We start from the raw sequence: 114,967 nt of genomic DNA on the forward strand, positions 1-114,967 counted from the left end.
TTTCTAAGAGGCAGGTGTCTGACTGATGGACACTGTATGTAAAATCAAAGCTGTATTCAAATAAGTACTATTACCTTTAGGTAATATTGTGTTTGGTGTGGACCCCAGGATGAATAGCTCCTGCTTTGATTACAGCTAATGGAGATCCTAATAAATGAGATCACATGAAACCAAACTAGATTTACTGTAGTTCATGTTCTTCCAGTGTTAAGTAATCTTTCAAAGAACCTTTCCCAACGCTGCCTGCTACTGCTTCACAATAAAAGCCACCCTATGTTTTTCCAGTTGAATCTTTTTAATGTGAGGCGGCAGGATTACTAAATGTTTGATATCTGCATTAGCAGTAACTTAATACAACTCTGATGAAGCCGTGGGAGAGTGAGAGTGAACAGATATCAATGAAATAAATCAAAAGCTATTTACCTGTGAATCTGTTGTGCATGTAGAGTCAATTTAAGAACAATGCAGAAATGGCAAACTCTGTAGACAGGCAGGCTAATTACTAGGGTTTATTAGGGTTTAGCTGAATAATCGGATGAAAAATATATAAATAAATAAATAAATATATCAACTTCTGATCAACCAATATCAATTTCAGGTTTAAATAACTTCTGGTTTAAACTTCACCCACTTTTGATTTAAGTGTAACAGTGTCAATTTTACAGCAGTGATATTCATAACAAAGTTAAATGTACATTTGTAATATTAAGTATTGTAATTACACAAAAATTTGTTCCAGCTGTTATTATCTGACACGCTTAGACCTCCATAGTCAACATGTGGAACGTTTGATAGTCAGTTTCTGTACCCCTACGTTCACCTTTGGGGGTACCCCACCTATAAAGGGTTGTCTCCAGCCTTACCGCTCCCTTTTTGTTGTTGTGCTCTGTGGGAGAGGTAAGCAACATTGCTCTTGTTGTAATTTCTGTGTTTTAGCCCTGCTAAGATATGTTAATAAATGTATTGTATGCTAACATAATCCTGTGCAACTTAATTTGTGTAGGGGCTCGAATTAATACGGTTATATTTGAGGGAGGATTTTGTTCTTACCTCTTGTTGTCAGCTGCCCGGAATAAACAGATCACCTCCAAAGGTATCCACGGTCTGGGCCTCTTCATATCAACACAATGCAGACAGCACAAGAGTCCACTGGCTACATAAGCTCCACCTGTTTTTAGTAAGGATAGAAAAACAGGTAACTTAGTTGGTTAAACAAATACAGACACAGATAAAGATAAGATAAAGACATGCCACAATAAGAGCCAAGAACTTGCGCCAGCTTTACGTAGAGGGAATAGTAGACAAAAAAAAAGAAGAGTACGAGAAGGGGTGGATGAGAGTAAAGGGTTATGCAACTGGGCGGGGGGCATGAGAGGTTACAACACTGCAGCTGTGTGGAGAATATAATCGATTGTGCTGAAAAGAGGTACGAAATGTTTTACCACAGACAATACATGCTATGTGGTGGGCAGTAAGTGGGTTAAGAGGTGAGAAAAAGGGGGAAATGAAGGTTAGAGTGAGGCTGAGGAGATGTAAAAAGAAGGAGGCGTTGAGAAGGTTATTTAAGATGACAAGGTTAAAAGGAGGGTCACTAAGGTTACTGCAGAGAGGAGCGCAGAGATGAAACGAGAGAGGAGAGGATAAGCAGGAGAATGAGATGGGTGAAGAGGGGTGGTGAAGGCACAGATTAATTATAGTAGTAGATCCACTGGGACTTACACAGGAGACTATAAGAGAAAAGAGAAGTTAGAATGTGAAAATATAAATGAGCAGAGATGAAAAGGGTGAGGACAGTTGAAAGACTCCAACAGTAGCGTTATCTAAGTAGTGTTAAATGATTATATTTTAAAAAATATTGCCATCAGACTTGGAGAGGATGTGGTTCATAAAATTTTAGTGGAAGAGAGGCAGCGACTGAATACAAGATGGGAGAGGGTGAGGCAGACATAAATGCATTACAATATCAGGAGGAGAGCAGAGTCTTTAGAGGAGAGACAAGGAGCGGGGAGAAGAGTAAGGCTAGGTGAGATAGGGTAAGTCAGGGTGTTGTGTTGCAGTGTGACCAGGCGAGCCCCAGAGGGTCTCAGGGTTGCACAGAATTCCTAATGAGGGAGAAACTGCAAACAAGAGCCTGAAGTTACTCCTGGGAAATGTGCAAACCTCCTATTGAGAAGACTCAGCCTTATCCTCTCTTCATCCTCTCCCTCCTCCTCCTCCTCCTCCTATCTCTGGAGGGAGCACATTTTCACACACACACATGCAGGCTCTCCCATATAAGCAACATGCACACTAGCATTAGTTTCTATCCAGCCATCTATGCAGACACATACTTCAGATTACATGTATACAAGTGTTTTGTCAGGAGGAGGAGGGAATGGTGGATGGTGTTACACCCAGGTGAGATGGCTGAGCAGAGCATATTCGAGATCAACAAAAAAAAGGTATTTTTCACAAGAGTTCGGGACACTCCAGTCCTGTTTGTGGCGACAAAAGGCAGTATTTTTTAGCGAGATTTCAGGATATTTTCAGCCTTGTTTGCAGTGACAAAAGCAGGAATTTTTTAACACAAACTCAGACTATTTCCAGCTGTGTTTGTAGCAATATGAGTGGACATTTACAGCCATGTTTGTAGCAATGAAGCCAGTATTTTGAACAAGAATTTTGGACATTTTCAACTGTGTTTGTATTGACAAAATTGGACAATTCCAGATGTGCTTGTAGCAATAAGAGTGTTTTTGTTGATGTTGTTGTTTTTCAGTTCCAGATATTTCCAGCCATGTTTGTAGGGTCAAAATTTGCTATTTCTTAAAGAAAGTTTGGGAAATTTCCGATTGTGTTTGCAGTGACAAATGCAGGTATTTTTTCAACACAAACTCAGACTACTTCCACATGTGTTTGTAGCAATGAACATGGACATTTATAGCCATGTTTGTAGCAATGAAGCAAGTATTTTTAAATAAGAGTTTGGGACATTTTTAGCTGCGTTCATAGTGACAAAAGCGAGTATCTTTTGACCAGAGTTTGGGACATCTTCAGCCACCTTTGTAGTGACAAAAGCAAGTATTTTTTGACCAGAGTTTGGGACATTTTCAGCCGTGTTTGTAGTGACAAAAGCGAGTATTTTTTGACAAGAGTTTGGGACATTTTCAGCCGCGTTTGTAGTGACAAAAGCGAGTATTTTTTGACCAGAGTTTGGGACATCTTTAGCCACCTTTGTAGTGACAAAAGCAAGTATTTTTTGACAAGAGTTTGGGACATTTTCAGCCATGTTTGTAGTGACAAAAGCAGGTATTTTTTAACAAGAGTCTGGGACATTTTCAGCCACGTTTGTAGTGACAAAAGCAGGGATTTTTTAATGAGCATGGGACATTTTTAACTACGTTTATAGTGACAGGAGAGGGTATTTTTTAAGGAGAGTTTGGGTGATTTTCAGCCATGTTTGTAGTAACAAAAGTGGGTATTTTTTAAACAAGAGTTTGGAACATTACAGCCGTGTTTGTAGTGACAAAATATAGTATTTCTTAACAAGAGTTCAGGAAATTTCCAGTCGTGTTTGTAGCGACAAGGGAACATGATGTTTTCCTAACTCGATCCAAGCATTTTTTATGCCTAAACATAACATGTTAACCGCATCATTTTTACAACATAAAATGTAAAAATTGAAACATATGCATCAACCCTGAATAAAACAATCAAGCAACATGTGAAAATATTGGGAAAATGCACAGTGTGAGCTCATGGGAACACACACACACACACAAAACACATTACCGTACCCAACCTGGCCATATGAGACAATGCGAGCACATGGGGCCAGCGGTCCATTCAATAATGGCTCAAATTGGAGGAAATGGGTTCTGAAATTACATTTTCAGGGGTTCTCATTTTAAGTGCATGACTGCAGATTCACATTCATTTCCTGCGGGACTCAGTCAAGCGTCACATCAATCAAAAATCACATAGCTTCATCTTACAGCCATTCACAAACTCTAATGAGCCTAACAGGATATATCTGATGAGAAAATGTTTTTGTATGCAATTGCGGAGAGGCTGTCAGGCACCTAATATGATATATCTGTTTTATACCTTTACAAGAGCTTTTGTAAATGTGCAAGAGCCTCAAGTATGCGGTCTACAACCCTTCAGAGCCTGAATGAACTTGAGATTTCAGGCTTTAAATGGCACTCTCAAATGAATGACACCAGCAGTACAATAAGTCTGAATCCTCCATTGTTAACATTTCAATCAGCACACAGTGATGAGTATAAAGGATTGCAAGGCCACAATACACATACACAAACATCGTGTATCATTGCTATTCAGGCCACACATTTTACATCCGCCTTTTGCATTTGCCACATTGGCCATCACTGATGCAGAAATATAACCATCATGCATTAAAATGCACCTGATGCAAAGCAGTATAATCTTGTTTCTGTGAATTAAAACATCAGGAGGGCCCACCCAAGCCACAGGAGACTGTCACACTGCTGCCATCTAGTGTTCAGGCCAGAGGAAACAACACGCAACACAAACATGCTTCTTGGGGAAATAAATTCAGATTTCTGGGAAGGCAGTGACCTCTTTGAACATTCATTCTATGGAGTGTAAATGAGATGATACAGTTTTATTGTCTGATGTAATAAATGCGACAGGAATTATAATGCCTCTTACATTTTCTGCTCAACTGTCACTCCCTTATATCTGACACATGGCTGACTAGGATCCACCATCACATTCAAATGCACAAAACATACAGGGAGACAAAGACAACAAACTGACTCAAGGTCTGTAGGGTTATATATGGTGAACACTGAGACTTGACCTCACAGACAAGCAAATGTTTCACTGAAGGACAGGCTTAAGAAAGTGTAGCAATGATTGCATGAAGTATCACGAACACAGTCATCTCACAATCAAACCACGTCTTTTAAATCTACAAGAACTTGTCTTGGCGGTGCTAACATGCATCAGAGAGAATTTATCAGTACAAAGGACAGACAATGACATGCAGCACACAGGGAAAATGAGCAAGTTTCATTATTTGACTTCTATTCAGTGAATATACCACAGTTTGCGTGCTACATAATAAGTATGCCATTGTGCAACATCAAGTCTGGCAGTCCTCTGAATAAAAGACAACATGAGGATAGGATTAGTTTGTGTCGCCACCACCCAAGGGTTTGCAAAATAACTTTGTGACATCATGAGATAATTTACAACTCGGCGAAAACATTTCTTATCTGAATTACAAATGTATTCACGCATCGATTTTTCTCATTCTACCCGGACCTTCTTTGCATGAAATAATATTTGTCAGGGTGACTGTGTTCTCTGATAAATGAAATTATACTGGGAAAAATAGCACACAGTAATACAAAGAAATCCAATATATGAGATAGCAACAGAGATAGAAGAGGTCAGTGCTGACTCAGATTGGCTTCACTGCACAGATTATTCATAATATCCCTGAGATTATCTGCGAAAAAACTAATTTTTCTGTCCAATTCATCTTTGTCAGGTCTGTTGTATCATATAATATCTCACCTTTAACTTACATGCAATATTGAAAAATGTGTGTATTTTATGTGAACATTTAAAGGGACAGTGCACCCTTTAATCAAAAATACATGCATTTCTTCTTACTTGTGGAGCTGTTTATCAATCTAGATTGTTTTGGTGTGAATTGCAGAGCATTGGAGATATCAGCCGTAGAGATGTCGGCCTTCTCTACAGTTTTATGGAACTACATGGCACTCGGCTTGTGGTGCTCAAAGCACCAAAAAATTAGGGCTGCCCTCTAATACACGACCAAACATTGGCCAACCAGATAAGTCATTAGTCGGCAAGATTTCATTGGTTGCTTAGTCACAGAAAAAGCAAACAAACAAATGTGAAACTCTATTAGGAGCTGCGCCTTGTCAAAATAAATCAAAACCTATTTGACCGGACCATTTTAATTTGAAAGGACAGACACAGGAAGAGGCCACGCTCAGCAGTCAGACAGGAGTCACATGTCAAACAAATCACCGCCGACAGATATCTTTGGGTTCTTCTGTAAATATTCAGTCTGATAAACACTGTAAAGCTGATCACTTTAGTCATCTGAAACATGTTGTGAGGAAGCACCACCCCCTTTTTGCTAGGAAAGGTGGACAGACTCTCACACACAATTTTCTTTGTTTTCTGTATTTAAGTTATGGTTTCAACATTAGTTGAGAAACAAACAATTGCACTAAGCGCTAGAATGAAGATGCAAGTTTTTTAAGAATGAACTAAATAATCTAAGCCATCACCTGTCGTAGTTTGGGTCCTTTGTGGAGGCCATTTTGCACTGGTGCTTAAAGAGGAAGCACGCCTCAACAACAGCCCTTTTATATGGTGTAGGAGTAGGCGGGCTCTCAGGCTTGACTGGTCAAAGGATGTGTGATGACAATGACAGCTAATTAAGATAAATACTGACTGATGTACAAGTGATTTGCTTACTTTGAATGTATAGCATTTACAGTTACATATTGAAGAGTGACATGAGGCTTTGTTGGTATGAGCAAACTAAGAAAACCACTGTATATACAGTATATACTTGTCAACCCTCCATTCTACAGGCAGCCCCAGCACTGTTTGAGCCGTGTTCATGAGCAAAAAGTGTTTTTGCTTAGTCTTTCTTTTGTTTCATTTTGTTTTGGAGACTGAAAATAAAAGTCGACCTAATTTTTTCAGCATAACTCCCTGCCAGTGTGATGTTTTTATCCTCGAGTCTCATTATGCGTCCCTGCACCTCACCTTGCAACACATGTCAGTAGCTACTTAGCACAATCATTACTGCTTTGCCCACAGCGTCTTTAACAGGCGGCTCGCTCAGTGTGTGACGTGCACTTGTAGATAAAATATAGGCCTATATTAATGAAGGTTCATTAGTACGGTTTTGTATTTCTCTGTAATGTAGCACAGTGTTAACAATGTTACTGATACTATTCTTTCTCACACCTTCAAATCAAACCAATGTGTTGCCCCACCCAAAATATATAATAGCTAGTAGCTCAAAGTCTGCCGCTACACATGACAAATACGGCTGCTGTTACCTGTAAAGGTGCACTTACTGGAGGTTGAGGAAATGTATGAGATGTGCCAACATGCATGTGTGTGTGAGAGAGGATCACATTTTGTCAGCTGGCATATATACAGCTGTATTTGACCCGGACATTTGAAAAATTTGTCTTGTTCTCGTTTGTGAATCGGCTGCACTGGTTCTGGGTCACGACTGAGTGGGTTCAGGCTGCAGTTCATTCTGCGCTGAAGCGATTCTGATAGTTTCAAACCATGCAGGGACACACTGTTATCTCTGTGGCCCAGAAAGACCGCTGATATCTCTATTTCCTCTGAGTGCACACACACACACACACATGCATTCATAGTCACATACAAATACACACATATAGCACACAGACATTCACAAAAACACACATGTATACACACGCTGTTTGGGCACACAGAACTGCACCCTACAGAGACGTGCTGACACTCACACAGCGCTCACAAATACTGTTAAATACACAAACTGTGGAACCGTGAAAGACTGTTCAAAGAGGTAGAATATGAACTTACACAAATTCATACTTCGTGGAAACCAAACAAACACTAATGCATGTATTCAGCACACACTGACACACCCTCTTCACAACATACACCAATCAGAGATGAAACAACGAGACACATCTGAAGAAGAAGTGAGTGAGTCGCAGCACCAAACGGCACCATGTCACACACTCATTTAACAGCCTCTGATGAAAAACCACTGAGTTCCCTTTACTGAAAATAAGCCTTATCTACAGGATCACTCAGCAGTGCCCCTCTGTGGCCATCCAAGTGTACTGCATACACCCTGCAAGCAATTGCACAACCTAAGATTATAGATAACTGTGTCATGATACACTTTCTTAACCTTTATCAGAACACTTAATTTGCTACTGATTTCCAGTCAAATCACTGTACTTGTCAAGTATCCGCTCAGCATATTTTGGGTTTAGCTCTGCTGGAATAGTGGCTGACTGGCTGTAATGTTGTCATTGAAGCCATGGTGTCATATTGAGATTTACAGCATGCATATCTTATAATATTGCTGATTTGTTTGGTTGTTTTTGTTTTGTGTTGTTGTTTATTTCTAGGTCACACCAATGCAACAACAGCAAGCTATTATTATTACAAGTAACCAGGAAACCATAACAGGAAGTGGTGTCAGAGATGCTTCATCAACAGACCTAATTTCTTCACTCAAGCCTACTGTACTTAAATGCAGCATGAACATTGTGTTTATGATACAGGCTATCTTTAGTCACACAGGTGTAGGTACCTATGACACGTGATTTAATAATTCTGATGAAAGACAAAATAGTTTACCACATTTTTTTTAAATAAATGAGTTCATTGAGATATTGGTCCATCATAGCAGCACAGCAATCTGCTGTAATTATCATTAATGACTTGTAATTGAACAGCGTCAGGACGTCGCAGGGGGACGTGAGTTCAATTAAAAACCGCAACACAGCCTAAACGCCCCGTCTCCACCACAGCTCTACAGCTACACCGCCTCCTCCATCAGTTTCCCCCTTATGCTGCCTTCAGGTGCTGTTGGAAATTTACATATGAAATTTACATTAAAAGACTGTGACCCCCACACATCTTTGTTTCTAGTTTGCGTTTTATGGTTTGTTGACCTTTTGACCTCATGCATGCGGCACATACAGCAACTAAACAGGCAGCTTTTGTTTCATACATCATGCTCATAGTTAGCCTGTAGCCGTTAGTGTCTGTTCATAGTGCTCACAACTCCTGTACTGTAGTTTGTCTTCAGATAAGTTTGCCTTATGTCATTCTAATTTCTATTTCGTTGAGTTCCCAGCTGCTGGAAAGACATCTTGCCAGGCCGGAGCACAAGAAGTGCCCCCCTTAAGCAGCGCTCTTAAACACAGGAAGTGGCCAATCACAGTGTACCAGCAGAGCTGCATTCCTCAGTGGTTGTTCCTCGATCTCGGCTTGTGCCCAAAGGTGACGGGGCCTTTGCTGTTAGAGCCTCCAGACTCTGAAACACTCACCATCTTTTAAATCCCTTCTGACAACTTTCTTTAATAGGAAAGAAATTATGATTATTTTGCCAGGTTTTTTATCCTCTTTTTAAATTCTTCTTTATCCCCCAGGGTTTTTTCTTTATTTATTAAAACTTAGTTGTTGTATCATTTTTACGTGTGTGCCATGTTAAGGAGGGGTCGGGACTTGTGGTTTTGAGATTTTGCTCATTTCTTCTGACTATATTAGAATGTTGCTGCTTTTATTTTGGACAATTGCTTAAATATTTATACTGAATGACTAATTGTTCTGTTTTGTTTTATTTGCAGTTTAGCAGGTAGCGTTTGTCTTCGTATTATCCCCTTTGTTTCAATAGAAATAATGGACGTAGCCACTGTGACACATCACCTGTTGGTTTGTAGACTGCTGTTTTGAAGCCTCGAGATTGGCATTTTAGCCGTCGTCATCTTGGATTTCTGCAACCAGACGTGCAAATATGGCACCGGGCTTTGCCATGTTAGATCGACGCTAACAAAGCTAGCTTCCGTAATGTGAGGTAAACTTTAGAGATATGTATTAAAGTCATCTTGGTGACGTTAGCTAATTGCATACATGTCCACATTTGGCAGATATCACATATAAGGAGTAACCTTAACGTTACTGTGGTGTTAGCTGAAGTTAATGTTACCGTGTGTAAGTTAATGTTAAAGTGTGTGGTGTGTTAGCATAATTGAAATAATGTGGTGTAGGTTAGATTTTAGTTTTAGTTGACCTCTTTTATGGCACAGTACTTTGTTATATTTTGTACTTTTGAGGCAAATAAAACCCTCTTTTTTTGAAAATCCACCTGTCTCTCTTCAGGCCAGCTCGGTCCTTCAACTGCATAACAGACACACCTGAATCTATCATATTAAATATTTATATCAGGAGTAACATAGTTGTGGTCTGTGAATACTTTTCTTATCATATCCAAGCTGCTGAGATGACATTTAATAAGCAGCGAGCACGCTGCATCAGTTATTTGTTAAATTTATGCTTTATCATAATGTTATTTAGACTAATGTATGAAAAACATAAATTACCAGCACATTTAAATCTCTAGTGCTTGGACTGAAAAGAAAAACTTTACAAATGAGTTACTACAGCATGTTATTATTTTAAATTGAGTCTTTTTAAAGGAACCCCACAGAGTCTTTGACCACTAGTGGCACCACAGAGCTGTGTTTTTACAAGGACGCACATGTACAAGCATGCAAGAGGTGCAATTAACGTCCTGGCAGATCGGTGGTTGGTGACGGTTGCATGTCAACGAGTGTGGCATTGTGTCCTCCGAAGGGCAGGGCAGAAGATTGCTAGCTTGTAAACACAGATATAAACAATGCATTCAGATTAAGCTGTGTCTCATAAGGAAGGAAATGCACTAAACAGGAGGATGGTGAGTCACGCTAAATATAAACACGACTTCTGTTTGCTCCAAAGAAAACACTGTGGGACATTTTAAAGCGTAAATGTCAACAGAAGTTTTGTTTGCTCACAAAACACGCTCTAATGGACATTTTTGAGCGTCCCAAGCTGGGTTCATAAGAACAGGTTTTTACAGGGAGCACTTGAACGCAGCAGTCGCGCCGTACAGTTGCAGGAGATGCTTGCAGCCGCAGCTCGCCTCACCGTGCGGCCGCAGCGGAACATAACAGAAAAACAATGTGTGGGAAGAGGGAAGCTGAATCTTCCCACACAAAGTGACTGATCATGGCCAGTCGGTGGCGGTACGGACCTGGCAGCCGGTCGGGAGACCCCGCCGGTGGGCTAAAAACGGCGCGAATGCCCCGCCAGCAAGAACCGTCCGGGGAGACAGAGGACGCGGCGGAGTCGCTGCGGGAGCTGCCGCGGTGGATGCGGCTGTACTTCTACGGGATGCACGGCGTGACTCTGGATGTCCTGCTCTCGTCGCTGCACGGTGTGTTGAATCATCGGGACCCTAAACTGGTGGGCTTCTCCTCACCGTATCTTTGCATCATGCATTCACTGACCCACTTTGCGCTGGAGAAGATCTACTCTCAGAAGAGGTGTTTCCGAGGTCGGCCTGTGGTGTTTCATCTTGTTTTCTACCCGTCGGTCTACATCGGGCTGCAGATCCTGATCGGGAACATTAACACTTTGACCGAGCAGGTGAGGGTGGTGTCTGGCACGCAGCTGGCGGTGCATTACATCCTGGCTCTCTATTTTGCCCAGGTGTTTCACAGAGGGCTGTCAAAGCTGCAGTATCACCCCTCCTGCCCCCCCGACCCCACCATCAGGGAGGACAGCGGTCATGCACGGGGGCCTCTTCACGGTCTCCCCGGCTTCGTGCGTTTCCTGTTCTTCGGGATGCACGGCTTCCTGGACGAGGTGCTCTTCACCTCTGTCTTCAACCTTGTGGAGAAGTCCGACCGGACCCTCAGTGGGCACACGTCCCTGTGGTCGTTCCTGATGTACGGGAGCTGCAGCTTCGTGGTGGAGAAGCTCTACCTGCACCTGCACTTCAGCAGAGGCTGGGGGACGTGGCGGAGGCTCCCCATCTACATCTGCTTCATCTACACATGGGAGTTCTCCTGGGGTCTGGTCCTGAGGCAGTTTGGCGCCTGCTCCTGGGACTACTCGCACTATCCTCACAACTTCATGGGACTCATCACCCTCCTGTACTTGCCAGGCTGGGTGTGCCTCAGTCTGTATCAGGACGTGCTGTCTAATGTCCTGCTGAGAATCAAGTGCACCAAAGATGTGAATGGTTTGAGTGGGGAGAATGGGGAGCTCAATGGACAGCTGGAGGCAAAGAAAAAATGATTTTAATAGTCTGGCTCAAGTGAGAGCTATGAAGAAACAAGTAGGCATTATTTTATTCTAATTAATAAATTATTACATCAAACTGATTTGATGAGAAAAAGCATAAAAGCTGATATTTTAGAAAGAGCAAGAGATAAAATGGTATAATGTGGGACCATTTTGGCCTTAAAAGGTCTGGATTTCACATATCAAAGTATTTAAGATACTTCTACTCTTTGGACTGTTGGTCAGCAATATGTTGCCATGACAACAGATACTGAGATGTTGAATACAGGATTCAACATTTTGTGCAATTCATATTTTCAGTAATTCAAGAGTTACTCCAGGGTCCACACACTTGGTACCAATACGCAGATGAGACACTTTCCAGTCGCCAGCTCTGCAGCACCTGATGTTTCTGGGTCCAGTAATGCAGATAAAACACAACCGAGGACCCCGAATTGTTGACCTAGTCTGTTTAAATTCAGTTAACCTACTGCCATTTTTATCTCTCTGATGTAAAGTACAGTTGTAATAGTAATATTTTACAAGTCCTCATGGCTCTGGACGTGTGAACATCCTGTTTTTTTATGATTGCAGTGGCAGACCGACCATCGAATACATGACATGCATCGTGGCAGCTCTAGTTTGAGTTGGACTGCTTCATTTCCATATGCATTGCATGCTTTAACTATAGCTCATATCTGCATGCTAAGAAGTACAAAATTAAATAACATGCAGAAGGTTTGTAGATTAGATAATATGATATTCAGAAGTCTGTATTTTTAGGACTAAAAACACACGAACGTCCCATCTTTCATGCAAGCAGTCAGTCTCTAAATGTTAATTTCTTTTTCTGTTCAATGCTAATTCACATTTAGAAACAAATCGTCTTGTTAATATGACCCCCGACTAATGCATGGCAACTATTAGAGCAGAGATAAACCCAGTCATATATGTAGCAAGGAAACCTGTAGCTGAATGGATATGAGGAGCTGAGTGAGATTTTACTGTGAATCTTTTATGAACCAAACGTTACTTTGCTGGAGTGCCTTCCTGTGAAAACGGTGTCAACCTGACTCAAACGAACACGGCTCAGCGTCCATGGGCTCCCGTTTTTATATTAGTAGCACCAAAATGATCGATATAACTACAGCTGATCAAATTTACAGATTTCTATGTCCAACACAAAAAAAAACAGAATAGTACAGACTTATTGTAGATTCATAAGGAACCATTTTTAGTGAAATACTCCCTAGATAAACTCCAACATCGTGCACTGTGTAGAGCATATTCTGACACCCAAATTTGTTTTACAACGGTTTATGCCTTACTAACAAAACAAACCAATCTTAGTACCTTGCACTGTGACTAAATACATGGTGGTGAATCTTAGCAAACTTGTCTACTCTATGCGAGTCACTCTGTGAGGTAACTAACCATCTTTAGAAATTACGTGGCTGATAAACTGATGGGTTTGCCAGCAGTTTAGTTTTAGTAGAATTTAAACTTGGTGCTGGAATCATTCCTGACAGTCACGAAGAAACCCTTCATTTCTTTATGATTAGAAAATATTTTGTATCGATCACAACTATAGATTCTGATAATTTGCATTAACTTGTTGTAGGAATGAGTAGTGTTATCTGAATATCTAGATACGCCTGTGGTTTAATGGATGCAAAGCTTGAATGATTTTAAAAACTGTTGTTTTTTTAAATAATCATCAGTAATATGGATATAATGACAAAGTGGGTAAAGGCAAATAATAGAACAGCTAGAACAATCTGATAAGTTCAGAAAATTACATCACTTTACTGTAACGTAGCCTTTAAAATCAAGTAAAAGACATCTTGATATAATAGCGATACATGCTCAGCCTTCTCTTATACACTGTGGGACTGACACTGAAACTGTTGTACATCATTAAATATATTAGAATCATTCACTTTAGATTCTTAAAATAAGAAACTAGATTTTCTTCCTGTGTGTGGATGAGTAGGTATGGGCATTTTAAGTAACTTCAGTTTTCAAGTACTCACCTTAAGTTATTATAGAGCACTCGAGTACTCGTTCAAAAAATAATAATGCAAAAATAGAAATGTAAAATGGCCAACAAAGGGAAACAAGAGCTATTTGCTATCATTTATTTGACTTCTATTAGCCTATCAAACCATAAATTCAAAGTTAACATAAGAAAAATCAGCAGACTTCCTGTCGAAAGGTTCTCTCCTCCCGCTCAGTTCAGCATCTGCCCGCTTAGCACGAGCTAATACTGTAGCAACGGCTAACATCTGACACCACGCCATTTAAAGGTCCCAATAAAATCATGCCAACTAAGAAGCGGTTCAACTGCGTCATTAATTAAACCCGCTAAAAAACGTTAGGTATCATTAGCCATGTGATGCTAACAGTTAGCCCTTTCACTGTGTGTGTAGCCCCTTTAACACTGCCTCTACAAAGCAGGAATTTCACATCATTATGCCGCCTTGCCGATCTGTGTAAAAGTTACAACCACAAAATGGGGAGAAGGGAGTTGTCCTATCTTTAAGCCAGCATCAGAGGTAATAACAGCACCAAAACGATTCTTTATAAATGGGACAGTGGCATGTGTGTGACGTTTTTGCAACCCACCATGGAGGATTAATAAAGTAGCTGGGAGCAATTAGCAACTAATTCAAAAAAGAAGAACAGCAGACAAACATGTCCGCTAATTTGGGAAAAAATGTGGTTCGGGAGCTCCTTACCCTCCAAGCAGAGGGTGAGATGAGCCACCATATAACTGAGACAGTAAATGATTGTTGTTGCCATGTTATACCATTGCTTGAAGCTGTTGCGTAACATGTCACGCTTGTTACACCCCTATTTATTCCATAGTATGCTATCTAAAATCAGACACTGGAATGGCATGATGGCCCTGTTGTTCGGTACAAAGTAAAAATGCAAAGGTGGCATGAAAAAGGGCCTTTCTGGCAGCCTTAAAGCGCAATCTTTGTGTCAGAGGGTTTGTGTGTGCAGGTGGACTCTCACCAACTGCACCCTGTTGCAGAGCTCACACTCCTGCAGCAGTAGTCTCATGATAAAGAGAGACTGACAGCAGGGCAAGGAGGTGCTGAGTGAACAAATAAAATGCATGCAGCTCTTAAAAAAAGTAAGATCTTACCCATTCAAAATAGTAACAGAAATATATAGAGGTCAAATTCACATGTGAGAGGGTCAACATTGCTTACTTTATACTGTAAACGAGTGCTGATGTCCAAGCTAGTACTTGAGTACTCATGCCCATTCCTAATATTTAGAAGGGTAACTGGCACAGGCATTATCATTTACTTTATCAACAAAAAGAGGCATCCAGCACAAAAGGTTTACAGTCAGCCCTACCTGTGGCTGGTGTGTTTGGGGGTTTTTTTGGTCCAACTTGGCAGCTATAGAGGTTCTTAACCATTTGCATTCACTGAACCACAGAGTGAATGACTTTGTACATCGTTAAGACTGTAGCTGTTTTACTCATTCTTTTCTTTGTGCTGTGTTACCTGTTTTGAAAAAGACCAAACTGCTTTTAGAAACTTGATTTGACTTGTAATGGCATGTACTGTACGACTTAACGACTTAATTAAATCTGAAATTTTCCTGTGACACAACTGGCATTCCTTCATTTCTTTACTTTATTATTGGACAGTACCATTTACATTATTCAGCAGAGCTCTGGGGATTAATGTTTCACAGTGTAACGCTGAACTGAAGAGAGATTGTGCAATAATGAGGAACAATTCAGTTTCTCTTTAATCGTAGTTGATGCCTTGTTTGTTTTATCTCTAGTTAAAACATTCAGTGTCATAGGGGAGCAATAAAAAAGGTCTTCAACCTATTTTCAGACTGACTCATAACTGTCAACATATCTCATCTAAGGCATGAAACAAGTCTCGGCAAAAATCCAAAACAAAGTCAGAGGACATAAACAACATGACAGGTAACATTGGCTTTATGCCTGTAAATTACTTTGTATACTAGAACATGCACATCAGTTCCTGGTTCACACAAGGGCTTGCAGTCTTTCTCATTACTGCTTCCTTGTTGAGATATTGTCGTGATAAAATACACATGACACAATTTAGGAAGGAACCAAGTAAGTTCAACACAGATTCCACAGTTTAAACCTTTAACTGAGGTAACTATCTGTCCAGAACTTACAGGGACATTTTAGTTTTTCTGATGCTCTCTGTAGCATCACAAGTAGCTGTAAGTGGTTAAAACTGAGCTGCAAAGCTAACACTGTGTCAAATCATATTATCTCTCTCTTTAAACCACCTTGGAGATCATTTTGACGCAAGCAAACATAGAAATCCAGACTCGCCTCACACGCTCACCACCCAGAGGACACCATTAATACACCAATGGCCTACAGTATCTGCTGACAACACCACTATGGGAATATTACACACTAACTCCTCCATAAAGACTCATTAGCACTCTCATTTACAACTATATGACTTCTGTGCACAAAGTGAAAACACAGTTTGATGGAGATGAAAACAGGAAGTGAGATGCAACAGTTTGACTGCTAATTAGCATCACCATTAGCCACTATTAGCTATCTCTCCACTAGTACAACACCTGCAAATCTTATCTTAATGTAGGTTGACCAGTCCATTAACCTGTAAATATTTTTTCACATTAACACTGACTCAAATGCCAATATGTCTAAAGTGAAATAGGCCACCACTATTTGTGACACACAGAAACTTAGCTAACATTAGCTAACACTCAACTCTTCAGCCCTGTACTTCTTTTTTAGCGTTTATAAACCCGCTTTAGGGGTTTTACTGCACATTTACTGCTTATTTATGTACCCCAGGTATCAGCAACCTTGTTTCCAGTGGCAAATGGCTTTAAAAAGCCACAATAAAAAACACAATACACCACCAACCTCGATACCAAAGAAAAACTAAAGTTAGCTATTAGCTGCTAAACAGTCTGACAAGCTAACAAGCTAGTTTATTCTCCCAGAGATTAGAGACCAAAACAGAGTGAAAGGAAGATTGAATATTAGTACTTACATTTGTCTTTGTGCCAGAAACATGTCCTCAAATGAATGGTAATGTCGCTCCATGTCTGCTGAATGTGTAAGTAGGTAACTGCTTGCTAACAATTTAGCTAGCAGCTGAAATAGCCTGACAAGGTGACAAAAGCTTAGCTAGCTGCCTGTGGAGTTCTTTTGTCCTCTAGTGGCCTAAAAATGAATTACACCCACACAGGTGTTTCCACTTATCTGATTAGACCTCAGCACAGGTTGAAGGTGGGTATACAGTGTTGTAATTAGTAACTGTATCTATGCGTCTGTTATCATGACTGTGACTATGACAAAGTAAAGAGAATAAAAAAAAGGCTTCCCAGTGTAGTCTGCACATGGTCACACAGTGCTGTGAGGTTCTAATCAGGCAATATAAGTGGAAACACCTGTGGGGTCAAGCGGCAACCTCAGGGGCCGAAAAATAAAGCCAGCACAGAAGTGCCACAAGCTGCATTTCCTCAAATGGCCACTAGAGGCTGGCTCCAAAAGTCAATCCCTATAGACCCCATGTTAAAATGCCCACCTTTACAGCAGAAATAGACATGGTTACAGCCTGGTACAAAAATTGTTTTGCTGTCTATGGCTAATTTCCCCATCCATGACAGCAGTACAGGAGATGAATTTTTATCTAACTCACTTATTAAATTATGTTAAGGCTTATGGGGCTTAAACACACTGCTGCCCCCAGTCAGTTCAATGAGGTGAAAGTGGCAGAGAGGAAGCAGTTTCACACATGGCAATAGGAGTATGAAGCAGTTGCCTCCCACTTGTACTCGTATAGTTTTTGCTCTACCACAAAGAGTTCACCATGTTGAACTTCTTGCAGTTGCCACCTGGCTTTGGCCGATCAAATAGTAGCAATCAAGGAGGCAGAAAGAAGACAAGATGGAGGAGCTGATAATGTTGGTGTTAAAGTGCCAGCAACTTATAACCCGTCATTGCAGCTGCAAACCATAGCAGCAGCAGCAGCAGCAGCCACTTTTAAAAATGCTTCGCTTTTTGAGGGAATGCTCAAGGGCGGTTACCATGTGATAGTGTGAAAGCAGCTTTAAAGTTATGCATAATTAAGGGGCGTGGCTGCTTAGAGTGACAGGGTGTTTGCAAATAATATCCCTGGGCTCTGAGTCTGATCCATCCGTTGCTCCTCCCCAACTCCACCCTCTTGTCAAAATATAGTCACTTCTGGCCCCCAAAAATCCAAAATGGCGACCCCCAAAAGGCTTCAAAACTCGAGTCTACAAACCAATGGGCGACGTCACGATGGCTACGTCCATTATTTATACAGTCTATGGTGGGGGTGCACCAAGGAGTGGGCAACTTCATCATTTGTTTATGTGCTAACAAATGCACCTTTTACACCAGGATATGAATATAGTCCATAAACCCTACCCAAGCAAGTAAACAAAGCACATGTGAGCTAATTTGTTTAATCACCTTTTTTAGACTGGATTTTTAACAGAAGTCTTCATTCACACAGTCTTCGTCTGTTCTCTGTATTGTGAAAGGCAAGTTCAACATTGACATAACAACACTCTGGCCACCTGTGTCTCTTTTCAGGTATTTACATATACAGTCAAATCATATACAAATGCCCAATGGAAATAATATTGTCACAGCTGATAATGACTTGATATAGCACGGTGTGTGTGTTCATAAGTTTGATTAGAGATTGGGCAAACGCCTGTTCTTTGGCAAGACTATGGAAGATGTTACCTTCAGTCAGTGGTCCTAGTGTGCACACATTATATAGATGAGGTGATGCTTCCTGGGTCGTTTTAAAGGTGTAGTAATATGTAGTTCTGGAGAACGATAGTTGTTTATTAAATGTCTTTCCGAGGTCGTCAAATACAAACGCTATGGGTTGGTTGTGTTGAACTACCAACCCAAGGTCGACCTGGGAATGAGACTCAACAGCATACTGAACCTTTATTACTGCCAAAGAAGGACTGGATATTTCTCAGGTCTGAATGTACTGTATGTACTGGTTTAGGTGGTGTATTCATGAAAAAAAGATATTGAGAAAAGAACTCTTGAGCAAACATTTTAATTCCAAGCTAAACTTTCAAGCTGTTTTTAACATCGTCCTTAGTAATACTGGTTTGTAGTGTATCGTCCACCATGGCTTTATTCAGGGCGTTAAACTTTTGGGACAGTCCTTGCTTCACACTAAACATCAGGGCCTTGTCTAGCTCTTTGTCAGTCCTGGGAGAGCAGCTCAGTCCTTTGTAGCACTGACAGGTAAACCTCCTGCTCAAAGCCTTCAGGTCTGTGAGAGTGGGTCTCCCTAGGACAAGGTAGCGCTTCTGAACATGCAGGATCCTGAAATTCTCGGGGTTTAGGTGGAGGTAGTGATTGGAGTTGTAGTTCTTTCGGACGCAGCGACCATTCCCCCGACACAGGAAGTTGCTGCAGAGCTGGGCGGCTGTGGTGACATTGGTGATGTAAGGGTTGAGGGTGGAGGAGAGGTAGGATGACAGGGCTGCACAAGAAGTCTAGGGAGCAAAGGAAAGTGAGTGGAAAAAGGAACAAGAAGAGCAAGAAGGGAAAAGTTTTCAAAAGTAAATATATGCTCTGTAAATTTATATACTGTGTAAATACAACTATATGTCTGAAACAGAACATTACAGCAAGTCAACAGCCCTAAGATAGTGTGTGTTGATATAAGGTAGAGAAAAAGGATATACTTTTATTAGCTTGACAAGAATTAGATGAGAGGACCAATACCACTCTCATAGTTGTTAGTTCAACAAGAAACTGAACCCAAGAAACTGTTAGATGAGCTTAAAGACTGGAATCATGGGGAAATAGCTAGCTTGCCTCTGTCAAACATATTGTACCTCATTTCTTTATGCTGTGCACAAACTTAAGTGTAAAAACAACAGGATGGGTTAAGGAAATATTAATTCACAAAAAAATTACAATATTTCATCATAAAATAACCAAGCAGGAACCTCCGAGGCTAAAAAATGAAGCCACCACAGAAGTCCCAAAAACTGCAGTTCCTCTAATGACCACTTGAGGCTGGCTCCAAAAGTTAGTCAATCCTCATAGACCCCCCTGTGTTAAAGTGGCCAACTTTACAGCAGAAATAAAAATGTGTACAGCCTGGTACAAAACGGTTTTGTCCGCTATAGCTAATTTCAGCATTCATGACAACTGTACCAGGGGTGAATATTTATATAATGCACCCGTTTATATTTTATTAAGGCATAAAGTTATGCATATTTAAGGTATTTGAGTTACAGGTTTGTGGGGCACTGCTACATTCTATGAGGCAGATCCACCCCTCAACCTCTAGTCCAAAAATAGCCTAGACATATCTGGCTCCAACACACCAAGATGGCAGGGACCGAAATGCTGAACTCAAGGCTTCAAAACAGCAATGGGTAAAGTAGCTGCGTCCATTATTTTGTACAGTCTATGGGTGTAACCCTAGATTCACAGAGTATAGGCGCAGCTGTAGCTGTTGCTATTTCAGTGTGTTTTCAGTTCCTGAAAGTTAATTGTAACATTTTGGTTAAAAAAAAGTCTTGTTCAGAGTTTGATTGTACTGTAAGTAGCAGAGACTTAGAATTCTCAGAGTCTAAGAAGTTGGATATTAAGTTTTTCTGGTAAGTACATTGTTTTAATGGTTTTAAGCCTGTTTTTAGCATTATCACAGTTACCCATAACTGTAAATGCACCATGCTAACCAAGCTTGCAGCTAGCGTTGGGGTTATCTCTACCCTCTTATCCAAATATGGTCACTTCTGGCTCCAAAAAAACTAAGCTGCGACGGCCAAGCTTGAGGCTTCAAAACCAGAGTCCACAAACCAAGGGGTGATGTCACAATGGCTCCATCCATTATTTTTATACAGTCTATGATAACATCATATGGACTGATTAATACTAACTTGAATTAACATGGCGAGGTCTCTTTCAGAAGACTTTAAACATCCAGTGAAAGTCACTATCAACAAGCTAGTCTTGGCTTCCCTGCCATGGATTAACTAATGTTGTTACAACCAACACAATCCATCAGTGCCTGTGCCGTTCAGGTATTGTTAGTGCGTCACAGAGACGAGCAGAGTCCTATATCATCTAATTGAACACATTGTCCCTGGTCTGACTACCTGCCACCAGTACACTGTCATGTCTTTCAGCAGTCCAGTGGAGGTCAGGGGGTGATGTTACCTGGTTGTCATAGTCAGCGCTGGCCCCCCATACGACAGCGCCAGACCCTCCTAGTGCTGCACTCTCCCCGATGGTGTTCACCAAGTCTCCCTGGATACAAATGGTTAAATATGTTCAATATGTAGATAGACAGAGACTGCCACACACATTAACAAATGAGACAATAATGTATGCATGCACACTGTGCTTCTTATTTCCCCCAAATCTCACCGTACAAGGTGAGAAGAGAGGTAAGGATTATGTGCTCAGGCGAGGTGTAACAACATCTGAGCAGGGTGTTGTTACACCAAGAAACCAAACTCCTCTTAAAACTGGACCTCAGGCTGAAAACACCTCACTGCTGGGATGAAGAAGTAACCTAAGATGTATCTAATCTTGTCAAGTGTGTGGTCGCTCTGTAACGAGTCGTTAAGAAAATGTAATCTGTTTGAATGGTGGATTTAATTATTGATTTATTTTTAGTGAGTGGTTGTCATCAGTACGTCTCCCAGTGACACCCCATGCTCTTAGAAAATACAAATAAATCCACATTTGAATGACTCTCATTCACCTGGCTGAGAAAGCGTCTGTTATGATCAACAAAGACAGGTCGCATGTAAGCAAACACGGGCACAGTGACACTCCTTTTAGGCAGGGCAGATACTCTCAAAGCTTCCTGGATGCGGTTTCTCACCATCAGGGCAGCTTTGGGATTGTCTGCCAGACTGACCTGGAACAGTGCAAGGACATTAATATTAGAGGTCACCTATCCATAACAAGTAAAACTTGCCTTACAGTCTAACCAACCTGCAGGTAGATGGAGGGGTAGAGGGCAGTGCTGGACTCCCACAGCCAGAGCAGCTCATCATTCTGCCTCCTCACCTCCTTGGAGCAGCGCCCTGTGTAGCTTGGCCTCTCCCAGCCGTAATTGTAGCAGTTAGGAAACAGGTAGAAGCCCCAGAGATAGTTGGGTCTCATAGCTCTGCCAATTTCCAACTTCCCTGACATGAAACTCTTTGCTGCCACCTGAAATGGAAGGAAAGAAGGAAGAATAGAAGAGTCAATATTTAATTACTGTTAAGAACTGTATAATTTGTTTGGTTAATCTTTAGGTAGTTCTGACCTGGAACTGGTGTTTGGCTTTCTCTGTGGCCTGCTGCAATGTGAGGGAGCGGTTTGTCTGCATAAGGTGGGCCACAGATAAAGTCTGGTAGATTCTTTTTGTGCCCCAGTTTCTGTCCCATAGGGGGCGCCATTCCTCCCAGTCTATCACAGCCAAGCCTCGGCTTGTCCTAGAGGGAGGACAGGAGGGTGAAGAAGCGAGTTAAAGATCAGCCTCAAGTGTGCCAAGTGATGAAAGACATACATATAAGGTATATTCTCACTTGGATGGGATGTAGAAGTTAACATCTGCTCTGGCCTTGTTCATACTGGCTCTCAGGTTACCTCTCTGAGGGATGCCACCATTCAACTGTTTCTTTCTCATGAGGTCTACATGTGGGTAAAGACCCAGTCGGTCTGTGTAGAACAGAGACAGAAACTGTCCTGGGACCTGCAGCAGAAACATGACAGAGTGAATGAACCTGTGAATTTCCCTTAAATAATCAGTCAGTCAAACTTAATTTTTTGAACACCTTTCAAACAAATCTGCGCAATTAACAAAAGAAAACTTGCTAAAATTTTAATAAAGGAAAAGAAAAGAAATCACAGTAATTAACAGTAAAACTTTGATATAAAAACAAAAAGAGAAAAAATGAATAATAATAATAATAATAATAATAATAATGGTAATAAAATAAACAGAATAAAACCATAAAATTTAAAGCTAGATGAAAGAGATGAGTTTTTTGTCTACATTTTAAAAAATATATATTTTCAGCTCTTCTCAAATCACCAAATGTTTTTGTTCTGCTTTATGGAACAGCTAAAAGAAAAGAACCCAACTGGTGGGTCGCGGTCCAAAAGTGGGTCTTGAGTCCATTCTGAATGGACCACAAGTGACTCACAAACGTGTCAGGTTTGTAAAAAGCACACTTTATTTTCAAGTACAGTAAATTTCCGGCACAGTGCTTTTATTTTGAAGTGCCATTTCCTACTGTAGAGTGAGTGACTAACTGATAGTTATGTAACAGAGTCAGCAAACTAGTTCGGTGAAATGCATGTATGATGCTGAATATATTAAACTGTGTGGACCTTGAATTAATGACTAAGGAGAGATCTGGACCCTGTGGGAACCACTGGTCTGGTGCATGGCCATGTACATGTAGTGCCTTATCAACTCGTAGAAGAATTTTAAAATCAATATGAAAACAAACAGTGTAAAGACTTTTAAAATAGGCATATGTATTTCTCGGTAGACAGACAGGAGAGTGTTACAGTGGTGTAGCCTGCTATTTATAAAAGTGTGCTCTGGGTTGTTTTTGTCTGTCTAACTTGTGCTTCCCTGTCATTCACCTTCTGCCATCATGAAGGATCCTCCACTTACTTTCATGCACCTTGAGGAGACAAGGAGAGAGGTGGCTTCTGGAGGAGCCACTTTGTAATTTTTCATAGGGGTGATCAGATAGGGCCACTGATAATCTTGGAGTTTCTCACTCCAATAGAATTTCAGGAATTTGCTTATGCTGTTAAAGTACACAGTGTGGGCCAGTTAAGGAATCACATACTGATATACCCTTGTTTTCTTATTTTACAGTTAATATTGGTTATTATCTGATCTGATAACTGATTATCTTTAATTTGAAATAGTACACAGATTATAAGGAACATTTGCGAGGAACAAGCGTTCTTTAGTTTAGGGGAGAGTCGTGGGTACCCATGGAACCCATTTTCATTTAGATATCTTGAGGTGAGAGTTCAAAGGACCTCTCTGAAAATGACCTTGGGAGTTGTTCCCTTGCCAAAATTTAGCATATTTTTGGAACATTATTTAGGTCCCTTCCTGACAAGGTTTGACAACATGGTTGGTACCAGTTGATGCCTTAGGTTGTCTTGTACTACATTCGCACTCCTTTAAAAAATGAAAGACAGTAATATCGACCTCCAATTACTTTTTCGAATTTTTTGTTAGAGGTGGCCGAAAGCGGGCTTATTCTCACTGCACTTACACTGTACTGCTGTATATAGGAAACTACAGATAATAATGAACACAGTTACATGGCGAGATCCAATATAATATGCCGTCAATTTATGTGTGATATTACCGTAGAATATATAGCATAATTTAATCGAAAAGTTTGGAGGCATGACATGATGCAGCAGTTTGTTTGTTTTTAATTTACCATACAGTCAACATACGAATATTCTTACACAGCTTTGTGGTATATTATTGTGCAGATAACAATGATGCAAGTAAATTAATAGCCAAAGTAAGAAAAAAACAGTGATTTGTGCATAAATGAGACCAGTCTCACTCCAAAGTTGCCGATATCCGACGCTTAGGCAGTGACTTGTGGCGTCAGAAATCAACACAAAAGGCGTCTTTCAGTGTCAGTGTGATAGGCTGCTGGTTGCCGTTATCGTTTAACGGCGTCTGGTGGTGTCATGGGGAAACATGGCGGGACAAAGACAAAAGTTAAGGCGGCGAAAGTACGACTGGGGAGGGCGGGATGGGTGGTGGATGGATCCAACAAACATCGACTTTTAAACTGCCAAAAACTAACCACGTGCTTTTGTTGTTGAAGGGGAAAAAAATGTCAATTTGCGGTGTTGTACTGATGTAGTGCATTTATTTTGAAAGAGACTGTATGTAAACATTAAATTTCCTGTGAAAACGGAAGTGTGGTTTGAAAGAAGACAATGCATGTAACAGGCAGAACTTGACACAGTGTCCCAGAACGTCAACAACCAACACACCGATGGTACCTTGCACGTCGTATGTGGGCGTGGAAAGTCCATGACCAAACATCAATATGTGACAAGGTCGGAGTGAGAATGTGTTGCCTAAAAATACTACTTATAATCGTCGTGTTAACAGATAACATAAATGAGTAAAGGACTCCTGTTATGGGCCCATAAGCAATGTTCCTATCTAACTTTGTTTGCATGCATGGAATAGGTGTGGCAACTACTACCCCCCCCCACCCCCCACTCCCACCCACCCGCACCAATTTTTTTTTTTTAAGTAAATCATTGGAAATGTTCTTCCATAATATCTTTATGTAAAGTAAGTGAGCTTGTAAATTGATTACAGCGAGTGTTTTGCAACCATTGATTTGAATATAAGTAAAAAGTTGAGTCGAACTCAACTCAATACATCATTCAAATATGTGTCCCCTTACCTTAGCAGGTGTGGCCACTCCTTTAAAGGGTGAGGTGTCCAGTGAGACATTATATCTCTTACACACCATATCAGGGATGTTCCAGCTAACAATGAAAGGCTGGTGCTCAAACAGTGGACCTGTGGTGTCGGGGAGAGGGGGAGGTGGAAGCAGTCCAGGCTGACGAGAGGCTGCTGCTTCTGGAGGAGATGGCAAGGTTTTGGGGAGAGGAGGCGAGAATACTCTGGAGAGGGGTGATGTTGAAACTGGAGACAGAAGTTTGGGTGAAGTAGTCTGAGGTAGAGGGGGAGATGGCAAACTTTTTGGAAGTGAAGGAGGAAATAATTTAGCAGTGTGAAGAGGACATTTCTCAGGAGACGGAGGATACAGACGGATCCGTTTTTTGTGCAGAAGTAGTTTTAGAGTTTTAAGGGGTGATGTGAGATGTTTGCAGGAGTGAGGGAGCAACTTGGGGATATTGGTGGGAAATAGTTTTAGGGGTTTAAGAGGAAGGTGGGATACAGGGTGACAGACTGGATCAGTACTCTGTGAGGCTTTTTTGGCAAACTGACAGGAGACTGTTTTTGTAGCAGCTAAGGGTGAGGATATAGGGAGGTCTCTGGGGGACGTTAGGTTGAAGAGTGACACTACAGAAATAGCTGACATTGATTTTGAGGGAGTTGTCACAGAGGCTTGTGACGAAGATGCTGGCCTGACAGCAGAGGTGGATGGTTTTAGGGTTGCAGGAGTGGCAGAAGAAATGGCTGATACATTAGTGTCACCAACAGGTGCGAGCACTGCTCTTGATGTTGGCAGGGCAGGTAATGAAAGAACAGGCCAGACGGAGAGGGTGAGAGCAGGGAGGACAGAGATGGGCAGAGGGGGAAAGACTGATGTGGTGAGTGAGAGAAGCAGCAGCACACAGCTTCTGCTCTTCTGTGTGACTGAAACCATCCTTTCCCCTGGCTGAAGAGAAACAAAATAAAACAGAACCAATCAAATTCCATATTATAGTCTAATACAGTGGTCCCCAACTGGTCCAGCCACAGGGTCCAGATTTCCCCTTAGTCATTAGCTCAGGGGCCACACAGCTGAATAAAGTCAGTGTCATACTTGTGTTCGGCCATGTTGTCAAGCTAGTTTGCTGTCTCTGTAGTCTATTATTCACTCACTCTACAGCAAGAAACGATACATCAAAATAAAAGCTTGACACATTAGCGAGTTGTGCAGTCCAATCAGAATGGACTCAGGACCCACTTTTGGACTGTGACCCACCAGTTGGGAACCACTGGTCTAATATGCAAATATAATAGTAGCCAATGTTGCAACAAGCTTGACAATGTTCCCTTTTTAAAGGAATACTTCAGCCCCCAAAATGACCGTTTGTGTATCAGCTACTCACCCCGTGTTACGGTGAATTTGTGAACACAGTTTTGCGTGCCTCCAGTGAACGAAGAATCCAAAAACTGAAAAAACTCTTGACGAATAAAAGTAACAGGGGTCTGCATTTACCAACAGTAGAACTGTATCCAAACATAAATTTACAAACTCTCATACAACTTATGCAGTATAATCCAGTATTTATCCAGTTGTATGTCCAGTACTTCGCAAACAGACAGCCCTTATTGTGTAACTGGTGACTCCAACTTAAGAGAGCAGAGGTGAGTTTCAGTATTAGTTCAGTTCCACCTTTTGTTCATGGAGGTAGACTTCACATGAACTTTAGCAGTTTTTGGATCATTCCTTCACTGGAAGCACTTAAATGACACAAAACTTTTTTCGAAAATTCAGCAGAACATGGGTGAGTAATTAATATTTTTTATATTTGGGGAGTGAAGTATTCCTGTAAGATATTCAGAGCACATGTGATGTTTGCTCATTTTCAGTTCTTATCCCAAGTTGGGCTTTTACATGCACAGTGTAATTGAAATGAAATGCCCAGTCCCTTTAACTCACCTGGTGAAGCTACACATTTTGACAAATATATGCCTGTCTCAATTAGAGGCCTAGTCTGGTTGCCATGCAGTTCATTTTTTATAGAAGTTCTCTGGATGTACAAAACCAGGTTGTCGGCTACCTCAAATTACGTGTCCATTCCTCGATTACCCTGTCAGTTATTTATATTCCTTTAGTCCGTAAGGGTCCTCCGATCAAAAGAATCAAAATGGTTTTTCATAAAAATGAATCCAAATTGTGAGTTTTGTTTTAACAGGATAAAATGGTGTTGTGTTGGTATTACAGTGCCGTAATCCTTGAGTGTTGTAACTGTCTCTTTCTCTGATGCACTTTCGGAGCTAGATCAGATGAATGACTCACAATTGATATATTATCTGAAGCCTAATTTTATACAGGTAATATTTACACTGTTTTTTTTTTTGTTTGTTTGTTTTAAATTTGATTGTATTTCCTGATCTTTGCAGAGCAACAGTTTTGTGTGAAAGGAAATTAAAGGCCTGTCCCAAATATAAGCCTGTTGATCTCAGTGATTCAAGCAAATAATAGCCCGGGATATTAATTGAAGTTTTACAGTATAACTGTACAACCTAATATCACCATATCTGAAGAAGGGCTGGGCAAGATATCGATATTCATCAAAATGTTGACATGAGACTACATATCATCTTAGATTGTGGATATAGTAAAATTTGAGCACAGCATTAGTTCAGGCAGGACACGATGTCAAGCTAAGCTCACATCCTAGCTACATCAGCTGATCTCAAACAGCCCAATCAACTGATGGAGCAGCTGACTGATGGAAGGGAGTCAGCTGATAGATCACATGATTCCTTTCTATGCAACCAATTGGTAAATCCCATTCAGGGCGCTCTATTTAAACTGCTTTGACCTGCCTACTGTTGCTGCTTCCTCTGCAAGCCACTTTGCAACCCGCCTCCACCCCAGCTCCTCCTTTTTGTGTTGTGTCTGACTTATCAATGTCATTTCTGTTTGTCGTTGATGCTGCTCTGTTCTGTTCCTGGGGGGTCTTTGCTGCTGCTCTCCCTGCCTTAGGCTTTCCGTGTAGGCGCATGGAAGGGCAGGGAGGTTTGATCTCTTTGCCTTAAGCTTTCCTTGTTTGCACATGGAGGGGCAGAGAGATGTGCTCTTTCCACCTTAGGCTTTCCATGTAGGAGCCTGGAGGAGGCAGAGAGGCTCCAGAACAGAGCCATAATGTAATGTAATACTGCAAATGGAAATAAAGTTTTCTTTGATGAAAGTGGTCCTGACTGAAATGTGAGTTGTGTTGTCTTTTCATTAATTTTAAAGGCTGCATTACAGTAAAGTGATGTAATTGTCTGAACTTACGAGACGGTTCTAGCTGTTCTAGCATTTGCCTTTACCCACATAGTCATTATATCCACACTACTCATGATTATCTATCAAAAGTCTCACTGTGTAAATATTTTTGTTATAAGCACCAATATTCAACCCTACAATATTGTTTCAGTATCAATATCAAGGTATTTGGTCAAAAATACCTTGACTTTTGATTTTCTCCATATCACCCAGCCCTAATCTGAAGTCATTTTCTCTTCATTTTACTCAGCTATCAACTCTCATTTGAAATCCAAAAGAAATCACAGCTTATCTGCAGAATTCAAATCCAACCTCCTACTCCTGCCATGATTTCACACTCCTTGTCTTCCTAAACACAAACCACACACTCCAGAGCTCTATGAGGTGTAAAGTGATCTTTATGTTTATCTAAGCATTCCTAAATCAGCATGAAGCCACCTTAACAATTATAAACCACAGCACACCAACTCAAAACTAACTTACAGAATATGTAAAAAGACACAATACCTGAACATGCCTTCAGTGGAGCCGTCTCACCATAAGATGTGTTGACGGGAGTGCAGAGAGTATGAGTGTCCTCCCAAAAATGACAGTCTGATATAGGTATGGGAGGAGAGGCATGATGGGCAGGGCTGTGTAAAAGGATGCTCTCTGCTCTTCGTTGTTTGTCTAAGGAAAACGCGTTGTTTTGATCGCCCAGTGCCAAGTTTGACTCGGAGCGGAGGAGGAGGAGGAGGAGGAGGAGGAGGAGGGCACACCTGGGTGTGAGGTTATGAAGCATGCACTGTCCTTATAGTGAAGCAAACGGAGTAGGTCATCAGTATGGAGCTTCGACTGTCATTGCGCCGGTGTTGACACTAATGTTTGTCACCTAGGATGGGAAAAACAAATGATTACAACAATGAAAGTGGTGAAAGCAAATGGGATTACTTGATAAACTGACATTCATCCTTCAATATTTCAAAACTACATGCACAGTTCATCCTGTCTGGATTTGGACTCATAGCTTTAAGGTGATCTTGTAAGGGCTGTGGGTTCAACATCATATCGAGTCACACAAAGTGATTTTGCCAAGCAGGACATGTTCATGAATCAACATCCCACATTGCGTTCCTGGACCAACATTGCAATCAACCTGTGCTTTTTCTACTGAGCAAAGTTTTCCAAATTGAAATTGGTTCATTTGAATCAAAGTCTCAGTAAGACTGAACAAACTCTATATGCGCTACTGCAGGGTTAATGAGTTAGCTTGCTCAGTGGGTAGGCTATGCTAGAATATAAGCAAGTTAGCTTTCTATCTAAGTAGACCATGGTATCATGTAAGCTTGCCAATAGGGTACAATACTAGTGAGTGAGGCTCTGATCGCACAGAAAGCGTTTTAGCAGCTGAAGGCGCCTTTTTGTAATTGTTCATAATGAGAATGTTTTTTTGTGTAGCAACACGCCTCGTATTGCTACACTCTAGGCATTTGATGTTTTTGCAAGAAGCGATCTAAACTCCTCGAGTTGAAAAGCAGAAAAACGCCCCACATCACCTCTTTTTTCATATTCTTTTTTCCCATTATCCAATCAGATGATTTGAGGGGCGGGCCTTCTGTGGTGGTCACGACAACAAGTTTACAGGTGGTAAACAATGGAGGAGAAACTGGTGGTAGCGGAGTTATACGGCCAGGTTGTCAAACTGCCCCAAGTCATCTTAAACTATACCTGGAAATGGCAATCATTGAGGAGAAGCTCCTGGACCAACTGGTGGTGCTACCCGTGATCCACCCTCTTTTCTAGGGTCTCATGTACCCACACAGATCTCTGTTTCCCTGTGCCAAACAAACCTCTTATTTTTCAGTTGCAAATAACTAATTTAACAATTTGTTTATGCTGGATAGGGACTATCATCATTATGTGGATTCTGGATAACTTGTTCATGTTGACATCAACATAGCAGTGATGGTTCTGGATCAAAATTAGCAATTCTATTCAGGATCAACATGGCAATGGCGATCCAAGACCAACATGAACGTATATCCAAGATCAACAAGGTAATGATGTTCCTGGATCAACAAAGAAATGATCCTGGATCGACATGGCAGTGATGATCCTGGATCGAAAATGGATGGATGAAGTGGATCCTGGATGGAAACGAAAGGGGAAATGTGTCCATGGCAGGTCTTTACAACTGCAAAATAACATGATTCTAGCCTAATGCTAAGTATACTTGTTAGCATAGCCTTCCTATTTAGCAGCTAACTCACTAACCCTGGAGCTACGGATGATGTCAGAGGGCTGTGACTGGTTGATCGCAGTGTTGGTCCAGGAATGCAATGTGGGATGTTGATCCAGGAACATGTCCTTCTCGGCAAAATCATGCTGTACATAATGGAGTCATAGCAAAGTAAGACAGATTAAACCAACATCTTCACCGAAAGACGGCATGGTGAGAAAGAAGAATTGCAGCTCAGCCTTAGATTCAAGACCACCTGTTTCGATACAATATTTATCAAGTAAATAAATTTCTGGCTGCCTTTTCTTGTTCATCAAGGATTCAGAAAATGTAAATTGTTTAAGATAGCAGTTCAATAACAGTAACACTGGCTGGCAGGATAGCCTGGTTGGAAAAACAATTGCATAATAGGCTACATGCTATCAATCAGCACCCTCTCCCCTAGGAGACAGGAAAGTTTCACACCCAGGTGGCAACAGAGGAGCTGTATACTGATGGCATCAATAACAGCTCCTCTCTTTTCTATGAGACTGTAAGTGTTAAAAAACTGTGAAGTTAACGGTCAAAAAATAACTCAAATATAACTAAGAATAGAACCTTTCACCTCAGTGTCACAAGCCGTCTGCATTGTCTGTGGTGTATCTATTGGACTGTTTACCCCACACGTGTTTATGTGTCTGCTCGGGGACATGTAATACCAAATGGTGGTGGTTACTTCACAAGTTGGTGGCACAGTGAGAACAGTGGCTGTTTTTAGGAGGGTGATACGTGTACCTGTGTGTGTTTTTGTTCAAATAATACAAGTAAACAAGATTATGTTTCATTAAAAACAGACCTTTTTTTTTTTTAAATTTCTGAATCAGAAATCAGTCCCTCTACAGATAGAGTCAATGGAGCACTATGATGATGAGCAAATGTAATTTACAGGACCAGTCACAAGATGGAACTGCTGATATTCCATAAAAATAGGTCAAATATGAAATATGATCCTTGTGTCCAAGAGACATAAGGTTTCAAAGCACCAAAATAACAGACCTGCAGATGCTGCACTCCACCATTGGTTTACAGATTAGATTAGATTAGATTAGATTAGATTAATATCATATTTGGTTTGCTGCAGTGCAGTGGCTGTTACTACCTACTAAGCCTAGAAGGTTTAGTACCAAATACTTCAACTGTTATGTCATTAACGATGGATTACGCCTGTAGGGATATGACCAAAATGTTTCATGTACTGATGCAACATTAAATAGGTATATTCTTACCTCTTCTATCTTTCTGTCATTGTTGACAGGTAGGCACCCTGCAGCCCGCTGATAGATCAAATCTCAAGTTGATCAGCAGGTTTTGCAGCATGTCATTGTCAAGAGTTCATAATGTAGAACAGAATGCACACCAGGAGTTGCACTCATGGATGGCATACTGAACGGGCACAGGCCCAGAGGCCCAAAGTGTTAGGAGCCCCACCTGCAAAATGTGACTCCCCAGTGGTGGCAGTGTCGGCAGCAGGAGCTGGGCCAGCTGATTTGGCCCTATTCTGGGGCGTCTTACATACTGAGTCTAAGCCCAGTCAGGCAACCAGATGTGGCTCGGCTAATTTCATCCAGCACGCCAAGATTGGGCTGATGTTGGGCCAGATCATTTCTGATAACGGCCAGTGTCTGCAGCTGGAATCAGGCCAGCCGATTTGGCCCAACTCTGGAGCGTCATTCATGCCGAGTCTCAGCTGAGTCGGACAAACAGACCTTGCCCGGCTAATTTCCTCCAGCATGCCAAGTTTGGGCCGATGCTGGGCCAGGTCATTTTGGCTACCTGGGTCAATGAGACATACCGACCAGGAAGAGACAGTCCATTCTCATTCCCAGGTCATCAAATACTGCTGCTTGGTCAGTGAATTCGGGGTCAGACACGAACATATAAAGGCACCTTTTGCGGCGGTATGATATGTTGCTGGGCAACGTAACTATATAATCCTGCCAGACAGCATCAGTTTGAAATGCTAGCAGTAAAAGCTTGATAAGGAGTGGAGAATCCCTATAAGGCATGAAGGAGGGGAGGTGGATGGGTCCAACAAACCCTGGACTTTCATCCAGGACCCCACTGTTCGCTTCCTGTACGAATGTTAATCCAGACTATGATGTTTTTTTCTAAACCAAACCACATGCTTTTGTTGCATAAGAAAATAAACATGAATTCGAGGAGTTTTACGAACATTTTGAGTTTATTTTGAGAAAGACTGCGTACAGCATGAACTCTAACTTTCCTACAACAGATGCAGGAGGATATCTAGCACATCATCGGAGAGGTGGTGAGGCCTTTTGCATGTCTGATCCCAGGAGCCCACTGTCTTATAATCCGCCCATGTTCTAACTGGGGTGCTGACCACTGGCAATAGATTTAAAAGTAGGAGACAAGGGTTGCACACTCAGGCTCCATACGTATTTCTCTTTCATTCAGATGTGGTTTGGGCCCACAGGCTTTCCTTAAGATCGACAATCATAGTCAGAAACAGGCACACAGATCTATATAGGCTGCACCCTCGTCGTGCAACACCATTAGGGTGAGCAAAACACAATCAAGAGGCCTTCAACAAACCAAAACCTATAAACAATCCATTAAATTTACCACAGCACACAGTTTTAAAAGAAGCCTGAGCTAACGCTGCATTCATGTGGTTTGGGAATAATTGGAACAATGCGTTCCTGACTGGGAAAATTCACGTGAAGTCAGAACAACTCAGAAACTGACATTTTTGTACACTAGTTTACATTATATAAGCAAAAGCATGGCAATTTTTTGCTCACATGCAATTTGTAATATGGTATTACGTTGTAATCGTTAGTTGCTATCCATGTAGAGTGACCTAGCTCAGTTAGAAAGTCATTTATCAGCATCAGTTGGGTAAACCAATATTTTAGTAGTTTTAGGGGATGCACTGGTGCAGCAACAATATAAAGTTTCAAATTGTTGTCAACATGTTGTTTAAATGCTCTGAGCAATAAAACACAGCTAATCTTTTTAGCGTGCATGTTGTTTCCACATTACAGCCTCAAGCTCATGAATACAACAGAATGGGACCTCCAAGGACAGCCTGAATGCAGCATTAGTGCATATGTGTTGCTTTGCATGGCTGCATGAGCTGTATTGTCTTCCTCCCAAACCATGACACTGCAACCTCCATTGTTAAAATAAAAACCACATTTGAATAGTTCCTCCAACAGATGGGCAGTAACTCTCCGCCACATCACTTTCATTAGTCTCCATGGCAGCAATATGCACAATAGTGCAGACTTGGTTTTGAGTTTTGGCATACATGTTGGGCAAATGTAATTTGATACAGTAACCAATGTGCTGAGTGCACTGTCCAGCACCAGTGCTATCATAAAGTGTAATGCTGCCACCTTGTGGTTTAACTGGACACATGGTGCAAGTCTAACTAGCAAAATTTCCCAAACCTGTTCTGACTTTTCCTCCCCCTGTGAATCCCACTGTATGAATGTATGTGTGTATGTATGCAAACCTGACCCCAGACCAAGAAGCAAAACACCACCCCTGGCACACAACACTTGCCTGTTTCAATATGTTTCGGTTGAGATGACCCTGTCGTAGTATTTCCAAAAAAATCCATGCTGTAGAACATGATGAGAAGATGTGAAAAGGCCAACTTCATTAAATATTCATGCAGAGGCCTGTAGGGGATCCCTTCCTCCAGAATTCAAAATATAATATTCATGTTGTCCTCTTCCCTCCTCCTCTCATAACCTCAGTTTTCTTTTGTTGTGGAAAGTGGGTCAAATGAATGTTTCACAAGGGTAGCCCCAGAAGGTGCATCTGTGTAACCCCCAAAACACATACAGCATATACAGTTACATAATGCAGAGTGTTCCATTCCTTAACTGCACACTTCAAACACAAACAACAACTCACTTAAACACACATTTACATACTGCAAAAAGACTTCCACACGCATGCCTCACACATTCTTGCTGGTATTGCTCAGAAATGTCAGTTAGGTAACTGCTCAGTTCAGTTTCCTTGTTATTGTATGAGTAAGTGCATACCAAGTGTCATAAGCTGTCAGTATCACTGGCTTTCTGTGAATAGAGCATCTGTGTCCTTCTCAGCACGTCAGCAGATGATCTATTTACTTCCCTACTTGTGCAATTGCTCACTGTCATTAGCATTTGGGGAAATTTAGGTTTCAGACACTGGACTGCTTCCTTTTATCACCTTCCTTCACTCTCCTCATTTCCCACTCTGTGTCCATCTTCGCCCTCTTTTCTCATTCACCGCTCCAAAATGCCAGATTTTTCAAGTGTTCTTATAACTGCTCAGTCAGGATGAGTCATGTCTAACACTTCTATACCTTGTTAAACCAAGGCTAGGTGGAGTAGCGCAGAGTTTCCTGAGGTGTTTGACTGCCTGTCTGTCGGGTTTTTCGAGTCCAGCGAGACTTTTGTTGAAAGCGGGGAATTAGTTTCAACCATGTGGAAGGAAGTGTGAACGAGCATATGCACCTGACAGGTTAAGTTAATGTTAAAAGTAAGGTTTTAAGGAAGATTTCACAACATATATTGTACATTAGGGATTAGATTTGACAAAGTATAGTGACAGTGAGAAGGTATTAGTTATATATGTCCATATTTCCCTAAATATAAGTGAAGGCAGCAACCCACCCTTTACTGAAAAACAATGACCTCACTGTCAGAGGAACAGTATGCAAAATATACTGAGAATTATATGGCAAAATACAATGTATATTGTGCTTTTTAAGGGCAGTGTATTGCGGTGTGGCATCCAAATTCATCCTGACAGTGCAGACATAAAGAAATAACCATATATGGACTGTATTTTCATCACCAAAAGCTGACTTTGGTTAATGTGCGTTGTCGTTCACAACAGGTGTTACTACTGACATTTGAGGCTGTCGTGTGTGTGAGCTCCACAGGAACTTTCTCCACCCCTATTGTGACCTGGCAAGAGAGCAGTAATGGCACATGTATGAGACATACACTCACACACACACACACACACACACACACACACACACTGAGAATGTTCATGTTTACCTGCAAACAGACACAGACATGCACAAGCACACATAGGAATCTCTGCGATCAGGACTACGGCAACTATGTCACGATCAACTCTAAGTACTGCGCTCTATTTGGAGACATAACAAAATTTACAGCAAGCAAAGGCACAGCTCTCCCTTCATGTGTAGAATTGTGTAAGAATTTGCTCCAAAACGTATAATGAAGCTGCACAACTATGGGCAATAGCAAAGTAATTCCTGCTGTGTATATATCCCAAGCCTTTTCTTTGTATCACCTCTCCAAGACAGCCTTTCTGCAAACAACACCCATTTATGAGCCTGACTGAGCATGTTGCAGAGCACTACAAACACCCTACGGCACATAAGTAAAATATGCATGAGCCATGTTTGCTGCCCTTCTTGAAAAGTAACCTCTGAATTTGTCTAATAGTTAAGAGCTACGTGTTGGGCAGATTAATATTAATATATAATTTTGTTGTAATGGATACACGGAAATGTACATTTTGAAGCAGCCATCCCCTCAGGGCCATGTATAGTAACTGGAGCAGTCTTAATTGTATTTCGTTTTATTCATGGGATATTGCTGTAAAAGGAAGAGACCTGTGTATGCTCCCAGAAGCATTTCAGTCCAAGGGGGCAAATCATGTCTTGTCCAAGGGAATGTTTATCATGTAGGAAATCACAGGGCCTAGATAACAGCTCTGCAGCTCAACCATGACCTGACCTCTCTGACTTCAAGAATAAAACAGCACGTCATTATGATTAGAGAGGAATTATAATTTTCATGGCTCTTTTATGAACACCTATTGAGGCTTAAAGTGTTCATTTAAAGTGTGGGCTTGGCTTTAAAATTAATTTCTAGCTGAATAACTCCTCTCTCATGGAGTATTGTGCGCTATTATCTTCCCAACTTGCACCTTATTTCTTATCTCCTCCCATTCTGCACTCGCACACATTCCTGCCATAAAAGCCACGGGCGGACTGGAACAAACCATCTCCACGGGGAGTGTACTGAGAGCTGTGATTTTCTTAACCTTATTTCCGTGGCTGGAATTTCACCAGAATATACTCATATTTTTAAATCACATATATGTACACGCATAATAAGTTGCGGTGTGAGAATTGTCCCTTTGTGGTTATGTGGGACACAGCTGGGAAGCATGGGCCCCCCATTCCCGGAGAGTGGACTCGTCCGAACACTGCCATGTTGGATGGAGCTGGCTCTGGGCTCTGTGGCGGCCGGACTTCCCAGGAAACTTTTTACTGTTTTCCGTCTTCGCCCTGTCGCTGCGTTTTTGACCTTATTTTAAAGAGGAGCGGGACGTCACATTGCCTCCTTAAACTGCATACATTTGTTGGCACCCTAGTCTCGTGGACCCCCGGGATAAAGCGAACCGGTGTGAGGGGGGTCGAAGGAAGGCCACGGATGACCGAGGGATTGTTTATGTATCTTTTTGGATTTCACATAACGAGTTACAGTCGGTGCATACTTTATAAATTGACCCCTAATAATGAGTGGACATCAGCCGCAACGGCGGCAAACAAATGTCGGCTCCATACTACTGACACCGCAGGAAAATGAATGCCTTTTCAACCACCTTGGCAGGAAATGCATCGTAAGTTTTTCCCCATCAAATTGTTGTATGATAGCAGGCTAATAGAAGAAGCTAACACGGCTAACTTGCTCCGTGTTTCTTGTCCCGAGACAGGGGATGAAGCTAGCTGTGAGGTGTTACGCTGTGTTTGTGGCCTGTAGTTAACGTGTGTTTTATGTGGGAGATATTTGAGACTTCTAACAGGTTTGTTTTGACAGCAAGGGCGACCCGGGAGGGCAGGGAGCGACTGTGCTCAGCGTCCCGTATGGGGACTGTGACATTTGGGCACCAGCAAGTTTCATTCCTGCCTTCAGGCCTCCGCTGGTACGCCCTTAACTTAAAGCTTGACACACCTGAAATCACCCAGGAAATTCCTCTGCCACAGCCCGGCTGCACTGAGCCTAGCATCGGCACAGTGGAGCTGTTAAACCCATCAGCGCTAAGCAATGATTTTGCACTGGCATTACATAACACAGCTGAACCTTGGTTGTTTTCGGGAAGTGTGTCCACTGAGAAGAATGTGCCGACCAGACTTGGCCGGGGACAGACTAGCTTAAAGCCCTCCTAATGCAAGACCGCGCCAGTCCCCAAAACCCCGAGCATAAAGCAGTGGGAGTAGCCTGCTGTACCAGTGATGCAGTCAGGATCACTAGTGCACTGTCACGACTCAATATTGAGAGATAGGCTGATATTACGTAACACGTGTAGCGTTAAGCTGACTCATTTTTCTATTCCCCCTGATGTCTGCAGCTAGCCCCATGCCCAACAGCTTGTAGCCACATTTTAAGGAAGACATTTGCAGCTGCATCAGCATTGCCTCACATCTCACACTTCTTAAATATGTTTACTTTTCCTCTTTGTGATCTTGCAGGACAGGTTTTTGTCCCATTTTCCTATTAGTCAACAATACCCCCTGGCTGCAAAATAAGAGTATTAGTCAACTGTATAAACAGTGGGAGCAGGTAAAGCTAATATTAACAAACCCTGGAGCATCTGATCAGATGATGTTTGCCCTCCAGCGTGTCTTTATTTTTTACTGTGGCGCTCACACAGGGTTTAGCTGGTTGTAAACGGTTTCACATCCATATGTTATGTCTGTCCTATCAAATTAAACAGAGCATAAGACTTAAGATTAGATTTGGACCCTTTGTCTTACTTAATAAATGTTGTGTACATCACCCCCACCTTGAAAGGCCTACCGCTGATTTTCAACCAGCTCTGTCTCATAACAATGTGTGTCGTATGTGTCAACTGTGGTAAACTGCCCTCCATCTAACCAGTGCTTAGATCTCCCAGCTAAACTTCGCGGGATGAGGCAGATAACTCGAAACGCATCACCCGGCGGAGTCTCACAGGCGAGAAGAACGTATACAAACCAGCATTGCTCTAGCATAGTGTGGACTTTCATGTACAGTGTTCTCAGGTTATTTCCCCTTAGTCATAATACTTTCCTTTAATTGTGCACAGTATAGGTTGTGTGTTGAGGGACAGAGAAATGGCTCATCCTCGTTTCTTGGTATGTGTGAGGTTTCTGTGTATGTACCCATGTTTGCTTTGGAAAGGCTGCACTTCCTGTCCCATGACACAGTATGCCAAGCCCTGTATGTGTGTGTCACGTGGTCACATGACATCCCACCTCTTCTACAGGTTCTTAAGGCGTGTCTTCCTACACCTATGTAACCTGTTAAAAATCCGATGACGACATCCCTCTGGCCTTCTTGCGATTGTGTCACTCAGCATGTGACAGCGACGAGGAATCGGGAACATTCCTCACAGTCCTACGCTCTTGTGTGTTTGTACACGTCTTTGCATGCAGAGACGGTTTGGGAGAGTCCCTGTGTGTGTGTGTGTGTGTGTGTGTGTGTGTGTGTGTGTGTGTGTGTGTGTGTGTGTGTGAGACTGGGGGAGAGAGAGATGGGAAGAGACAGACATTGTGTGTCTCCCTGACCAATCTAATTAGAATGCCCAGCAGTGATTTAGTGGCTGACTGAGTGACTGTGCCTCATGTAATGTACTCAACATGCAGAAAATGTAAGAACCACAGAGTCACCTTTGCTTTGTGTCTTCGCACTGTCCTTTTCCTAACACACACAGTCATTAGTTGGCTCCATGCAGCTGAATGAGGCTTGATTTATTCTCGCTGTAAAAGGCTTGTTTGTATACCAAGTAATTCTTTTAGAGTAGCGGAGCTCTCCATGCCCGTGTGTCTGCCTGAAATCTTGGCAGCAACAAAAGGAAGAAGACTTCATGTCCAACAGTGATATCAAGGGCAACCAGCTGCGCTATCTCGCTGTCTCTTATTGTTGATGTTTACCACAGTTATTATGGTCTTCTCTGCTACCTACCAAAAAAAGAAAAGTAGTAATTGTCATGTTATAGCCTTGTTATATTTATATATATATGTATGCCATCAATGCCAATTTTCCCTGTGTTATCAAAAATGGTAATGACTAGGTGTTGTATCGAAATTAGAAATTCCAGCATTATGACAGGACTAAGCGAGGCAAGTGTTCATTCGTGTTATTCAATTTTTAAGGTTTTTCTATCATTCAGTAGCTTCCCACGAGTGTTCTTTATGTATTCAAATCTGAACATTAATATTTTAGTCGAAGTACGTACGTTGTAGCTTCAAAATGCTATATTTGTCCTTCCAAAAATCTTTTCCTTCGTGACCTGACATAGTTTTCTGCATGATGACGTTGCTATATATGACCGCTTCATTCCTATTCTGTTGCTCTGGCTACAACTTTGGTCCCTGTTTACTTCCTCTCTGCTATTGCATTAACATACATTCAAACAGGAAGTACAAAGGGACCCATTTAGAATATTTATGTTGTCCAGTTTGAAATGGTCTATAAACCCCTCTACCCTGCATGACTGAGCCAGGCGTCTGAAAGAATTGTGTGTTATCCGTCTTCAGCTTCTTCTTCTTCAATTAGCTATATTCCCTCAATCCCCGAACCTGAACGGAAGCTTGGCAACTGACTGCCGTGGACGCCATGTTAATTCAATACAGAAAGTCACTCAACAGCACAAACTTACTAACCAATTGAGGCAGCGGTGCCAGAAACTCCCGTGTTGTGTGAGGTAAAATCGCTGTTTTTGTCAGAGTAGTCAGGTGGCGTTTGAAGAGAGCATAGATGCATATCTTGGCTTCAGTTGCTCTTCAGAAAGGGCTGTCTGACAGCAAGGTTAAATGGTGAAAATATTACACTTAGTGTAGATGAGAACCTCATACAGCCTCACTCCTAATAATCTTAAGAAATCCTTACAGTATTGATTATTATTACCAATTTTTTGCTAATGACCACATGGGCATTTCCATTTGAAAAATCTCAAAGAGAACACAGATGGACCACCTCTTTAGGGAATTAATTGTTTATTTTTTTCCCTCACATTATGATGTGTTTGTCATTTATTATTGACACTGATTTATTGGTCCAGATATTCTTTGAATCTTAGATTTCTCCAAAGTCTAACCTGTGCGGCAGGTAGCAATATTTTGCAACAAAAGTATGCAGGGCTTGACGCTAACTTTTTTCCCAAGGAGCACATGTGCTCCTAAGTTGAAAAAGTAAGGAGCGCACAAAGAACTTTAGGAGCACAATGTAAATTGATAAAATAATGTGTTTTCCGTAATAAACGTGATGCAAATAGACATTTACAAGCAAAATTATTTAATGGATTTGTATACAAAATGTACAGAAAGGTAAAGTTTTGAAAAAGTATTGCAATTTAATTTTGTCTTTAATGTTATTATATATATTATCTTTGCAATATGATTATCTTATATAATGTTATTACTATCCTAAAACATTCTCCAGGTCCTCTGAAACTCTGCAGGACTTAAGCCTCTTTCACACAGAGCTTTCGCGATGCCCACCGCGGGGTAGGGCGCGGAGGACAGGATTTGGGGGAGTACAGGCTCGTTCAGGAGCTACAGCTCCATAGTGACCGCTTTCGGGTCTACTTCAGGCTCTTCTCTGCTATTGGATGCACAGCACTGAGGTGTTGTCACAGTGCGTTGTGGTGAAATTAAAAAAATTTCAATTCGAGCGCAGGCTGGCGGCGCGCAGATGCCGCGATATGCACCCCCTCGCGCGCCGCTCAGCTCGGCGGCAGAGCGGTGCGCTCTTGCGCCAACATTCGTTGGCGGAGGTCTGCGCTTTGCGCGCTCTGTGTGAAAAGGGCTTTATTTCCACCCTGCCCAGCAGCAGTACTGTGGCGAACGGTCCCTAAAGGCCTCTACACATGATCAGCTGTAAAACCGCTTTGCGCTGGCTGTCCCATTGTTTGTCTATGGAAAGGGCAGCTGCGGAACTGCTACCCTTGGCGTCGCGCACCGCTCTGATTTTCTGCCGGAGCACTGCGCTAAGAGTTGAAATTATTTGAACTATGGGAAGAACGGAGCAGTCTTCCCCGGAGATCCACCCGGTCCATCTCCTCCACACTTTGACTTTGGTTTGGCTATTTCCACGCTGCCGACAGTGGGACTTATATTCATTGTGCCAACAGTGGCTTGGAAAACCGCCCATAACCGTGTCACACGGGGAAGAGGGAAGAGGGAAGGCGGCTGGAGTTCCTCCAACATTTGCGGTTAGATTATCATATTTTTTTATTGACAAAAATAATGGCTGCTTCGGCTGATTATTTCATGCGCACATATGCCCCTAAATATTTTTTACAGTTTGCACACACCTATTTTTAGTCGCAAATGCGAGTGAAACGCCCGCACTGTCGAGCCCTGGTATGTCCACAATACACATGACATTTATGGTGACCAGGTTTACTGTGAGAGTTCAAAGTGGCAAGACTCCTGTAAATGTGTAACTACTTTGATCGTATTTTAGGAAATGCACACACTTCAGCCTGTATTCTGTCTAAATAATGAGGTCACATACATGCATACAGAGAGTGAGAGACTCATACAGGTACATACACAGTGGTCTCACTCATTGGTTTCACTCATTGGTATTCCTTCTGCTGTTTTCACCATCGGCAACACTGTCTGACTGGGCAAAAGGTGGAAGGGGTCCAATTCACACTGAGTGTGTGTGTGTGTATGTATGTGTGTGTGTGTGTGTGTGTGTGTGTGTGCGTGCGCAGACTGCCTGATCAGCAGTCCTATCCTACAGGAAGTCCCGTGGTCGGCCTCCTCTGGTGATTTGTGCTGGAGAAGTAGAACATGACTCCTCTTTTCCTCCACTTCACCCTCTTTTCTAATCTTCCCTCCTTTCATCGCCCCTCTCTTGTCATTTAATTCCTCCTTCAGCCCGTCTTTAAGCCCGTTTTGCATCTCTTTTCTCCCTGTACATCACTCCCCTCCTGTCTTACATCCACATTCTCCTTTTCTCCCTCTTCTTTCCAACACTGCCTCTCTGCGTCAGCCACTTAACCCGTCTTCTGTTTCTTCCCACTCCTTTCCCATCTTTTCACTCGCTTTCTCTCCGGAAGATCTTGCGAAGAGGTGTAATGGTCCCTTTTTTTCTGCCAGTATGGAACAGCTTGACCAAATGGCTGATGGACAATCCTCAGATTAGATCGTCAGCTATAGTTGGCCACTGCAGAAAGCAAGCTCTTTAATCAAAATTTCCTGCGTGGGGGGGAAAGAAAGATTGTGATTGTGCAGTCTGTGTGCTGGACAGGTGATGATGAGCTTCATTATGTAGCAGAAACAGAAAACAGATGTAGCTTGTTTGAGAGCAAGTGCATCAGACGGAGAGAATTCATTCGTGAGAGTGTGTTTTTAAGTGCAAGTGTTTTTTTTGTCGGGTTTTGATGACGCCATAGACAGAGCTCCACTTCCTGCTGCAGCCTTTGGCCCTGTCAGGAACAATCAGTGCTCCGTGGGCAGATGAAACCCCAGGGCCAGAGAGCCTGGACACCATTACAGTCAGTGTTACAGAGAAATTCTAGCATAAAACTGGATTCATATCCTTTTGATCTTAGCAATCACTGCTCCAAATCCAAATAGCCAAAGAGCTGTTATCGGACTGAGCTATATGGTTGAAAATCAGTATCTTACTATGGGTGAATGCAGCTAAGGATGCCAGAGATACGCTGATTCACACACTCCAATTCACACACCATCACTATGATGTAACGGCTCCTCTGCATGTGCTTGTGTTGTTGTGTTACCTCATGTTGCCTTGTGTTGTGTGCAGTTTAATTTTAGTCATGCAATGTGGCTGCAAAACACAACTTCCGAGAGTCAGAAAGAGATGAGGTCATTTGCATCCTGCTTGAGAGATGGGTGACTGTCTCTGCGGGAGCTCCTGATTATGGTTTGGATGAACCGTTACTGAGAGGTATTCAAAGGTATTCTAGTGGGGCTGATGAAAGGCCGATGATTGACTTGACATTTCCCCCTAAAGCCGCCTCTGTCTGACCATTATGAAGGGTAATTTTTTGCTTCTGTTAAATAAGTAAATTCAAGACTAAACTCTAAATTGTATGAAAGTCTCTTTTCCCTACATTCATGACACACTGAAAGCATCGTATCACTGTTTGGAAATACTCTTGGGGAGTCAATTCTTAGGAATCGGACACTGGGAAGTGGTCCGTCTCTGCAGAAAGATGTTTTCCAGTGACTTTTGTAGTGACGTAGTTTCAGTTTTGGGGTCCTGTAGTACTCAAAAAGTGCCTGCCCCTGTGGTTATACCACAGATGAGATGATCCAGGAACTAACACTGTCAAGTTTGTTGTACTGAAAGTTGTCGGCTGGTCAACAACAAGCTGTCAGACTGCCGCAAGTTCAGTGTAATTATTCATAAAGTAGGCAAACATAGTTTTTTTTCTTTTGAAAGTATCAGGGCAAAGTTTAGGAACTACAGCTGTACTATTGCTGACTTCTCAACAAATCTACATGAGTAAGATGCCAAGAGACAATAGTGTCGTAGCACAAGAAAAACAAAAAGATCCCCACTGCTTTGGAAAGAGGTGTCGTGCTGGCATTTTCAATATGTCTGTTCTGCCTCTGCACATCTGCTTCATTTAAACATCACATTTACACGCCACTAAATTACAACAAGCAACACAGGGGCTCTGTATGTTGTCTTGAAGTACGCAGTAATTCCTGCAACCATTGAGTTGGAGAGAGATCACCAGGCATTTCCCTAGTTGATGTTGATGCTTGTGTTAATGACAGGGAACCCCTCAGTGTGAGTAAACCCCTGCAGCAACCTGTAAAACCCGCTGAGAGTTTGATCTGGTCTTATGATCATGGATGCGTCTGTGTTTGTGCTATAGGCGTGCTCCTCTGTGATTATATGCATGTCATTAGGGGCGGCTGTGGCACAGGAGGCAGAGCAGGTCATCCACTAATGGGAAGATTGGCGGCTTGATCCCCAGTTCCTCCAGTCCGCATGTTAAAGCATTCTTGGGGAAGGTTGTTGGTGCGCATGAATATGCAACTGACAAGCAGGTGGCACCTTTGTATGGGAGCCTCGTGCTGCCAGCTCCCAACGCTTCAGCCAGAATCCTCAAAACTCATCATTTCTTGTCATCCAGTGGATTTTTGCTCACGGCACAGGCAGGGAGTTTCTTTGCTTTCAACCCCACTGCTTCCCTAGCAAGAACACAACCATACAAACATATCTCACCGATGACATAACAGTTAAAGCAGAGTCTCAAATCTCATAATCAATGGTGACGTATAGGTTGACTGAAACATTCACACCCAAACTGGCAAAATATAGGCATTCATTAGGAACTCTGTGTTAGAATAGTAATGATCTGGTTAAAAAAAAAAGCTATAAGTTGACTGAATTAGTTATGTTATTACTTTTCAATTTATTTTCCTTAGTTTTAATGTAACTTTAATGACTTGGTATGTGCCTGTGTCCCTTAATATGGTGTTGATATAACATGGATCCTTCAGGAGATGCTCAGGAGCTTGCAGTGTTCTTACTTCGTGACCAAAGTAACTTGCTTGATCTCTTGAGTCTCATTCACTCTCACCGCTCTCCTTCAGCTTAGTAGATGTGCCTTTTGTCATATTTCTGTGCTGCTTGACAGCCGTTTGGCATTGATGGACTCTAACTTTTGACAACCACAGGGCAGAGCTACTTGACCCCCACAGAGTTGCTGTCACCCCGCCCATCAGACACTTTAAAAGGCATTTGTCCTTGCATTTGCTTCTAGTCCCATTTCCGATGACTTTCATTGGAAAATGTACTGCTGATGTGAATGTATGCCCATATACTGGAGAATGTGTGTGAACAGCTGTATTTAGATCATCCCACGGACTTCTTTGAGATTCAGGTCAGGACGACTCGCAGTCATTCTCGTTCTGAAAGTATTTCTGTATAGATTTGGCTTTTTGCTCTGTGTCAACACCCTGTTCCAGCAGTGCCATAAGACTGCACCTTTATTGATCTTCCCTCATTGTTTCCTCTTATCCTTGTATATCTCACAGTGCTTGCAGCTTTTAAGCACCTGGCATGTTGCTACAGCTATCATTTATAATGGCAGGAATGTTTTTAGCTTTACGATGGGTCCGGTTTTGTGTAGTTGTGTTTATTATGTCTTTACCGAACTGATTTTCTGCCCACAGACAAGCCAACAACAAGCCGCTTGGTTTATTTTTAAGGCATGTTTGGCTCAAAGGGCAGCCCCAGTTTTGCTGAATGTGCTTAGCAAGCACTCCGTCTCGATTCTTGGCTCCTCCAAGAGACATTTTACCATTAGGAACATCCTTATAGATGTCCAACTTCACTCAAGATCTGAGTTAGGGGTTTGGGGACAGAGCACTAAGGAGGCAAGGATTCATAATTTAATTAGTATAATAAAGAACTCATGGTCCCCTCCCTGACTAAGGAGTTCCCAAATTTTGAGGCTGGTCTTTTTGAGCCTTTGTATAGTAAATGCTGTTCTGTATCTCCGGCATCGCAGCTCACAGATCTCAAGTTTTGCAAACATGGGCATTACGGATTTAAAGGTTCTGTGAATGACATTCAGAGCAAAAATGAAGTCACGCTTCTGCTCCACCAGCACAGGATGGGTTTTGTTCCAGTTTCTTTACCTAATTTGAACCTTTCAGAGCATTTCGACCAAAAATAATTTGATTCCGAACCCAGGAAGTTGGTTTTCCTTGACCTGAAGTGCGAATTGTGACGATATCAGTGAGTGTTATACTCTGCAGATTCTGTAGATTTGAAAGAGAGGATAAAGTCTTGTGTCTTTTAATCACCATAGATGGTCCTTGCTTGTTTTTGATCAAATCAAATATCTGTAACTAAGAGCAGCTCACAGGTATAATCAGCCATCTTGCTACAGCTCTTTGCTAGTGTTGTGCATTGTGCAACGCCCTCCATTGATGACGCATCCTTGATTACAATGGTTTTGCTCAAAACTGGTGGGAACTGGTTTGCTAGGTAGCACCAAGGATCCAAGAATCCTGAACGCACTGTCAGCACTGTTAGCTGATCGCCCCTGGCTCATACACCTCCATGTTGAAAACCACGTGCCGACAACATGAATCAGACTTTGATTGATATGCTCTGCATGTCGTATAGAGCTCCTTTAAACGGTTGATTAGTTCACAGACACCTTTAAGTCTACATTACTACCAACCTAGGTCTTGTGGTGTGCTGGCTTAAACCCCCTGTGAGATGCTTTTACCTGGCTACAAAAAGTGTATGTGTGTAGTTATGTAGTGTCCATTACTAACTGTAACTCTCCCTCTGTCTCTGTCTCCCTGCAGTCATTGTCTTCAGCAGTGGTCCAGGTGTTCACAGCAGATAGGAACTCCAGCTGGAGCAAGAGATGCTGCGGGGTGGCCTGTCTGGTCAAAGACAATCCTCAGCGATCCTACTTCATCAGGGTCGTTGACATCAGGGTAGGTAAACACAAAGCAGCGAGCCGCTCTGCACATTGATGAGTCCCATCATTGTGGTGCATTACTGACGTAGCTGGCAGATGATGGTACTCACCACAATCGATGTCCATTGGTGGTGCACCGCCGTTTCATTCTCACGATGGCCTTATACTTACACAGCCACACAGTGGAATCTGTGGGATGTCTGTTATATCAGTCAATACAGAATTCATTTAACCTGATCTTTATGTTTTATCCACAGGACGGTAAGATGATGTTTGAGCAGGAGCTGTACAACAACTTCAACATCTACCTCCCCAAACCTTACTTCATGACATTTGCTGGAGATGTGAGTTTCCCCTCTCTGCTGATTTCTCTTTTTATTTCTGATCCTCTGTATTCCGGGTCAGCATCCATATATGGTCACAGACGAGTACTTTTTTCTTTATTTTTTTTTATTTGTTGTTGATTTTCATTTATTCATTCAATGCAGCTGGAAAGGGAAGAGGAGTTTCTGCCTCTCATGACTTGTCATTACATATTGCAATTGAGTGACCAAAAAACGATCACTAATGTCCTCCAAGGAACTGTAACCGCTAATCCTACTCAGGGTCACGAGGGGAGTCTGTCCCGGCTCACATTAAGCGAGATGTTGTGGGGTACACCCTGGACTATCACAGGGCCCTTTTTACACGGAGATCATGCTATTGGGCCGCTAGAAGTCCCCTCTTTATGCCACCTTTGCATTTCTACGCAGAACCAAACAACAGCAGCATCATCTTGCATCAGTGTGTGATTTTGGACAGCATGCTGGCATCGTGAAAGTGAAATAGTGAAGTTAGGCATGACATTTAACGTGTCAGTATCAGCTTCTAGCGTGACATGCAACATGTGTTGGCAGCCCTTGACAAAGAGTAACAACGGCATAAGATAGCTCTCTGACCTCATTGTTTACCCAATATGCAGACATTTTTGGCCGCTGTTTTTCTTCTTTGAGTTAGCTGCTAACTGCTGCTAGCCAGAGATCCCAAAGAAGACTCATGCTGACAGTGGGAGAACATGCAAACTCCACACAGCCAGCTGGAGAATTTGGACCTAGAACCCCCTCTTGCTGTGAGGCGACACTGCTAATTCCCCGTCCTCAAAGAAACCTAATATTAGAATTGAAACCTAGCAGGTCAACTGACCAAAGGTAGCCACTGCTTTTAAGACATTTCCTCAAAGACTTTTTTAAGCAGTGAAAAAAACAAAACAAAAAAAGGTTCCACCTACCTAGGTGACACCTATTTCCCTCATGAAAAAACATCATTGTTCGTAGAAAACCTAACTTAATGTCACATCTTATGCACTTAATGTGACAAGACGCCTTTATTTGTGGAGCAAACATCTTAGCTGGTGGGTACAGTGCCTCAGACTCCAACAGACCATGAAGTATGTGCTGATTGAGGTGATAAAGGCTGGGAATGCATGCACAACATGGTTTGGAAATTCAATCATGTAGGTCGTTGGAACTTGGCAAGAAATAAATCGACTTTACAAATGTATTTGTATCAAATCTGTACAAACTTTTGTTTTGCTCTGTGTGTGTGTGTTCACAGACATGCCAAGTGGGTCTGAACTTTGCCAGTGAGGAGGAGACCAAGCGTTTCCGTTCCCAAGTGACAGAGCTAGTTGGGAGAAGACAGAGGAAAACTGGTACCAACTTACTGCTGCTGCCGTCTTACCTACAAACCTCTCTACTGACCTAACTCACTGAAAAAAATGACACATTTAGCAAATCTGTATCTTGTGTTCAAAATAATCCATCTTATTTTTCATGTTGAACCATGCTACAAGGATGCAGAAAATAATGAAGTAGCTACATGCATTCATATTGGAATGATCTGTGTGTCTTTAAATGGAGCAATAGCAGGTTTTGGTTTGACTAGTGTGAGCACAAGATCAAATTTATCTCTAAACTTGTCATTTTTTACAGTGCTCTACCACACAGAACTGGGCAAAAAGGTCCTAATTTCAATACATTACCATATTGATTCTGAGGCACTAGAATGATGCTTTTATGCAACGATGTCCTCCAGCTGTGAGACATACTTTGGGCCCAATATGTCAGTGTCATGTATTGAAAAGATTTTTTTTTGCCTGGGTCTGTTTACTGCACCATCTGATCTTCTTTTTCTGGTCTTCTGCAGTCTGTTCTCAGTTCTTAAAACCTTTAATAACACATAGTACTGTTTTCAAACTTAAAGTCTTTAAGGTGCTGAAATCCAAGACAAATTTAGGAATCAGTAATGAGTAAAGTGATGCTGATACCAATAGAGTAGACTTTTTTAATGTGTCATTCGATACCTATCATGTAAATGCAAGAGTTTAGTTGTGTACCAGACAGGTGTGTAGTATAGCCACATTTCAAACTTTTTGGTGGCATGTTGGCATACCAACTCCGTCAAATACGCTGCGCTCAACTTCACCACACCACAGACTGTTCTGGTTGTAGCTGCTGCAGTTGTAGGCCAATCACGTCATATTTAAACAAAGAAACTTTGCAGTAATTTGCTGTGAGCAAAACCCTAAAAAAATATTTTTTCTTCTAGATCTGGGTACAAAAAGGATTAAATGCAGGTATTGTTTGACAGGAGATGTTTCGATATTGCTTGGTGCTGGATTATTTAGGTAGATACCAGTGATGTTCCTGTCAACTTAACTAAAAAAAAATTTTTTAGACTAGTTGACTAGTCAAATACATACATACTGCATTAACTTCCTGAAGCCTTTACATCAACAAAGTGAAGTGGAAGCATATCTTGCGAGGTCATTGTCGTGATGAGCTTCTCAGCCCCAGCGGGATCACAGCATCTCCAGGTGAACGATGTCAAATTGGTCTGAATGTGGCGAGCACTGCTAGCAGCAGCAGCCATCGTTCCATGCAGGTTAACATCCAAATGCTTGAGCTGAATGTGGCTGCTCATTGCTCCAGTCGAGTGATAATATGCCAGTTTTTTCTGACACAGCCTACATGCTACCTTGTTTTCATTTTCTAGATCAAAGTACTGCCAAACTGCGCTGGTTTTGCAAGAGGGCATCTCTCCAGTTACCCACCATGCTGTTTTAAAACTCCAGTGTACACGAGCATTACCGCAGGGAGGGTGCTCTCTGACGGTTCTGTAGCACCCACTAGTGGCGAGCGGCTGCATGACAGTTAAGCGGCTTAAACCGACTAATATTTCTGGTGCCGACTAGCAAGGTGGCGGACGTTTAATCGTTTGGACGGCTAATCGCCCTAGTCGATACCTTAAAGATACTGTGTTAAGTACCGATATCCACCTCTAGTCAAATTACAAAAGTGAGGAGAAAGGTTTAATAATAATCCATAAAATTATACAATCTATTTGTTCACTATTCAAAGTTATCTTTACGGAATTCTCCCAATTTTTGTGCTGCGAGAAAACCTGGCAGACAGTGAGTTGTTGACTTTGTGCCATCGTCACAGAAACAGCTTCCAGTCAGAGGGATGACTCTCAATCAGTTTTGTTTCAAATGTTCCTGATAAATCAGACACCAGCAGATTTAATTTTAGCAAAACCTCAGGGATGCATCACAACACTGCACTCAGGGCTGTGAACAAATATGCAGACTGGCCCAAGGGGGGCACTACAGTTTCAGGTTAAAATGAGCAAAATGAATGAATGATCAGCTGTGAGAGGACTTCATCCCACATGGGCGTAATAATTCCAGAGCTGGCATGGCATAAATGAAACATGGTGATTTGTATGAGGGAACCTCTATTACCATTTTGCCCTTAAGATGTTTTTTTGTTAATTATAAAGAAACATAAATAGCATCATGAAATGTGCTTTTTGTGGATCAACACTAGCTTCACATTTATATGGTTTTCATCCAGCACCAACAATTAGACTTTGGAACTGCAAAGCCAGAAGGCAATTTTACAACATTCTGCTTTGTATTAGAACTTCTGTCTTATCTTGTCTTATCTGAGGAAGTCAGCCATGAGTGTTTGCATTACAGACTGAGGATTCAATTGAACACACGTTGTTTATTAAATGTGTACAGACACAGTCTTAAACTCATTAGTGGCATTCAGCCCTTAACTTTCATCATCACTTGCTTGATTAAGACCGTCCGTCTTCCTCCTTCCTCTTCTGCGGGGCCTGACCCTTCAGATGGATCCTTCTTTCATCTTTTTCCCCTTCAGCCCTCCGCATGGGGTGCCTAACCTTATCCACAAGGCTTCTTCTGTTTGACCTTCAGCCTTTGGAAAACTCAAGCCATCAGTATCTTGAAGTGTGTGTGTGTGTGTGTGTGTGTGTCTGTGTGTGTGTGTGTCTGTGTGTGTGTCTCTTTACGTGGTTATATTCTTTAACTGTATGAAAGAGAAAGCGTGATGGGTGTATTGTCCTTGAATGTGTGTGTGGATGTAACATTAGTTGTTGTGTGTACAAGGAAGTCTGATTTACGTCTAACAGCACCAGCACTTTGCTTTGGCAAATCTCTCCAAATAACTTTCCACTCTGTGCAGCACATGCACAATGCCGCCGAGCCCCACACTCACAAACCAATAAACTCTCTTCTCCTTGTACATCTGACACATTCGCTTCTCACTAACACAAACCCACCACTTAGCACAGGATTGTAACGATTGCATTTGTCTGTGTGTTCACAGAGAAGAGACGCGACCCTCCAAATGGTATGTTTTTTCCACTGTTTCCTGTCAATAAGTTCAGAAATAAACTGAAGAGAGGTGTTAAAACAGACTCTGAGGGAATTGGCAACACGTGTGTCAATGCGTTTGGTATGTCAGATGGGCGGAATATCAGGATCATTCGGATTTTTGTTTTACTTGGCAACAATTCAAGACTGTACTTCCTCTCCCTGACATTGTGGAAACTATGTAGCATACACAGCATTTCATATTCTATGCAGGGAAAACACCATCTGGCATTCATGGGGAGTAAACTGAACACCAGAAAGACTGATGACACAAATTAAGACTCGATAAACTGAACCTATTATCAACTGAATCAACACCTGTCAACAAACTATGTATTTGCATTGTCTTGTAAGACATCCACTGTGTCCCACTTCCATACAGCAACTCGAAGCAGGTGTGTTTAAAAGGTAACACAAAATAAAAACAGCCAGTATGCATCCCAAAAACATAAGCTTTGAGCCTTGATACTTAATTTTCTCCAGGTTTAAGAAAAGCTTGAGGTTTTTAAAGGGGTAGTGCACCCAGAAATGAAAATTCAGCCATTATCTACTCACCCATATGCCGAGGGAGGCTCTGGTGAAGTTTTAGAGTTCTCACATCATTTGTGGAGATCCGAGGGGTGAGTGGGTAGCAGTACAACTGCACACCTAATGGCTGACAGTGACCCAGATTAAAACGTCCAAGAATACATAATTGAAACCACAAAATATTTCCATACTGCTCATCCGTAGTGATCCAAATGTCCTGAAGCCCCGACATAAAAAGTTGTTTGGGAAAACGTCATTTGAACTCTGTTTTTAGCCTCATTGTAGCCTGTAGCTCTAACTGTCCCTCTGTGGACCGTGCTTACATGTGCGTGTTAATCTGGGTTGCCGTCAGCTATTAGGTGTGCAGTTGTGCTGCTACCCACTCCCCCCTCGGATCTCCGTAAGTGTTGTGAATAACTTCACCTGAGCCTCCCTCACATGAGGGTGAGTAGATAATGGCTGAATTTTCATTTTTGGGTGCACTATCCCTTTAAGCCATAGAGATGCTTAGGGGGCAAATGGTGACCTCCATTCTAATAGTACTCTCCTACAGGCTAGTAGGAGCTAGTAGGAGATAAAGGCAATGCTGTCTTGTGTTGTTTTCCTAATTATTCGGGGACCTGGAATTCCTCCGAAAATGGCTGTGTCTGCACACGGCGTTAACACTATGCTGAATGCCCTCAGAAAGGTGTCAAAAGCCCCAACCTTTCCAAACATTCACACTACACTGAAATGGGGTTTTCAGATCAGGAGAAAATTAGCTTTGTTGGAGACACGTCTCTGTTTTAGCAACACACACGTTGTTTTAGCAACGTGATCTTACACTCAGCTGATATAAGACATGAAGCTAGCAGATAACAATGAGTGTCAAAAAAGGAACAAAAATTAAATTTGTTATGTGTATAGTGTTGTATTGTTTTGAGTCCGATTTCATCCATCTACACGGCGTCTACTACACTTCCGAGTGAGGTGGGGGTATGTGGGGAAGAGAAGACCACGCCCACTTAGGAGACCGGAAGTGTACACCATTTTGTGTCAGTGGTGTAGCATGTAATGCGTTATCTTTTGTTATATAAAATATCTTTGACACTGGTTCTGTTCACATACATAACACTTCAATTTATTTCGGGGCATCTCGTACCCTTGCAGAGATGATATAAACAAAGAAACGTTAACCTTGATCTTTTGTGGCTAATGATAATTCATGTCAGCAACCATGTTACCACAGATATGAGGAGTAAGCACATCTGGCTGACGTTTGTGATCTGACATTAGGCGAACCCCTCTTAATGTAGCTAGTTAGCTAGTGTTTTTAACTATGATGTGATTATATACAACATTATGTGTCCGTGTGACGCCAACGTAATGTGTCGAGTGTCCCTTTTATGGGCCAGGTCCACTCGCATCTTTTAACAATCTTCAGAATTTGGTTTTCTTTTTAACTTTGACAAGCCTAGCACACAACAGTTTTCAGCTAGCTCAACTGTCAATTGGAGCACAGAGCGAAAAGGGGCGGGGCTTAGATAGGGTCAATTGTAGATGGTGGACAAACAGCTCTGGGAACAGCTCAAAAAATATACATATACTATTGTTTGTGGAAACATTTTGCTTTCTCTTTATGAAGTTAAAATTGCATTTAAAAAAATGCAGTTGAATTGATATGCATCAGTGGAAGTGTGGTAATGTTCAGTAGTGTGTGTTCATAAAACCATTACAGTGCAAATTACACATGATCTAAGATAACATTACAGCTCCCGATAGTGGAGTCTTGATATGTGAATGATGTGCCCTTCATGGTCCTCACTCAGTGTGGTCTGATGGCTTAACAGATGGAATACGTTTGTGGATATGCACAGATTTGTTTGTGGACACACAGCAAAACGCAGACCACTTCATTTGACCTGCTGGCTTATTAATATATCTGTGTGTGCATGCGGCCATGTGGAGGTCTTTGCTACACAAACGACACATTTCCACATTTAGCTGATGCTCATATTCAGAGCAGCTTAATGGCATGCGGCCTGTGGATGCTTTGCTTTGGGTCCAAGTGGTCAGATGCCATATGTGGTTATACATCAGGTTTATTTTCACGGTTTATTTACAGCCAGTGGTTCAGATTTTTGACTCTGTGTTGGTATTATCTTCTGTAGCGGGACAGGAGAATGAAAAGAACAAGTGTTATCTAACGTTACATTTACCTGCGCCCACTTATGCTACCATGCATAGATGTTTGTACCAGGTTCTGTCTTGGATTTGTCATGCATGGGTTCAGTTTCTGAACAAGTGCATCTTGTGTGTGAATTGGTTCCTTTCCAGAGGAAGTCATCCTTGTCCTCTCAAAGGAATATCTCCTCTCCATCTCCATCTGTCTCACTCTCACTTCCCATGACCGCATCATAGCTTCGTTCCTGTCTGTCATCTGCAGTCTGGTTCTGGCTTTCCTTCTGTTCTGCCCTTTTCCCCTGTTGCCCTTTCCAGCTCTCCCCCTCTCATCATTTGTCCCCATCTGCCCTCTGCTCTTCATTTAATCTGTCTTCATTTTCTTCTTTGTGCTCTCTATCTCTGTCTGCCTTCATTGCTCTGCCTTCCTCGCCTTTTCTTTCACCCCCGCAATCATCATGTTTTAGAAACCCCCCGAGATTAACATGGGATTAATGCATGGACAGGTTTTAATGGTTACGTAAAAAAAATCCAGCGCTAAATCCAGAATGATTTGCTGGGATTAGATCCGTTTGTGTGTTTTGCATGGAGAGGGAGGAGATGGTAGTGGAGGTGGGTGGAGAAATGCTCCCGGCGAGCCAATCCAAGCAAGATAATCTGACAGCGCTCCCAGCTGTGATGGGACATCAAGGGAATAGACAATGATTTGCAAAACAGACACAAAATATGCAGAGTGGCTCAGATGGACGCGTGAAGCAGGCAAACAGAAATTTGGTGAACAGTTTGCATGGAAGGAAACTGTTGCTGTGATGGAAGGAATGCAAGAGGAAGAGTAAACTTTGGCCGTTGGCTGGCTAAGTGTTGGCTGGCTCGTCTCCCTTCTGATGGCATTGCTGGATGTCTGCCGTCACAGCACAGACAGTATGCATGTAAACTCCACCAGATGTCTGATGAGGATATTAATTCAGTAAATGCAGACTGTTGCACTGAGTCCGTCACAAGTTGGCTTATTTTCTGTGCTGGTGTTTTGGTCGTGTTTTGGAAACTTGTGGGATCATCTTGGCTGTCAGGTTTCAGCAAAGACTGGGCTCTGTTCTGAAACGAGACAAGTGCATTTAGCTTTTACCTGCTTACACAGTTGGGTTTAAGAGGAAGTTATTCTTTTTTGGAAAGCAGTCTGTCCATGTTGGGAATGAGCACTTCATGGATGTGATACTTTAAACAGACATTTCCTTCTTGACTGACAAAGAGTACCTGTTTCCGATCTACCTTCAAATCAGTGGTTTGAACCTTGGTGTCACCGTATTGCTCATGCCCAGTCAGCTGCTACGATGATGTTCTGCACCACCTTCCTGTCTGCTCCCTCCGAGGAACTCAATTGTGAAGGTAGCGGAGGAGGAGGAGCAGCAGTAGGAGGTGGAGGTTTGAGCCCGGGGAGCTGCCTGTCCTCTTTACACTGCCTGGTTCTCCCTCAGGACGAACTGTACCCGTCGCTCTCCGACCCGACCGCTCGGCTCTCGATTTCCCCCGAAGACCGAGCGCACAACTTGGTCGGCAAAATGCTTCTCGGTGTCAGCATGAGCACCTGCGGGCCGAGAGATGGGGGATGTATTTGGGACAGGGTGAGAAGGCGGCGGAGTCGGTCGGCCTCGCCTTCGCCCAGCAAAACGCCCAAAAGTCCCTGCAGTGAGAGTGTTAAAGGTATGTGCTGCAGCTGAGGCACTGGTACCGCTCATTTTTGATTTGAGATCTGAGTTGACTGGCTGCTCGTGTGCTTGTCAGGAGTTTGCTTTACCTTGTGTTGTTCTATGACATGTTTGTGTGTCTGCTGTCGCTTCATAGTAAATGTCATTTGCAGAGGAAAGTTGATCACAGAGGTGGGACCGAGTCTTTGTAAATCTTTGTGAAGTTTATGACTACAGTCTGACACGAGTCCAAGTCACGTGACTCTAGTCCACACCTCTGGAAGATCATCACACTGATAGAACAAGTATTACAACCGATTTTAACCATTATATCTTCAAGACATTGTTTTGTTTTGCGTCACTTTTCAGTCTTTATCTCTCATTTAGTTTGAATAACCTGAGTGGCTGTAATGGGATGATGCTATAATCCTACATGCTCTAAGCCATTTTCACACCCAAAACCCCAAATTAAATAGCTAGACCCCTTTGTGCCAAACAGTCCGTAATAGCCGTTAAATAATGGATTACATAACTAAAGGAACTGGCCCTGAAAAGCCCCATGATTAGAATCCAACATGGATCCAAGGTCGTTTTTTAATGAAATGATAATAATGCCAAACATGTAATGCGTAACCCTTTCATGTCAAGACAGTACATGTATTCAACATTTAAAAAGTACTCATTCTTCTTGTGATGCAGTGGAAAACCCAACATCAAGTTGTTTGTATTTTAATGAAACTGCTGTCCTCAGTGCATTCCACCGGCTGTATTACATAAACCCCTAACTTTATTGTCTGTGTCGTTCTTAAGGCCCAACGTTGCCCATGGCTACCGTCGACATCAAGAACCCTGAGATCAGCAATGTTCATCGTTACCATAACAACTCTCAGATGAACAACATTGTGCACTCATCCTTCCCTAAGAGAGAGAAAAAGGGCAAGGCCAAGAAGAAGAGGTTGACCAAGGCGGACATCGGCACACCGAGCAACTTCCAGTGAGTCACACACAGGCACCTCGGGGCGGCTGTGGATCGGGAGGTAGAACGGTTATCCACCCAACTCCTCCAGTCCACATGTCGAAGTATCCCATGGCAAAATACTGAACCCTGAATTGCTCCTGAGAGTGTGTGAGTGTGAGTGAATGTTAAACTGACTAGCAGGTGGCACCTTGTACGGTAGCCTCGGCCACCAGTGTGTGAATGTGTGGATGCTACACCCTTTTTTCATCTTTCAGTGACTCCCTCGAATGTTTGTGTTGACGTTTTTGGTGCGTCGTACCACGTTGCATAATTTGCCATAACGCTAAACCTCATGTCAAATTGAGTAACCTTGCAAACTCTGAATTCACTCTGCTAATAAGGGGCGCTACATGATACAATTATGTGGCCATAACTTAAAGCCCTCATCCAGTTCCAAATCCAAATTGAACATTTGTGTATGTGAACCCACACTACGACTGTTACATGAATGGTCCAAAGTCTGTATAAGTGATCATCATTAATCATCTTTTTGGGGGGGAAATGTACAGTGTTTATCTTCTCAGTTTTTTTTTACTTGTATGTGACCTCACAAGCTTTCTCTTCTGCTTTTCTCACAGGCACATTGGGCATGTAGGATGGGATCCAAACACAGGCTTTGATGTAAGTGCAACAAGAATGTAAGGTTAATGCACACGCTTGTTCGTATGCGTGTCTCTGCACACGTTAGTGTGAATATGAGTATGTGACCTCTACATATTCTCAAAACTTGGCCCCTGGTTTATCTGTTTGTCAGTCACACATCCCTCTTCCAGACAGATTTTCCAAAATTTAATATCAGCTCCCAAAACATTACGCCGAGCAGCGCGGCCAAGTCATCAGGAGGGTTACACAAGGAGATTTTGGAAGGGGAGAGAATCAACCTGCATCTGCATAATCCATGGACTCGTTCCCAAAAAGCATCATCAGTAATTATGCTGGACGCGGGATGATGAGTATGAGATCACGCAGGTCAGAGGACTTAAATGAAAGAGATGAAATTCAGATGATTCGGTTTCATAAGTTAATGCTTTCAAGGACTTAGATTGATTTGAATGGGTGACGTCAGTCAAATAACGCTCGCTCACCTCTCAAATCCTAGGGGCTTAAAGCCGGAGCACAAATGAGTGGATTCACAAATGAGCAAGGGAAATATTTGATCGTCCTGCCAGCTAATTTTTTTTGTCTCTTTTTTCCTCTTACACTATAGGTACTGTAGATGTTTAAAGTGATAATCCACCCTAAAAAGCACTTTAAAATTTTCTTTACACAGCGTGGCAGCTGTGCTCAACCTGATTAATGTTAGTTACATTGCACGTAGTACATTTACTCATGTATTGTACATATGAATTTGAAGTACTTGTACTTTACTTGAGTCTGTTCTTTGAATGCCACTTTATACTTCCACTCCTATACCTTCCAGAGGGACATACTGTACTTTACTGCATTTATCTGAAAGCTATAGTCACTACAAGTACAGCTAAAATACTTAGTCAAAGTGGTTTTCAAGAGTGTTTCACATGAAAATAGACCTAATGGACATAAAACAGAGAGGGCAATTCAATATATAATACATTTAAAATAGTTTAAAACATGGATTAACTGATTCATAAAATCATGGAGTTGTAAAACTATAAATCAAGTAAGGTTTTAAAAGAGTTGCAGGAGCGTAAAGTGTAAAAAGAAAGAGTTTCAGACCTGTATCAGGAAAGTCAGAGCGAGTTAAAGGCTGAAGTGAACTGATAGTTTTTTAGCTTTCTTTAAAAATATTTTTCCATCTGGCTGCGCTGATATCTGTAGGGAGTGTGAGCTTTGGGGCGTTACTGACAAAGGCTACATCACCGATCCCTGATTTAAGTCTTTTTTTTTTCCTTATTTACTTGGCGAAAAAATGTGAGTTTTTTTGGACGTTTCTTACTATTTCAATGCAAGACTTTTACTCGTAACAGACTATTTTTACAATGTGGTGTTAGTACTTTTACTGAAAGATCTGAATACTTCCTCCACCACTGATAATCAGTAACCAGTTGTGGTAGGAAATAAGTATCTAAAAATCTAAAGGTGCAGTACACATCATCTGCCAATGCCAAGAGCAGTAACTGCCCCAGGATGTGACATCTAGCACAGTTAATATACAGTAGAAAGAGGACGTAATGATGACACAGTGAAACAACATCATACATTATTATTCATGGCTTTATCTTTATCGTCTCTGCTGTCAACAGAACCCCATATAAAAAGCAGAAGCAGCTGAAGGGGAACTCTTGTGACAAGTGATAAAAGCTCTGGACAGACTTGTTCTAACTTGTATTCAAATCTGGGTTAATGAGAACTGTTTTCTTCCCCTGCTGCCAACCTGTTAGTGTCACCCCACACCACCAGATGGCAGCATAATGGCTGGTATTGTGGTCTCATGTTGAGCTGTCTACATATCTTAAAGCCACTACATCACAACTCATTTTAGAGAAGTTACCTCTCTCAGACTCTTTCCTGAATGGACCAGTTGATATGCTTGAATAGATTTCTAGCAGCTGGTGTCACACTGTGTAATCCTGCTTTTTCAAATGTCCCTTTTAATCCCAACCGAACCAAACTCAACACTCAACATGCCCGCCACATAATGTGTCACTGAGCTGCAAAGCTCATAAACACAGATTAAAACCAGTTGAATCACATCACAGGTTTTAACCTATAGGGCATGGGATCATGCATGTGCAGGAATGTGCTCAAACATGAGCCACCAGTATGTGTAAGTTACTGCCTGTTGTGCCCAAAGGAGAATCATTAGTAGTATCCGTCTTGTTCTATTAAATCAAACCCCATTGTCGTAATTGCATACAATAAACCCAAGCCACACACAGTGACATTCTCTCTTTCCTTTCCTCAGTTGAATAACTTGGACCCAGAGCTGAAGAATCTGTTTGATATGTGCGGCATCTCCGAGGCTCAGCTGAAGGACAAGGAGACCTCAAAGGTCATCTACGACTTCATCGAGAAGAAAGGAGGCGTGGAAGCTGTCAAGAATGAGCTACGGAGACAAGGTAAAGCAGATGCATTGTTGGGAAAAGGGTTGTCTTCTTCCCTAAAAGCACTTGTTTGCTGACATAGTAGCAAAAGGGAATTTGGAGACTTGCTAGATTCTTTTCTTTGGATGAAAATATAGAATTGGAAAGGGAAATTAAAAAGGGAAGATCCCACATTTTTGCTTGGGAAGGTCCACAGTAAACTTGACTACACTGACTTCAGTTCGGTTGAGGTCAGCCCCTAATACACTGAACAAAAATATAAACGCAGCACTTTTGTTTTTGCTCCCATTTTTCATGGGCTGAACTCAAAGATCTAAAACATTTTCTATGCACACAAAAGACCATTTCCCTCAAATAAATCTGTGTTAGTGAGCACTTCTCCTTTGCCGAGATAATCCATCCCACCTCACAGGTGTGGCATATCAAGATGCTGGTTAGACAGCATGAATATTGCACAGGTGTGCCTTAGGCTGGCCACAATAAAAGGCCACTCTGAAATGTGCAGTTTTGCTTTATTGGGGGGGTCAGAAAACCAGTCAGTATCTGGTGTGACCACCATTTGCCTCACGGAGTGCAACACATCTCCTTCGCATAGAGTTGTTGAGGTTGTTGATTGTGGCCTGTGGAATGTTGGTCCACTCCTCTTCAATGGCTGTGCGAAGTTGCTGGATATTGGCAGGAACTGGATCACGCTGTCGTATACGCCGATCCAGAGCATCCCAAACATGCTCAATGGGTGACATGTCCAGTGAGTACGCTGGCCATGCAAGAACTGGGATGTTTTCAGCTTCCAGGAATTGTGTACAGACCCTTGCAACATGGGGCCGTGCATTATCATGCTGCAACATGAGGTGATGGTCGTGGATGAATGGCACAACAATGTGCCTCAGGATTTCGTCACGGTATCTCTGTGCGTTCAAAATGCCATCAATAAAATGCACCTGTGTTCGTTGTCCATAACATACGCCTGCCCATACCATAACCCCACCGCCACCATGGGCCACTCGATCAACAACGTTGACATCAGCAAACCGCTCACCCACACAATGCCACACACGCTGTCTGCCATATGCCCTGAACAGTGAAAACCAGGATTCATCCATGAAGAGAACACCTCTCCAACATGCCAGACGCCATCGAATGTGAGCATTTGTCCACTCAAGTCAGTTACGACGACGAACTGCAGTCAGGTCGAGACCCCAATGAGGACGACGAGCATGCAGATGAGCTTCCCTGAGATGGTTTCTGACAGTTTGTGCAGAAATTCTTTGGTTATGCAAACCGATTGTTGCAGCAGCTGTCCGGGTGGCTGGTCTCAGACCATCTTGGAGGTGAACATGCTGGATGTGGAGGTCCTGGGCTGGTGTGGTTACACGTGGTCTGCGGTTGTGAGGCCGGTTGGATGTACTGCCAAATTGTCTGAAACGCCTTTGGAGACGGCTTATGGTAGAGAAATGAACATTCAATTCACGGGCAACAGCTCTGGTGGACATTCCTGCAGTCAGCATGCCAATTGCACGCTCCCTCAAAACTTGCGACATCTGTGGCATTGTGCTGGGTGATAAAACTGAACATTTTAGAGTGGTCTTTTATTGTGCCAGATACTGACTGGTTTTCTGACCCCCCAGACCCCCCCAATAAAGCAAAACTGCACATTTCAGAGTGGCCTTTTATTGTGGCCAGCCTAAGGCACACCTGTGCAATAATCATGCTGTCTAATCAGCATCTTGATATGCCACACCTGTGAGGTGGGATGGATTATCTCGGCAAAGGAAAAGTGCTCACTAACACAGATTTAGACAGATTTGTGAACAGTATTTGACGGGAAATGGTCTTTTGTGTGTATAGAAAAAGTTTTAGATCTTTGAGTTCAGCCCATGAAAAATGGGAGCAAAAACAAAAGTGTTGCGTTTATATTTTTGTTCAGTGTATTTTCTACGTAAAACTCCACACCTAGGTGCACCGGGGCTCATGGACAAGCCACCATCCTATTTCTATCCTTGGTGCGCCGAAATAAACACCTCCATAGCAGCTCTTCCTCTCTGCTTCCATGGCAGCTTGTCACCTCTTCTTATCTCTTGCTGCCACTGTCGCTCTTATGTGTGCCAAAAAATATCCGGAGCACATGACCCACAGTCCTGTCATTATAGAGACAATGGCCAGAAAGATATTACCTGTGGAGGTGAGCTCTTTAGGCAAGGAATCATGTTTAAATTAGTGGGTTCCCGCACATGACTTTAAGCTACTGCAGAGGTGGAAGAATTACAGATCATTTATAAGGCTTTAATGTCAGGGCCCCAGGCCCAGAAATGGCTACACCTGACCCCAAACGTCCAGTTCCTTCGATTAGTGTGAACTCTTTTGCAGGACACCGACCTTGTGACATAAAGGCTGATTGACAATTTAAGACAGTGTAACTAATGAGGTGGTTTCATCCCCAGATCCGCCGCGGTGGAGCGGTAGGTTACTGTGCATGATGTGCTGTGACAGCTCATGACTGTGCATGATAAGTTGGACTGTACTGTGACCCGAGAATTCAGTCAGAGCCTGTGAGGTTTTCGCAGTTACTGAAGTTCAGTGTTTGCTTTTTCACACAGTGTGAACTTGAGTTGGACGTGTCATCAGTAGCTGACTCTGTGGCGTCGTGATGACAGCCAGAGGCATTAATAACACAGCATTCCCACAGTTTTTAATAACATGATTGAAAGCATTCACATGCAAGAAGGCTGCCCCCAGTGGCTTGATCATATAACTGCATGATGCACTGACACTTGAAGAGTTGGGAAGCTGATAAACATTATTGACAGATGTGCTTTGAAATCCTGTGTGACTTTCCAGATCTTCCAGCTGTCCTTCCATGAATTATATTTTTTGGATTTAGTCTAAAATCTAAAATGATATTTGGATGTTGTTCATGGCTGCAGTGTGAACTCTGAGTGATGTGACATGATAAGAACAACTTTGCTCTTTTTAACTTCAGGTTATCTTTGTTGTTTTCTACCCAGCTCCTCCGCCTCCTCCATCCAGAGGCGGCCCTCCTCCCCCACCTCCACACCACAGCTCGGCCCCTCCTCCCCCTCCTCCTGCCAGGGGGCGAGGTGCCCCACCACCTCCTCCCCCCTCCAGAGCTCCCGTCTCTGCGCCCCCTCCTCCCCCTCCATCCCGACCGGGCATGTCGGCTCCACCGCCTCCCCCGCCCAGCAGAGGCTCACTCCCGCCTCCCCCTCCACCGGCCCATGCCTCAATTCCGGTGGCGCCTCCCCCACCACCTCCACCTCCCTCATCTTCATCCGGAGGACCGCCTCCTCCCCCTCCACCTCCACCACCTCCTGGCCCTCCACCCCCTGCTCCTCCGATGCCCACGGAGGCTAATGGAGGGGACGGCAGCATGGCCGCACCCGGTAAGTCGGCCCTGCTGAGTCAGATCAGAGAAGGCACCCAGCTGAAGAAGGTGGAGCAGAAAGAGAGGCCGGTGTCCAGCACCGGCAGAGACGCACTTCTGGACCAAATCCGACAAGGGATCCAGCTCAAAACGGTCAGCGCTCCTTCGTTACACACAGCACGTCTCGATCAAATATGTATCCATCTCTACCCTGAGATTTAACTCCTTCTGTCTTCTTTACAGAGGGATGACAGCACAGATTCAACCCCCTCCACCCCAGCCCCCTCGGCAGGCATAGTCGGGGCCTTGATGGAGGTGATGCAGAAACGGAGCAAGGCTATTCACTCTTCAGGTACACCAACACACTACTCACTTAGCCTATAATATTAAATTTGTTTCCTGCTTCCTGTAATGTGCAGTTGAAATCCACAGGAATGTCTACACAGCACTTACCATGGGACTCTCACATAACCTGTGCACTAAAATCCAAGTCTTATTTTTAGAGTTGTATGCCTGGTAATTCCCAAACAGACAGGAACAAAACTAAAAGTGAAACTCATGTCTACTCTCTTCAAAGCCAGACTCCATTGACAAAAACAGTAATTTTACCTCACTGAACACAGGAGCTGCTGGTCACCACTGCCCCAATCAGTTGATGACTTTGCTGAATCCGAACTAATCCCTTACTCCACTAAAGTCACAGAATAACACAAACTAACAAATTGATGGAGGCAGTGGTAGATCAGCAGCTCCCGTGTTCAGGAAGGTAAAATTACTGTTTTTGTAAATGGACTCTGGCCTTGAAGAGAACGTAGCTAGGTTTCACTTTCTCCTCAATTTCCTGTCAGTTAGGGAGGTCTGCTTGGGACGTACTGAGCATACGACGGGAGATAACCTCCTTAATCTTTACTTCAAGATCCACAGAGTTTAATATATTCAGCATCATACTTGTGTTTGGTCATGTGGTCGAGCTTGTTTGCATACTCTGAAAAGTAGCTGTCTGTTATTCACTCACTCTACGGCAGGGAATGGGAGTTTAAAATAAAACACCTGTGCCAGAAATTCACTGTACATCAAAATAAAGTGTGTATTTTACAAACTTGACACGTTGGAAAGTCACTTGTGGTTCATTCAAAATGGACCCGTGACCCACTTTTGGACCGCGACCCACCAGTTGGGAACCACTGATTTAGCAGACACTTCTGCCAAAAGAAACTTCAGTGAGTTCAGATTATTTCACAGTTAATTTGAGTGGCTCCTGGGGACTTGAACTCCACCTTACAAGAGCTTTGAGTAATTAACTCTGCCTCTTCAACCTTTAAAAATGGAGCAGCTGTTTGACACCCGGCACTCAGACTTTACGTCATTTCTTGTATGTCAGATGACACACTGTTGCCAAAATGTAAATTAGACTTTCACCACTTCCTCATCAGTCTAGAAACAACTTTGTGACTCCTTTTTTTCTATTTTAAGCCTCTTAGTTGAGGAAACTTTCCTTCTTTTAAAATAGATTCAAAGGGGATACACAATAAAGGTTTACTCTAGTACAAACAGCAAAATAGAAGACATGCATGACGTTCTTGCCACCACAAAAAAAAACAACAATGTTATCTGGAAGAGAAAATGCTTTGCAAATGGCTGTTTTCAGTACACCTCCTGAAAGTCTTCTTTTCTTCCACAGATGAGGATGACGACGATGAGGATGAGGAGGACTTTGAGGATGATGATGAATGGGAGGACTAGTGATATTTCATTTCTCTCCCCCCCCCCCAACCCATGGATGATTATGACACTAAAATAGTTCTTGTCTTTCTAAAAAGAAATCTTTAATTTCAAAATTCTAAATGTAAATGTTCTATCAACTCGCTGTATATTTTTGTTGCCTTTATGCTTTTTTTTATTAATCTGTGCAATACCTCATTTAATCTGTAAATGTTTGTCATTCTCATATCTTAGGTTGTTGTTTCTTTATCTCCATCACGTCTGTCTCCGTTCTGTCGGCTCCGTCTGTCTCTCGATAGCAAATATGTCACACGTCTCATTTTAACTATGTTCTCCGTTTTCCACCTCTCCGCATCTCTTTTTTCTCCTCCCACGTCCCCAACTCTTTGATGTTCATCACCTCCATCTGTCACTCAGCCATCCCTCATATCCGCTGCCTCCCATCACACATGTTCCCTCCCTGTCACTCTCCCATGTTCCCCAGATTAACACGTGCAATCTTACATCAAGTCGTCTCTTAGAGCTGAATGTGTTTTCTTTTTTCTTTTGGTCAGTGATTGAAGGGCCGGCTTAGTCGCCACATATCCTTCATCAATCGTGTCTTCATTGTTCGTCACAAGGAAAAAAAATTGAACTATTTTCATACCCTATTGCTCTCTAGTTTATTTTTACTTATTCAAATGATCCTAGTTTAGCACTCATATTTTCTTAAAACAAAGAAGAAAAAAAGGAAAACGCTCTTTTTGGAATATTTAGCTTCATTTGCTGTTGACTGTAAATTTGCTCCAGAGTTTGAGTCTTGTTATATTTTTGCACAGATTGAAAGAGGAGACTCGCTGCATGAATACAGGACATTTTCAGGTCTGTATCATTACGGAACATACATATGCTTTAAGTAACGAGGCACTTGGACATTAAGCATTGTAAGCGTTACCCGTTAACCCACCACACTACATACAGTACACGCATGGAGGTAGCCCACAGTGTTATCGCAGGCTATCTGTTGTGAATTTCCTTTTCTTTGTTTTTGTTTATTTGCCTCTGTCACACTACAGATTCAGTTGAAATCATGCTCTATTTTTCTTTTATCTTTTTCTCTTTTTTTTTTTTACAATAGCAAGCAGAGTATTAATAAATGCCTGTTTCTTGGAATTAGGTCACTCATCATGTAAAGCTTGAGGAATAAAGACATTTTAGTTTTACACACCTGATGCTTATAATGGGTCCATATGCTAAGTTACTGTACAGACACAGCGGGTCTAAAGCAGTATTTTTTCCTGTTCTAGACACTAAGTGCTGACACAGTATAGGGAGAAACACTAGAGTCATGGCATTATTCAAACAAGTATCAGTAGTTTCTTGACTAACTAGTAAATCATGAGGTGTAATATAGGAAATGCTTATTAAGAAGAACTCAGACAATGGGCAGTTATTCCCTACAAAGACCAAATAGTCAGATGCCAACGTGTATTTTATCCAAACTAAATATTTCCCAGTAATTCTTGCTATGTCTTAATTTAAAGGGGGATTGGCCACAAAGGACAAATGCAGTAGTTAACAGACAGAGACAAATACACATACGATATTTGTCAAATTAAAAAGAAAGTCACAGTTTCTCGTTGCGCCATTAATTTTGTGCGAAACCAGTGAGCTCAGTGAACTACATCTCCCATCTTGCACATTTACATCACCAACACTAACAATGTTAGCTACATTTATTGCTTGCTAGCTAGCTGGGTACCTTAGCTATCCAGCAACTTTTTATCAGCTGGGAGATGAGAGAATAAGCAACTGTTGCTCATGTGAGTAGCCTACATCCTGGACATTACTTACGCAACGTTTATTGACTTGCAAAATCATCTTTAAATTGACAGATATCATATGTGTAATTCATAGCACCATTCAAGTAGGTTCAAAAACTTAATTGTCTCTTACAGTTGACTATTGTATGTAATGTAACATTAGCCAGCACATGCTAACTGGTCATACCAGACCAGTTCATGTTTGCTAACATTAGCCAGCATATGCTAAGTGGTCATTCCAAACAAGTTAGTGTTTGCTAGCGTTGGTCAGCAAATGCTTACTGATCATACTAGACCAGTTAATGTTTGCTAAAGTTAGCCAACATAAGCTAACTGGTCATACTAGACTAGTAAGTGTATAACATTAGCCAGCATATGCTAAGTGGTCATACTGAGTTAGCGTTTGCTACTTTGGCCAGCAGTTAGTGTTTAAAATTAGCCAGCATATGCTAACTTGTCATACCAAACCAGTTAATGTTTGCTAACATTAGCCAGCATATGCTAAGTGGTCATAACGGACCAGTTAATCTTTGCTTACATTAGCCAGCTTATGCTAAATGGTCATATTGGACCAGTTAATGTTTGCTAATGTTAGACAACATAAGCTAACTGGTCATACAAGACCAGTTAGTGTTAGCTAACATCAGCCAGCATATGCTAACTGGTCATACCAGACCAGTTAAAGTATTTCTGAGTCAGTGTTTGCTAACATTAGCCAACATATGCTAACTGGTCATATCAGACCAAAAGAGGCTGTAGCAGCAAAACTGGGTGTGTTGGTTTGCGCTAGGGTGCATTTTATGGCTAATTAATTCAACTTTTAACTTGTATGAGGAAAATGTGTTAATTCCTCTTTCAAAAGTTTTACTCATACTTAAAATATTCACATTGAAGGGGCTGCTGACTGCTAACCGTTTTGTCCTTTAAGCGTCAAACAGAAAGCTTGACCTCCCAGGGTTCCTCTACGGCTGCCATCTTAGCATTTTGGACATGCTAATATGTAGCAGAGCTAATACAGAAATGTCTTAACCACAGTGTAACAAATTTCCAGAAAAAATAACAGGGCATGATAAAAAAGTGTTTTTTGTTTTGTTTTTTGTTTTGACTGTTTGCAAAAGAGGAATGTTGGTGTCCTCTTTAAATTCTGTCTTTGAGAGTCAAATTGCCACTTGTCTGATGTAAGAACTGACCTCTTTTGTCAAATATCAAGATACTTTTGGGGGGCAAACCTAGCCATGTTTTCGCTGATGTTAGCTTCTGTAGGTGACTCGGGTTAATATGATGTTATGGACGCCAAGCCTTATCAATGAGGCTTGACAAATAATGAACTCTTACATTGTACACTCCAATAAAAGGTTGACATTTACATACTTTGGTATTTTGACTTCCTTTACTTTCACAGACTGTTATAATGGACGTTTCTTTCTAACACTTTTATTTGCAGGATCCATAATTTCAAATTTTTAATTTAATTTCCTGTGAAACTATGACTTAATTTTGTGTTTAGGGTTTAATAATCTAATATTTATAGCAGGAATCAAGTTCATATATGACTTATTAAGGAAAAGAGACACTTATCCTGGTACACAATGTGCACAGACTTTGTTGCACTTGAGTAAGGGAGCACAATCATATCTGTCAAGTTTGTAATTTGAGTGTGTGCATCTGTTTGCCCACATGTGTGTGTGATGAATACAGGTCTCAACACCTGCAATAGACAGCCAGACAGGGAGTTGGACAGATCTGGAAACAGCTGAGCAGAGGATTATCACACCCTTTACTGCTACCATTTCACCCACTGAACCAGGTAGAAATGAAAACTGGGTGAGTGAGGGACAAAGCATAAATGTGTGTGTGTGTGTGTGTGTGTGTGTGTGTGTGTGTGTATATATGTGTATGTATGTGTATGTGTGTGTCTGATACAACATTCCTGACTAAAGTCCATAAAAAATACCCAGACTCAAAGAAAAGATGTAGCAACAACATATGACGTGAGGAACTAAAAGTTGCCCTTTCTAAAGTATTTTTGGAAGTCACTGCAAGAATTGACCCTATAATTAAGTGTGAGCACCACAATAAGGACTACAACAATCCTATGCCTCTACCATTTATTTTTAGTTGATGGTCCACATCAGCTGACACCACACTGACCCTGTATCAGTTCTCTCTGCCGCAGAGTTTGACAGGGATTAGTGCAGGTATGGTACTTTCCACTAGTGGGGCAGCACAACTTGGATACAGCGCTGCCATAGAGATCCCGACCAACACATACAGTACACACATGCACATAAACAAAAGCATTTATAGAAGCAACAGAGCACTGTTTATCTTTTGACTCTGTCGGTTCTTTCAGCCTTTACACACTGTTCAACTGCAACGAAGTAGCGGCAACAAAGGCTGACTGTAAGGTCGCCTCACCTCATCTGTGTCTCGGCAAAATAGTTGAACTTGAACCATAGATTGTATAATAAACGTGGACGATATGACCAAAACAGCTCAATCGCCCTCTGATGGTCATGGGCCAAAAGTCTTCCCAAAGATGGTCTCTGCCATTTTTAGACAGTTGTTATCACGCCGATGTGTGTGGACGTGTTCATTTTGTCTGATAAGTTTGGTTTTAATTGGTTATTTAATGCTATAAAAAGGGGGGTTGACGTCATGACTGACAGCTATGTGTGCCATTGGGTTTGCTTGCAATCAATGGCACTGATCGCAATTGATCGGATGGGTGTATGGGCGGGAACTCAATACCGCAAAGATCGCTACTGTGCAGACTCTGGCTCCAAATGATGTCACCAGCGTAAGATAGCAGCGGCCATATCCAGGATATTTTGGGGTTTTGTACAGTGGGAGAAAGTGGAGGCAGGTGGTCCGTCTCTGTGTACAGTCTATGATTTGAACACACCGCAAAGACAACTAGCATGTACATTCTGCGCCTGAATGGGGGAAATAACTTTCCAAACTAGCAGGCAGCGGTAGTCTGTATACGTCATTGAAAAAGGAAACCAGAAGACAGGGTGGATTCAAGACGCTAGTTCTCCAGTTGGCACCGCACAACACAATGTTGAGCGAACAAAGGTTATTTCCTGTGTGCTTATGAACAATAACACAATTACAAACTGTGCTAAAGAGCTCAGTAACTAAAATCTAACCATACCTAATATAAGAAGGTTGTTTTGATCCTATGCCCTCTTGACTTTCACCATTTGTTTGCTCTCCTCATTTCTGTTTCTCTTACTACTTTCTCTTACTTGATCACCATTGGGTTTCAATGGGTCCAACACTAATTCAACATGCTGAATCAGCCGAAAAACAGTGCTGGACACCACAGGGTAACAGACTCTCACTGACAGCCCAACATTGACCAATGGCCAACTGTCGGCTTGGTGTGTCAGTCACAAGTAGAATATTAGGTAAATTACTGGTGATATTGCCCTTTTGTGCACTTAAAGCTAGGTTTGTATTTTAAGATTGTGGCAGCTTAAGTCGAATGGCTTTAATTTGTAACACTGCATGCATAAATTAGGAAGGAATGCAAAGGTCAAAGGGTCTGAGTGGTTTGACTGAGCAGCTTCAGGGATACTCTGTAGCTCAGTGTTCAAGGAATACACGTAAACACGCGCACTTAACAATTTTGTTGTGACTCACTGACTGGTTTTACATTTCCCCATGGTGCATGAAACCCTCTGTCCATCCTGAGAATAATCTTGAATTCACTACGAGGATAATGCAGTGACCACCCTGAGTGCAGAGACCTCATTTACAAGCAGGAAGTCTCGTCATTTTATGGTGAGTCTTTATGGACGGATCCCCCCCATTGATGGTTTGACAGATATGACAAAGTGCCGTACTTGAGTAGAGGAAGTTTTATTCTTAGGACACTTAGTCTGAGGAGTGCATTGTGCATACTGAGCTGCGGTATTTGGGACGGCCATTGAGGAGACTGGGTTTAAACATGAGGAGTGTACCCTGCGATGGAGCTTCACTCAGTTCTGGCCAAGTCTAGCTGAAGGTTGGATTTTCCTCTTGATGCATTTTTTTTTTTTTTATGATGTACTCTATGGCACTGTCCACCATTTTTCCTTCACATACTACAGTAATGTTGTTTTGGAAAATGCCAATTTTTCAGTACCTATCTGGCACAATTTGGCACTTTATACACTTATTTTACAATGCTGAGGTTAATGAAAGGTCTTTAAAGTGGGAAATCACTTTGAAAACCTTCTGGTATAATTTGGGAAACGGTTTGCCATTATGCAATTTGTAGTTGTCTTGCTGTTGCCACCCTTGAGTCCCTGACTGTGTTGTCTGAACAGCTGCACTGTGGATTTAGGAGTCAGGGAACTCTTCCAAGACACATAAACAAATGCAGGACCAGGATTAGAATGCTAATAGCTCACATCCCTCAGTCTTTTGCTTTCACTGTCATCTGTCAACCCCCCCCCTCCACCCTCACATGCTCTTGGTCTCTCCTTGCCAACCTGTCACCCCTGTCTCTCAGTTTAATTTGTCTTCTTGTCTTCTTCTTTTCCCGGACTCTCCTTCCCTTTCTGTCATGACATTATGTCTCTATTGACCAACATCCCCATCTTAATTGGCTAAATCCCGCCAACCCAGAATAAATCCAGCATAGATCTACCCACTGTACCTATAGATTTGAAAGGGACAGTTCACTCCAAAAGCCAAAATACACATTTTTCTTCTTACCTGTAGTGCTATCTATCAGTCTAGATTGTTTTGATGTGAGTTGGCGAGTGGTTTAGATATCGGTCGTAGAGATGTCTGCCTTCTCTCGGATCTAATGGAACTAGATGGCACTCGGCTTGTGGTGCCCAAAGCACCAAACAGTACTTCTGAAAAACTCAACAACAATCATTACGTTTACATGACATTGGAGAAAATCAATTTACTTTTAGAATACATGTTTTCTGACTGAAATCATACTAAATCAAACTTCTCAAAGTCGGACTAACGCACCAAGATAATGTGATTGAGAATCAAATTACTCTCACATGTATACAGTCAACTGGACCCTAACTGGCCTTGGTGCTCTGCGCATGGTCCGCAGTTTTCACCCTGGGCCTTGACCCAGAAGTCGAATAGCATCAAATGCATGACGGAAGAAGAAGCTGGTAACAACGTGGCGAAATCAATATCCAGAGCCGTGCATTTTTGGACGGACAATGAAATACAGGTCATGCTGTGTCAGCTAAAAGAGTTAAATATCGTATACCCATCGTAGTCAGACAAACTTTAGTCAATGAATCGATTCCAAACCCATGCTTGTATACTGGGAAAAGGACGATAGTCCAGTTAAATGGCCTAGTTGATCTATAACCGTAGCTCGACCTAACTGTGCACGTAAACATACCGAAAGTCTCTATCCAGAAATCATGACCCGGTTACTCGAGATAATCCGCAGACCTTGTTGACAGCAGTTTTATGTAGGAACTATTTTCTCTCTACCAAGCTACACCCACCAACCGATTACCACTTATCAGCACGCAATGTAAACATTTATGACATTCTCAATTCATTGAGCTGCAACGTTAGCCAGCTCAGTGGCGCTAGGTGAGCCAGCAGTAGATGCACGCTTCCAGCTGCGCAGTGATTCGGCTGGCAGGTGACAGAAAATAGTTCCTACATGAAACTGCTCACAACAAGGTCTGTGGATTATCTTGAGTAACCAGGTCATGATTTCTGGAAAGAGACATTGCTGTTGAGTTTTTCAAATGTATTTTTGTGGTGCCAAGTGCCATCTAGTTCCATTATATTTGAGAGAGGGCGGACATCTCTTAGGGCAATATATCCAACACTCGGCAACTCACACCAAAACAATCTAGATTGATAAACAACACTACAGGTAAGAGGAAATATATGTATTTTTGTTTTGGGGGTGAACTGGCCCTTTAACTTTAAGTGGATTTTTGGTGATGGTAAATTTCAGTTTAGTCTTTAAAGCAAGAAAATGAAACACATCACTGTTCATGAAAATTCATCAGTAAGACCAGTAGCTTGTGGTGGCTAATGTTAACAAACTCTGGGTAGGTATTGACCCATAGCAGACATTCATCCTCTTTGAAGTGAATGCCTCTTCTGTGATGTCAGTGGCACTGACAGTGACTGCCTATTTTTTCTCTTGGCTTGTCATGCATTGTGAATTGTTCAAACAAAGTGCGCCAGAGCCCTGCTCTAATACGTGCTGACTGGAGTGGGCGTATTGTGAGTGTGTCGGAGTGGGAATATGCATCAGTGGTGCTTGACCAGTAAGATGACTCACTGATCAGAACAGTGGCTTCGTGCGCTTGCTATACTGCTGCATCACAGCTTGACCCTTTTCTTTCGAATGGAGCTCGTCCAGTAACCAAATAATAAGAAAACAGTTTGCATTCACTGACAAGCAGCATTGTAAACACCAAATGGCTATATTTAGAAATGAACACGATTCACCCAACAACAGACCATATTTACAATTTTACAAGAAAACAATGAATTAAAAAACGTATCAGTAAACAGTTCAGTCAACTCAAAATTAAAATACAAATACCATTTTCAATTATGTTTTTATACTTTAGAAAAAAACTTGTAAAGCTATTGTTGCAGTGCAAATTCCCAGTATAGTTTTCTTTTTCATGAGTAAGTATTCAGTTTTTTGCCTCCTCAGCAATCCCAACATGTTTTCATCATGTGCTTTCATCACTCCATCGTCATCATTAGGCAGATGCCCCGAATTTCCATGGCAACGAAGAGACCTCTTTTACGTCACTTGTATTATCGTAGATGATGTGGGACTTCAACCTGGAAATAAAGATAATGCTTTGTCAGTTTTAAATACAGGCTGTTAAGTCATCCACGCTTTTTAAAGGAATATGATGGTGACAGCAGAGATGGGAATGAGAGGAATGGACTTGAATCAGTGGACGTGACAGTAATACATCCAACCAAAAAAGGAAAAAAAATGACTTCTGAATCATGGGCACAAGAATGCAGTTTTCAAACCACATCTCTCATAAAATGGCCTCTCTCCATTATAAGTGGTGAAGCTAATTTATAATGGGTAATTTTCTGGCTGTTGGCAGTGTACACTGGCCAGACGAATGTCTTTTCATAAAACTGGGCTGTCGAAGCTGTGGAAAGATGCAAAAATGTGGTGCCACATGACCAGAGCAAACAGAGGAAAAGAGCTGTGGCATTCGCTTTTGCTCAAAAGGTAGAAAGCCTACAACTACCAGAATGCACTGCACTGCACCAGACCAATAAATCCTCCTGCTGGTGGATGAAATAATGCAAGTTGTTTATCTGAGGAACAATTTGGCAGCTAGCTGGAAACAAACAATCTCCTATTACAGTTAAACAGTGCACTAAAATGTGTTTCTGAAAAATGAAAGAGGCACCACAGTAAAAGATTCTTGGTTTATATTTGATCAGCACTGCTTAGTTTTACTGTGTGATCTCAGTTTTTGCCAGCCTCTATTTTCATAATACAGGAAACAGTATGGCGCCTGCTTCCTGTTTAACCTCTCTCATATTACAACCAAACTGTGCACTAAAATCGGGGTCTGCCATATCATCTCGTTCACGATAACACCATTATAGTTTTTAGTATCATATGAAAAATTCATATCGTGAAACTTTAGATATTTCGATTTGCTGACATATTGACGTCATACTGTTACCCACGGCAACAACAAGCATGGCTAAAAGTGAAATTATTACAGACTCTGGGGTGGTTTCAAAAAGAGAAGCAGTTTCGATAGTGTGGAATAAACGATGGTGTCATCAGACCTGGGTGTTCTGAATGTTTTATGAAATTACTATTGTATATTAATAATGTTTAATAATAATATTTATTATTTATAGTTAATACTGTAATTGAGGAAATAGTGTAATTGTAATAGAGTAACAGAATCTCGGTTTATATTTGATTTGCACTGCCTAGTTTTACAGTTTGATTTGAGTTTAAGAGAGGCGGCTCTTTCTCTCTCGATCTGCTTCCATACTCCTTGTGTCTGTGGTGGCGGTGGGCACGAAACTGGGAAAGTACAATCTGTAGTTCGACCAACAGCCCAAGAGCCAGAGGATTTTCGCTGGCAAGCGAGCAGCTAGATCTGGGCACTGGTTAGATGGACAGTTCATTTACACATACTACCCACATTGTTGTGATACAAAGCTGCTTGAAAACTGGCAGAGTATCTCTTTAAATTAGATGTTCAGAATTTCATGAAATGATCCAGTGTGTAGGATTTAGTGGGATATATTGGCAGAAATAGTATATAATATTCATAACTATGCTTTCATGAGTGTATAATCACCTGAAAATAAGGATCATGTTTTATTACCTTAGAACCAAATACTGGCTCTAGATAGGATGATTTGCCTTTTTGCACTGACCACCATACTTCACCTACACACTAAGCACACGTGAGAAGCTTCAGTTGGTTGCAATCTGCAACTTCACCACTAGATGGCACTAAACACTCCTACACACTAGACCTTTAAAAAGTCATTTTTAAATCATGGTAGACCTTAGATTTTCGAGCTGATGCCTAGTTGCATGAGACATAGCTCCAAACAGGATTTACTTATTTAAATATGGTTTGGTCTTTTGTCCGGACTCAATCCAGCTCTTTCTTTTTCTTGTAATGTTTTGATTGGTTCTCCGCAGGCCACCTGCTTGTGAGAGCAGGATTAAATACAAAAAACAGTAAGGATGATGCTAGGTTAAAACAGTTGAGTTTCAGAGAACACACAAAGCCCTCTGATATTTTTGACAATAGCTAGACTCTAGTTAATAATGTTTCTAAGGAACTACAATATGCAACATACCGTATTTTCCGCACTATAAGGCGCACCTAAAAGTCTTTAATTTTCTCAAAAACCGACAGTGCGCCTTATAATCCGATGCGCCTTATATATGGATCGATAATATTAATTATGGCTACTGTAGTCAGGGGGCGTCGCCGAAGTAACAGCGGTAAAAACGGTAAAGGGGAATTCCAGTCCCACACCACTACCGGTACGTACGGTACCGTATTGTGAATGCACTAACTTGTTTTGGGAGTGAACGGAGTTGTCAGAACGTTGGTTTGTATTCTATTAATAAAGTTTGACTGACTGACTTATCTGACTGTTTTGTTGACATTCCCTTTAGCGCAGCTCCATCTAGTGGATGCATAATGCAACCCCAGCCACTACAGTAGTTCCTATTCTATGCGCCTTATAATGCGGTGCAACCTATATATGAAAACAATTTTAAAATAGGCCATCCATTGAAGGTGCGCCTTATAATCCGATGCGCTTTATAGTGCAGAAAACACGGTAAATGCGGTCTCACTCCGAAGTTGTCGAAATCCGGCGCTTGGGCAGTGACTTGAGGTGTCAGACACCGACAAGAAAAGCCGTCCTTTAACGTCGACCAACACATCCAGGGTATCTTGCACGTCATATCCAGACGTGGAAAGTTCATGACCAAACATCGATATGTGACGAAGTTGGGGTGAGAATGTGTTGGACTTAAAATTTGGTCACCAGATTTTACCAGTTTAATAGACTGTAAAAGTGGATAAAAGGTAGCTATACTGCACTAGCACCAAAGTACATCTCTGACATGTTAGTGCCATATGAACCATCTCGGACTCTGAGGACCTCAGGGACCGGCCTCCTGCTGGTGCCCAGAGTCAGGACTAAACATGGGGAATCAGGATTCCAGTTTTATGCAGCTAAAATCTGGAACAGTCTTTCCGAAGATGTGAGACAGGCCTCTACTCTGACAATGTTCAAATCTAGGCTCAAAACAGCTCTATTTCACTGTGCATATGACTGAAAGGATCTTATCTGCACTCTTCTCTTTTAAAGTTCATTTTATAATGATTATTTATGTTTTTATTTTGTATTGTGATTTTAATTGCATATTCTTGTTCTGTAAAGCACTTTGACTTACTTTGTGTACGAATTGTGCTCTACAAATAAACTTGCCTTACCTTGCCTTACTGTAACATGCATGTGTCTTAACAAGCAGTTTGTAATTTAAATTTAAGTTTTAAATGAAAATGTTTTTAACACACAAAGCTCAGCCCTAATGTGCATTTGCTTTTGGAATTTTCTCCGTCGAGGTCTTAGAAAGATCAAAACAAGCGTCAAATTGGATTTTTAAAAAGGGTGTAGCAACCCTGTACACATTTTAGGAAAGGCATGAATCCAATGAGATATAATTGTTCTTTATAAGCTCGCAAACCTGGACATCGCATCGAGTCCGTGCATGACGTCCTCAGCGGTGTCAACAGATGAAGTGTTAGCGGGCTGTTTTTGTTGGATGTGTGTTGTTGCTGCGTGCTGTGGTAACGTGTCATATCTGCCTTTATCAGAGCTGCGCTGAACAGTTTCTATAAATACTTTGTCTAAGTGGCAGGAATTTCACAGCTCGGAGACCCTGCCATCTGAGGGCAGAGCTGATTTTCCACTTTAACAATGCAACAAGCTGTGCTAAAGCTTCAGCCAAGGTATTACTTCACTCTCCTCTCCGAGATTAGAAAAAAAATCTAAGTTCGGATGCATTCAGTTCTTTAAGAGTAAAACTGTCACACAATTATGAGATAAATGCACGCTCTCTTATTTGTTTGTCTTATTAGCTTTATTTTCCAACCTTCTTTCTTTCTCTTGATAATCTTATCTTCCTCTTCAGGGTAAGAATACTTGACTGGCTTGGCTGACATTATTATTGGCTAAATTTTGGCTTTTCTCTCTGGCTCTGAAAACATTGTGATCGTACCACAGTGCTGGCTGGTGTTAAGCAGTCTTTTGCAGCCTACAGTACCCCAGTGAAGAGAAAAATACATACCATGACTCAGACACTGCTGACTCTGTGTCATCCTCGTCTACATTAAACTTCCTACTTGTTCAGTTTGCCTGTCGAGGCACTTAACTCAGTTTTGCATTAAATGGATTACTTGCCTGCTTGTGGAGGAGGAATGTTTTGCCACTCAGTACATTTCTACATAATCCAGCTTGAATCTGATACAGTAATTAGGGGACAACAACACTGATAACAAAACTGGGGATGCATGTCCTGAAGAAAATGCGTGTGAATGCTGAAAGCTGAAGGACATTACAAAGCATTGCTGCAAATGCAAGGCCAAAAGAGTTGGAAGTTGAAATGTAAAACTGGCACAGCATTACCTAAAGAGGCCAAGAGCTGAAATACATGGCTAGGAAGGCTGCAAGGTAAACTGTACTGTCATAGGTGGAATTTGAATTTAACTAAAAGGCTGAAAGAAGAAATGCTTTATACTTTAAAAACCAAAAAAAAACAGAAAAGGTTGAGTATAAGAATTAATGTCAATAAAGAGCATAACATTTTGACATTTGAATGGTCTCTGTGAGGGAGCGCAGGGCACAACCTATCACGGGGTTGAACCATTCGTGCTTCCGGCCAGTTGACCACAATACCACCAAACAGTGACCCGCAAAATTCCACAGAGATTGGACGTGTGTTTTTGGCCGCCGTAAGTAAATTTCTTTGTCGTACTTGTTTTACGATTACTGCACTGTCTATGTAAGTTACCAAATCCAACCATATATAACCAATAATTGTCTTGTTGCCTAAAACATAGCACTGTTTGATTTATGCAACCAACTCTCAGCAAGTGTTAGCTAGACTTGATCAAATTTCCAGGCGGGATTAGTTGGTAACACAGTGTTATAATAATTAAGTTTCCTATAGCACATTTTCTCTATTTTTGCAACTTCGAACTTCTGTTTAAACTGATGTCCTTAATTAAATGAGATATACTTGTGTTTTTAATTTGTCAGGTATCTTATTGACACAGTTTCACAGTCTCGTCAATATTCATACATTGGATATTCATATTTTTACATGTCAATCTAGGTTGCCCAATCTGTGTACATCTGTCGGTCCAACCGTTAAATATCGATGATGGACTAACACATGGATACCTGTATGGATACCTATCCTTCCCCTGATGTAGATGGAGACCTATAGTATATAGATAGAATCGTATTGAATTAACTTTTCCAGCAAGTGTTACGGCTAACCCCCTGCCTGTTACAATTAACCCCACCCATGGAGCATGTTGTAACATTTCACTTCTACCACTTCTAAGTGCAAATGTGGGAGAAAGGTAAGTTCTAGAAAAAACAATCACTGTTCATTTGTGTGCCCCGCTCTCCCCTTGCTGAAAGTATCCGGACATAGTACTCAGTCAGAAATGTACAGGAAAATTATAATTACTTTGTGGCCTGTTTAAAGTTTAAATGAAGGCTACTGATAAAAGTATAGAGAGTAGAATTTCAAAGTGGCGTAAATTGAAGATTCGAAGGTTTTTTTCAATTCACTGCAAGTACTGAATATTTGAAAAAAAAATTTTTTAATTTGATTATATTACCATCCATAAGCTTTTATTCTGAAAATCCAGCCTTGCTGAATCAGCATTCACACAATGAGCAGCAAATTTAAACCATCAGATAAACATTTAAACATCCCCATTGTTGCACAAATCCTTTCCCTTACCCGTCTCAGGCTGCGGACGCTGCTGTTGCGAATAGACTCCATCAGCTGGTCGTGGGCCGACCTCATGGGCGTAGATGGCCTGCTGCCCTCCTCCCCTCTCTTGTCCACCGACATGGGCCTCAGTGCATTCTTGAGCTCCTTCAGGATGCTAGGTGTATCGTCTCTCTCTGACACCTTCCCCTTCTTGCCCTTCTTCCCTTTTGTCTTCTTCACCTTCTTGCTGCCCGCCTCGTGCGCCTTGATGACCTCCGCAATCATCCTGGTGGGCTTCATCTTCTCCCGATGCGAGGGAGGTGGTGGAGGAGGAGGTGGTGGAGGAGGAGGTGGTGGAGGGGGAGGAGGAGGTGGAGCAGGAGGAGTTTGCTTTTTGGCCAGGTCACTCCTGGGGAGTTTGGGTGAGGACCAAGGAGAGCCCCTGGGTGAGCTGTAAGGTGATGAACGAGGAGTTCCTTTCTAGAGACAGAGAGAGGAAAATGGATTCTCACACATACATTTATAACTAGAAAAGGCTCGTGTGCTGGCTTATGCTTAAAGTTGCAGCTGTAAACACTGAGTAGTTACATTCAAAGTATTTTATATTAGCCTGGGAATCAGACAAATTTGCGAGTTTGTGTTTTATTTGCTCAGGCAGATGCGCCTAGTCCTCCTCCTGTACTAACAGATTTCCAACCAACCTGCCCCTCCTTAGGCCAGTCACAACCGTTGTTGTTTTTGTTTGGGGTTTTTTGCTGTCCAGACTTTCTTAAAACCAAAAGATGGAATTGGGTTGGCGCTCTGAAGAAGGTCATTGATGCCACACTATCACAGGTTGTTGGAGCAGCTGATTTTGTTTAAGTTGCGCATCATAAGCATTTCGTTTGTTAGCTGAAGAGCATGTCACTGTTACAGATTCATACTCTTGAAGCTATAATGGAGAACCAAAGATAGGAAGAATTCAATTGTTGGCCAGTGGGCAACAGTGGGTGCAACCCATCAAAAAATAATCCTATTTTACTGGACATGTCCCATACTGGAGCAAAGTTACATACCAGTGCAGTGGTTCTGGGGTTGACCGCTCCCTCTGGCACCCCCAGTTGGCCCTGCAGCTGTTTCTGCTCCTGCAGCCGTTTCTGTCTCTGGCGGTCCTGATTCCTGGTGAGGATCCCCGTCATGCTCATCCTGGGACCAGGCAGGTTAAACTGGTAGCCCAGCTTGATCAGGGTGTAGTTTTCCCTCAGTATCTTCACCATCTCCATCTCTACCTGAGGTGGGGGAGTTTGAGAAAGCGAGACATTCAGATTATGGCTGCCTTGTCGAGATTTGTTTGGTTGAAGTAATAGAGGAGAACTTACCTGTCCTCCACACATGTGTCTCTGGTTGTGGAACCGAAGCTCAGTCAGGGTGTTGTTTCCAGGAAGCGCTTGAACCAACGCCATCACGCCCTTTCCAGTCACATAGTTAGACTCTATATTCAGACTGATGATGGACGAGTTCTCCCTCAGCATCTTAGCAATGGCCAGAGCCACAGGGTCGTCGGCTCGAGTGTTCGCGAGGCTGAAGACCCGCACATGTGTGTTAGACCTCAGAGCTTCAGCGAATCGAATCAGGGTTTCCTAAAAAGTAAATTACAATATGATCAGAGTGAAAGCATATTGAATACATTTGACCTGTACTGGCTATACCACACTCAAACTTTGAAACAAGGGACTTTAAAAAATGGTAAAATTACAGTTTAAAAGGAAAGTTCAGATATTCTGAAGTGGGGTTGTGTGACGTACCCCACACTCCAAAACTGATATTGATTTTTTTTTTAGGTGGCTAAATAACGTTTTGTTTCTGCCCCCTTTCACAGCAGTACATTGCTATAGCCTATGTTTCCGTACCCCTGCCTGCTTCTCCAAACTGGGGGCATGCTGACCAACATGTATATTATGTAATACACTGTCTATGGGTAAGTGCCTCATTCGGCCCCATTTCAAAAGATCTAACTAACCCTTTAAGGCCGACTGGGATATTCTTTTCAATTGGCAATACCTCCACCACTACATACTGGTTACAGCATCCCTGAAGACATTTTAACACTTTAGTAAGGCCTATGTTTACCAAGTTGACACAAAGGTCATGATCTAGCTACTGCACCTAAAATTAACATGAGTAAAATAACTTTCTTAGCAACTACATGCCATCAAGTAAACCACAAGATGATTTCAACTTTTAGGTGCCTACTGAAAACTGAGGGCACCATGTTTTTGTTCATTTCCAGTTATAAAAAGCGGTCATGCCAAATATGTAACTATGCCCTATAGTACATAACCATGCCAACATGCCTGGTGCCAAAAATAGGCTAGCGTAGGGCAAACCTTTAACAGCATGTGTCTGCGTTCGTACCTGTGCGATATCGTCAATGTTGTTGAGATTAACCTCCGTGAGTTCAGGGTCGTTGCTAAGAGCTCTTTGGAGAGCATCATCGACGACTGTTGGGTTTCCGGTTGCATTTGGGTCGACAGGTGGAGGGGGAGGGGTCAGTCTCATAGGCTCCACCCTCTGCGGCTTCAGTAGCATTGGGCTGTCGGCTCGTGGTGTCAGCGCCCGGAATTCCTTTACAGGTTCAGGTTTTAGTTTATTATCTTCTTCCTCTTCCTCCTCATCTTCCTCCTCCTCCTCTGTTACAGCTTCCTCCTCTTCCTCACTCTCTTCTTCTTCTTCTTCTTCTTCTTCATCATCCTCCTCCTCCTCTTCTTTCTTCTCCTCTTGTGTTTCCTGCTGTTTCTGTTCTTTCTCATTTTCAACATCCTTTTCATCCTCTGCATCGCTGTTTTCTTCTGTCACACATTCCTCCTCTTGTTCTTCATCCTGTATTTTAATAAAAATCATTCATTGTTGAAGTGCAATGCTGTAATCATGAGTATTTTTGTTCTTAAAGTTCCAGTGTGTAAGATTTAGGGGGATTCAGTGACATCTAGTGGTGAGGACTGCAGATTGCAACCAGCTGAAACTTTTTTCTCCAGTGTTTATTGTTTAGGAGGTTTTAACCGGGAGCTAAATTATCCGCAGAGGTCTCTTCTTCTTCAGAACAAACAGACAGGTTGATTTAAATCAGTAAAAACACTGAATAAAGCAGTTTCACGTAAAAAACTTGAAAACACAAATGGCCCTATGTAGAGCCAGTCTTTGCCATGTCCTGGTGGACCTCTTAGACGAGGACCCGCGCCCTAAGTAGATATAAACGACGGATTCTAAAGTAAAGAAAACACAACAATTCTTATTTTCAGGTGATTATACACTGAAGAAACCCTACTTATTATATTAGATTCCATTTCCACCTATATAGCCCCCGAGATCCTCCACACTGGACCTTTAAAAACTGATGAAACATGTTCATTGTAAAGCTACGTGGATGTTTTAAGGCAACTATGAAAGACAGAACGATTTGTTATGATTCTGTTCTTTTAGCGCTTCAAATGACTTCCTACTTTTGGCTGTTTTAAGCTCGAGTTTCATCTGATACAACTTCAAACATGGTTTGCCTCTGGCACATTGTGTGCATGCCAAGCAAATCTAATTAAATGTCATTACTGACCAGTTTGGGACTTCCTCCACCCAGCTCATCCTCCAGCAATCTACGTGTCTCATTTTCCCAATACTTCATTAGGGCCTCTCTGCTGAAGGTCCCCGTAGGGGTCTTGTCTGTCTGGTCCCTCTGTCTGAGTCCTATGGGCACGTTGGCGTCAGGATCAATGTCCACCAGCTCCTTTTCCAGCTCAGCCAGCTCCTCAGGGGTGAGGGAGGCCAAAAGCTCGTCCTCATCGACATCTTCGTACTTACTCAACTCTCGGCGGTACCCAAAACAGCTCATGGCCAAAGCGTGATTAGCACAGACCCAGTCAGTAAGAGTTTAAACTACCACAGAAAGACCAGTTGTTGAGTTGCACTTGATTCAGTCCGGACCCCAAAATTAAGTAGGCATGTGGGAATCCAACACAAGACAAGGTCCACAGTGAGGTTGCTGGAGATCCACAGACATAAAGGGTCCAGTTGAGGTGATCGTAGCTGGATGAATGTGTTTGAATGTCCCCACTCCAGTCTGAACTGGATCTATCCTGGCCGACTGTCTTGCTGTCAGGGAGAGTCTATGTGTGTGTGTCAGTGTCCTCTCCTCTCTAATCTTGCCAGCTGCCGTTTGGGCCTTAAGAGAGGGATCAGAGGGGAACGTACCAAAGTGTGAGCCCCATGATGCAGCGTCTTTTTTGGGAGGCACCGTTCTGAGAGATAGAGCCACAAAAAGCATGTGAGCTCAGAGGCCGTGGCCTGTCAACGTAGCAGTCTGTCACCACGGCCTGAGTGGCTTTGTTCACGGCCAAAAAAGACCAACTGGACCTAACAGAACAGAACGAAAGATAAACAGAGATAACATATCTCCAACACTACGGCACAGGCTCGATCTCTGCATGTCTGTTGTTATTGTCAGTTGATCTGAGAGGCTTTAAAACTCCCATAACATAGCAGAAATACATATGAAGGCAGGGACAAAGACGATAGCTTAGAGCCGAGAGATTTATGGATGTGTGGCTGAGTCTCTAGCAACATATAAAGGTTATGTGACTTAAGGACTGAGGCACGTAGGGGTTTGCTGTTAAGTTTCTACTTCATTCACCTGACTCATTGTTTGTCAGATGCCATTTTGTAGATTATGACATAAGAGGCAGAAACAAACACTTAGACAAAAATAAGGCTCTAACCTGTAGTAATGTGTAAAAGAGTCCAGCTATTAGCCATTAGCATGTTAGCATCACCATAGTTAGGATGCTAGCATGCTGCCATTAGGATCTATCTTAAAGGGACAGTTGTCAGGGACAAATCATAAATACACATTTTTCCTCTTAGCTGTAGTGCTACTTATGAATCTACATTTTTTGAAGGAAGCATGTATCTACTGCTAGCTCGCCTAGCACCACTGAGCTAGCTAACATTACAGCTCAGCCAAGGAGGACGGCATTAATATTTACGTCTTGCACTGTCAAGAGCATGAGCTTCTCATCCATGAGTAGATGCACAATTCCTTCATGCAGTTATATGGTTGGTGGATTTAGTTGAGTAGAGAGAAAATAGTTCCAACTTTCAACTGCTCACACCAAGGTCTATGGATTATCTTGAGTAACTGGGTCATGATTTCTGGAAAGAGACATTGCTGTTGAGTTCTTCAAATTTTGGCGCTTTGAGCGCCACAAGCTGAGTGCCATCTTGTTCCATTATAGTGGAGAGAAGGCAGACATCTCTACGACCGATCTCCCCAACACTCAGCAACTCACACCAAAACAATCCAGAACAGCACTACAGCTAAGAGGAAAAATATGAACCTTTTTTGTAGGGATGAGCTGTCCCTTTAATGTTTAGCCTCACAGAGCTGCTGTTGTTGTGGCTGGAGACTCTTGTTTATATGCTTTCACTTTATTTGACCTTTCAAATGTGGAACCAGAATGAAGTCAATAGACTAGTGTGCAGTAATACAAGCCAAAAACTAATAGTTGCATCAGAGGATTTGTGTTGTAAAGTAGCTTGACCTTAGTAGTAAGTTCATCTTTTTCGGGGGGGATTTTTAAATTTCTCTTTTAAGAAAGTTCTCTCTTTAAGTGTAATTCTGGTTGGGAGCCGATTTACTAAACTGAAAGTTATTGAATGCAAACCTGCTGTGAGGTTACGCCTGTATCTCTCACATACGCACACACACTCCCACATACAAACACATCAGTAGGTCATCATCAACGTAATCACACCAAATCTTTTAGTCTGGCGCAGAGAATATAATGAGAGGACAGGAATTATGCTGATATTATTATAGGCTTTTAGACAGCTCATAGTTTTGTTTTTGCTAATCTGCTGTTGAGTGACAAGTTGTGGTTCCCCTCTCAGTCAGGCCTGGCACAGAGTGGTTGTATTAACACAGAAACAGAACAGAAACACGTTGGCCCTGATCACACAGAAAGGATTTTAGCAGCTTTAGGCGTTTTTTTGTAATTGTTTTTGATGATAATAAAGCTTTTTGCTCATTGTTTTTGTGTTGCTACGTGCCTCATGTTTCTGTGCTCTAGACACCTGGTGTTTTTACTGATGTGCTCTGAACTCCTTGAATTGAAAATACTTCATTTGAGAGGCGATGGGTCTTCTGTGGTGGTCACGACAACAAGTTTACAGTTGGTGAACAATGGAGGAGCAACTGGTGGTAGCAGTTGCTTGATACCCAGAGCTATATGACTTTACTCTCTGCCTGTCTATTTTATACTACTATTAGAACTACTAAAACTTCTAATTTAAAAAAAAATGTAGGTAGTACTGGCTAGCCAAAATAACTGGTTGACTGAACACACAGGAAGGTTAGGGTAAAACGGGATTTACACTTGTGCGGCAGACCCTACGCTGTAGCCTATGCACGTGGCCTACGCCGTTGTGAGCATTAATACTAATGCAGTGGTGTGTTTGTGTGACTCTGCAGTTACACCACCAAAACACTGGTAGGCAGTGGGGTTTCTGTGAAGTGCTGTAAAGTTTAGTTGATTCAAAACATATAAAACATGGCTTAACAGAGACAGTTTGAAACACAAATACACATGTCAGCTTCACTATAACTCACAGCATTCACAGACAAAGCACTTGTCTGCACGTTTTCACCACAAATACAACATGCTAATGTTATTAGCACAAGCCGATGGCATTTTATATTGTATATATTAGCCTAGTGGCTAGCTGAACCTGCAAAATGCTTTCTATGTGATCGGGGCCTTAGAGTACTTCCTCATTTGCACGTGGAAGGGCAGAGAGGTGTGCTCTCTCCGCCTTATGCTTTCCATGTAGGGGCATGGAAGAGGCTTTCTGCGTAGGACAGAAAGACAGAGGCTCCAGAACAGAGCCATACCATCTAATATGATATTGCAAATGGAAATAAAGTTTTCTGTGACTAAAGTGTTCCTGACTGAAATACATTTAAGCAACAATACTTTGCTTTTTTAAAACCCCTTCACTGAGTACACACAGTTTGAACACCTAAAGCCATCACAATGTGAGAATAATGTCGTCCACCCAGACAGGTGTTTTCACTTAACCCGCCTGATTAGACCTTTACTCAGGACTGCTCGATTGATGTTTCTCACACTCTGTTGCACCCGTTAGGGTGGCACAGCTCACACTTAAATTATTCTGATCGGTCTTTATAGTTATATTTATAGTTTACAGTTATAGAATCCTGCGCCCAACCTCTCCTTGAGCTGAGATCTAATTAGCGAGAAGTGGAAACACCTGTGTGGGTGTGCAGTGCATTTAAGAATTGTGAGATATTTCTCCTGCACGTGAATAGAATGACAGCAGCAGGGCAACACCGAATTGTTAGTTTTTATCCGAAGCATAAAAGACTGGATCTGTTCAGGAATGAACTAAGATCGATTTCATAGCTAAAGGTGCCAATATTTATTAGAAAAAGGAGACTATAGTGCTACATCAATACAAAATAATCAGGCTCCATAAAGAAAAGGGACCTTTCAGTTGTCCAAGCTTGAAAGGAAGTGTTCTTCTTCTTTTGTTTCACATAAAAGAAAGTGACACACTACAAGGCACTCCTCTACATACTGTATACTGTATATAGCTCTACATATAAAACTTAAATAAAATACAAAAAGGAGAGAATATATATATTCCCATTTGGCTCATTTTTAAAGAATGACAAGTGCTTTTTTGTTAATGTTTCACATTAACACACAAGTTGAACTAACTAATGTTGTACTCTCTGTATGTCAGGTAGCTCTTCAGTCTTGGAGGATAAGGGACAGCAGCCATGGCGACTGGGTCATTCAGCGTCCTGAGGGTCATGCAACCTCTGACCGCCAGTCGACACAAGTGCTGCAGAGACCGTGGCTTACCTGGGAACACACGAGCAACCTCTAGTTACTTCCTTAATCCCTAAGGATTAACTTCATATTTTTTTAAAAAAAGATATGCAAAATAAAGGATTTGAAGTTTTACTCAGTATGTCAGAAATCTCATCCCACTCAGGCCTCTTCTCCAGGATGTTTCTGAGGACGGGACAGATGCTGACGTGGCCGACGTAGTCCAGGAGCATCCGTACAAGACTGCCAAGTAGATGTGTGAGCCATGACACCGAGACAAACTCACAGAACTGGAAGGGGAAAAAATCAGGGATGAGAATTACTGTAATATATTTGGTTAACTAGCTCAGTGATTGGCTGATCGGTTACGTATTGAACTGACTCTGTGTGACTCTTTATACTGCAATATATATGTCTGCACGAATTCAGCCCATTCTCATTCCCAGGTCATCAAATATCGCTGTTTCATGGGTGATTTTGGCGTCACATACTGACACAAAAAGGCACCTTTTCTGATACTCTGAAAGTCCAGTGACAAAACAACACTGTCTGATGAGTTGGGATGAGAACACGTAGGTGCATTGGCTCTTACTGTGATGGCGCCAGGTTGAGTATAAATCTGATAGGCTTGGTTATGGAGGTCAGCCCAGGTACTATCAATTTCTTCACTGTTACCATGGCAACATTGGAAACACCTGCCACAGACAGTGTTGCAGGGGTGAAATTTACAGATGAGCACTTCATTATTTCAGTGCTTAAATGTGTCTTACTCAAAATCCCTTTTGACAGTCAGTAGACGTACCTGGAAGCTTGATATCCGTTGTTGAGCAGCAGCCGCAGCATGACGGGGTCCCTCAGGCAGTATTGCAGGGCCGTGGGAAACAGTGTGTTGCTGATAACTCTGAAGTAACAGTTCACCTCTGCTCCGTAGGACAGCAACAGCTGCACCAGCTCATACCTGGAAAACGGCGGACTATGAGACAAGCTGGGCACAGTTGTTTTGCCCCTTTTTGTAGTTATTTTGTGTCTCTTTGCATCTCTTTGTGGTCTTTTTGTGACTCTTACTGTTCAGTACATGTATGGTACAGTACAGTAATTTGAGTGACATTTTTGCATAGTGGTGCAGTGGTTAGCATTGTCGATTCACAGCAAGAGGGTTCCTTGTTCAAACCCAGGTCAGGGGAGCCCTTCTGTGTGGAGTTTGCATGTTCTCCCTGTGTCAGCGTGAGTTTTCTCCAAGTACTCCGGCTTCCTCCCACAGTCCCACCAAAGACATGCAGGTTAATTGGTGACTCTATATTGGCCATAGGTGTGAATGTGAGTGTGAATAGTTGTCTGTCTCTATGTGTCAGCCCTGTGATAGTCTGGTGACCTGTCCAGGGTGTACACTGCCTCTCGCCCAGTGTCAGTTGGGATAGGCTCCGCCGTGTATGAGAATACACACACATGTACTGTATGCCACACACCTCTCAGCGCGTACAGCCACCAGGATGCATCGTAGTGGGTCCAGCTCAGTGCTCGCCCCAGCTGCCAGCAACATCTCAGCACAGGTCACATCACCATTGGAAACAGCAAAGAACAGAGGGCTCCTCCTGAGGTCCTGGTAGTTATCTGCAACAAGATTTACATTCGATCAGGGGCCAGTTTAAAAGACTAAGACAGGACTTTTCTCCAACACTTGAAGGACTGTGCCAGTTGTTTAAATGTGGTTTAGCTCAGTAGTTCCCAACTGGTGGGCACTTTATTTTTAAGTATGGGGAATTTGTGGCACAGAGCTTTTATTTTGAAGTGCTGTGGCTATTGGGGTCAGTCTAGCATCTAACACTAGACTAATAGGCTGTCTTTATTTGAACCTTTCTGTGTTTCTGAGCATGTTTGAGAGGGAGTTTAGCACCCAGCTGTGTCCTACCGGAGATGTGTGCGCCTAGCAAGTCATTGACATCATATCCTTTCTGGATAAGCAGCTCCAGACACTCGACTTGTCCCCCATCAGCCGCTGAGTGGACGGGGCCCTGGCCTGAGAGACGGATAGCTCTCTTTGTGGTGATGGGTATGAGAGTCCTCAGGACTCTGCAGAGAGAGGGGGCGGGATTGAGACAAACAGCAACAGAGTAAGGGACAGAAACAGTGAAAAACAAATGCAAAAGAAGAAAACAGGACACAGAGCAAAACTTTCATTAGCTTGTGGCTCGAGCTACAGTGGCGTTCAGTGACAGAACTGATAAACAGCGATAAACAGAAGGCTCTTTGTGGCGATGATGACAGTGAAAACACTGCAGAGCTGTGAGGTGCAGAGAGAGACATGTTACAGTTTGATCAATTTGGCTGCACAGTAGGAGGACAAGAATGTTAATTTGTCTCTAGTAATTTCTCGCCGTCTGAAACTGGATTATCTGTCAAAACTCAGATGCATTCTCATGAGAATACTGCCATATCTAGTGCTTCCAGATGATTGGGTGCCCTTTTTTTTTTAAGAAGGTCAGCTCACAGTATGTGTCCCTCATATGCAGCTCTGTGGATGGGAAGCTGGAAGGCGTAGCTGGCAACATTGGGGTTGGCTCCGTGCTGCAGGAGCAGCTCGACACAATCCAGGTTTCCAGAACCAGATGCATCATACAGGACTGTGTCTCCATTGCTGGCCTGGGCATTCACATCCCCACCTAGTGGAGCACAGGGACAAACACAACAAGGTCTGAAGAGTGAGAAAAACATGACAGATGTAAAACATTACATAGTATTGTTGGTGTTTTACCATGCTGTATGAGAATTTCCAAAGCTTCAGCGTTGCCATATTCAGCTGCGATCCCCAGAGGAGTCACCCCGTGCCCGTCTCTGGCAGTTACTTTAGCTCCATGTCGAAGCAGCAGCATCATAATAGCTGGACAACCCACCTGGTGCAAGAGATAGAAGGCAAGTCCATAAAGGTGGTAGAGAGGAAGTAAGTAGAAGATTCTATTGTGCTATAGCGAGTATCATGCAGCGCTGTTCACCTTTGCAGCTTCATGGGTCGCCGTCCACTTAGTGAGACACACCTGCTCCACAAAGGCCCCACCCATGACAAGCGTGAAAACCATGTCATATGATTTCTGTCTCACTGCTATAAAATGTAGAAAATACAAGGTAATGCAGTAAAAAGCCATTGCAAAGCAGTATTTATTATTCATAGAGTTCATATTGAATAAATAACATTAACTGATGTCATGCTAGCAGCTCTGTGAGGCTGCATTTTGGAACAGCAATGCTTTGAGCTAAATGCTAACGCAGGCAGTCGTACCATGAAAACCCAATCGCCAGAATAAGTATTGGCATTGTATGTTTCTGCAAACTACAGATATGTTACGTTTGGACATTTAATATGTCGCAGATATATTGAAACTTTCCTTCATGTTTCAATTTTATGTTGTGAAGACGCTGTGGTTAAGGTGTGGTTAGGTTTAGGCACAAAAACCACTTGGTTAGGGTGAGGAGAAGATCATGTTTTGGCTTAAAATATCTGGTTTGGTTGCTACAAACACAGCTGGACTTGTCCTAAACTTTTGGTATTTATTGGTCTTGAGCAATTGTCCATCTCGCCTAAGTATCACGCCAGATTTTGTGATAACCACACATTATTATTGCAATATTCCACTGGGCCTATACAAAAAGTTATGAATGATTTTTTGATCGACTGTATTGACATGTTGTGCACACACACTTCCTAATAAAGAGGCAAACTAGCTAAAAAATGTAATTCAGTTTAATTTTCCCCCTTGTGGGGAACCTATTTGTCGTGGTTCACGCTTGGGAATTATAAGTGCGTGACACATCAAAAGCCCTGACTGGCAGCCAGTGCAAGGGATGAAAGCCATGAGTGGGACAATGGATCGCTTTATTGTACGGAGCAAATTACAACAAAGCACCAGTGAAGACGACCTACCACCGAAAGAAAATTGAAAAAAATAACTGTCTCTACACAGTATCACAAAAGCTCCCTGTCTTATTTTTATTGTCTTATGTTGTAATAAGATTGATAACACATGTTATAGAAGCTATTGTGCACAGATATATATATATATATATATACAGGTGTGCCTTAAGATTTTGGCTTGCCCTTTGGTGTGCTTAGGCACAAAAAGTTTGAAAACCACAGACGTAGTTTATAAGCTGACTTTGTCAATAGGAGGTAGAAGGGATGGCGGATGATGACCACTGTTGAAGACCAGCAATCGGCTTTTTAGCCACCAAATGTGGGTATTTTTTAGTGAACCATTGCCGTGTTGCCAAGTCATCACTGCGTTTTCAACTGGAACTGTGCCACCAAAACCGGGTACTTTAAGCCAAAACATGATCTTTTCTAACCCTAACCAAGTGGTTTTTGTGCCTAAACTTGACCACATGTTAACCATAGCGAGCAAGAGGGTTCCTGGTTCGAACCCAGGGTGGGGGAGCCCTTCTGTGCGGAGTTTGCATGTTCTCTCCGTGTCAGCGTGGGTTTTCTCCAGGTACTCCAGCTTCCTCCCACAGTCCAAAGACGTGCAGGTTAATTGGTGACTCTACATTGTCTGTAGGTGTGAATGTGAGCGTGAATGGTTGTCTGTCTCTATGTGTCAGCCCTGTGATAGTCTGGTGACCTGTCCAGGGTGTACCCTGCCTCTTGCCCAGTGTCAGCTGGGAGATCCACCAGTATAAAGCCAAACTGTAAAGGTGGTGATGTACTAATAAACCTGTTTTGGAATATGCTGTCAATAGGGGATAAGTGGGCGACTGAGTGAGTTGTTTGCATCATCTTGAGACTCTGTGTGTATGTATGTGTGTGTGTGTGTGTGTGTGTGTGTGTGTGTGTGTGTGTTACCAATCAGCAGAGGAGACTCATTCCTGCTGTTGGTGTTGTGTGGCGACGCTCCGTGCTGCAGCAGCATCTTGACATTTTCCACCAGGCCGGCCTCCGCTGCCAGAGTCAGAGCCGTGTCCCCGTCATCTGTCCACTCCTCCAGGGTCAGGTCTGTTGATGTGGACACTGCCCACGAGAACAACAAACGGTATGATACAGTTGGAAATACACACACTCTACTTCCGTAAATAGTTTCAGATGCTAGATGCTCTTTGGTTTAGACTTTACGCCCCGCTGTGTTGCACTGAGCTCTCACCCTGCAGCACCACATACAGGGTCTCTCGCTGTGGCTGCACAGCTGCTGCGTGCAGAGGCAGCCAGCCCCTGCTGTCGGTCTCTCTGAAGGCAGACACGCAACCCGACAGCTCCTGCAGTGCGTGCACATCACCTGGGAAGACACAACCAAGACCCATGCAGGACACAGAGGGAAACATCTGTAATACCCATGCACTCAGACACGAACCCAAAAACCTTTGTGTTTATTTTTAGGTGCCTCTATGAAATCGCTTTAGTCATGTGTCACAACAATGATAGACAGAGTTAAACAGGAAGTCTACCTTTGTGAATGGCTGCCATTATCTTCATAAAGTTGTCACTGTTTGATTCCTTCCTATTGAGCCAAAGGAGAAGAGCAGGTCACTGAAAGATTTTGCTCTAGAAACTCTATGACTGATGATTTGAGTCAGGATTTCCTATGAATTCAGAAACTACCCATCTTTTCTGCAGTTTGTTTACAACCCCAAAATGCCCTTTTGACAGTTAGCACCACCTGTAACCCTTTTAGTGAAAGCACGTTGGACATACAGACATTTTGGACTCTCTCACCTGTTTGTTTGTATCAAACATGGCAGCTTGTTGCCATCTTGAATGCTCTCTCGAATGGCAAACTTGATAAGTTCCTCATTTATGCCCTCCTGATCAAAGTCATCCATTTCTATATCAGAGGACACAATGAGAATAATTGTAATAAAAATAAAAGGTTTTCACAAAAGTCAAATGACTTGCTGGCAACTTATAACATGTTGAAGTCACATCTGTGTGTGTTTCTGCTTTGTCCACGGCTGCAGGCATGCAACTTGTTTATCAGCACAGGACTGCTGGCACGGTGTCACCCCGGCTTCAAATGGTGTCACATGTGAGTACATTAGTCTGTCACATTTGAGATAACGCCACAGGTTGCATTTTCTATGTTAGTCGTAACAATCCGTCTCACCTGTTGGTCTGAACGTGCGCCCTGGAGCACTCCAGCTTGCAGCCTGTGTGTTTTTGTTTAGCGGGGTCCGAAGCTGTCTGGGTTATATTTAGATGTGACCTGCTCTAGACGACCTGACTCAGCTCAGAGTGCCTGTTGCATTTTCACTTCCAACTCCTGTGTACAAAGTACTCCTTTCCATGATTGCCACACTGTGACTTCATTCCAGTCAGGTCATTTGGTCACATGTTATAGTCACACTTTACTTGCACAGCAATACATGGACACAATATTATTACTATTGGTATTTTTATGGCTTGCAATTTTTTTTTTCAGTCTGCAAAAAAAAAAAAAAATCCAGTATACAAATACAACTTAAATCCTACCCCCTCCTCCCTCCCCACCAGGTGTAACTCCCAGAACATGAGCGATAAACAGCAGTTGAATACATCAATAATGTTGCTTCATCAAAAGAAATTCAAGTTGTGGTTACAGTTTACATCCATGTCTGTGAAAACATGGCTGCTTCACACGCATCTTCAACCCGGCACAGAACATATATACAATCAGCACAGTTTCAACGTGGACACAAGATCAGTGTCACCAATTCAGCATCTGACCAAATGTCTCCCCTTCTGTTCTTAAAATGTTGAATAATAGCCAGAAAAGTGTTTTGCAGAACATTATGATGCCATACTGAAGTTAACCTTTGACCTTTTGGATATAAAATATCATCACTTTTATTCTATTAGACATTTCGTGTGAGATTTTGTGATAAGAAGTGGATGAATTTCTGAGTTATGACCAAAAACATGTTTTGCGAGGTCACAGCGACCTTGACCTTTGATGACCAAATTCTAATCAGTCCATCGATGAGTCCAAGTGGATGTTTGTGCCAAATTTGAAGACATTCCCTGAAGATGTTCTTGAGGTATCCCGTTCACAAGAGCGAGACAGATGCGGGGTCATGGTGACCTTGACCTTTGGCCTTTGACCACCAAAATATACTCAGCTCATCCTTGAATCCAAGTGGACAGTTGTGCCAAATTTGAAAAAAAAAAATCCCTAAAGGCATTCTTGACACACTAAGATATATTGAGATATCATAGTAATTTGATAATTTATATATACAGATGAGGACTTTTAAGAAAGTAAAAACATAAAATCCACTTGACAGTACTTGTGATTCAAGTGCTTTCACCTTACCCTTACTCGTGTGCACTTTATAAAGCAATACACCTTCCCCGCTAAAGCTAACACTTTTCTGCCCTGTTACAATTCCTACATGACATCATTTCAAACACAGCAACCTTTCCCATTTCTGTTACCTGAATTCTGAAAAGCAGGTGTTCCAGGTGCTTTCTAGTCCTTCGCTATTACTGTCTGGGTCCATTCCTCCACAGGGAGCGTCCCTTACCCTTCTAAACTTCCAATAATTGTAGAATCCTTCAAACAAAGGCCATGTAACCAACTCACGGTCCAAACTCCAGACTGCTGGGCACTATGGGTGTAAAGTGTGGTCTCCCAGATCAGCTTCCAGGTGTAGATGTGTTAGTGTGTGGTGCTAAAACGCAATAAAAAATCCACGGACAAAAAGCAGTTAAACAATGCTTTAAGCTGCATGGTGTTAACTGTCCATCCATCCACATCAATCTTTCCATTTTCATCCGCTTATCAGGGGCAAGATCGCAGGGGCAGCAGGCCAAGCAAAGCACCCCAGACGTCCCTCTCCCCAGCAACGCTTTCCAGCTCCTCCCGGGGGACCCCGAGGCGTTCCCAGGCCAGATGAGATATGTAATCCCTCCAGCGTGTTCTGGGTCTGCCCCAGGGCCTCCTACTGTATGTAGTATAAATTCACTGAATCATATTTGTATGTTTTACTCGTTTTTTCCTCTCCTTTAGATCTTGAAAGCACCTCGTTTCCTGTCACTGATGATGTGAGCAAGCTGTCATCATTGGTGAGATTTCTGAGTCACTACAGGCTTGACAGGTATCACACTCAAGTATCATACAAAATTCTTTATCCGTCATTATCTCCAGTATTGAAGCAGAATATTCCATGACTACAGCTCATGTGTTGGAGCGTCCTTTACTCTTCTGTACTTGCACTAAATTGGAGAATCCTTTAAACAAAGTCTGTGTAACCTACTCAGGGTCCAAACTTTATCAGTCCCATCCTCAAATCTCTCAACGCTGTTCAAGAGTTGCCACAAATTTGAAGCCATTTATCTTCCAGATCCCTTCCTCAAACTATTCTTGCTATTGATGTTAACAAAAATGTCTAACACATCACACTTTTTATCCTGAATGTTCTCCTTTGTGTCTGGTATTGATTTGATTATGAAAATCAATAAAGGATATGGGCTTTTACTTCCTCAGTATGTCGTAAGAATATTATGCAAACATCTGCACACTCATTCAAGCAAATCAATAACAGCAAAAGTGTATTTGAGTGAATAAGCTTGGACATGATGAAAAACAATACATATAAATAGATTTTAATAATAAAAAATGCTAAAATAATTAAACAAAGATCATGACTGAAAATGAGCCACTCTCACTGTGGCCCTGACAAGCTTTCTAACAGTAACAAAGACCTCTTATCTTTTTTTCACTTTCTAAACAACAGCTTGGGGAATAACCTTGACATATTCTAAGCGAAATATTCCCTCTAGAGAACAAGCGCCCACTTTCTCCTGACGAACAAATTGATCCGTGGGAGTTTATGGAAAAAGTCTCAGACAGCGTCAGTGTGTGACACAGTGACTCAGCCTGTAGGCGGCCTCTCCACCGCGTCAAAAAGACTTCACCACCAATCTGTCTGGAGGGAAAGCAGTCTGCCAGCCCCTCTTCAAGTTTCACTACACGCTCGGACATCACACACATACACACAATGAGCTCTGTCTTTGAACTGAAAACACTTGATTTCATGCACCGGATTTGAGCAGCCACGGATTCTTGCTCCATATGAGGAAGACAGTAAGTAGCAGGTTTTTAATTTCTTTCTGTTCCTCACTGTAGCTGTGTGTTGTAACAGAGGGAAGATTAATTCACTGAGGCAGCAAATTCTCACTTGTGTTTTGCTTGTTAAATAGCAGAATATTTGTATTAAGAGTGAAGCATTATCACATTTTTGTTTGCATATTCTTTGTGCCTTTTTAGCTTTATTCTTGCAATGAAATGTAATTGTGTGACATCAGATGTAACAAAATGACAAAGGATCTAAATGTGTTTCCACTCTACTTTTAAATGAATTTTAATTTGTGGAGACTGTCATTCATTTTTAATTGTAAAAAAAAAAGTGCACAAATTGTTAACTAAAATTATAAATACCACAATTAAATAATAGTCCTATAGTATTTGAAATTGAGTTTAGTCTACAAAAAAAAGTATGCACAATTAGGAAGTGACATCACTGTTGCATTAAGGGTATTTTAATGTGTTAAAAGGTCTTCTGTAAGTGCTCCGCATCCTTGCTGGTTCTACGCTCTTGTAAAAGGGGGAGCGAGGTGAAAGGGGCACATGGACACATATTGAGTGTTCATCATCTGCGCACACTCCCTCGTGCTGCTGCAACATGTTTTTACGAGAAAAAAGATTTCTATGAGGCAAACCACATCCCTGCCTGTGACCCAGGCAGCTTTGAGCTCCTCACATGTTTTGCATTTAAAACCTTAACTCTGCAAGGGGTCATTGCAGCTACTTATCACCTCTGGGGAAATTGGTCCTGTGTTGCAATGCGCTGAAGTGTGTGTGGGTTTGTTTTTTTTTTAATTATGACTATGGGGTAAAATGCATCCACTTTGAAATTAATTTGGAGTGCCAGTTAGGGCCATAGGTGCAGGGAACACATCCTCCCTTAATATCTAGAGCATGTGCATTAGTCGTCCCACCCACATTCCCCAAAAACAACATAAAAGTAGCAAATTAAGGACATTTACAACACAAATTAATGCACAAACTGGTGCATAAAAATCACCAGAATGCAGGAAGCTTTTGATACTTCAGATTTTCCAAACACCCCATTTCATGTGTGTCCCCCCAAAATGTTGAAACGAAACCTTCGCCCCTGGTTAGGGCTGTGACTAACAGTTCTGTTCATTGTTTTCTTGAGTGGTAATTTGGATTTAACATTTGAGATGCTGCTTTACGATGACCAAAAACGAAAGTTAGATTTTCACTATGGTTGTAATTTTCTGTCGTTGGACTAATCAAATAATCAACCAATGGTTGCAGCTCTGCTTTGGATAAAAACTGGAGGAAATTGTATATAATACCAAACTAATATGACGAAGTTGTTTTACTTTAAAAAAGCACTACATAAAATTGGACCGTCTTTTTGAAACATATATAATATATAGCATTTTATTACTGCATTCAAGAGGCGTGTGTGTATGTGTGTACTGTTTTGTGTTCAATATAACAAGCGTCAAAGAGGAGACTCGAGAATTCATCTTTAAGATGTTTGATTCACATTTTTGATCCGAAAATGTGGGTGGAGAAAGCGATTGTGCTTCTTATACAAAGATTTGATCCTGGTACTACTGAGCACGGCACTGTGGGCGTAAAGTGTGGTTTCACGGGTCAGTTTCTAGGTGTAAATGTGTTACTGGATTAATGTAAATTAGGGTGGTGCTAAAATGCAACAAAGCATCCTCAGACAAATTTACTGTGTCGTGTTTGTGTGTTTTACTTGTTTTTTTCTGTCCCTTAGATCTTGAAAGCACCTTGTCTCCTCTTGAGTCTGTTCACAAATTTGAATCTCTGCTCTGGAAAATTTGGGACGCCGATAACTGATGATGTGAGCAAGCTGTCATTATTGGTGAGATGTCTGGGTGCTACAGGCTTGACATGTATCACATTCATGTAAAGAAACTGTCCCTATGAGATCTTGTATCACTGATGGTATCTTGCTAAATCCTTTCTCTGTTATTATCTGCATTACAGAAGCAGAATATCCCCTCTGATTATGAGATTCCCGTTAGTTACATTCCCAAAGAAGTGGTACGTATGAAGATGTAAAGGCAGATATTATGTGAGACAAATCTAATATCGAGCAAAGGATGAACATTTCTTTGGTATGTACGTCTCCAGGCTGGCACGTGCTGGGTGGTGTTGAATATCTATCCTTTGGAGCAAAGTCTGCGGAAGCTTGCCAACATGTTTGGTGCCATCTCCTCCAACAAAGAAAACATACTTGTCTTCATTGCGATGCTGAAGAGTCTTCGCTTCACCTTTGACCATGAGGAACTGGTAAATAATCACGATGCAGCTCAGTCTTAGGATCGAGCGTGTAATATTTTGGAACATTCTGGGACTGTTTTGCACATTTAATTGCATGATTGAGTTATTTCGGGATTGCTTGTTGTCTGATCCCCCAGGAAACGGCGATGCAAGTCTTCCAGTGTCACTATCAGGAAGAAAGCTTAATGTCCGGAGTTTACTTTGACTACATCAAAGACGTCTTACACGCCGCCTCTCAAGGAACATCCGGCTTCTCGTGCAAGCCACCACCATGCCTTAATCCACATCAAACACCAGGTACAATCATTAATTTTTAATAGATGCCTCAACAACTAAAGCAGCTTAGTGGCCTATTAGTGGGCAGATATTGATTTGGGGTCAAGGACACACAGCTGGGGTTAGGAACCAGATATGTAACCTTGAACGCACAGCCAATACGGGTAATTGAAGGAATTATATGAGCATTAAAAGCAAGAATCATACAGACAGTACTTGTAAACGCCTAATGCCTTGACGTCCCAATAGGGAGCCAAAGTGAGTATTTCTGAGTGACACATTCACCAGAATCCTCTCTACTAGTTCCATAAATAAACATCAAGAGGATTGGTGTACCCACTATCAGATTTCTAAGGCGTAACTGTGGTTTTATTTCCAATAATATTTCCTTCTTCCAGAAGGTCAAGAGGAGGGTCGTGAGTACAGCTGGTCGAAGAGAGCTCCCTTGCTTCTGGCTCTCATCCCCTTCACAGCTTGTGTTATTATCGTAGTGTGGCTGGTAAGTAACTGGACCGGCTCAGTGAAATTTTTTTTTAGATAATCTATAGGAAGATACATACACAGGAAATTATAAGACATATCTGTAACATGATCACTTACCTGGCTGAATGGTTATATATTTATCAGGATAAACAACACACAGCCTGTTTATACCTGGTGTTAACGTGTGTTTCGGTGATCTGAACACAAGTGGACAGCTGAGACACATCGCCATTCACAACTGTTTCTATCACGTGTCTCCAGCTGACCGCTTGTATTCAGATTTCTTAAGTGCCTATGACACTTAGGCTAGAACGTCAAAGAGCCTGCAGGTATTATGTCCACACTCTAGTTGCGTACTGGTATGCTCGCTAGTCACTTTAGTGGTCGTAACGTCAGCCTGTCAACCGAATCCAACGTGTCTTCTTCCACAGGGCAAAATGATGGACGGTCAGGCAAATCTTCGTCCAACTACAAAAGATATGTGGCCACCTCGCCAAGCGGTTTGACCGATTGGATCACAGTGCGTCTTGGTGGCTGTTTACGCTTGTATCTAGCGCTGTCCACTTGTGAACTGATCACCCAAGATGCATGTTAATACCAGGCTGATAGGACTGCATTGCAAACTTTGGTGCATACACAACAAAGTTACCAGAGCACATACCTCACAAGATAGCGCCCCCGTCCTTCACGCATATTTACCTTTTCTAGGCATGACGCGCCCTACTCTACCTAACTCTGCATCTGATTGGCTTACCCTGACATTCGTAAAGCCTTTACAAACTGAGTCCATCGGGAAAAAAAAATGTAACGCACAGAAACCTTGCACACTGATTCCGATGTTTTTTATTGTTCTATTAGTTGTGAAAATTCGCAGTACGTGACAAAATGAAAGGACACATTTCCTCCTTTGCCTCTCTCCACTGGAGTTACCTATCTGGCTGTCACCATTCTTCCCATGTCTTCCATTTGGCACCGCAGCTACATGAAGGGGCGGAACTGTCCTCCACATTCTATGTGTGGTCCACATCCTCCTCCTCTTCATCATCATCAATCGAATATTACCATGTGACCTGCTGAACGTGAGCTATCCGAGTCATTAAATGATTCTGTGCGCCCTGTTCCTCTGTCATGTTGAGGATGTGTCCCACCGCCACATTTTCTTCACAGATTCTTAGTCAAACGTCTCTAAAAGCTTCTGAAGAGTGCGAAAAACGCAGACAATCTAATCTGTTCCGAACATTTTTATGACGGACGAAAGTTGAATGTTAGATCGTATACATTTTTAGACATTTGACAATTTCAGTGTGTGAAGGTCTTTATTCTAAACTAAACAAATCCAACCAATGAAGGCAACAAGTACTAGCCAATCAGAGGGAGAGTAGGGTGGGTCATGCCTTCGCTATTCTAGGAAACGCAACTTTGCAACCTACACTGCATGACGTGCCTTGACGTTCTCTATACTTTAGTTTATCAAGCTAATTAGAATATGCTAGGACAAACATAGGCTACCTGCCAAACAGCCTGTTAGCAGTGTCATTGTTAGTGTGCTGATGTTAGCGCTCAAAGCTGTTAGCATTACTGTAAACTCTTGCTGAAAGACAGATTTTTTTCATACAGCTTTCCTGCCATTGTAAAAGCTCCTTTTTTGCTTCTTTATTGAGTATATTGGAACATAGTTATGACACTATTCATGCAGATAATTGGGTGTATGTTTAAAAGGGCAATAATGTCAAACTCAAAAGGCGCACCACAATGAGCACTTATTGCAATTTCTAAGACTTTAAGCACGGCCTTCCGGCTCTTCATGAATGAAAAATTCAGCTGGGAGCCATTTCACAATTAGTTATTCAGAGAAGATGATATCGTGGGTGTACTGTATGTTATAGATCGCATATATTTGAAATTGTAGTGGTTCTCTTGGGTTTTGTAATATTGTAAAAACCTAAGTGCCCCCATCTAAAAATACCATCCTTGATAGTAAATGTTCCATCAGCTACACGGTCTCTTGTGCCTTCTGGTTTCTGTGGGTCAAAGCCTCCATGATAATGTGCCTTCATTTTCCTGACCACTTCCAGGAAGGCAATTCTTGTAAAGTTAACAAGTGCTCATCAAATATTCAGCAGTACTTTGAGGCTGTTATTACCTATGTAATGATTTCCGCTTTGGAGATTTATTAACTGCCTTTGTTCATCATAGAAAACAGGATATAAGACTGAACACTGTTCAGATTGTAACTTTCTGTCTTCTCATTTTTATTTTTAGGTCAAGTCTAGGAGGCTTTTACCAGCGTGCAACACTGAAAATAGTCAAATGGCACCTTCTGACATGATCCCAACTGTGTCTGTCTCCATCCCACTCCAAACACTCGCCCACGCTGCTGACACTCAGCCGGTGGGGGAGGCGATCCCTGAGCATGAGAGCGGATGAGGCGCGATTAATAGAAAAGGGAAATGTGGACCGCAGTTTAACAACGCACTCTCCAGGTTGTTCTGTTAGTGGCCAGAGGCTGCTGGATAAACGAGTGTTGTCTGACACTCTTCCTCTGCTTTCACTCATCTGAGTGCACGGACCCGAGCTACGAGAGAAAACTCACCTGCTGTGAAGGCAGGTGTGTCACAAAATTCCCCAGGCACGTCTAGCACTTAACCATCCAAAGAGGCTTTTTTGGATCCAGAGGAGGAACTCACTACACAATGGCTGGTTATGTGCCAAAATGGCTGGTGAAGTACATTAATTGTCTCGTCTTGGCCAGTGTTTAACAGCACTTGGCCAGCCCTCTCTGAGCAGACTGAGTTGAGTTTTCTTTTTCTTTCCTGCCACTCTGAACTGTTGCCATTCAGGGTGTTGCTATGCGATCAAACGTATCGCTGGAGCCTCGAATCAAAATGATCTCACAGGAAAATGTCATTTTATTCTGCGATGGACCTTTTCATCAATCTGTCGGCTGTGTCCTGGTGTTTACAGAGACTGTCCTTTCACTGCTGGTCTTATATTCTGACATCCACTGAAATGCACATATGCAAAGAAGTACATTCCTATCACCACTTCCTTTTGGTAATGCATCAGAAGTATTGTGCAAGTGCATCTACTGCAGCTTCTCTTTTACTTGTTGTTGACGTTATTCTGATCTGTGATCTGTCACAAATTGCAAACCTGCTAGTCACAAACAACACGCCAGGCGCTTCAACAAGCGTCCTACTTTGTGTATCAAAGATCTGACCAGATGGCAGATAGCCATCGCCAGAGGCACTTTGAATCCCCTCATTGTATTTCAAAGCTGTTGCCCAGTGATCTATAGCTGCTGCTTAGCCACAGTGAGTGTGTTTTTAATGCCTTATTCACTGAGTCAATCATGTTCAGTCATGAGAACATGACTCTCCGAGTGTGAGCGCTCTTGTGCTGTATGTGTCAGAGCGAGGGAGCGAGAGACAGGACAGGCAGGACGAGGGAAAGTGAGGGAGATAGGGATAGATAGATGGATGGACGGATGAGCTCAGTGAGAAGCATAAGGAAGGCTTGTTCTCGCCACAAAAGAACTGGCCGTAGGCTGGAGGAAATGCCAGTTACAAACACGACTGATGTCGGCAGATCCCTATGAATCAACAGGCGAAGAATCTTTCCAGACCGCAGGCTATGTAGCCTCATCTACAGAGGATGGTCAGTATTTCAATAACAGTTTTTGGTATTCGAATGATTTACTTCCACAACGCATCAATGAAATATGGGACGATACACCTTTATTAAAATATTTTCACTTTGTAGACAAGTGCTACAATTTTGATGTTTTACTGTTTGTCTTGTGACCAGTTTTTTTTTAAATAATTTTCATTTTTGTATTTTTGTGAAATTGTGTATTTGTATCGTATGTGAGATATTTAAGTTATTTTGTTATGAGATAAACCACTTATAAAATGTAATGAACTTTTTCTACTATTGTAATATTGCAAATGAAAAATAGATACATTTTAAGTCATGCATGCACTGGGGTTAGACAAAGTACTGTAAACATTATGAGAACACACATTATACTCTCAAAGTAATTAAGGGTGCTTTCACACCTGGCCTGTTTGGTTCGGTTCAATCGGACTCAAGTTCGTTTGCCCCCTAAGTGTGGTTCGTTTGGGCATAGCACTTGGGTACGCACCAAAACAACCGGACCGAGACCTTCTTGAAGAGGTGGTCTCGGTCCGGTTACAAACGAACTCTGGTGAGGTTTGTTTGTGGTGAGAACGTGTCCTGACCTTAACATGCACATTCAGCACATCCAATGCATCAAAACATTGTTTTCTAGTTGGAGCCGCGCCTCGTTTTCAAACTGTATGGTTTGACTAAAATGAACAATGACAGCAATATAGTCCACGATGAGCAGCGCTAAAATCAACCTGCATAGTTGTCCCTCCATTGTGACATTAGAAAGTCTCACATTTATCTTGCAAGTGTACTCTTCTTCAACATTTTGTTTACTTCCTGGATTTTTCCCACATGGAAATTCTGACCAATCACTGAGAGCAGCTTTCTCGCGCAAGGCATTTTATATTTGTAGTTCTTTATGAAATGTTGACATTGCTTTGTCTCGCCCCTGCAAATGGCCCATGAGCGAAATCATGTTGTCGATATTATATGTATGTTCTGTGACAATATATTGATACATCTTATTGTTGTTGGAAAAATGACGAAACGCCAAGACTGGATGCTTCCTTCAAGTCCTTTTTATTTAAAGAATAAAATAACAGAACACAATACTGCTTCAAAAACACTGTAAGTAAGTAAGTAATGTAGTAAGTGACATAACACAGGCAACAAGGGGCTTGATGAAAGGCCTCCACTCTGGATTTTTGAAGTGACACATTTGGACTTATTCATACAGAGATCATACATTCATGCAGAACATTGTAAGGTCTACTCAGGCCTCCCTGACCTTTGATGTAATTTCAAAGATGATTCATGATGATTTTTTTTTTCATTGCCATGGTTACTGATTGCACAGATAACAATAGCATCAATGAGATGTTCTGGTGATTCAAGTTGTAATAATAAAACTGTTTGTTATGCAACAGAAAAAGCAATGCTTTTGAGCTGGATCTTGTTATATTGTAACTCTGTCACAGGGGAAAATACCCAAATTGAGAATATGTTATTTCCATGGTCAAGGAAAGCTTGATCAATAAAAGTGAACCCTCTTAAAGCCACAAACAAGAGGTGTTAGTCTCAAGCTTGTGATGTCACGTGGTTTAAAGTCTGGAGCTGCTATCTGACATTTCTTAACAATGCACTGCTGTGGAGTGGGCTGCAACAACACATATTTTAGCCACCTAAGGTGTACCCTATATTTCAATATTTGCTCCATTTTCCTATACAAACTAACCAATCAAGGCCGTGGTAGACCAGCAACTCAGTGCTGAGCTAAATGACTGTTTTTGTCAATGGAGTAAGGTGAGTTTGATGAAACAGCTTTAATTCCTCATTGGAAAACACTGTCTGACAGCAAAGTATAGCGGTGAAAATACACCTAAACTGATATTAGTTTTTTTATGGTGGGCCTTTTTAGGTGGCTAAAAACAAACCAATTGCTCAGCACTGATTTTATCTGCATGACACAAGGATTTTCTACCCGGAAGTTACTGTTAAAACAAACACTGTGATTCGGTTTATAGACAATGAATGGGACCTTGCCATGGACCCATAGTGTTTGTTTTCTTTTTGATACCCAAATAACTTTATGCTATTGAAGGGTTCTCATCTCTGAAATGGAAAATGTACCCATATACTCAGAACATCACCCTGGGAGCTCTCAGTGTCTCTATAACAGCTTTCCTTATTAGTCTATGGGGCAGCTCCAGACTTTATACCCAATGACATCACGAGTTTGAGTTTCAGCTCTCCAGTGTCTGGTTTTGGGTGAGAATTGTTCATGTTTGGGCTGTCTTAGATAATAGGAATAACATGTATGATTTTTCAAAATGGGCGTAGCTCCCCTTTAATATTTTAATTTGACATTTACAGTTTCACTATTAAACTAAATTTAGAGTAGAACAATAACTAGTAGTATAACTAAAACTAGTAGAATAAATGTAAGCACAAAAATATGACAATAAATGTATTAAAAAACATAAACTAAGTTATAACCATCATAATTCACGGAGACGACTGCTTTTCTGTCTGTTTTTTTGGCTCGTACAATTCAAATTTTAAAGACCGTGCTCTTATTTTGTATAGGAACATCCGCCGGAAACGCCGAGACTTTTGTTTTGGAAAACAGCTATACTCCGGTCGCCATGATTCTTCCTGGCTTGACTGTCCGGAGAAAGACGGTTAAATACTTTTAAACGTTATATTTCGGGGTAAACTGCAACATTGCCTGTCTTTTCGTGTATTCGGTTGATTAACGTATGAATTAGCGACCCGCCCCGGGTATAGAATGGACAAACGGTCTGACACCGCAGGTAAGTTGCCAAGCTAACGTTAGCAAGCTAACAGTAGCTGCCGCCGAGAGCCGTGCTCACAAAATGAGGTCCAACGGAAGCCATCTGTTGCCGATAACTAGCTGTTTGCGTTTAATCGCAGGTTAGCGTGCGTGTAGCTGAGTGTTTTCGGGTATTTTGGCGATGTTAGGTGGTTGGCTAGCTAATAAGCTTCAGCAGGGGCAGCCCGGGCTGCTTAATTTCAAATTAAACCATCCCTCCCTCCGGATGTCCTGCTCGGCCGCTGCATCGTGTCACAATAGCCACGATGACACCCACTAGGAGCATTAAACAGCCCTACTTAAAGTTTGAATCTAACTCGGATGCTGTTTGCCGCTCATTCTCTTCACCACTGAACATGCACACGCAAATGTGCACACGTCCAACCTCTTTGCAGCCTGTCTGCAGCTATTAAAGCGTGCCTTAGCACTGCAGCGCCCCCTACAGTGGCTGTTGGCTCCACCAGTTCAAGCTGGTGTGCTGTCGGTTAGTTTGTGTGGAACACACACCCACGGTTTACAAAGGTTCTTATCGTGATCACTGATAGAGGGGGAGATTTACGTTGTTAATGAAGGGCAGTTAGGTGAGTTACACTGCAGTGAGGCTGAAACACAAAGTTTAACTGGTCATTAAAAAGCTCAGTGTTACAACAATAAGGCCTTAAAAGTCATTAAATAGTCTTAAATTTGTGAAGTCTTAACGACTACAAACATTTTGTCTAATTTCATTTATCAATTCAACAAGTGAAGCCTTTCTATGTAAAAGTCCATATGTCTAATGTTACAGATATTTAAAACACTCTAATACTGTCATTTTACTTCATACATACCTGTTGGCAAAATGTAAATTGACTTAACTCACTCTAATAACCATATTCCTACATGTCATTTACCTCTGCACAAAACCACAAATATAGGCCACTACTTACCTGCGATGCTTTAATAAGTAAAACATGATTTGTCGAAAAATCTGTCTTAAATTTGGTTAAAATGTGTCTTGAACGGGTCTTTGAACTGTTAGACGCTTTAGTGTAAAATCTTAAAATAATTGGTGACATTTCTTTTTAAAAAATAACACTCATACACATTCACCACGTCCAATCAAAGGACAAATAAACAAGCTTTTTTCAAGGTAAACCAAATAGAAACGTTTACGATAATATACGGTATGTTCGTCGTTTTGTGTGTGTACCACTAGAAATTTTATCAACATTTGAAGTATTTCGGGGGTGTCCAAACTTTTCTGAATGGGGTCCAGATTAGGTAATGTGAAAATAACTTAAAGCCAGCCGCCTCTTGCATCGTATTGGTTATCAAAAAAAATCCCAGTAAGTCCAAGTAGTGAAAAGACAGATAGTCTACATGCTGTTTTAAATCGGCCCACAGGCTCCCTGTCTGCAGGGTGTCTGCACATCCCTAACGAGTCTTAAAAAGTCTTCAATTCAGTTTTTAAATATAAGGCCTTATAAGTCATTAAATAGTCTTAAATTGTAAATTGTGAGGTCTTAATTGCTACAAATATTTGATCTAATCTATCTTTGTTGTTGTTGATCTCTTCTGCATGAAAGTCCACATTTCTGATATTACAAATCTTAACACCTACCACTGAAGCTAATACTGTCATTTTCATTCATACTTACACTTAGCAAAATGTAAACTAACCTAACTCACTCAATAACCATAAATATGTACCTCTCACCTTTATACTTAGCTACAGTGCTTGAATAAGAAAAATATTATTTGTCCAAATATTAGTCTTAAATTTGGACAAAAATGATCATGACAAGGTCTGAAAAAAGTGTGTGATACCTGTTGACACCCTGGGGTGGACTTTGGACATGCCCGAAATATGTAGATTGTTAAACTTTTCCACTGGACCAAAAAAGTCATGTTTGATGTTACAGTGAACATTGGGCAAGATTGCACAGACTTTGGGGCAGCAGTAGCTCAGTCTATAGGGACTTGGGTTTGGAACTGGAGGGTCGCCAATTCAAGTCCCTGTCCAGACCAAATATGGAGTGTGGACTGGTAGCTGGTGAGGTGCCAGTTAGCTTCCTGAGCATTGCCAAGGTGCCCTTGAGCAAGGCACCGAACCCCCAACTGCTCAGGGTGCCTGTCCGTGGCAGCCCCCTTGCTCCGTCATCTCTCCATTTAATACATGTACAGGTCCTGTTTGTGCGTGTGTGTTTAGGGCCTGTGTGTGTTTGACAACAGAGGGAAAAAATGATTTGCCCTCTAGGATTAATAAAGTATATTTAAAAGGAAATAGGCCTATAAGAACTTATTTATTTAAAAAATCTGTAATACAGTGACATCAAAGACCTCTAGCCATGAAACTTAGCCATCTTAACTTGAACATGCCGTTAAGTTTTATTACATTCTGACTCAATATTTGATGTTATTTTCCACACAGGTGTTGGAGGTTCCCTTTCCCTGTCCTCCCTTCGCTTGCTGACTTCCCCTCTGCAGCTGACCTACTCCTACATATGGCAGGTCATACGGCAGAGAAATGTGAAGCACTACGGGAAAGTGGAGGAGTTTGTGACCATGGTGACGCAGACTGTTCCTGACCTCATAAGCTTCAAGCAGACTGCCCAGCTCATCTTGGGGTTGAGAGCAAGGGTGAGAGTTTGTCATCTATTGTGTGTGTGTGTGTGTGTGTGTGTGTGTGTGTGTGTGTGTGTGTGTGCGTGCGTGCGTGTGTGTGTATGTGTGTGCACGCATCAAAAAACAGCAGATATCAAAAGACTGAATTTAGTCGCAATAGACCTCCATCACTGAGCCTGTGATTCGTGTGCTCTCCAGGCTTCTTAAAGGGAATTCAGTTTATAATATGTGCCCCTAAAGGTTTCTCAACATCAAAGCAGTTGTTCACATTATGTTGATGAACTCCATATGTCTCTTATTACAAACCAGACATCAAAAACAATAAGAGCATTTTAAGCATCCTTGTATCTATGTTGTTAACCTCATTCACTCTGCAGAAGTTGGGCCCTCAAAATTCTCATCTTTGATATTGTGTTTGAGAAAGAAATAAACTATTAGAGATGTCCCCACAAAGTTTTTTGCCCGTGACCCCTATCCAAGTCATTTGATATTGAGTATCTCCAGATTCCAAGTCCTAGTCTCATACTTTAGTTTTCCTAGTTGTACACTTTAAGTTGCTACTTTAAAGTTATTAAAATCAGTCCAGTGTTTGGATGTCAGTTTTGGTTAATTGTGCTTCTGATAGCCCGACACCCATTAACCGGTTAATTTTTTTAAGAAGAAAAAAGCAAAATGATGTGAAATAAACAAAGCGTTTTCTTTTAGTCTAGCCCTGCATTTCAAATACCCATTTAGAGGTGGTGAAATTTTAATGTTTTCTAATGTAAATGTCTTTTTTATTTTGTGTAGGCTTAGCTGACAGACAGATAGCCACGTTAACATGCATAGTGGCCACTGCCTACCCTCCTGGCTCCACTGGTTAACTAACACCAGCCATGCCTGCTCTGGGCTCTTCAGCAATTATCGCCTGCAAATCACACCTGAGCAGACACTGTCCCTTTATTTCTAATGCCATCTACTGTAATCCTCCAACATCATAGCTCCAGTTAAACTGCGCATGTGTCATAGCCCATTACTCCCATAGGGTCAAAGACATTATCCCAGCCTTCACTGAAGAGCCTTGACCGGATGCTGGTGGTGCATTGTGTCGTAAACTGGAGAGTAGCATTTGTAACCGCTCACAAATACTAATGGCAGTTTATCAGTTAATGGTTAACCACTGACATCCCTAATCCAACGTATGCTTGACAACTGAATGACTGCAAAAATCCCTGCATCCAAGCTGGTTCTTTTTGGGGGGTTTTCTACAAAATAAGAAACCCTCTCATCAATTTTTTTGGCCTTCTCAGTCTCTCGAGGGACATTCTATCTCCTTTAAAAAGTATCCTCCACTGTTTGTTGCATCGGTGCAGCCTTTGCCTGAGTTTTGTCGTCTGTACATATGCAGATTACATTGAAAAAACTCTTCCTGGCTTTTTGCTCATCATGCTTTTGTTGCACTGGCAGTGGAGCTGTTTGTCTGTCTTCCGAGCAGAGGCCTGGCCCCGTCCGCAGTGAAACACCATGAGGCATAAACAATAGCAAAATACAATGGAGTCTCACACTGAGCTGAATTTGAATTAGTGCACATTAGTTGTGTGAATAACATAACTTCAAGGTCTCAGACTGCGTTTTTATGTCATTTATAATGTGTGGTGTTTTGCCCCAGGCTGGGGTCAGCACCTGCTCCCACACACACAGACAGACACACGGAACATTTACTTAATTTTTATGTATGATAAGATTTGTGTTACGACTGTAATCCTGTCATGTTATGACTGTGTTTTCTCGCACTTTAGATCATTTTGGATTTGCTTCACAAAGACGGCCCACCAGATTTCAAGGCCATTCAAACTCTCATAAATAAGTTGAAGGTGTCTGCAGCTTCAGGGGTAAGAATGGAAAATTGTCCTCCTGAGAAACACACAGTTGTACCGTTTTTTAAACGGTGCTTGTGTTTATTTTGGATCCTAGACTCTAGAATCCTAAAGTGTGAAGTTAACCTGAGTTACAGTGTTTTCTGTATTATAGAAGGACTTAGAAGTGGAGAAATCTCAAACAAACTTCATGGTGCTGGTCCAGAGTCTGCTTAAAAATCCTGCTGAGAGGAAGCGCTTCTTCCAGGTATCCACATCTGTCTCAATGTGGTATTTGAGTTGTTGGGTATCTTTTAAATAGACACTTGGTGTTGATTTAGATTTGGCAACATTAAAACATTATGTTTGAGTTAAATCCAAATATCAGTGTTTGGTCTTCACACTTTCAACATTTTCCCTCTCTGCAGGAAGTGTTCCCTGTTCAGTACGGCACAAAGTTCGATACAGCGCTGCAGGCTCTGACTGCAGGTCTGGTGTGCAAGCTGGAGCAGCTTCTCCCTGTACCAAATCTCTCCCAGGTATGCGCATGCACTGTCACTGCATTTTGACATTTAATCTGGTGACCGCAGGGTGGGCTACTGATTGGAGACAGGAAGTAACTTTTTGTCGACTCCGCTTCAGTGGCAAAATGCTTGAGAAAGACACAGAGTTCCTCCCAGCTCTATGGGTTATCTCTAGTTTATCTTTACGGAACGGCCAAAGCAAAGACAGAATTTCTCTGTGGGTGATCAACAACACAACACATTACAGTACATTACATTAAAGTCTGTGTATCTCCTGACACTTAAGGCCTTATTGGAATGAAGCATCAAACCAGTAAGGTACCCCAGCAGAGGGCGGACCAAAAATGGGGACGGTATGGAACGGTTCCATTGGTACCATCCACAACTTTTCACAGTGGAAATGGAAAAATACGTACTGAGCCGAACTGAACTGTACTGCTCCGTGCAAACAGGGTTATACTGATGTATCGATTGATTGCAGTCCACATTTAACAACAGTGAAACTGTATCAAAACATCTGTTTACAAACTCTCACACAACTCGTGCAGTTTAATCCAAGTCTCATTTATTCAGTCATATGCTCAGCACTGAGAGTTTGTAAATGGATGCTTTGATATAGTTCTACTGTTGGCAAAGGCTGTTGTCAATAAATCAATATGTAGCCTTTTCCATGGAGGCATGCGAGAAAGTTTTCTTCACGAATTCAAACTAACACGACACGACTTATTAATATACAAATAGTCATTTTGTGGGTGAAGAATTCTTTTAACTCATTCAGTGTTAACATTCACTGCCTCTCTACCTCAGCTCGGTGCCATGATCTCAGCAGATCCATCTGTCCTGGAGGCTTGCGGAGGCTTCATGCCCAGCAGCGGGGACATGAAGGCTCTCCTGCTGCACCAGCAGGCCAAGGGACTCCTTGGTGTTAAAGGTATATCTTAGGATGTGTGTAAGAGCATGTGATGAAACATAGTAAGAAAATCATTTTATAAAATCATTAAATACAGTAAAAATGAATCTGACAAAGCCTTCTCCATTTGTGCAGCAACCATCTCGTCCTCAGTGGGCGACTGTGTGTTCGCCTCACTAGCCTTCCGGCCCAAACCAGCCGAACCACCACAGCCACCGCCAGAATCACCAAAGCGGTTAGAGGTCACCGTCAACGAATCAAGCCCAGCCTCACTCAGTGACGCTGAAGACTTGGGAGTGATGTCAGATGACTCTGACAGCCCAGCAGACGCTGCTACTGGACCACAGGGGAGAGGGCGATACAGTCTTAAAACAGCTGATGGCAGTGCCGACAAGGAAAAGAGTGTTGCTGCAACAGCTCAGAGGAAGAATGTGCTACAAGAGAAGAGCTGCGAGGAGGAACAGCCTGCCACAACTCAACTGAGCGAAGGGGAAAATGCAGCACCAAATAAACCAGAACCACAGCCACTTCCTTTGAAATCCATCCCTTTCCGGGTAGTTCAAATGCCGATCAAAACTGCTTCCACCATACAGAACGCAGGAACAAAAGATGGCCAAAAGCCCCAGACTCAGCGAGTCACATTGCATCAGTGGGTGTCACAGATAGCCACTAACTCGCTATCACTCCCAGCCCTGCCACCACTTCCTCCACCCAGGTTGACTGCAGGGGAATACACGAAGCCGAGTATAAGAAGAAAAAAGCAAATCAGACCTCCAGCTGACAGATTCACCTGCCCCGTGTGCGACAAGACCTTCCCTTATCAGTCCAAGCTAATGGATCATGAGCGCATTCACACAGGAGAGAAGCCGTTTGTGTGCACAGCATGCAACAAAGGCTTCAGAACACAGGCGTTCCTCAACAACCATCTGAAGACCCACAGCACCATGCGTCCTTACGCCTGCGGCCAGTGCGGGAAGTGTTTCGTCAAATTGCAGAGCTTGACGAAGCACATGCTGGCCCACAGCGGCCAAAAGCCCTTCTACTGCGACATCTGCAACAAGGGCTTCACGCAGTCCACCTACTTCAAAAGACACATGGAGTGCCACACGAGCCAGATGACATTCCCCTGCAAGCACTGCAACAAAAGCTTCCCAACAGCCTTCAAGCTGTCGAACCACGAACGCTGGCACACCAGAGACCGCCCTCACATGTGCGAGCGCTGCGGGAAGAGATTCCTTGTCCCCAGCTTGTTGAAGAGACACATGGGCTACCACATCGGCGACCGCCAGTATCTCTGCTCCCAGTGCGGGAAGACCTTCGTCTATTTGTCTGACCTGAAGAGGCACCAGCAAGACCATGTGCCCAAAGCGAAGATCCCGTGCCCCATTTGCCAAAAGAAGTTCTCCAGCAAGTACTGCCTGAGGGTTCACCTAAGGATCCACACCAGGGAGAGGCCCTACCGGTGCTCCATATGCGAAAAAACCTTCACCCAGGTCGGGAATCTGAAGGTCCACATAAGGCTACACACCAACGAGCGCCCATTCAGCTGCGACGTGTGCGGCAAGACCTACAAGTTGGCGTCACATCTGAACGTCCACAAAAGGACTCACACGTGCAAGAAGCCCTGGACGTGCGACACGTGCGGGAAAGGATTCTCAGTCCCTGGCCTTTTGAAGAAGCACGAGCAGATGCACACGAGGGAGGCTAACCCCGACTTCTCTGGTAAACGGAGACACAGGGGTAAGCACAAGAAGCACTCCCTCAAGAGGAAGTATGATGAGGAAGATGAGGGTAGCGGCGACGATTATTAATCAAGGAAACATATTTTGTATTAAATAAAGATGCTCTGATTAGCGGTGTTAGGGCTGATGCTAATCACTGATTCAATTATAGTTAGCTAATTTGGATAGCTACTGTATTACTGACCCTTTGAACCATGTCATTTTCAATTCTGTGGTGGAGATCATGTCACCATGATGGAGCATCCCAACTAACAAAGCCCACTGTTTTACTGTACATCGGTTTTTCCATATAATGAGGTGATGCGACAAAATCAGTTTAGGAAATGAGGTCACCCTAAGCGGTCACATCCTGAGAGGTGTAAGGTGTAATCAGTAGAGCAGTTTTGGTGATCATCTCATTAAAAAAAAAAAAAAAAAAAATAGAATCTACTATAGGTTTAAATTTTCCAAATATACTACCTGAATGTAGTGAACATTTAAGAAACCATGTAAACAATACAATAAAAATATTTCAGTGCATGTGATCATTTGTCTGCTATGTAATGAAATGTCGTAGTGTCCTTAGGAAACATTTTAATCTTTGTTACCGTATCTTTGTGGCAATGTAGAGATCCAAAACTACTTTTACCACACGCTTTTTTATGTAACCCTGAACTGTAAACACTGCAACTACACTGCTTTTGTTTTAGAGTGACAGTTGGCTCATTTGTGTTTATTAGGATTTCATTTTTTTTCCCAGCAGTAGATGCAGTTTTGTTGCTCCGATGGTGTTGAACTAACCTAAAATATGAGAATTTTAATTTAACTTGAGCACAATACATTATGCAGTTGTGTGCTGTAAATCTCCTCTCTCATATTACTTATAATATTGTGAGCAGCCATGTATACATGCCATTAAGCTGTTCTATAATATTCCTTTTGGTTTTTTGATGTTTTGCAGAAAAATAAATGCACATAGAAAATGGCTGTTGTCTTACTGGCTTTTTATTATGAGCCCCAGAATCACACCTAAATAAGGGTTTGGTCAGCGATAGGTTTACATAGACATTTTAAGCCGTTAAAAGTAGATGTTCATG

General features: G+C 42.2%; 7 protein-coding genes across 11 annotated transcripts; 4 read left to right on the top strand and 3 right to left on the bottom strand.

The window, feature by feature from the left end:
* Nucleotides 1-10,693: 10,693 nt before the first annotated feature.
* Nucleotides 10,694-15,489, top strand: tmem229a (transmembrane protein 229A). Its single transcript, XM_049566595.1, has one exon. It carries the CDS (start codon nucleotides 10,813-10,815, stop codon nucleotides 11,884-11,886), a length of 1,074 nt encoding a protein of 357 aa, XP_049422552.1. The 5' UTR covers nucleotides 10,694-10,812; the 3' UTR covers nucleotides 11,887-15,489.
* A 3,423-nt stretch (nucleotides 15,490-18,912) lies between these two features.
* Nucleotides 18,913-29,228, bottom strand: LOC125882804 (hyaluronidase PH-20-like). The gene is made up of 8 exons (XM_049566671.1): nucleotides 29,146-29,228; nucleotides 25,366-26,310; nucleotides 22,471-22,637; nucleotides 22,209-22,377; nucleotides 21,893-22,111; nucleotides 21,657-21,815; nucleotides 21,107-21,196; nucleotides 18,913-19,425 (listed from the first exon to the last, which is right to left on the bottom strand). Exons 2-8 carry the CDS (start codon nucleotides 26,296-26,298, stop codon nucleotides 18,988-18,990), a joined length of 2,175 nt encoding a protein of 724 aa, XP_049422628.1. The 5' UTR covers nucleotides 26,299-26,310; nucleotides 29,146-29,228; the 3' UTR covers nucleotides 18,913-18,987.
* A 7,885-nt stretch (nucleotides 29,229-37,113) lies between these two features.
* Nucleotides 37,114-68,739, top strand: waslb (WASP like actin nucleation promoting factor b). Of its 3 annotated transcripts, XM_049566572.1 has the most exons (12): nucleotides 37,114-37,528; nucleotides 47,211-47,345; nucleotides 47,587-47,673; nucleotides 48,923-49,019; nucleotides 52,003-52,026; nucleotides 57,233-57,416; nucleotides 58,019-58,061; nucleotides 60,325-60,478; nucleotides 62,905-62,922; nucleotides 63,469-63,998; nucleotides 64,089-64,197; nucleotides 65,527-68,739. In XM_049566572.1, the coding sequence occupies exons 1-12, from the start codon at nucleotides 37,424-37,426 to the stop codon at nucleotides 65,586-65,588; spliced, it is 1,548 nt and encodes a 515-aa protein (XP_049422529.1). In that variant the 5' UTR covers nucleotides 37,114-37,423; the 3' UTR covers nucleotides 65,589-68,739. The 3 variants fall into 3 exon arrangements, with proteins under 3 accessions (XP_049422529.1, XP_049422530.1, XP_049422531.1); XM_049566573.1 differs by lacking the exon at nucleotides 62,905-62,922; XM_049566574.1 differs by lacking the exon at nucleotides 52,003-52,026.
* Nucleotides 68,740-73,773: 5,034 nt separating this feature from the next.
* Nucleotides 73,774-84,092, bottom strand: lmod2b (leiomodin 2 (cardiac) b). Its single transcript, XM_049566570.1, has 6 exons — nucleotides 83,455-84,092; nucleotides 82,263-82,727; nucleotides 81,227-81,487; nucleotides 80,924-81,136; nucleotides 79,896-80,348; nucleotides 73,774-74,167 (listed from the first exon to the last, which is right to left on the bottom strand). The coding sequence occupies exons 1-6, from the start codon at nucleotides 83,728-83,730 to the stop codon at nucleotides 74,141-74,143; spliced, it is 1,695 nt and encodes a 564-aa protein (XP_049422527.1). The 5' UTR covers nucleotides 83,731-84,092; the 3' UTR covers nucleotides 73,774-74,140.
* Nucleotides 84,093-87,306: 3,214 nt separating this feature from the next.
* Nucleotides 87,307-93,964, bottom strand: asb15b (ankyrin repeat and SOCS box containing 15b). Of its 2 annotated transcripts, XM_049566568.1 has the most exons (14): nucleotides 93,832-93,964; nucleotides 93,444-93,552; nucleotides 93,176-93,228; nucleotides 92,875-93,006; nucleotides 92,580-92,744; nucleotides 90,739-90,845; nucleotides 90,501-90,639; nucleotides 90,237-90,408; nucleotides 89,658-89,818; nucleotides 89,215-89,359; nucleotides 88,551-88,706; nucleotides 88,341-88,443; nucleotides 87,885-88,038; nucleotides 87,307-87,781 (listed from the first exon to the last, which is right to left on the bottom strand). In XM_049566568.1, the coding sequence occupies exons 2-14, from the start codon at nucleotides 93,548-93,550 to the stop codon at nucleotides 87,630-87,632; spliced, it is 1,746 nt and encodes a 581-aa protein (XP_049422525.1). In that variant the 5' UTR covers nucleotides 93,551-93,552; nucleotides 93,832-93,964; the 3' UTR covers nucleotides 87,307-87,629. The 2 variants fall into 2 exon arrangements, with proteins under 2 accessions (XP_049422525.1, XP_049422526.1); XM_049566569.1 differs by lacking the exon at nucleotides 88,341-88,443 and having other exon boundaries at nucleotides 87,642-87,781.
* LOC125882725 (uncharacterized) lies at nucleotides 90,665-105,918 on the top strand. The gene is made up of 10 exons (XM_049566571.1): nucleotides 90,665-90,686; nucleotides 92,590-92,766; nucleotides 93,686-93,753; nucleotides 95,489-95,604; nucleotides 98,525-98,632; nucleotides 98,758-98,814; nucleotides 98,905-99,063; nucleotides 99,192-99,351; nucleotides 99,729-99,829; nucleotides 102,076-105,918. Exons 4-10 carry the CDS (start codon nucleotides 95,596-95,598, stop codon nucleotides 102,238-102,240), a joined length of 759 nt encoding a protein of 252 aa, XP_049422528.1. The 5' UTR covers nucleotides 90,665-90,686; nucleotides 92,590-92,766; nucleotides 93,686-93,753; nucleotides 95,489-95,595; the 3' UTR covers nucleotides 102,241-105,918.
* Nucleotides 105,919-106,059: 141 nt separating this feature from the next.
* On the top strand, nucleotides 106,060-114,410 carry si:dkey-14d8.1 (zinc finger protein 629). Of its 2 annotated transcripts, none has more exons than XM_049566567.1 (7): nucleotides 106,060-106,256; nucleotides 108,687-108,895; nucleotides 110,659-110,751; nucleotides 110,894-110,983; nucleotides 111,144-111,254; nucleotides 112,047-112,170; nucleotides 112,285-114,410. In XM_049566567.1, the coding sequence occupies exons 1-7, from the start codon at nucleotides 106,232-106,234 to the stop codon at nucleotides 113,958-113,960; spliced, it is 2,328 nt and encodes a 775-aa protein (XP_049422524.1). In that variant the 5' UTR covers nucleotides 106,060-106,231; the 3' UTR covers nucleotides 113,961-114,410. The 2 variants fall into 2 exon arrangements, with proteins under 2 accessions (XP_049422524.1, XP_049422523.1); XM_049566566.1 differs by having other exon boundaries at nucleotides 106,061-106,256; nucleotides 110,891-110,983.
* The last annotated feature ends 557 nt before the right edge of the window (nucleotides 114,411-114,967 follow it).

Source organism: Epinephelus fuscoguttatus, linkage group LG22 (assembly GCF_011397635.1).
Source record: "Epinephelus fuscoguttatus linkage group LG22, E.fuscoguttatus.final_Chr_v1".
NCBI lineage: Eukaryota > Metazoa > Chordata > Actinopteri > Perciformes > Serranidae > Epinephelus > Epinephelus fuscoguttatus.

Excerpts from the sequence above, each read along its gene's own strand:
- LOC125882725 (XM_049566571.1), top strand. Across the intron at positions 98,633-98,757 it reads TGAGCAAGCTGTCATTATTG|AAGCAGAATATCCCCTCTGA; the intron begins GTGAGATGTCTG and ends TCTGCATTACAG. Across the intron at positions 98,815-98,904 it reads GTTACATTCCCAAAGAAGTG|GCTGGCACGTGCTGGGTGGT; the intron begins GTACGTATGAAG and ends GTACGTCTCCAG.
- si:dkey-14d8.1 (XM_049566566.1), top strand. The coding sequence starts at position 106,232 with ATGGACAAACGGTCTGACACCGCAG. Across the intron at positions 110,984-111,143 it reads AGAGGAAGCGCTTCTTCCAG|GAAGTGTTCCCTGTTCAGTA; the intron begins GTATCCACATCT and ends CCCTCTCTGCAG. Across the intron at positions 112,171-112,284 it reads GGGACTCCTTGGTGTTAAAG|CAACCATCTCGTCCTCAGTG; the intron begins GTATATCTTAGG and ends CCATTTGTGCAG.
- tmem229a (XM_049566595.1), top strand. The coding sequence starts at position 10,813 with ATGGCCAGTCGGTGGCGGTACGGACCTGGCAGCCGGTCGGGAGACCCC.
- lmod2b (XM_049566570.1), bottom strand. The coding sequence starts at position 83,730 with ATGAGCTGTTTTGGGTACCGCCGAGAGTTGAGTAAGTACGAAGATGTC. Across the intron at positions 80,349-80,923 it reads ACCCCAGAACCACTGCACTG|AAAGGAACTCCTCGTTCATC; the intron begins GTATGTAACTTT and ends CTCTGTCTCTAG. Across the intron at positions 74,168-79,895 it reads GCGTCCGCAGCCTGAGACGG|GTTGAAGTCCCACATCATCT; the intron begins GTAAGGGAAAGG and ends CTTTATTTCCAG.
- asb15b (XM_049566568.1), bottom strand. The coding sequence starts at position 93,550 with ATGGATGACTTTGATCAGGAGGGCATAAATGAGGAACTTATCAAGTTT. Across the intron at positions 93,229-93,443 it reads TGTTTGATACAAACAAACAG|GAAGGAATCAAACAGTGACA; the intron begins GTGAGAGAGTCC and ends TTGGCTCAATAG. Across the intron at positions 87,782-87,884 it reads TGAGATTTCTGACATACTGA|GTAAGCCACGGTCTCTGCAG; the intron begins GTAAAACTTCAA and ends GTGTGTTCCCAG.
- waslb (XM_049566572.1), top strand. The coding sequence starts at position 37,424 with ATGAGTGGACATCAGCCGCAACGGCGGCAAACAAATGTCGGCTCCATA. Across the intron at positions 47,674-48,922 it reads TCATGACATTTGCTGGAGAT|ACATGCCAAGTGGGTCTGAA; the intron begins GTGAGTTTCCCC and ends GTGTGTTCACAG. Across the intron at positions 63,999-64,088 it reads AAGGGATCCAGCTCAAAACG|AGGGATGACAGCACAGATTC; the intron begins GTCAGCGCTCCT and ends TCTTCTTTACAG.
- LOC125882804 (XM_049566671.1), bottom strand. The coding sequence starts at position 26,298 with ATGGTTTCAGTCACACAGAAGAGCAGAAGCTGTGTGCTGCTGCTTCTC. Across the intron at positions 21,816-21,892 it reads ACCCCTCCATCTACCTGCAG|GTCAGTCTGGCAGACAATCC; the intron begins GTTGGTTAGACT and ends GCACTGTTCCAG. Across the intron at positions 21,197-21,656 it reads ACAGACGCTTTCTCAGCCAG|GGAGACTTGGTGAACACCAT; the intron begins GTGAATGAGAGT and ends ATTTGTATCCAG.